The following is a 143,390-nucleotide window of genomic DNA, read 5'->3' on the forward strand; positions in this document are numbered from 1 at the left end:
TGGCTCCGCCGGCAAGGCTGAACAGGCCATTAAAATCTGGTCAGCGGTGCAGCAGGGGCCCAGGGCTAAGGCAGGCTCCCTGCCTGCCCTAGCTCTGCGCAGCTCCTGGAAGCGGCCACCAGGTTCGTGCAGCACCTAGGTGCATGGGCAGCCAAGGAAGCTACATGTGCTGCATTGCCCCAATTGCTGACTATGCAGCTCCCATTTGGGGGGGGCAGCACCTGTGGGTGTGATGGCAGCACATGGAACCTTCCTGGCCCTCCGTGTGCCTAGGAGCTGCAAGGACCTGGTGGCTGCTTCCTCGGAGTCATGGTAAGCGCTGCCAGGACCCCAGACCCCAACCCCCCTCCTGCATCCCAGCCCTCTGCGCCAGCCCAGAGTCCCCTCCCATACCCAAACTCCCTCCTGGAGGCTGCACCTCCCCCCGCACCGGACCCCAACCCCCTGCCCCAGCCCTGAGCCCTCTCCTGCATGCAAAAAACCTCATCCCTGGCCCCACCCCAGAGCCCACACCTCCAGCCGGAGGTAAGGCTGCCAACCCTCCTAGTTTGGCTGGGAATCTCACAGAATTGGGCTTGATCTCCCGGAGGCTACTGAAGCCAATCCAGGAGATTGTAGGCCTCTAAAAGTCCGGTGGTGCAGTAGGGCTGAGCCAGGCTCCCTACCTGCCCTGGCTCTGCCCCGCTCCTGGAAGTGGCCAGCATATCCGGCGGTGGCCACCGGGGGGACCCTGAGCACTGTCCCCACCCTGAGCACTGACTCCACAGCTCCCATTGGCTGGGCACAGAGAATCGCGGCCAATGGAAGCTGTGGGGTGGTGCCTGCAGGCAGGGAAAGCAGGCAGAGCTGCCCAGCAGTCCGTGAGTTCAGGCTTTGTTGCTGGAGCCACTCAAGAGAAGCGCTGCCCGGCCGAGCCTGCACCCCGCAGTCCCTGCTGCCCCTCTCCCCTGCCCCCAGGCTCAGCCCGGAGTCCCCTCCCACACAGGACTCCTTCGGCCCCAGCCCAGGGAAAGGGAGCGAGTGGGGGCGGAGGGTTCAGGTTTGTGCCATTAGACGCCTGGCAGCGCTAACCCAGGAGCAGCTCCCCGCCCGGCAGGTGCTGCAGCCGCCCGCTGGCTCAGGAGCGCGGAGCTTTCCCCCGGCGCATCCTCCCCCTCGGCTCGGGCCGAGCGAGGAAGTCCGGCCCTCCCGCTTCGCGATTGGCTGCTCGGCTCAGGTACTGCCCTCGGCAGCGCGCATAGGTCGGCGCCGCTGCTTCTCCGGCTCTGCGAGCCAGGCCCTGGGGCTGCGGCGGGGGACCGGCCGCGCCGCGCCGAGCCTGGGTCCCTTGCGGAGCGCAGCGCAGGCGGGCCGGGAGGAGCCGGGAGGAGCGCGGCTGCGGGCTCAGCCATGGTGAGTGGCTGCGGTAGGGGTGTGCACGGGCCGGCTCTGCTTTCGCTCGTTGCCGGGGGACGCTGGCGCGAACAGCCGCGCCGTGGGAGAGGCGCCCGCTGGCCTGGCCGTGGGGCTTGAGTGGGCTTGTGGGAGGGCAAGGGCGTCGGGGGACAGGCGTGACAGAAGTGAAGTAAATCTGAGCCACACACAAGGGGAGTGGGGGGGGAACAGATGACAGAGCATGGACAGATCCCCATGTGCTAAGAACAGCTGGAGGCCAAGAAGCTTCAGGTGCTGGTGGGTCCAGAGTAGCAAATGGGATCTAGGGCGAGGTGACATCTAGCACTGGACCCGTCTGGGAGCGGGAGTGAACGAAGAGAGCAGGGGCAGCTCCAGGCACCAGCAGGCCACGCGCGTGCCTGGGGCGCCAGCGCGGGGGGCCGCCCTGGTTGCTGTGAGGGCGGCAGGCAGGTTGCCTTCGGTGGCATGCCTGTGGAGGGTCTGCTGGTCCCATGGCTTCGGCAGACCTCCCGCAGGCTGACACCGAATCCACGGGGCTGGGGACCTTTTGCAGGCAAGCCACTGAAGGCAGCCTGCCTGCCGTGCTTGGGGCGGCAAAATACCTAGAGCCGCCCCTGAGACGGAGTGACCTCTAAGGCAACTCATGGAGTGTCTAGCTAGCATGGTGAGGCGTGCATTAGGAATCTCTAGAGAGACAGATGGTCTGGCCAATATCTGTGCCACTTGAGAGCATGAACAGTCCATGTTTTGCATGGAGGTGCTCTCCATCATCTAGGAGCTTCCTATGTATCCCACCCTCTATGTTATATCCACCCGTAATGTCTTGGCTGGACTCCTCCGTTCCAGATTTCTGAGCAGGACTTTGAAATAAATAGTGAGGATTCGGCCCTTCAAGGAATCTGTCTCAGGTTTTACACTGAGCCCAGAGCAGGCCGAATCGGGGCCCTGAGAGTAAAGTCAGTGCTGTGAGGCTGCCCGTGTGCACAGAGATCATAGGAAAGTGCAAGATCTTAGTGTCTTGGATTAAGGAGAGGGACACGCACAAAGCCACCAACCTTCCAGAATGGGCTGGACTGGGGCTGGTGGCTGGCTCACCTCACCCAGACCTGAACTCAGCACAGCCTACCCAGAAGCTCTCAGATGGGGAGTGAGTCTTCAGCATCATCATTTGGCAACCATGCCAACTCTAAAACTGATGAGTGGCAGCAGAGGACTAAGCTGAGAAGCCACAGTCTCTGAATCAGAGAAGAATGGGAAATACCTAGACATGTAACTAGTTACAGAATTATGGTATATTGAGGTCTGTGTTGGAATAGAAAGCTATCCCTTTAAGAATGTGGGGAGGGGGTGGGGTTCTGGTCCTGTTTGTAGGCTAGGGGACTCTGTGGAGAAGTGTCTGACTGCTGCAGTGCTCCCAGCCTGGAAAAAGGAGGGATGAGTTGTGCCTTGGTCCCTCTAGGGAGCAGTCTGTTTTCTCTCTCTCTGTTTTGGGTTCTTGATGGTGGTTGTTCTGAATTGTAAGAAATACAGTAGTGTTATGTTGCAACCTTCTAGTAAGAATATTCTATGTTTTTATCTAACTTCTCTGTATGTATGTGCGCCATGGAACATAACAAGAATCACTAAAGGGTTAGGACCTAACTAATCAGACTTTGGGGAGGAATTAACAAGAGGCAGTTATCTGGCAGGCAGTGGACATATGTGCTGTTTCAACTTAATGCATTAGTCTACCCAATAGAGAGGGGTGAAGTACACTAAAGGCCTCTGAGAGCAAAGGTATTTTTTCCCCCTCCCCGGAACAAATTTCTTGTACGTGTGAATTTCACTCCAGTCATGAGGCTTGGAGTGTGCAGCCTCAACAGCCCTGAGACTTTCCTTCATTGTCAAAGAGCTATATTCTGTTGGCCTTGGTCACCACCTGTGTAATGCCTGCCCACTCGGTGTGATTTTCTATGGGTGGCTGGGTCCTGGGAGAGGCTGATAAGCCTGCTGCAGTGGTAGTTAGCAGAGCCTGATCTGGCTCTGGCAGCAGAGGCTTATGCTTTTAGATTCAGAGGTCCCCCAGGTTCAGTCCATGTTACAGGTGGATGTTGTTTACTCAAGCAAAGCTCTGTCTGATGCTGATAGGCGTCTGGCCTAGTCAGGAACTGTGTCAGGATCTCAGATTTTAGCCCTTCAAAGCGGATTGTGTGCGTGTGTAGATTTTCCATCAAGTAAGGTGTTTGCATGGCCCTTATCACTGAAACGTCTGAGCGCCTCTGTAATATGCAAGCATAGAAGCCACTGGGCCAGAGGGAATGTGTGAGGTGAAAACAGCAGAGGCTGAGGGAAGGTGCCCAGCAGTGAGCTCCAAAGGAATAAGCCCATGATTGGTGATGCAGTTTGTTGACACACTCATTGATAGCCCTTCTAAGCGACAAACATTTAACATTAGGCAATGGGGATTTTGATAGCCAAGACTGTGAATCTGTCAGCAGCTGTTTGGTCTGAACAAATAACCCATCCCGGGTTGTGGTGGGGGCGATCTGCACCCTGCAGGGGCGGCTCCAGGCAGCAGTACACCAAGCGCATGCCTGGGGCAGCAAGCTGTGGGGGGCAGCCTGCCGGTTGCCGGCAGTTAGGCTGCCTTCTACAGCATTTATGTGGGAGGTCCACTGGTCCCACGGGTACGCTGAAGGTGTGGAACCGGCGTGCCGCCTTCTGCAGCATTTATGTGGGAGGTCCACCGGTCCCATGGGTACGCTGAAGGCGTGGGACCGGCGTGCCGCCTTCTGCAGGATTTATGTGGGAGGTCCACCGGTCCCACGGGTATGCTGAAGGTGTGAGACCGGCGTACCTCCCGCAGGCGCGCTGCCGAAAGCCACCTGACTGCCGTGCTTGGGGCGGCAAAATACATAGAGCCGCCCCTGGTTAACTGAGGGCAGCTGGAAGTCACTACATTGTTCTGAATCCCGTTAGCTTAATGTTTGACAGTGGTTGTGTTGATGGAAAGGTTCAGCAGATGCAGCTTGAATGGGGCAGGGCCTAGAGGGCGAGTCATAGCCTCACTAAAGAGTCACACAGCTCTGGGCCCTTTGGGAGAGAAGATTTGGGAGGTTCATGAGACAGGAAGAAGAGATGATTAAGCCAAGGCTACCAGAGTCTAGATCAAATGAAAGACTAAAGGCACAAATCTACAAACCAAGAATAGTTTTGGGCACTAAAGAAATCAAAGTGGTCTTTGCCTTACACTGTTATTACAGTACAATAATAGTCCTCTATTTATTGATCTTTCATCAGTGACTCTCAAAGTGCTCTTCAAACATTAATAATTTAAGCCTCAGAGTGCACCTCCCCCCAAACTCGTACAGATGAGTAAACTGAGGCACTGAGCAGTTCAGTGATTTGCCAAAGTTCACACAGTGACTGGGCCAAGAATAGAACCCAGCAGTCCTGACTCCCCTGTTGCCCATTCTAACCATTGGATCACACTCCCTCTTCCACTCTGTTGGGGAGATGGCCATCTTTTAAGATCCAAGCTTCTGCTAGTAGGTCAGCAGGAATGTAGTGGGTACAACAGGAAGCAATAGATTCATAGATTCTAGGGTCAGAAGGGACCATTATGATCATCTAGTCCGAACCCCTGCACAAAGCAGGCCACAGAACCCTACCCATCCACTTCTATAACAAACCCCTAACCTATGGCCGAGTTATTGAAGTCTTCAAATTGTGGTTTGAAGACCTCAAGCTGCAGAGAATCCACCAGCTAGTGACTCATGCCCCACGCTGCAGGGGAAGGCGAAAAACCTCCAGGGCCTCTGCCAATCTGCCCCGGAGGAAAATTCCTTCCCGACCCCAAATATGGCGATCAGCTAAACCCTGAGCATGTAGGCAAGACTCACCAGCCAGCACTCAGGAAAGAATTCTCTGCAGTAACTCAGATCCTATCCCATCCAACATCCCATCACAGACCACTGGGCATACTTATCTACAGATAATCAAAGATCAATTGCCAAAATTAGGCTCTTCTGTCATACCATCCCTTCCATAAACTTATTAAGCTTAATCTTAAAGCCAGGTATGTCTTTTGCCCCCACTACTCCCCTTGGAAGGCTGTTCCAGAACTTCACTCCTCTAATGGTTAGAAACCTTCATCTAATTTCAAGTCTAAACTTCCTAGTGTCCAGTTTATACCCATTTGTTCTTGTGTCTACATTGGTACTAAGCTTAAATAATTCCTCTCCCTCCCTAATATTAATCCCTCTGATATATTTATAAAGAGCAAGCATATCCCCCCTCAGCCTTCTTTTGGCTAGGCTAACCAATATTTGCCCTCCCTCTCTGCTAAGGAAGCTGAAGCAGGATCTGAAGCATTTAAGTGGCTTATTTGGAATAAGCTTCCCAAAGCAACAATCAAGGCTGATTTGAGAAGCATTGGGAGGATGAGAAAGCCAAGGCTCATTTGGGCGGTGGGGGTGGAGTCATCTGGGCATTATGGCTCCCTCAGGCCCATGCTTCCAGTTGATAATTAAATTGCTCATGTTTCCCAGCAGAACCAGGGTGGGACAGGCTGTTCCAACATTAGCAAACTCCTGATAAATGACATTTGCATATTGTTTCATAAGCTGGGCTGATGTGTGTCAGGGCCCCCACAAACAGGAAGCCATGGAGATTATCATACTTTTTAGGACTCTGTGTTTAGCAAAACAGCCAGGACTCTTAGCACTTTACAAAGCTAACTGTAACTATGTTTTAATTGCCAGCAGCCTCTTCCTCCCACCCCTGTGCTAAGTAGAGAAGGAAACTTGGATGCTGGGGGCCTGTGTCTGATTTCACTTCCACTGGTGCAAGTGCAGAGCAGCTCCAATGAAATCAATGGCCTAACTCTGATGTGAGGTCAGAAACAGGCCCACTGTTCCTGTGGCATCTGTTATGCTCTCATGGGATGGGGACTGGGCTTTCTCTGGTCCCATAGACCCTCCCATGGAATGTTTGTCCAGCACAAATGTTTATTCTTGGCCTTTGATCTTCTAGTTCATACTTCGTTCGATAGTCCATTCCTTTACTAAATCAGTGGCTTCAAACAACGGACACCGATCACTAGCTAACTGGGACATATACAGCAGCATACATAGAACTCAGAGGCTTTTCTTCCAAAGCACAAACCCTAGCACTTATGCTGAAGGAGATTTTATTTGAGTGGTGGTAATATTAAGGTATATAGATTGTGGGTTGCAGCCACTAGGAGGCAACATAGGCTCACACTTAAGCAGGATCTGAGCACCCTACTCCAGTTGGGGTGCCACAAACCTGTTTCCCCAGTGCATGAAGGAAAATGATTATGTGAGGCCATCAACTCCTCCCTCTCCTGGATTACTTATCAGCTCTTTGCTCAGCCAGAGCAGGCCCACTAAAGGAGAGTGGATTTCAGTGCAATGCACTGCCACCCCGATGTAACACGGTCATGGGGAGCCAAAAATCCCTACCGCGTTGTAAGTGAAACGCTGTTATATTGGGGTAGTGGCGGCGTTTTAAAGGGTCCAGGGCTCTGGCCGCAGTGGGGAGCCTGGGCCCTTTGAATTGCCAGCCCAGCCCCGCTGCCGCAGCCCCAGGGTAGCAGCAGCAGGGCTCCAAAGGTGATTTAAAGGGTCTGGGGCTCCCTGCAGCAGCCGGAGCCCTGGACCCTTTAAACGCCACCAGAGCCCCGCTGCTACCACGCTATAGGTGAACCTGGGTTCTATCAGGTCGCCTTGTAGCGGTGTAATTCCATTTAAATATAGCATCCTTTGTTAGTGCAGGGCTAATGGTAAGCAGAAGGGAAACGGACGGGCTCTGGTTAGATTTTAAAAGAGAAGGGAGTGGCTAGGAGGAAGGGCAAGTGCAGGGTTAAAAGACTTGGGAGGTTCATGATAGGAAGAAGAGATGATTAAGCCAAGGTTACCAGAACCTAGATCAAACAGAAGATTAAAGGCACAAATCTGTAAACCAAGAATAGTTTGGGGCACTAAAGAAATCAAGGTGGTATTTGCTTTACATTGTTATTACAGTACAGTAATAGTCCCTTATTTATCCTCTTTCATCAGAGGCTCTCAAAGTGCTCTTCGAACATTAATAATTTAAGCCTCACAGTGCTCCTCCCCCAAGACTCGTACAGATGAGTAAACTGAGGTTAGGAGGAGACATGAAAGTGTGGATACATGCACAAACACCCATGTAATTGTGGTGTTTGGATGTAGGGTCCCGAGATAGGAGAGGGAAGTAGAATGACTTTGGAATTTGATGTATAGCTGCAAAACCAGGGAAAGTGCTGCATGGTTCAAGATGAATGAATGCAAAGACACATGGTTGATTTTTCTTCTCATTTATATCCTTGTAAATCAGGAGTAACTTCTTGGAAATCAATGGTGGTTACATGCTCAGCCACCTTGCACTGGTGCAGGTTCAGAGCTGATAGCAGAATCAGACTGTACTACCAGGACCAGCTCTAGCCACCAGCAAACCAAGCACATGCTTGGGGCAGCACAATTCCAGGGACAGCATTCCAGGAGTTGCACTCTTGAAGGTATATTTTTTCACTTGGGGTGGCAAAAAACCTAGAGCTGGCTCTGTGTAATACCCCTGTTCTGCACTGGTTTTCAGCACCCCACGGGCAGAATCTTAGGTCACATCTACACTACAGCATAAAATTGAAATTATTAAAATCGGTTTTATAAAACCGATATAAAATCGATTTTATGCATCCACACTAGGGCACATTAATTCGGTGGTGTGCATCCATGGTCCTAGGCTACCATCGATTTCCGGAGCGGTGCACTCTGGGTAGCTACATTAAAGGAATGAGACCAATAACTTCGATTTCCGTCCACACTAACCCTAAATCGATATAGTAATATCAATTTTAGGGTTACCCCTCTCGTTGGGGAGGAGTACAGAAATCGATTTTAAGAGCCCTTAAAATCGATTTTAAGAGCCTTGTTGTGTGGACGGGTACAGAGTTAAATCGATTTAACGCTGTTTAAATTGATTTAACTGTGTAGTGTGGACCAGGCCTTATTTATATCTCAGCAGCATCTAGAGGTCCCAGCTAAAGATCAGGGCTCTGGTGTGTGTGTGTGTGTGGCTGAGGAAGTCACAGAGTGAGAGGCAGTCCCTGCCCTGAAGAGCTTACGGACTATAAATAGACAAGACAAAGGGTGGGAGAAAAAGATATTGTGATCCCCATTTACAGCTGGAGAACTGAGGACCAGAGGTGTTAAGTGACTTGCCTCAGGTCTTGCAGGGAGTCTGAAATCCAAGCTGGAGTCCAGTGCTTTAACTTACCAGACCAGCCTTCCTCGATGAATCCCATATGGGGATGGATTCAGAATAACTCTGTAGGCTTTGGCAGAGTCACTTCAGATTCTGTGCTGTGTAACTGAGAGCAGACTCTGGCCCTGAAAATATGGCTGAGTACCCAGTCTAAGATGCCAGCATGCTCTGTGTTTCAGAAATCCTGGGTTTGCTGAATGAGCCAGCTCCCACATGTCTTGCTATTTTTAAGAATCCTTTTGCTCATCACCTGCTCGAGGGAATGTTTTGGATCTGCCTCATACACTTTCTACATATGATTGTAAACACATCAGTGGGCGCAGCAGGGAGCCAAAGGTGTGCCAAGATTGCAGAGCTCTAGCCAGGAGGAGGAGGTGGCAGGAGGAATAACAATGTGTAAACACCATGAGGTCAGCTTTTCCCTCTGCTTTGAGCCACTCAATGCACTACACAGCTCTCGGGGAAACTTCAATGGGCAGGCCCAGGCTGGTGAATCTGACTGGGACCTGAGCAGAAGTTCTGTGGGGTTTCCGGAGACATAGGCCAAGGCACAGATTTTCAGCAGTATTTAGGCTCCTAATGCCCATTGAAATCAACTGAAGATACCTTAAAGGGGCCAGCTTTTCCGGTCTCAGGTTGGGCATGGGGACCCAAAACTCCATAGTTCCAGGGCCAAGAAGTGACCGCTGTGATCAGCTAGTCGGACCTCCTTCATAACGAGGTAAATTGAGACAACCAGACTTCTCAGTTACCTTTGAAAATCTTGGTAATTAGGAGTATTGCAGACCCCATTTGGATTGATTAGAATGATCAGTGCTGCCAGCTAAGCAAACAGCAGTTAAAGACAGCGCTCCAGTGGCTAGTTGTTGCAGATTCATGTCAGACCTGAAATCTATGTAACAATTAATTGAAGTTTTAATTAGCACGCCGCCAGAAGAGAACGCAACCAGGTTTGTTAAGCACTTTGTTGATCCACCAGATAGGTATTATAAACATAAAATAATTAACCCTGTTAAAGTTAAAATAGCTTCTCATTGGAGGCACTTAATTTGAAACAAGGTCGATGCGTTTATTTGCAAGAACTGAAAGAAAAGCCCATCCTGAAAGTGAATCATCTACACTGTGATACTGACAATCTCCAGCCTAGGGGTTATGCCAACCTTGCTTTCAGAATGAGTAAAGCTTCCTCTGCCAGTCATGTCAGATGAGGTTTTTTAATGGGGCTTTGAATGGGAAGTTCTCACGAGCTCAGTGCTCTGGAGCTGCCATCTAGACCTTTTCTCCGCTAAGGCATTAGCCAATACATGGCAACTAACATGAGGTAAAATCCTAATGTAGACAAGACAGATTGTAATTTTAACATGAGTTAGCAAGGCAAGATAAAGCCCTAGCCTGCCCCACAGTCTCTGCCTTGACTAGTGAGCCCCACCGCATTCACTGCTCTTCTGTTCTCGGATGTGTCCAGCCTGGAGTGATTTCCTAGGACCTTGTCCCTTGTGGTGCCATCTACACCTCTGCATAGTGGGTATACCATGCTTCTGAGTCCAAGTCAGAGCTGTTACACTCACTTTGCCCAGGTGCACACGGCTCCATAGTTGGGCTCTGGGCTTTTGTGCTAGCATTGGAGCAGAGGATTGGAAAGCCTGATCGCTGGCTCTCTGCCCAGCCATGCTGGGTAATTCTGGGTGGGTTTGGACAATGTGAATGAGTTTGGGCCATTCGCATCTTTCACGTGAACGTAAAGGAGTTTTAAAGGAATGGCAATTTTTTTTTTTTAGTTGAGTTTGTGCAGAGGGTATGTTTGCATTTTATGATGTATAAATAAGCACCAAATATGTGCACGTATCCTTTTCTCCCTCTGCTTGTTTTTATTAGTAACATAAAATCTGGTTTTGCTGGAGGAATTTCTGGTTATCTCAGCAGTTTGTTGCAACCTCTTTCCCGTTAATGGTGGTGGTTGCTGGAATTTTAACAAAGTGAGAGACAAGGTGGGTGAGAGCATGGTTGCTGCTGGGACTTCTGAGGTGGGTGAAACCAGACAATCACTACACTTTTGAATGAACTCACATAGGGTGGTTTTTGTCTTTTATTGTTTTTCTATCAGCTCTGGGTGAACACTTTTCACAAAAAGAATGAGGAGTATTTGTGGCACCTTAGATACTAACAAATTTATTTGAGCATAAGCTTTTGTGGGCTAAAACCCACTTGCTCAGATAAATTTGGTAGTGTCTAAGGTCCCACAAGTATTCCTCGTTCTTTTTGCTGATACAGACTAACACGGCTGCTACTCTGAAACTTTTCACAAAGTGATCACTCCATATCTGACCTCTTGGTCCTAGTCCTCAAAGGAAATGGCAAAAAATCTTCAAAAGATGAGCCTGGGAGCTTAAACTCTGCTACATATTAAAAAAGCATGAACTCATCCAGAGACCTTGGCTTTATGGCTCATCACAACCATTGGTAAGCTATTAACTCTTGTTTGTCCTATGACTGCAGCGGTGTTCATTGCCCACTTCATTTTAAATGATCTCCTGCAACACGTGATAACCCCTTATGCTTAACAGTCTCTCCCACCGATAATTTAGCTGTGACACGCTGGTTACCTTTTCCAGACCTGAAGAAGAGCTTTGTGGAGCTCAAAAGCTTGTCTCTTTTACCAACAGAAGCTGGTCCAGAAACAAGAGTTACCTTGCCCACCTTGTATCTCTCTTATCCTGGGAGAAATACAGCTACAACACCATTGCAAATAACTATGGCAGATACTGAATGTCTCTTGTGTGTTAATTAGACATTGGAGTTAAATAGGTATGAACAAAACAAAATATTTCACTAGTTCTCTAGCCACCACGGATTCTTCTAGGCTAAACAAGGCCTGATTTTCCATTTTCTTCATGGAGACCAAAACCAAACAATTTATTTGTTATAGTCCTGTCTAAGGAGCTTTTATATGCAATAAAGAAGCAAAAAATGGCGTAATCCATTTCATCCCCCCTATGTAACAATGGCCATGCAGGGAAAGACCAGTGGTCCATCTAGCCCCGTATCCTGTCTTCCAACAATGGTCAGTGCCAGATGCTTCAGAGGGAATGAGCAGAACATGGCAATTATTAAGTGGTCATCTCCTGTTGTCCAGTATCAGCTTCTGGCAAATCACAGTTTAGGGACACTCAGAGTGTGGGATTGTATCACTAGCTAATAGCCATTGATGGACCTAACCTCCATGAACTTATCTCATTCTTTTTTGAACCCAGTTGTACTTTTGACCTTCACAACATACCCTGGCAATGAGTTCCACAGGTTGACTGTGTTCAGTGGTGGTGGGTTTGTATAATTTTTGGTGGTGCCCAGAACAGGTTCAAGTCCCACCCCACTCTCCACTTGCCTAAGGCTCTGGGAGAGAGTTTGGGTGTGGGGGTGGTCAGGCTCTGGGATGGAGTTTGGGTGCAGGCTCTGGGCTGGGGCAGGGGGTTGGGTCCAGGGGAAAGGCTCTAGGAGGAAGTTGGGGTGTGGGGTTTGGCTGGGCAGACAGTTGGGGTATGAGAGAGAGTGTGGGGGACAGGCTCTAGGGAGGAAGTTTGGGGTTTGGGTGTGGGGTCTGGGTCATGGGGCTGGGGTGCAGGAGGGGGTGTGGCAGTTGGGCTCTGAGAGGGAGTTGGGGTGTGGGAGAGATTGAGGGATGCAGCACTTATCTCGGGCGGCTCCCAAAAGTGACCCACACCCACCTCTGGCAGCAGCTCCTAGACAGGATGCCGGAGGGGTCTCCACACGCCACTGCCCACAGGCACTGCCCCGCAGCTCCCATTGGCCGCAGCTCAGGGCAGGGGTAGTACGTGGAAACACACTCTCCCTCAGGGGCTGCATCTATGTGTCCGCCGAAGCAACCTTAGCCATTAGCCCGCCTTAGCCATTGTGCCGCCTGGCCCTTTAAAATTATCTGTTTGATTCATTGAATTTCGCCTGCCATTTGGTTGCTCAGTCACCTAGTTCAGTGAGATCACTTTGTAACTCTTCACAGTTAGCTTTGGACTTAACTGTTTTCAGTAATTTTGTGTCATCTGCAAATTTTACCACCCTTTTTCCAGATAATTTATGAATATGTTGAATAGCACAGATCCTTGGAATGATCCCACTATTTATTTTTTCTCCACTGTGAAAACTAACCATTTTTTCCTACACTTTGTTTTCTATCTTTTAACCAGTGATGAGAGGACCTTCCCTCTTATCCCATGACAACTTACTTTGTATAAGAGTCTTTGGTGAGGGACCTCACTTGTCAAAGGCTTTCTGAAAGCCCAAGTACACTCTAGCGACTGGATCCACTTTAAAGTCCACTTTACAGTGTGATTGTTCAGACAGCTGGAATGTGCATATTGTTTACTTTGCACCAGGGAGAGTGAGATCCTGCCAGGTGCTGAAGGCTCTGAGCTCTGTACTGGGTTCCCACAGACACAGCTCCCGTGTAGCATGCACAGAACCAGCCGAAAGGGAAGAAGATTTACAAAGAAGAGTGTGACCTGAATAGCTCAACCCCCTGCATCCTCTCCCTGCTTCAGAGGATATCTGGCAATCATTAGCAGAGGAAGTGATTCAGTGAAAGGGAACCTCTCGTGCGTATACTCTGACATAATTGCACCTTGACAGTGTGTGGGCTGGGCTCCGTTAACAGAAGTTTCAACGGGGGCTTGCATGTACAAGCTGCACAGTCCTCTAAGGTCTGGTGCCATCCTCCCCACCCCTCATACAGCTGAGAGTTCTTTTAAAGAGATTCCTGGGACTCTTTTTCCATCTAAAAGAATCATCCCAGGCCGCTGCCCTCCAGGCTGAATTGGTAAGAGGTGAGTCAGTGTCTTACTTCATGGAATTGTTCTTGTTTTTAATCTTTTGAAAAAATAGTCTGGGGAAGAGGGTCTGGTGCCTAGGGGACGCTGGGTTAACGTTACGTTTGCTTCTATCAGGTAAAAGAGATTTCCTCCAGGGGGCCTGGTATTGGAAGGATGGGAGTGAGCACCCATCCCTCCTGCTGGCAAATCTCCCTGTCACACATTGTCATTGAACGGCATATGCTGGGCTATGTCATTGTGTGTCTGTCCACCCCTTTCCCCTGCCCTTTGCCTGCCTCATCTATGGAGATTGTGAACTCTTCAGGGCAGGTTTGTGCAGTGCCTAGGACAATGGTGCCCTGGCCTTGGTTGGTCCCTAGACACCACTGAAATAAATCGGGTTAATAATATAATAATGGAATGTGGGAAGGATGGGAATGAAGCAGCTGCAAGTCAATGGGAGTTTTGCACATATGAGGATTATGGGATCTAATGCTATCACCAGGGGCTAGGAAATGGATCAAGACTTGGTTTGAGAGGGATCCTCCAACAGGCAGCCAGCTGCTCTGGGCAGATTTAGCACAGAGATTTAGTGCCAAATTCTGATCTCGGTGAAGTCAATGGGAGTGTACAGGTATCTGTAAGAACCTGTTGATCAGCCTTCCATCAGGGAGTCTGCTAGTGGGGTCTCCCCCCTCCAACTAGTGGGGTCTCCTTCCAGTTGCATGTGCTGATCACTTCTTTTAGGTGTCCCCCAAAAGTGGCATTTGAGGGACCTAGTCAGTGTCATTTATTCTGTGGGGTTCTGTAATGAAATGGCTCTTTCTGGGGTACTAGTGATGTATAAGCCCAGTTTAGTGCTCTGATACCACAGTGGTGAGTGTGTAACAAATACCGATGCAGAGAGAGATACCAGAACTCCTTGGAGCCAGGTGGATGAACGGGCAAAATGGATCACTTGGGTTCCGGGGAAGGTCTGGACACTGCAGGAGGAAGAGCAGGATTAACTGCACCAAGGCTGGCTCTCTAAAGAGGGTTTTCTAAATCTCAAGGAAATGCCCAGCCTGTCTTTACCTTAGTTTTCACCCTACTCACTAAATGCTGAAGCCATACGTTCAGTGTGCACCAGCTGTGGCTTCTCACTTCCCATAGTTCCAGCGACACTGTGCAATGGTGGTCTTTTGAGATGCCACTTGCAGACTAACGGACCGGAATCAGAAAGGCAGAAGCGTAACTCTACCACCTGAGAAAGGGGAAGCAGCACTTTGAGAAAGCATGAGCTTATCTGCGTGTATCTGAAACTGCAGTGGAAACAACCAGAAAAATGGCTGCCCATTTTTAACATGCTCTGGTATGTAAGAGTCCTCTGAGCAGAATTAAACAAAGATAGCTCCCCTTGTACTGACTGCGTGGCCAAGGTATCGCCCTCTGGCAGAACTATGGTAGGCAGATTCTCTAGCAGAGTGGACATTAAAGTGTAGATCCATGAGAGTCAAGAAAGCTTCTCTCACCAGTGGAGATAGCTATGTAGATGAGAGTAGCCCTCTGTTAACATAGTGCTCTCTACACTGGAAGATAGGTCAGTATAACTGCATTGCTTGTCCAAACCCCTGAGATGTGGTTATACAGTGTGGTAAACTCAGGACAAACAGCTACAAAGGGGGGGAAGGGGGTAGTAATTAATCCCAGGGGGTTAAAAGGCCTCTCCCAATCCACTGAGGAGACAGAACCATGGGGAATTAAGGTTCAGCTGGAAAAAGGGTTACCAGGGAACTAATTAGGTTCAGCTGGCTCCAACTGCTTGAGACCTTTTTAAATCTGCCCCTCTGTGGAAGGAGGGGGGGTGAGAGAGAGTGAGAGAAGCACGGAAGCTGCCAGTAGGCTGGGTGCAGCAAGACAACGAACTCTCCCAGGAAGGAAGGCTGCACTCTCTCCGCAGAAGGAAAGGAAAACAAGCACAAGGGACAGACTGGGGAAAGGAATAGCTGGATCCTGTGCTACTGGTAAGGATTTGCCTTGCCCGAACCTGTGTCTCCAAGGCTAAAAAGGACTTGGGCCTGGTCTGCACTACGACTTTGTCTCAAATTTAGCAGCGTTAAACCGAATTAACCCTGCACCTGTCCACACAACGAAGCCCTTTACTTCGATATAAAGGGCTCTTGATATCGATATCTGTACTCCTCCGCGACAAGGGGAGTAGCGCTGAAATTGGTATTACCATTTCAAATTAGGGTTAGTGTGGCTGCAATTCGATGGGATTTGCCTCTGGGCGCTATCCCACAGTGCACCATTGTGACCGCTCTGGACAGCAATCTGAACTCGGATGCACTGGCCAGGTAGACAGGAAAAGCCCCGCAAACTTTTGAATTTCATTTCCTGTTTGTCCAGCATGGAGCGCTGATCAGCACAGGTGACTATGCAGTCCCAGAATCAAAAAAGAGCTCCAGCATGGACCGTACGGGAGATACTGAATCTGATCTCTGTATGGGGAGATGAATCTGTTCTATCAGAACTCCGTTCCAATAGACGAAATGCCAAAATATTTGAAAAAATTTCCAAATTTTTTGGCATGATGGACAGAGGCCACAACAGGGACTCAACACAGTGCTGTGTAAAACTTAAGGAGCTGAGACAAGCGTACCAGAAAGCCAAAGAATTAAATGGACGCTCACGGAGGGAGGGGCGACTGACGACTGTAGCTATCCCACAGTTCCTGCACTCTCCGAAAACCATTTGAATTCTTGGCTGAGTTCCCAAAGCCTGAAGGGTCAAAAACATTGTTGCAGGTGGTTCAGGATATATGTCGTCAGCCCTCCCCACCCCCCAGTCGTGAAAGCACAGAGAAAAAAATCGTTTCTCGCCTTTTTTCAATGTCACCAATGTCACGGTGCTGCAGCGCTACACAGTAGCATCCCCTTCTTCCCTTGCGGATGGCAGACGGTGCAGTATGACTGGTATCTGTCATCGTCGTTCTGTGGGTGCTCCTGGCTGGCCTCGGTGAGGTTGGTCGGGGGCGCTTCAGCAAAAATGGGAATGACTCCCAGTCATTCTCTTCTTTAAGTTTTGTCTCATGGAGATTCAGTCCTGCTTGGAATATGATGCCAGCTGGAGGCTTCTGCCTCAGGCTGCTCTCCCCAGTCAGCAGCACCGCACGGTCGTGCCTACCCCTTGCTACCAGAGATCACAATCAGATACTTAGACCTCTACATTTTGCTGCAAATAAACAAATTAAGATGCTGTTTAGAACTGTCCCCCAACATACATATCCTGGGACATTTTGTATTTTACTAGTGTCAACCAAAGGCCCACACAGTGGAGATTCAGTCCTGCCTGTGCTTCTGTCCTAGTGCTTGTCACAGATTCCCATTTTCAGCTATGGTCTGAGCAAGTGCAGAATGGTGGTTCACTCTACTTTGCTGTAAGCCAACCACCTTCCCCTTCCCTCTTTGATCTCTGCTTGCAGAGGCAATGAAGTCAGTGTTGTTCCTTATTCATGCATTCTTTGTTACTTCATCACACAAATGGGAGGATAACTGCCACAGTAGCCCAGGAGAGGTGTGGGAGGAGGGAATCAATGGGTGGGGTTGTTGCAGGGGCACCCCATAGAATGGCATGCAGCTCATCATTTCTGCGAGATGTCTGGGGCTCTGACCCGGAGTAGCCGTTTGCCTCTCTGGTTCTTTAGTAGGCTTGCCTGATGTTCTAGGCAGGACTGACTCTCCATTAGACAAAACTTAGAGAATGACCTGGGGAGTCGTTCCCATTTTTGTCCAGGCGCCCCCGACCGACCTCACCAAGGCCGGCCAGGAGCACTCATGACAGCATCAGATGGTACAGTATGACTGGTAACCGTCTTTGCTAACTTGCAAAAGGCAAGGGGATGCTGCTATGTAGCACTGCAGTACTGCGTCTGTCAGTAGCATGCAGTAGACATACGGTGACAGTGAAAAAAGGCTGAACGGGCTCCATGGCTGCCATGCTATGGCGTCTGCCCGGGCGATCCAGGGATAAGGGTGCAAAATGATTGTCTGCCGTTGTTTTCGCGGAGGGAGGATTGAGTGACAACATTTACTCGTAACCACTCATGACAAATTTTTGGCCCCATCAGGCATTGGGATCTCAACCCAGAATCCCAATGGGCAGGGGAGACTGCGGGAACTATGGGATAGCTACCCACAGTGCAATGCTCCGGAAGTCGACGCTAGCCTCTGTACATGGACACACGCCGCCGAATTAATGTGCTTAGTGTGGCCGTGTGCCCTCAACTTTATACAATCTGTTTCCAAAAATCAGTTTCTGTAAAATCGGAATAATCCTGTAATGTAGACATACCCTGAGCCTGCTGAGGAGAAGAAGGTACTTTGCCACAACAAACATAAGCTTGTAGTGTAAACCAAGGCTCAGAGCCTGTAAAAGTGGCTCCAAAGTGGCTAATCCTTAGTGTTACTCTATTGAAGTCAGTGGAGTTACATCTGGGATGAATTTGACCCATTGGCTTTAGGCTAGAGCTCCCTAGTACTGGAATGGGATGGCTTTATAGTTTGGGGAGTAGTAATCTTGGATTTCTATAGTGCCACTTGTCCTGAAGCTGTGGTCTCCAACACAGTGCTTTTGAGTACAGTGGCGCCCACCAGGGCATCTATGTGCACCTGCATACTGGCCGGCGGACAAGCATCCGCTGAAATGCTGCCAAAAAGCGGCATCACCAAAAAGCGCTGCCGCTGATATGCCGCTGATTTTTGGCGGCAATACCACTTGATGATGCTATTTTGGTGGCATTTCAGTGGATGCTTGTCTGCTGGCCACGGTCCTCGGTGGCTCATCATCTGGCACCCACCACCTGTAAACGGTTGGGGACCACTGCTTTAAAGAAATCCCATGCACACTGAAAACGGTTTACCCAAGAATCACTACTCTGTGCAAACAGTGACCTTTCTAGGAAGGGAAAGACACTTCATGTACTTCTGAAAGGCAGCTTCTGGTGCCTAGCGTGGCAGCGAATAGTTCACTGTTAGGAAAGGAAACAAAGGGGACTGTATCCAGCTGAAATTGCAGGGTGGATCTTATTCCACAGAATGTCATTAACTGGAAAGCGTGTGTCTTAGGAAAGAAGAGCAATCAGTCTGTCACAGCAGTTCTCAAACTATGGTCTGCAGGACACTTGGTGGTGGTCTGTGGAGAGCTGGCTGCCACATGGTTCCTTCCTTGTTTCCAGCTGCTAAATTGCATTAACGGAAGCTAAAATATCTCCTTACATTACTTTTCCATGTTGTTAATTACTGCCGTCAGACAAGGATATTGTGCAACAGTAAACAGGAGGGAAACAGGGCCAGGCTACCTCAAATGAAAGGGAACTAGGTCCTAGTGATGGCAACGGATAAGGGAGACACAGGACATTCTCTCTTTCAGATGTGGTCCTTGCTATGAAAATGTCATCCCCTGGTCTAGGGCATGGTCCCTTCCTTTAGAGACCTGAAATTGCTTAGAAGAACTTCCTTCTGGAGGACATGCTGTAAGCATGATCTGCCCATGGATGTCCTGCAGTGTGAGGCCTGTTTGGGTGATTCTTTTTCAGCTAGCTTTGTCATGCAACCACTGAATTCTTCTTTGGAGTCTGTGCCTGGGAGCAAGGGCTGTGACCTCGGCATTCTTTAGCCTGACCTCTTGCTGCAGTCCTCTGTTCTACCTCCCCTCCCCCTCTGATGCCACAGATCAGCCAAGTGCCTGTGGTAGGGAAGCTATTCCCCTTTGGCTTTTCAGTATTTCAAAGGAAACCTGAAGGGGAAGAGCAAATTAGAGCTACGTTAAATAACTATTTCCAAAGACTGATTTCTTTATCTCAAGCCAGCTGGCTGAGAGGGGTTATTTGTGGGAAGGTTTCAAGTATACAAATGGGAGGGAGACAGGCTCTGGGATATGTCAGCTGGGTAAACTGTGCTGTAGCCGTCCAGGTGCTGTACAGAGTTTGCAGGGGTGCCGGAACCCGGGGCAGCCAAAGGGGCGCTGCCTGCCTACTTTTTCACATGGACATAGTTTGGGGGGCAGGTGGCCACACAGCCCCCCAAACTGCAAGCCTTAGGCAGGCACGGAGTGGCATCAGCAGGAGCTGCACTTCACGGCAGGAGAGCTGACAGGTTTAAGGGGCCCCCTCAACCCTGCTTGCAGTGCCAGCCTCTTCCCAGTGTGGAGCAGCCCCCCCTTGCCACAAGGCCCAGGCCCCAGAGGCCCTGCCCTGCTCAGCTTTTCCCTCTGAGACCCCACCTCCTGGCCAGGCCAGAAGCTGTAGCTGAGCTGCAATAAGAGCTGCCCAGGGAGCCTGGGCCACTGTGGGGAGCCCTGGACCCTCTACCTGCTCTGGAGAGGACATGGGCTGGGGGCTGTCCTCAGGCAGCCTGGTTAGATGGAGCTAGGAATTATTATAATAATACAGGCCAGAGAATCCATGCAGCGAGCCCTGCATGGAGCCCAATAGTTCTGGGCTGAACTAGGCCCTAGTTGATGAAGGCATTATAGCACGAGTTTTAAGTGCATTCTGTTTAACAGAGTATCCCATCATATCCATGTGCTTTAGTCCCCCTGATGTCATTGCAATTTAAGTGTGGGCCCCACAAAAGTACTTAGACACCAAGTCCCAGTTTTGGCTCCACTGTGATCCACAAAAGTCCCACTGAGTCATGTAGGTGCCTAAAGTCACTTGTTTCAGAGTAGCAGCCGTGTTAGTCTGTATCCGGAAAAAGCACAGGAGGATTTGTGGCACCTTAGAGACTAACTCATTTATTTGAGCATAAGCTTTTGTGGACTACAGCCCACTTCATCGGATGCATAGGATGGAACATGTAAGGTGTGTGTGTGTGTGTGTGTGTACACATACACACAGAGAAGATGCCATACCAGCTCTAAGAGGCTAATTAATTAAGATGACCTGTTACCAGTAGGAAAAAAAAACTTTTTTGTAGTGATAATCAAGATAGTTAGTTAATTACAGACGGTTGACAAGAGGTGTAAGTGCCTCCCCAAACAGCCAGGCATGGCTCCGGCCATACTCCACCCCCCCCCCCCAGGGCCCTGCTTCAGCAGTGTCGCTGGACTCCAGGGGGCTGGGGCCATGCCGCTGTCCCTCCCAGCACTCTGGGGCTGGGAGTGGGGAAGGCTGGGCACTAGCCAGCCTGGGGTGGGGGCCGGTGACTGTGACTGGGGGCTCTGGGTTCTGGGGCATGCAGAAGGGGCGGGGTTTGGGGCTAGCCTCCCCAAGCCAAAGGTTCACGCACCACCCACGTGCACCAGCCTATCACGCTGGCCCACGGGGCCCAGAGCGGTTGCCCTGATTGGCCATACTGTAGGGACAGCTCTGGCAGTGACTGCTCTTGGGCTTTGCTCCCTTTAGCACCTCACTGGCTTCCTGCAAGAAATTGGATTTGCTGCCTCAAGATCTTTTCTTAACTTACCCTTGTATTTAATGTTTTAAATGCTGCTTTATTAACCAACCTTTATAGTTTCTACCATGTGCTTACTAAACAGTCTCAACTTTATAAAATTCCCTTTTTTCTGCCATGTGCTCTTTTTTAACCTAACTTTATATTTAATACACTTTTTAAATTTATCTCAAAACAATTTTAGTCTTTAATAACATGTCGAACTAGTCTTTTAAAATCATCTGTCCTTACTAAACCTAACCGAACAATCTTTCTTCTGTTTAATAACCTTTCTTTCCTTTTTTCCTCTAAACCTATTTAAAAAACAAAACAAAAACACCTCCTTGCCTTTAAGCCCTCTTTCTATTCTTGTAACCTTTTTCTCTAAACAATTAACCAAACGTATCAAAGCACAATCACACAACATTCCCCCTATTCAAACATAAAAAATAATTAATTTTTTTTTCAAAATGGTCAGTGGCACCAAACCTCGACACCAATGGAAATGGGAATGGAGGGCGAGACGTAAGCCCAAAATGGGGCATGGAAACCTGTCAAAAATACATGATGATGAATACTATCAAGGTATATACAACTTATGGGTGCTAGCTTTGATCAGGCAGCGCACTGAAGCCAGCAAATAGCAGAAAACAGAGGAGTTGGACTGGGCATTCATAAGGGGAGCTTAGGAGTGCTGAAGAGACAGGGTTCTTTCTTAAACAGGAGTTAAGGAGGGAAGACTATGACAACTACAGAGGCAGCTGTGGTAGTGAGCCGAAGAATGGTAGAGACAGTGAAGATGATTGCATGTGGAAGATGTGGGATGTATGTTGTTCTGGAGAGGGGACCTGAAAGTGCTTTGAAGTGCCATCTGATAGAACTGATGGAAGAGAAAATCAGATGCAGCCAGAAACTATGGTTGAGTTTAGAAGGGGATTTGAATGGATGATAGAAGAAGGCTGAAGGGAAAACTCAAGACTTGAAGATGCATGCCGCACAAGGCTCTGTGAGGGTAGACTGCTGGATGAAGAAAGTGGCCATGGAAGCAAGTGACTATGATAACTAGGCAGAAGAGCAGACTGGTTACCTAGCCCTACTAGAAGAGGGGAAGAGACAATGGAGATAGCCGGAGTTTGGAGCCCTAGGCAGATAGAGGATGACTCTCAGAGGATTGCAAGTGAGAACAGAAGACAAGACAACTTGCAGCCAGAAAGAAGAGAAGAGGGAAGGCTGGAGAATCACACCAACACCAGGAAGAGTCAGGTCTATGTGACTAGGGACTCCCTATTGAGAACAGTCAGGCTTGTAACCCAGAGCTGATCTGGAGAACAGAAAGGTGTGCACTCTGCCAGGAGTTAACATATTGGATGTGGACCCGAGACTGAAGAGGAACCTAATGGGAGCAGGAAAGGATAGGACTGATTGTCCTTCATGTGGGAACAAATGATACTGCTAAATTCTCACTGGGACATATCAAGGGAAACTATGCCAGGCTGAAGAAGATGCTTGAAGAAATGAAGGTTCAGGTGATCTTCAGTGGAATTCTACCTGCCCCTAGAAGAGGAGAACAAAGGCAAGGCAAGATTACGATCATCATCAGATGGCACGGGCAGTGGTGCTACAAGGAGAGCTTTGGAATGTTTGACCACTGGGAGGTATTCACAGACAGAGGGCTGCTCTCATGTGATGGAGGCTGGTGCAGCTAATTCTGAGAGCTTTAAACAAGGAATTTGGGGGAGATGGTTGGAAGATGCTCATGTAATCTCTGTGCATGATTCTAATACTGAGCAGAAGGAAAATCAAGTGAGAGGGGATACAATAATGGCGAAAGGAACAACCGAGGTAGGAAAAAGTCTCAAATCACTTGACAAGAATGGTCAGGTAGGTGATACTCGCAGTAAAATGACTGTACCTAATCAGGTGAGGAATCTGGGTAAGGCCAAGCAGAAAGAATGAAGATGTCTGTTCACCAGTGCAAAGAGCCTGGGTAACAAAACGGAGGAACTAGAACTTAGAACTACTGGTGCAGGAAGTGAAACCTGATCTTATAGGGATAACAGAAACGGTGGAACAGTAGTCATTACTCAAGCACAGGTTTGAAGGGTGTGTGCTGATCAGGAAGGACGGAAGTAAAGGTAAGGGTGGTGAAGTAGCACTGTATTTTAATGGCGCGGTGGACTAGAGAAGCGATGGAATGGATACAATGGAATCTATTTGGATAAAATTCAGTTTGGGGAAGAATGGTACCAGAGGCTGTACAGAGATAGTGCTTGGGATCTGCTACAGAGCCCCAGGATCCGATTTGGATATGGATAGAGACCTCTTTAATATTTAATTAAACAAACATTACCAAGAATTGGGTGATTATGGGAGACTTTAACTTCCCAGATATAGATTGGAGGACAAATGCTAAGGATCTGAATGTGTGGGAGGCTTGGAATTACTTTAAATCAAAGTTACAAAAAAACACCTGAACCCGACATCCCAAGCAAAGTCAAAAAATTCATAGAGAAGGGTTGCAGCCCAACCTGGACGAACAAGCATCTCGAAGAGGTTATTCTAAGAAAGCAGAAAGCCTACCAGGAGTGGATCAGCAAAGAAAGCTACCTCTTTCAGTTCAGAAAATGTACGGAAAAAGTGAGAACTTCCAAAAGCCAAGCAGAGCTGGAACTTGCAAAGCAGATTAAAATCAATAGTAAAAGGTTCTTCAGCCATATAAATAAAAAGAAAACATGAAAAGAAGTGGGATCACTAAATACTGAGGATGGGGTTGAGATTCAAGATAATCTAGGCACGACCCAACACCTTAACAAATATTTTGCCTCGGTTTTTAATAGGCATAGTGCGGTGTTTAGGGGCAGTAGCAGGATGGTTAATGGAAATGGGAATATGGAAGTAGTAATTACCACATCAGAGGTGGGAACCAAACTCAAACAGCTGAATGGGATTGGAACATGAAATTGCAAGCCCCACAGCAAGGATTTTTAATGAAACTATAAACTCGGGGGTTGTAGCCTATGACTGAAGAATTGCAAATATAGGACCTCTATTTAAGAAAGGTGAAGAAAAGTGATACAGGAAACTACAGGCCTGTTAGTTTGACCTCAACTATATGCAAGGTTTTATGAGAGACTAATTAAAGTCATATAGGTAAATAAAATACCTATACCAAGGATAAAATACAGCATGGTTTTACAAAAGATAGATTGTGCCAGGCTAATCCGGTCTTTCTTTGCGAAGATAACAAAAGAAATGCAGTAGATCTAATCTATCTGGATTTCAGTAAATCATTTGATATAGTTGCACATGGGAAATTAGTTAAATTGGAGAAGAGTGGGGATTAATAGGAGAATCGAAAGGTGGGTAAAGAACTGGTTAAAGGCAAGACTGAAATGGGTCATACTGAAAGGTGAACTGTCAGGGTAAAGGCCAGTTAATCGTGGAGTTCCTCCAAGATCAGTCTCATCTGGAATGCTGTGTGCAGTTCTTGTCTCCCATGTTTAAGAAAGATGAATTTAAAGTGGAACAGGGGCAGAGAAGCGCTACTAGGATGATCAGAGGAATGGGAAACCTACCTTACAAAGGAGACTTAAGGAGCTTGGCTTGTTTTGGCCTAACAAATGAAGGCTGAGGAGAGAGATGCCTGCTGTCCATGAATATATCAGAGGGATAAAACCAAGAAAGGAGTGGAGTTATTTAAGTTAAGGGCCAATGTTGGCACAAGAACAAATGGATATAAACTGGCTATCCAGAAGCTTAGGCTTGAAATTAAATGAAGGTTTCTAACCATCAGAGGAATGAGGGTCTGGAACAGCCTTCCTAGGGGGAATAATAAGATCAAAAAACCTAATTTGTTTCAAAACTGAGCTTGGTAAGTTTATGGAGGGGACAGTATGATGCAGTTGCTGACAATAGCATATGGCCCATCCCTGACTGCTATTAGCAAATATCTCCAACAGCTGGAGATGGGACACTAGGTGAGGAGGGCACTAAGTTACTACAGAGAATTCTTCCCCAGGTGTCTGCTTGGTGGGTCTTTCCCACATGTTCAGGGACTAACTGATCACTATATGTGGGGCTGGGAAGGAATTTCCCCTGGGTCAGATTGGCAGAGACCCTGGGGGGTTTTTCACTTTCCCTGCAGCATGGGGCCCAGGTCACTTACTAGTTTAAACTAGCGTAAATGGGGAATTCTCTGTAACTTGAAGTCTTTTAAGTCACAGTTTGAGGATTTCAGTAACTCAGACAGGGGTTATGGGTCTGTTACAGGAGTCGGTGGATGAGGTTCTTTGCAGGAGGTCAGACTAGATCATCATGATTGTCCCTTCTGGCCTTAAAGTCTATAAGTCAGAGCACTAAAAACAGCAGTGTAGCCACAGTGGCTGGGAGGGAAATAGTGTTAGGGGGTTTATTCCTTCACCCTCACTTCCCTGGCCCTTCTCACATGAACTGAGGGCAACAATACCTGAAGTCAAAAGGTGCAAACAATTAGATGTTTATTGGGGTGAACTTCCAGCAAGCATGATTCCAGTTTCCTTCCTCAGTGTCCGCCTTCCCAGCTCTGACACCAGAGCCTTGCCTGTGTCCCTGCAGGGGGCTTAGCAAAACATGATTCCAATTTCCCACCGCCCCCTTTTACTTCCTGATTGACTGCAGACTATATAGTAAAACTGGAGTTCTGCTTAGCTGTACCTTAACCAATCATTTTACTGAAATGTAACTAACCAATTCTAACATATTGTAACATGATTATCTAACCAATTATATCCCACCACCTTAATTGGTTTACACCCAACAAAATTAATTATACAGCAGACAGAAACGGTCACAGAACCAGACAGATTATACAGGCAAACAATAAGGAAATGGAGACTACAATGATAGAACAAAGAAATAAGGATTTCACACCCCAGCTATTGATAAGTGTAAGGTCTTGGAAAAAATTTTAAGAGAGAAAGTAGTTAAGGACATAGAGGTCAATGGTAATTGTGACGAATTGCAACACGGATTTACTAAAGGTAGATCGTGCCAAACCAATCTGATCTCCTTCTTTGAGAAGGTGACGGATTACTTAGATAAAGGAAATGCGGTAGATATAATTTACCTAGATTTCAGTAAGGCGTTCGACACGGTTCCGCACGGGGAGCTGTTAGTTAAATTGGAAAAGCTGGGAGTGAATATGAAAGTTGTAAGGTGGATAAGGAACTGGTTAAAGGGGAGACTCCAGAGGGTCGTATTGAAAGGTGAACTGTCGGACTGGAAGGAGGTCACCAGTGGAGTCCCTCAAGGATCGGTTTTGGGACCGATCTTATTTAACCTTTTTATTACTGACCTTGGCACAAAGAGCGGGAATGTGCTAATAAAGTTCGCGGATGACACGAAGCTGGGGGGTATTGCTAACACGGAGAAGGACAGGGATGCTATTCAAGAAGATCTGAACCACCTTGTAAACTGGAGTAATAGAAATAGGATGAAATACAATAGTGAAAAGTGCAAGGTCATGCATTTAGGAACTAATAATAAGAATTTTGGATATACGTTGGGGGCGCATCAGTTGGAAGCGACGGAAGAAGAGAAGGACCTTGGGGTACTGGTTGATAGCAGGATGACTATGAGTCGCCAATGTGATACGGCTGTTAAAAAAGCAAATGCGATTTTGGGATGCATCAGGCGGGGTATTTCCTGCAAGGATAAGGAGGTGTTAGTACCGTTGTATACGGCGTTGGTGAGACCCCATCTGGAATACTGTGTGCAGTTCTGGTGTCCCATGTTCAAGAAGGATGAATTCAAACTGGAACAGGTTCAGAGACGGGCTACGAGGATGATCCGAGGAATGGAAAAACTGCCTTATGAAAGGAGACTCAAAGAGCTTGGCTTGTTTAGCCTGGCCAAAAGAAGGCTGAGGGGGGATATGCTCGCCCTATATAAATATATCAAGGGGGTTAACGTTAGGGAGGGAGAGGAATTATTTAAGTTTAGTACTAATGTAACCACGAGGACGAATGGGTATAAACTGGATATTAGGAAGTTTAGGCTTGAAATTAGACGAAGGTTTCTGACCATTAGGGGAGTGAAGTTCTGGAATAGCCTTCCGAGGGAAGTAGTAGGGGCAAAAGACTTTCCTGGCTTTAAGACAAAGCTTGATAAGTATATGGAGGGGATGTTATGATAGGATCGTTAATTTGGGCAATTGATCTTGAATTACCACCAGACAGGTCTGCTCAATGGTCTGCGGGGAGATGTTGCATGCGATGGGTACTGAGTTGCTGCGGAGAACTCCTTCTTGGGTGCTGGCTGGTGACTCTTGCCCACATGCTCAGGGTTTAGCTGATCGCCATATTTGGGGTCGGGAAGGAATTTTCCTCCAGGGCGGATTGGCAGGTGCCCTGGAGGTTTTTCGCCTTCCCCTGCAGCGTGGGGCACGGGTCGCTTGCTGGTGGTGTCTCTGCAGCTTGAGGTCTTCAAACCATTTTTGAGGATTTCAAAAACTCGGTCCTGGGATAGGGGTTGTATAAAATTGGATGGGTGGGGTTCTGTGGCCTGCCTTGTGCAGGAGGTCAGACTAGATGATCAGATTGGTCCCTTCTGACCTATGAGTCTATGAGTCTATGAGTCTATAAGTGAGTTTTTGCCAGACAGGGTGCTGTCAAACTAAATTTTCTTTAAATCTTCTAGGCTCTTCCCTTTCTCTGGAGGTAATAGATTTGATCACCTTTTTAACAGCCCAAAACTGCCTTATTTCAATGTGACTGGTGAGGATGTAACCGTACGCTTCCAGGCTTAGGGCTGCCCCTGCTGTTTAGCCAAAAGCCTTGACCTAAGAACAAGGCTTAGACTATCATAGTGAGAGAAGGCCTATAAACAGGCAGACTGGTTTTGATTTTTGTTTTGTACCTCTATAACTAGCTAAGTGATAAGAATACACCTACATTCTTAAAGTATAGGCCTTTGCAGACAGGCCTGAATACCTGTATCCTAACAAACAGCCCGAGGAAGTACCTCGGGTGTGGGGTCATACGAGCCTAGGCTGCCACCTGTAACACTGCAGCTGCACTTCTATTTTTAGTGCATTGATCAAAGCTAGCAAGTTTGTGTACCTGAGTTGAAATGACCTCTCCAGCTCAGAGTGCAGATATCCTTCCAGTGTGCTCTTTCCCCATTGCCTTCATGGGGAACTTTCCTCAAGCTCCTCTACAGAGTTATTCTTGCTTGGAGTTTTTGGGTTAATTTGAACACACATGCCAGGGTGCAGGAATTGAAACCAGAAAAAGACAGAGATGATTCAACAAACTCGGTGCAGACTGAAACCACCCAGTTTCATGCAGCTGTACTCTTGCTGCAGATGGGGCCGTTTGTTTTTGCTTCAGCAAAACGGCCGACTCTCAGTGGCTTGTTAGACAGTGATAAAAAGGCACATTCTTACAGGCATCATCTCAAACCTACTCATCCAGAAGATAGCTCCTGCTAGCATGCTGGGCATTGGTTCAGTGCTGAATCAGGCAAGAGAATCACTTAGGGTGTCAACTTTCTACTTACACAAAACAGAACACCCTTACCCTGTGCCCTGCCCCTCCTCTGAGGCCCCACCCCCACTCACTCCATACCCCCTCCCTCTGTCGCTGGCTCTCCCAGCCTCCCTCATTCACTCATTTTCACTGGGCTGGCTCAGGAGGGTGCAGTGGGGGCTGAGGGGTCTGGCTAGGAGTGAGGGCTCTAGGTGGGGCTGGGATGATGGGTTTGGGGTGGAGGAGGGTGTTCTGGTTTGGGATCGAGGGTTTCAGAGGGTGGGAGATGGATCACAACAGGGGGTTGGGACACAGGAGAGGGTCAGGGGTGCAGGCTCTGGGCAGCACTTACCTCAAGCAGTTCTCGGAAGCAGCAGCATGCCCCCTCTCTGACTCCTACATGGAGGCATGGCCAGGTGACTCTGCGCACTGCCCCATCCACAGACGCTACCCCCCTCAGTTCCCATTGACCATGATTCCTGGCTAGTTGAAGCTGTAGGAGCCAGAGGGGGGACATGCCGCTGCTTCCAGGAGCCCTGTGGAGCCACAGCAGGCAGGGAGCCTCCCTTAGCCCCACTGTGCTACTGTCCGGACTTTTAATCGCCCAGTCAGCAGTGCTGACCGGAGCCACCAGGGTCCCTTTTCGACTAGGCTTTCCGGTTGAAAACTGGACATCTGGCAACCGTAGGATCACCTATGAATTGGCACCACTTTCTATATCCTCTTGGGTTATTTCTGGAAGGGTCTTGTCCGTGCACTGAGCATCAGGGTCCCCCTTAGCTTGCAGTCTGAGCCTAAGGGTGCATGGCTACAGGCAGAAACATTAGCTAGTGTTTGGGCTTGAAGAGGTGTCTGGGCAAATAAACCTGTTCCAGTGAGGTTGGAATTGCCAAAAGTGCTCACTATTGCCCTAGCTTTCCTTCCACTATGTGAAGACTCACGTTGATTTCAACAGGAGCAGAGCTAGGCCAGTGCTGAGCACTCCGCACCCATGGTATCCAAGTTGTTTGGCCCTTCCCTTAAATCACGGTTGGAAAATGGAATGGAAAGGGGTGCAGCACCAAGTTTGTGGGAAAGGGAGAGCCCCTTCTGTGACACCCGAGATCGGGAGTTCACCCGGTTGATGGGTGGAAAGGTGCCACACTTGAGGTTCCTGGGTTGCTGAGTGTGTGCCTGTTACCCAGAGCTGATGATCATATCACTGGCCTTCAACCTGCCGGGCAATGTGCTCAAGGCCTTCACTTGGAGGTTGCTTGTCAAATTTGATTCCACTCACCCATCCACGACCCATGAAATAGTTTCCACAGCTTCTGGGTCGTAGGCTCGTTTAACCATTGATGTAAATGAAACTGCTACTGGCAGGATTCACCAGCAACTAAATCCTGCAGTTGATTTTCTTTTTTTAAACCTCATTTTTATTGATTTGTTTTATGTGGGTTTGTCTGCAAGTTCAATAACATTAATGCACTCATGTTGCTGCTGAACTCTGCATATGTGGGTTATTTTATTAGATGTAGAAGATCAATAGGAAGAGAAAATAAATGAGAAGTCTTTTTTATTTTTTAAAGTTAAGCAGTTCAGTTGCAAACAAACCTGTAGTCTTTAATAGTCTTTTGTGTTGCCGGGTCATAAGACACGTAAGAGACTTGCTACTACAACTGTCAGCATGGAGAGCTCTTCTATAGTAAAACCGTTAAGGTCCTGCGTTCTTGGTACTCGAAGAAGCAGAGCTCTAGGAAGGCAATATTGCCTAGTGAATAGTGCACCAGCCTAGGACTTGGGAAGCCTTGGTTTCTACTCCACTAGCCTGCTATATGTTGAACAAGTCAGGTAGCATCTCTGTGCTTCAGTTTCCCAATCTGTAGTATGGGATAATGCTACTGATGTCTTTTTTGTAAAGGGCTTTGAGACCTACTGATTAAAAAGCACAGTGTAAATATAGCAGTATAACTAAAGCTAAGATTTTGTCATGGATATTTTTAATAAGTCATGGACAGGTCACTAGCAATAAAGAAAAATTCACAGAAGCCTGTGACTTGTCCGTGACTTTTACGAATAATGTGTGTGACTAAATGGGGAGCTGCAGAGTCCCCATACCTCTGGCAGCGGCTGGGCAGCTGCATGGCCCTGCCCGGAGCTCCGGGGGCCCCACTGCCCATGGGGGATCGCAGCTCTTGGGTACCCTGCAGCCCACAGCAGCCAGGAACTCTGGGGTCCACCCGCAGCTCAGAGCTCCAGGGGCCCTGCTGCCCATGGCAGCCGGGAGCTGCAAGGTACCCCAATTGGAAGCTCCAGGATCTCCCCACCACCTGCAGCGGCTCAGAGTTCTCGGGGAGACAGGGAGTCTCTGCAACTCCCAGCCACCGTGGGCTGAAGTCACAGCGGTCTCTGGAAGTCACGGATTCTGTGAGTTCCGTGACAAAATTGTAGCCTTAAGTATAACTATTGTGTTAGTCCTGGCTCCACTGAGGATGGTGTGATTTGGCGTCGCAGGAATTGAGAAAGGTTCATTTGTGTTTATAGACTAAGCTTGTTAATTTAATTTAATAGAGAACAGGATGTTGTAGAAAGTTTTGTGGTATCGTCTACATGTTGTTGCATTTCGGTAGATTATTTTCTCCTGGAGATATAACATACAATGTCCTTCAGCTAGTGATGGATAGTGAATGCTGCTCCATCTAGCTCAGAGCTCTCAAACATGCGGCTCTTCTGTGCGGCCCGCCAAGCTCCGCCCCCCGCCCCTCTGCCTGCCGCCAGGACTGGGATGGGCAGACTAGAGCCCACAGGCCCACGGGATTGCCCCCCGTGGTGCCACAAGCCCCACGCTGCTCCCTTCAGTGCCTGGCAGCACGTCCCTTTGGGCTAGAGGGAGGAGGCAGAGGGCTCCTCACTTCAAAGTACCACCCCCCACAGCTACCATTGGACGGGAACAGGGAACCGCGGCAAATGGGAGCTTTGTGGGAGGTACCTGGAGGAGCGGCAGCAAAGCCCTGTGCACACCCCCACTCCCCCAGGGGCCGTGGCTCGGGCTGCTTGCTGGAGCGGAGCGGTGCAGGGCCAGGAGCCTGCCCTTGCCCCAATGCGCACCACTGCCATCCCGGAGCCGCTTTAGGTAAATGGCTCCAGGCTGGAGCTCACACCCCACGCTCCTCCTGCATCCAACTCTGTGCCCTGAGCCCCCGCCACACCCCTCCTGCACCCACCTCTCTGCCCTGAGCCCCCTGCCATGCCCCACGCTCCTCCTGCACTCCCTGCCCTAAGCCACCTGCTGCACCCTGCACCCCCTGCTGCACCCCTCACCCCTCTTGCACCCCACAGTCCAACTCCCTGCCTTGAGTCCCCTGCCGCACCCTGCACACCTCCTGCACCTCAACTCCCTACCCTGAGCCCCCTGCCACATCCTGCACCCCCTGGTGACAGGGAAGGGGCAGCACTGGGGTGGGGACTTTGGGGAAGGGGGTGGAAAGGGGCTGGGAAGAGGTGGGGCAGGGGCGGGGCCTCATGGAAGGGGTGGAGTGGGGTGGGGGCAGTGAGGGTGGGGGTGTCAGTGATGCGGCCCTTGGGCCAATGCACTAGACCTCATATGGCCCTTGTGGTCATTTGAGTTTGAGCCCCTGCTCTAGCTAGTGTATTATTATGCCTTACGGCAAGCAGCAAAGACTCCATTCAACATGCATTTCATCAGCTTGACATGGAAAATCTAGCTGGGCTCCATCTGAACTCACATTACAGTAGATCATCCTTGTCCCCCTTGCCCTGGAGTTGCATGGAGGATGGGAAGCTGCAGTCCCCTTTGGACTGTACATGAGACACCCCTGATTTCAGAGAACAGAAGGAACTTTGCCAGCTTGTGATGGAGCTCATCTCTTCAGTGTCAGGAATGCAAGGGGTCAGTTCTCCAACCAGCTGTTTCAGTTTCCTCACCTTTCTACTGCCAGTCAAACTAAATGAATTATATATTTAGATTCTGAGATAAAACGGTTGCTGACAGATACTGTTGCTGGTTGTTTCTGACTTGGTGGCTCAGAAATGCAATTAACTAGTTTGTTTAAATTCAAGTCCCTGAGAGGCAAATTTTTAAAGAAAGCGGCCTAAGGTTTGGAGAAAGTAATGCCTGCACACTCATGGCGACTGCACACGGGCACCTAATTGGCCATTTGCATTTAAAGTCATCTGGCACAGCTTGTGAGGAGAAATACATATGCAGATATAGGCACACAATAGCATGCATGCCTCTGGCTAATTAAAAACAGGTCTCTGATGTCTTTCATTATCTGGAAGTATTGTCCCAATTATTAATTGTGCAATTGAAAATCTGGCTCCTGTAGCTGAACAAGAGCCAAAAGATGAAGGGCACAAAGGAATAAAAATAATATGTAACAAAGCAAAATCCAGAACCAAAAATGTGAATTATTTTTGTAGGCTTGTCATGGTATAAACCCCCACTCTGAACCTTAGCGTCCAAAAGATGGGGTACCAGCATGAATTCCTCTAAGCTCAATTACCAGCTTAGTACTTGTAGCGCTGCCACCAACCAGGAATTCCAGTGTCTGGTACACTCTGGTCCCTCCAAAACCTTGCCCAGGGACCCCCAAGACCCAGTCCCTCTGGATCTTAACACAAGGAAAGTAAACCCTTTCCCTCACCATTGCCTCTCCCAGGCTTCCCCTCCCTGGGTTACCCTGGAAGATCACTGTGATTCAAACTCCTTGAATCTTAAAACAGAGAGAAAAATTCACCTTCCTCCCCTCCTCAATCCCCCTCCCAGACTCTCCCTGAGAGAGACAGTAATCCTGACACAGAGAGAAATTAACCTTTCTCTCCCCCTTCCCTCCTCTCTCCCCACCAATTCCCTGGTGGATCCAGACCCAGTCCCCTGGGGTCTCACCAGAGTTAAAAAAAACAATCAGGTTCTTAAACAAGAAAAAGCTTTTAATTAAAGAAAGAAAAAACAGTAAAAATTATCTTTGTAAATTTAAGATGGAATATGTTACAGGGTCTTTCAGCTATAGACACTGGGAATACCCTCCCAGCCTAAGGATACAAGTACAAATTAAAATCCTTCCAGCCAAATACACATTTGCAAATAAAGAAAACAAACATAAGCCTAACTTGCCTTATCTACCTAGTACTCACTATTCTGGACATATAAGAGACTGTATCAGAGAGATTGGAGAGAAACCTGGTTGCACGTCTGGTCACTCTCAAAACCCAGAGAGAACAACAACCAAACACTAACAGCACACACACAAACTTCCCTCCTTCAAGATTTGAAAGTATCCTGTCCTCTGATTGGTCCTCTGGTCAGGTGACAGCCAGGCTCACTGATCTTGTTAACCCTTTACAGGTAAAAGAGATATAAAGTACTTTTGTTCTATTAACTCCTACTATCTGTTTATGACAAGGCTGGTTATGAAAGGTCACTTGTAGGTGTCACAGGTAGGCTTAGTAGTGTGACAGCAGCACATCCCTCCCTGCTGCCCTGGCGCTTTTCACTGTATGACCCTTCGACCAGCATGATTCCTTCTGTCCCTTGCGAGAGCCGCTGACATGGCTAGTTTGAATTAATGGATGACAAATACCTACTCACCTTTCCACTTCAGAGAACTTGATGGAGGGACCTGGAGAAGTCCCCATATAGTCGGCTGGCTGAGGCGATGATTCACAGGTCACAAGTGCCAACAGGACAGAAAGTTGGTGCCACTTCAGCTGTATCTTCCACTGAAAATCCATGTAGCAGTCTCAGATTATCAGTGATCTAGACCCCAGTGGGGCAGATCCTTTCTTTCCTTTTTTTTTGATCTTGTCTCCTAGCTCTTTTGTCTGCATCATATCTTCTATCTGTATCTGTGTCTGTCTTCCTCTGTCCCCATGTACCCACTGCCTATCAACCCAAACTCCAGTTTCTATATTTCCTTGCTCAACCTTCAGAATTTTGAAAATTCTGCAGTCACAGATAGTTCCTGTTTTGCAGCCATGACATCCATGTGTAGTGAGACAAACAGGAGAGAGGTGTAAGCCATTCTGGAGGATCCTAAACCAGATTGCTTGCCATAAGGCTGTCACAGATCCAGGCCAGAAAGGATCTTTATGATCATCTAATGCAGAGGTCTCTGACTGTGGGTCGAGGCATTTTAATGGGGTCACCAGTGCTGGTGTTAGACTTGCTGGGTTCCTGGGCCCGAGGCCGAAGCGCGAGCCGCACCGCCTGGGGCCCGAGGCCGAAGCGCGAGCCGCACCGCCTGGGGCCCGAGGCCGAAGCGCGAGCCGCACCGCCTGGGGCCCGAGGCCGAAGCGCGAGCCGCACCGCCTGGGGCCCGAGGCCGAAGCGCGAGCCGCACCGCCTGGGGCCCGAGGCCGAAGCGCGAGCCGCACCGCCTGGGGCCCGAGGCCGAAGCGCGAGCCGCACCGCCTGGGGCCCGAGGCCCGAGGCCGAAGCGCGAGCCGCACCGCCCGAGGCCCGAGGCCGAAGCGCGAGCCGCACCGCCTGGGGCCCGAGGCCGAAGCGCGAGCCGCACCGCCTGGGGCCCGAGGCCGAAGCGCGAGCCGCACCGCCTGGGGCCCGAGCGCGAGCCGCACCGTCTAGGGCCCGAGGCCAAAGCACGAGCCCCACCGCCTGGGGCCCGAGGCCTGAGGCCGAAGCACGAGCCGCACCGCCTGGGGCCCGAGGCCGAAGCGCGAGCCTCACCGTCTAGGGCTGTGGATGAAGCTCAAGCTCAAGGGATTCAGCCCAGGGTGGCAGGATTCATGCTTCAGCTTCAGCCCTGGGCAGCGGGCTTCAGGTTACAGGCCCTCAGCCTGTGGCTGAAGCCCTTGGGCTGCAGCTTTGGTCCCCCCGTCTGGTGGTCTTGGGGTGGTGGGGCTTGAGCTTTGGTTTCCTCCTTTCTCCCCACCCGCGGGTGGCAGGGCTCAGGCAGGCTTATGCTTGAGTCCCTCCTCCTGAGGTCGTGTAGTAATTTTTGTTGTCAGAAGTGGTCATGGTGCAATGAAGTTTGAGAACCACATCTGAGCTGTTGTCCAGAGAACTGAGATGCTGCATCCTCTAGCGTCTTGTGCTCTAAAGGGGAAAGGGTTCTTACTCTGAACTTGCCCGTATTTTAGAAGTTGGAACTTGCAGGGAGGTTAACTTGGGGAGCTCACTCGTCTGTTGAGATTCCATTCTGTAACCCCGGCTCCCCTGCTTCAGCATTTCTCACATCAATAATTCACAGCCTAGGAATGACAATGGCAGGTTTGTGTGGGACAGAGGTAAATTGAGGGATGCTGCTGGGGATGAGGCAGGGGAGAGGAGTGGTGGTATACATAGCAGGATCTATCAAGTGGGGAGCAAATAATCAATGAGAAGTTTGAGGCTCCTAGAATCATAGAGTTTAAGGTCAGAGGGGTCCGCCGGATAATCCAGGTGGAGTTCCTGTATGTCACAGGCCACCACCATTGTCTGCCACCTGCCCACTAAACCCAAAGGTCAAAGCCTCTCATTTCCCTCGTGTTTGGTCTCTCCCACTCCTGCTCCAAAGTGGAAAAGGAAAGAGGAATTGAATCCCTTCCCCCCAAATAAAGCCCTCAAATGCCCTCTGCCCAGCTCCCAATCCCTTTGACTCCCTCCCAAGGACTTGGACCATGCACTTGTGTTGCAGTACAAAAATCTGCAGCACATTGAAAATACGGTGGCAACATAAAACCTATCTAATATAAAATGAATAAATGACAAAGGTGGGAGAAAGGACTGTAATCCTAATTGTATGGGACCTGGGGCAGAGGTCAGTGCTATTACAGGAGTACTTCAAGAGCTGTGTTAGTTGGTAAGGAGCAGGACCGGCTCTAGGCACCAGCAAAGCAAGCACATGCTTGGGGAGGCCCATTTCCAGGGGTGGCATTCCCACCATCCTTTTTTGGGGGGGCAGTTGTGCTCTTGGGAGCTGCGCTCCTTATATGGGGTGAGGGCACCTTGCTGCGGCCGGAAGGGGAAGCCCCAACCCCGGGATGCTGAGCTGCCAGGGCCCAGCCGCTACCTGGGGAGGAGAGGGCGAGTCCTGCCGGTGAGCCGGGACTGCACTGCCTCATCTGCACGCTGCGCTGCCTTGTGCCACCCCTTATATCGGGGCTTCTCTGTGCAGCTGGGCAGAGGAGACGGTAAAGCCCCTGCAGGCGCTGGGAGAAGGTGACATCACTCCCTCCACTTCCAGCACCGCCTGCGAGCCCCAGCCCCACCTGAACTTGGAGCAGCAAATTTTTTGCTGGGGGCAGCAAAAAACCCAGAGCTGGCCCTGATAAGGAGCCAGTAGAACCAGGGGCGGCAGGTTTGTATAATTTTTGGTGGTGCCCAGAACAGGTCCAAGTCCCACCCCCCTACACACCCCTGCCTTATTAGCCAATATACAGCAGCTCCCCACTTAAAGTTGTCCCAGTTAACATTGTTTTGTTATGTTGCTGATCAATTAGAGCAGTGGCTCTCAAACTTTTTTTTCCATGGACCACTTGAAAATTGTTGAGGGTCTTGGCGGATCACTTAACATCTTTCCAAATGTTGTATGTACCGTTAGCTAACTATTGTAAAGTGCTTTGGATAAAAGTGCTATATAAACCCCCCCAAATAATCATTAACTTTTTTTGTTCTACACATAAAAGCACACAACTCATATTTTAATATCAGTAGTCTGAACCTTTCTAATGCAATGGATGTGCCCTCTCTCCCTTGCTGCAGCAGCCCCCAAGCTAGGACTGGGAAGAAGGGGGGTTCTCTCCCTCTCTCCCCCACCGCAGTAGCACCTGAGCTCTGGCTGGAAAGGAGGGGGGTCTCTCCCCTGCCACAGCAGCCAAAGAGCTGAAGTTGGGAAGGAAGGGGGTCTCTCCCCAGCAGCTGCAGCCCTGAGCTTCTTTCTCTGGCCGCCGTAGCCCTGCATGTCCCAAATTCCCCCCACCCCCTCTTCTTACACCTCTGCCCCCTCCTACCTACTTTCTATTCCCTCCAATGCCACCACCTCACCTTACATGTGCATCTTCTCCAGGGTTGAGGCATGTAATTAGAGCAGCCATGCCACTATTTAGGTGGGTGGCCCACCATTCTCTCATGTGCAGCTGCCCAGGAGTGCTCCTTAGAGGGAACTATACATGGACCACCTCAGTGGAGCTCGTGGACCACTAGTGGTCCATGGACCACAATTTGAGAACCTCCAAATTAGAGAACATGCTTGTTTAACGTTTCCCAATGCTCCCTTATAGTGTTGTTTGGCAACCGCCTGCTTTGTCCACTGTTTGCAGAAAGAGCATCCCGTTGGAGCTAGCTGGTGGGCCAACAGCCCCCCTATCATCTCTCCTAAGTTCCTTGTGCGGCTGCCGCCCAGCAGGCTATCAATTGCTTGGCAGTTCAGGTGTCCCTCCCACCCACTGTCGAGTGCTGCTCCTGCCCTCTGCCTTGGAGCTGCTCTGGGAGCCTCCTCCTTGCTGTGCAGGTAGGGTGACCAGCTGTCACGATTTTATAGGGACAGTCCTGATTTTAGGGTATTTTTTTATATGTAAGCTCCTATTACTTCCCACCCCCTGTCCTGATTTTTCACACTTGCTATCTGTTCACCTTTGTGCGGGGGGAGGGGGAAGAGTGGTGCTGTTGTCAGGGTGTCCCCCTTCCCCTTTCCTGCCCCCCTGTCTCCACAGAGCGGTGGGGGGGGACACGACAGGGCTCAGAATGGAGGGAGCTTGCTAGCAGCAGCAGCTGTATCAAAGTCTCTCTCTCTCACACAGGGTGTGTGTCTCTGTCTCTCTCTCTGCCGTCCTGTCTTTTTCCCTCCCTGCTCTGTTCCTGCTGCCTTATAGGGTGTGAGGCTGCATTAACAACCTTTCAGAGTAGCAGCCCTGTTAGTCTGTATCTGCAAAAAGAACAGCAATACTTGTGAGTACTTGTGTTAGTCTCTAAGGTGCCATAAAAACAATGTGTTAACTCTTGAGGTCTCAGCCAAATGCTAGTTCATCATTTAGCAGTAAGGCATTCCCTGGGAAATATCATAGAACATCAGGGCTGGAAGGGACCTCAGGAGGTATCTAGTCCAACCCCCTGCTCAAAGCAGGACCAATCACCAACTGAATCATCCCAGCCAGGGCTTTGTCAAGCCTGACCTTAAAAACCTCTAAGAAAGCAGATTCCACCACCTCCCTAGGTAACCCATTCCAGTGCTTCATCACCTTCCTAGTGAAAAAGTTTTTTGTAATATCCAACCTAAACCTCCCCCACTTACTCCTTGTTCTGTCATCTGGTACCACTGAGAACAGTGTAGATCCATCCTCTTTGGAACCCCCCTTCAAGTAGCTGAAAGCAGCTATCAAATCCCCCCTCATTCTTCTCTTCTGCAGACTAAACAATCCCAGTTCCCTCAGCCTCTCCTCATAAGTCATGTGCTCCAGCCCCCTAATCATTTTTGTTGCCCTCCGCTGGACTCTTCCCAATTTTTCCACATCCTCCTTGTAGTGTGGGGCCCAAAACTGGACACAGTACTCCAGATGAGGCCTCACCAATGTCGAATAGAGGGGAATGATCACATCCCTTGATCTGCTGGCAATGCTCCTACTTATACAGCCCAAAATGCTGTTAGCCTTCTTGGCAACAAGGGCACACTGTTGACTCATATCTAGCTTCTCGTCCACTGTAACCCCTAGGTCCTTTTCTGCAGAACTGCTTCCTAGCCATTCGGTCCCTAGTCTGTAACAGTGAATGGGATTCTTCTGTCCTAACTGCCGAACTCTGCACTTGTCCTTGTGGAACCTCATCAGGTTTCTTTTGGCCCAGTCCTCTAATTTGTCTAGGTCCCTCTGTATCCTATCCCTACCCTCCAGCATATCTACCACTCCTCCCAGTTTAGGGTCATCTGCAAACTTGCCGAGGGTGCAGTCCACACCATCCTCTAGATCATTAATGAAGATATTGAACAAAACCGGCCCCAGGACTGACCCTTGGTGCACTCCGCTTGAAACCGGCTGCCAACTAGACATGGAGCTGTTGAGCCCAACAATCTAGCCAGCTTTCTATCCACCTTATAGTCCATTCATCCAGCCCATACTTCTTTAACTTGCTGGCAAGAATACTGTGGGAGACCATATCAAAAGCTTTGCTAAAGTCAAGGAATAACAACACATCCACTGCTTTCCCCTCATCCACAGAGCCAGTTATCTCCACATAGAAGGCAATTAGGTTAGTCAGGCATGACTTGCCCTTGGTGAATCCATGCTGACTGTTCCTGATCACTTTCCTCTCCTCTAAGTGCTTCAGAATTGATTCCTTGAGGACCTGCTCCATGATTTTTCCAGGGACTGAGGTGAGACTGACTGGCCTGTAGTTCTCCAGATCCTCCTTCTTCCCTTTTTAAAGATGGGCACTACATTAGCCTTTTCCCTGTCATCTGGGACCTCCCCCATTCGCCATGAGTTTTCAAAGATAATGGCCAATGGCTCTGCAATCACATCCGCGAACTCCTTTAGCGCCCTTGGATGCAGCGCATCTGGCTCCATGGACTTGTACTCATACAATTTTTCTAAATAGTCCCGAACCACTTCTTTCTCCACAGAGGTCTAGTCACCTCCTCCCCATGCTGTGCTGCCCAGTGCAGTAGTCTGGGAGCTGACCTTGTTTGTGAAGACAGAGACAAAACAATCATTGAGTACATTGGCTTTTTCCACATCCTCTGTCATTAGGTTGCCTCCCTCATTGAGTAAGGGGCCCACACTTTCCTTGACTTTCTTCTTGTTGCTAACATACCTGAAGAAACTCTTCTTGTTCCTCTTAACATCTCTTGCTAGCTGCAACTCCAAGTGTGATTTGGCCTTCCTGATTTCACTCCTGCATGCCTGCACAATATTTTTATATCCTCCCTGGTCATTTGTCCAATCTTCCACTTCTTGTAAGCTTCTTTTTTGAGATCAACAAGGATTTCACTGTTAAGCCAAGCTGGTCGCCTGCCATATTTACTATTCTTTCTACTCGGGATGTGTTTTTCCTGCAACCTCAATAAGGATTCTTTAAAATACAGCCAGCTCTCCTGGACTCCTTTTCCCCTCATGTTATTTTCCCAGGGGATCCTACCCATCAGTTCCCTGAGGGAGTCAAAGTCTGCTTTTCTGAAGTCCAGGGTCTCTATTCCACTTCTCTCCTTTATTCCTTGTGTCAGGATCCTGAACTCGACCATCTCATGGTCACTGCCTCCCAGGTTCGCATCCACTTTTGCTTCCCCTACTAATTCTTCCCGGTTTGTGAGCAGCAGGTCTAGAAGAGCTCTGCCCCTAGTTGGTTCCTTCAGGACTTGGACCAGGAAATTGTCCCCTACACTTTCCAAAAACTTCCTGGATTGTCTGTGCACTGCTGTATTGCTCTCCCAGCAGATGTCAAGGTGATTAAAATCTCCCATGAGAACCAGGGCCTGTGATCTTAGTAACTTCTGCTAGTTGTCGGAAGAAAGCCTCGTCCACCTCATCCCGCTGGTCTGGTGGTCTATAACAGACTCCCACCACGACATCACCCTTGTTGCTCACGTTTCTGAACTTAATCCAGAGACTCTCAGGGTTTTCTGCAGTTTCATACCGGAGCTCTGAGCAGTCATACTGCTCTCTTACATACAATGCAACTCCCCCACCTTTTCTGCCCTGCCTGTCCTTCCTGAACAGTTTATATCCATCCATGACAGTACTCCAGTCATGTGAGTTATCCCACCAAGTCTCTTATTCCAATCACATCATACTTCCTTGACTGTGCCAGGACTTCCAGTTCTCCTTGCTTGTTTCCCAGGCTTCTTGCATTTGTGTATAGGCACTTAAGATAACTTGCTGATTGTCCCACTTTCTCAGTCTGAGGGCTTGGCTACACTCACACTTTACAGCGCTGCAACTGGGGTGTGAAAAAACACACCCCTGAGCGCTGCAAGATACAGCGCTGTAAAGCGTCAGTGTAATCAGGGCAGCAGCGCTGGGAGCGCGGCTCCCAGCGCTGCACGCTACACCCGTAAGGGATGTGGTTTACATGCAGCGCTGGGAGAGCTCTCTCCCAGCGCTGCCGCTCTGACTACACTCACACTTCAAAGCGCTGCCGCGGCAGCGCTTTGAAATTCCAAATGTAGCCATACCCTGAGACAGGAGTCCTCCTCCCCTTGCACTTTCCTGCTTGTGCTTCCTTCCAGTATGCCATTTCCCCACTTACCTAAGGGCTTTGTTCTGCTTCCCCTGGAGAGCCTAGTTTAAAGCCCTCCTCACTAGGTTAGCCAGCCTGCCTGCAAAGATGCTCTTCCCTCTCTTCGTTAGGTGGAGCCCATCTCTGCCTAGCACTCCTCCTTCTTGGAACACCATCCCATGGTCGAAGAATCCAAGGCCTTCTCTCCGACACCACCTGCATAGCCATTCGTTGACTTCCACAATTCGACGATCTCTGTCCAGGCCTTTTCCTTACACAGGGAGGATGTATGAGAACACCACTTGCACCTCACACTCCTTTATCCTTCTTCTGAGAGTTACATAGTCTGCAGTGATCCGCTCAAGGTCATTTTTGGCGGTATCATTGGTGCCCACGTGGAGAAGCAGGAAGGGGCAGCGATCTGAGGGCTTGATGAGTCTCGGCAGTCTCTCCATCACATCGTGAATCCTAGCTCCTGGCAAGCAGCAGACCTCTTGGTTTTCTCGGTCGGGGCAGCAGATAGATGACTCGGTACCCCTGAGGAGGGAGTCCCCAACCACCCTCTGACTCCACCACCTCAACCAAGCTTCACAATCATCATTGCTGTGTACAGTATTACATTGTTTAAAACTTTGTGTGTGTGTGTGTATAATATATATATTTACACACACACATATATAGTCTTTTGTCTGGCAAAAAAAAAAAAATTCCCTGGAACCTAACCCCCCATTTACATTAATTCTTATGGGGAAATTGGATTCCCTTAACATCATTTCACTTAAAGTAGCATTTTTCAGGAACATAAGTACATTAAGGGAGGAATTTAATGTAAAAATTTGAGGGCTCTACAATAGCATCTGAGGGACCCGAACAAGACCCCATTTTGCTGGCTGCTGCGAAGACAGCCCTTGTCGTGACAAAAGAACAGGAGTACTTGTGGCACCTTAGAGACTAACAAATTTATTTCAGCATGAGCTTTCGTGGGCTACAGCTGACTTCTTCGGATGCATAGAATGGAACACACAGACAGGAGATATTTATACCTAGAGAGAACATGAAAAGGTGGAAGTACGCATACCAACAGGAAGAGTCTAATCAACTGAGATGAGCTATCATCAGCAGGAGAAAAAAAAACCTTTTGAAGTGATAATTAAGATGACCCATAGGAGCCTTATTGATCACTTCAAAAGGTTTTTTTTCTCCTGCTGATGATAGCTCATCTCAGGGCTTGTCTACATCAGAAAGTTGCAGCGCTGGTGAGGGAGTTACAGCGCTGCAACTTAGGAGGTGTACACATCTGCAGGGCACCACCAGCGCTGCAACTCCCTGTTTGCAGCGCTGGCCGTACTCCCGTTTTGTCTCGGGTGTAGAGGATCCAGCGCTGGTGATCCAGCGCTGGTAATCAAATATAGACACTTACCAGCGCTTTTCTTGACCTCCGTGGAATAAGCAGGTATCCCAGCATACCTGAGGAAGCCTCTGGTAATCAAGCTGGTCTCCTTCCCCGGTTTGCTCTCGCGTTCCCCGAACCCCGAGCAAGCAGGTCTCCTTCCCTGAGGTTTGCTGGGTGGTTCCGGGAACGCGAGAGCAAACCGGGAAAGGAGACCAGCTTCGCCGCGGTTTGCTCTCGCGTTCCCCGAACCCCGAGCAAGCAGGTCTCCTTCCCTGAGGTTTGCTGGGTGGTTCCGGGAACGCGAGAGCAAACCGGGAAAGGAGACCAGCTTCGCCGCGGTTTGCTCTCGCGTTCCCCGAACCCCGAGCAAGCAGGTCTCCTTCCCTGAGGTTTGCTGGGTGGTTCCGGGAACGCGAGAGCAAACCGGGAAAGGAGACCAGCTTCGCCGCGGTTTGCTCTCGCGTTCCCCGAACCCCGAGCAAGCAGGTCTCCTTCCCTGAGGTTTGCTGGGTGGTTCCGGGAACGCGAGAGCAAACCGGGAAAGGAGACCAGCTTCGCCGCGGTTTGCTCTCTCGTTCCCGGAACCACCCTGCAAACCGCAGGGAAGGAGACCTGCTTGTTCGGGGAACGCGAGAGCAAACCGCGGCGAAGCTGGTCTCCTTTCCCGGGTTTGCTCTCGCGTTCCCCGAACCACCCAGCAAACCGCAGGGAAGGAGACCTGCTTGTTCGGGGGTTCGGGGAACGAGAGAGCAAACCGGGAAAGGAGACCAGCTTCGCCGCGGTTTGCTCTCGCGTTCCCCGAACCTCCCTTGAAGCCGCCCAACAGCGCTGCAGTGTGGCCACATCTAACACCACTTGCAGCGCTGGTTGCTGTAAGTGTGGCCACTCTGCAGCGCTGGCCCTATACAGCTGTACTAATACAGCTGTAACAACCAGCGCTGCAAAATTTTAGATGTAGACATGGCCTCAGTTGATTAGACTCTTCCTGTTGGTATGCGTACTTTCACCTTTTCATGTTCTCTGTATGTATAAATATCTCCTGTCTGTGTGTTCCATTCTATGCATCCGAAGAAGTCAGCTGTAGCCCACGAAAGCTCATGCTGAAATAAATTTGTTAGTCTCTAAGGTGCCACAAGTACTCCTGTTCTTTTTGCGGATACAGACTAACACGGCTGCTATTCTGAAACTTGTCCTGACAGTTTACAGTCTAAATTGACAAGACACACACAGGATGGGAGAGGAAGCCACTTGCCCAAGATCACCCAGGAAGTCAGTGGCTGAGCTGGGACCAGCACCCAGGTTCCTCAACTCTAGGTCCCATGCCCTAGCCATTAGGCTATGCTGTCTGCCACCTTTAGCCTGAATATATCTGCCTGTGTGGAAAGGAGTAGCCAGTGCTCTTCAAAACTCTGCTTGGACAGGTGCTGCTAATCCTCTTCCCTAGCCACCCCCGGTTTGGTGTCTGCCCTCATTGGCTAAGCAGGTTTTGGTATGGCTTGGGCTTCGATGGGAGACCTACATTGGTGTTGAAAATGGAGGGAAAATTCATGTCGTTCTTATATTCAGATCAGACTATGAATGTCCTTTAGAAACTGACATACAGTCTGGCCTAATGATCAAAGGTGAAGAGGTTAACTGTGTTGATGCCACATCATAATTAGGCATTATCAGTGCATTGAGATACTGCTCTGTATTGGCTATATTATTTCAGTCTCCCTCCAGACTCAGAAGTGCAGTGATTTACTGGACATGTGGCAGGGATTCTGCAACACAGAGCACAGAACTTAGCTTTCATTTCATTTGCTTCTATATATATCCTGGAGCACACAGCAAGTCTGCAGGAAACCGGCCCAGAGACGCTAAATCTTTGGAATGTGTGGGCTTTCAGCACATGTAGATTTCGATTGTTACTCCTCAAGAATTCTGAAATACAGGTTCCTGCTATTGTGTTGCCTGGCTGAGGGGATGTAACCAGTTGCTGAGTCAGAGTCTATCTACACAAGCAAAGCTACTGTCTTGGGGGCCTGCCTTCTAACAGAGTCTGGACTTGTGGTGTTGATAGAACCAAAACATGATGCATACAGATATATATATTTCAGAGCGATAGCTATGTTAGTCTGTATCAGCAAGAAGAACAGGAGTACTTGTGGCACCTTAGAGACTAACAAAATTATTTGGGCATACGCTTTCGTGGGCTAAAACCCACTTCATTGGATGCGTGCAGTGGAAAATACAGTAGGAAGAGAGTCTACATAGTCAGACAATCCTGCTGTCAGGGTGCCAATGCCTGAGATGATAGGGTGTCCAGGATTTCCAGGTTTATGGATCTTGGGTAGCAGATAGAATACCCCTGGTCAGGGCTCTAGGAGTGTGTTTTTGCAGATTTGTTCCTATGCATTTTTCAGGGAGATTCTTGAGCAAAATAGTGTAGTTTCTTTTGGTAACCCTCAGTGGGATCAGAACTGGAATTAATTTGCAAACTGGACACCATTAAATTAGGCTTGAATAAATACTGGGAGTGGATGGGTCATTACACAAAGTGAAACTATTTCCCCATGCTAATTTTCTCCCCTACCATTACTCACACCTTCTTGTCAACTGTTGGAAATGGACCACCCTGATTATCACTACAAAAGTTTTTTTTCTCCTGCTGCTAATAGCCCACCTTAATTGATTAGTCTCATTAGAGTTGCTATGGCAACACTCATTTTTTCCTCCTACCTTCTTGTGTTGAATCAGGAGTTGGGAGGTTTTGGGGGGGAACCCGGGCCCGCCCTCTACCCCGGGTTCCAGTCCAGGGCCCCGTGGACTGCATCTGTCTAGAGTGCCTGCTGCTACAGCTGCACGACAGCTACAATTCCCTGGGCTACTTCCCCATGGCCTCCTCCAAACACCTTCTTTATCCTCACCACAGGACCTTCCTCCTGATGTCTGATAATGCTCGTACTCCTTAGTCCTTCAGCAGCACAGCCTCTCACTCCCAGCTCCTTACGTACAGCTCACTAACTGGAGTGAGAGCCTTTTTATACCAGGGGTCCTGATTAGCCTTAATTAATTCTAGTAACTTCCCAATTGGCCACAGGTGTCCTAATTAGCCTGCCTGCCTTAATTAGTTCTAGAAAGTTCCTGAGTGTTCTGGAATAGTCCCTGTTATCTTACCCAGGGAAAAGGGACCTGCTTAACCTGGAGCTAATGTATCTACCTTCCACCACTCTCTTGTAGCCGTCTGGCCTGAACCTGTTATAATATTATATATGAGACAAAGCTCTGTCCTAGTCTCCGTGGGTCCCACATTTCCTGGTGGATTTCGCTAGTCTCAGAGGCTCGCTGTGACCCTCCTCATAGCCCTTCTCTCTCTAGAGGCAAGGGTCACAGCTTACTGAGCCATTTTCATCAAAGGACAGCAAGGGAGGTGAGGAGAAGCAAACCCCCCCCCCCCGCCCAACACCATAGAGTTGGGCAACTTGGGACGCCAAACAGTGGCAGACCATCAGTGTTGCTGTGGTGGCATCCAGCCCTGTGCCGTATGCGGAACTGGAACGGTTGGAGGGATAAGAACCATCTGGTGACCCTTGCATTCTTTTCCTTATTCTGCTGCATCCACTGGGGGGGTGCATGCAGGGCCAGCTCTAGACATTTCACCGCCCCAACATGGTGGCATGCCACGGGGGCGCTCTGCCGGTCGCCTGTCCCGCGGCTCCAGTGGCCCTCCAACAGGCGTGCATGCAGAGGGTCTGCTGGTCCCACGGCTGGAGCCACGAGACCAGCGGACCCTCCGCAGGCCTGTCACTGAAGGCTACTTGCTTGCCGCCCTGACGGGAACTGGTAGAGCGCCCCCCGTGGCATGCTGCCCCAAGCACGCGCTTGGCATGCTGGGGCCTGGAGCCATCCCTGGGTGCATGGTCCTAGAGTAAATTGCTGGCCTAAGAGGTAATAACGCAGTGTCTGTATGGCCCATTTGACAGCAAGGCATTCTCTCTCAACTACGGCGTACTTCTGTTCTCTTGGGAGCAGCTTTCTGCTTAGGTAGAGGATTGGGGTTGTTCTTCTCCAACCATTTGTGACAGAACCGCCCCCAACCCCACCTCAGAAGCATCTGTTTGTAAGATAAATTCCTTGTTAAAGTCCGGGGCTATGAGTATGGGGTCATTACAGAGCGCCGTCCAAAGGTCTATGAATGCCCCCTCTGCTGTGTCGGTCCACTTCACCATGTCTGGCCCTCGGGCCTTCACCAGGTCCGTTAGGGGACTTGCCCTAGTGGGGAATGAAACGTCGGTAGTAGCGTAGGAACGCATGGACCTACTTCTTTCGGGTCAGCCGAGGCCAGTTTTGAATCGCCTCTAGCTTATTTGTTTGAGGCTTCACTATGCCCCTGCCTACAATATATCCCAGGTACCTAGCCTCTGCTAGCCCGATGGCGCATTTAGCTGGATTAGCGGTGAGGCCAGACTGCCTTAAGATGCACAGTACTGCTTCAGCTTTCTCCAAGTGGGTTCCCCAGTCTGGCATATGGATGATGACATCATCTAAGTATGTGGCTGCATAAATAGTATGGGGGTGCAGCAGCTTATCCATGAGGCGCTGGAATGTGACCTGGGCCCCATGTAGCCCAAAAGGGAGGACAGTGTGCTGGAATAGCCCGTCCGGGGTGGAGAACTGTCTTTTCTTTAGCTTCTTTGATTAGGGGAATCTACCAATACCCTTTTGTCAGATCCAGTGTAGTCAAGAATTGGGCATTATCCAGTCGGTCAACCAGTTCGTTGATGCGTGGTATGGGATATGCATTGAATTGGGATACTTCATTCAGTTGGTGAAAGTCATTACAGAATCTCGTGGTACCGTCAGGTTTAGCCACTAGAATGATTGGACTGGACCGATTGTAAGATTCTTCAATAACCTCTAATTCTAACATTTTCTTTACTTCAGTCTTGATTTCCTCTCTTTTGGCTGCTGGGATGCGGTAGGGTCTCAATGTTACCTTGGCTCCAGGGATCATGCGGATGTGGTGATAGGTCTCAGTTGTCCACCCCAGTTTTGTAGAGAACACATCTCAGTTGTAATTAATCAAGTCAGCAGCCTCGATCTTTTGGATCAGCATCAAGTTGGGTGATATCCTCAGTTGCTCGTGTAAGTTATCCTCCTGGGGAAGGGTCTCCTGGGTAACTAAGCATGCCTCTCGATCATGCCAAGGTTTTAAAAGATTGATGTGGTAAATTTGCTCTGGTTTCCTGCAGCCTGGCTGCCGCACCTTATAGTTCACCTCTCCCACGGCTTCGATCACTTCGTAGGGTCCCTGACACTTGGCCAACAGTGTTCTTTCTGCTGTGGGCACCAGGACCATCACTTGACCCCCTGGTTGGAACTGTTGAAGCTTTGCTTGGTGGTTATAATGGGTCATTAGGTCTCCTGTGCTTTCTCCAAGTGTTCTCGTACAATGGGCGTAACCCGAACTATCCAATCCCTCATCTGCAGTACATGCTCAACTATGTTCCTTCTGGGATTTGGCTCCTTTTTCCAGGCTTCTCTGACTATACCCAGTATGTCCCGGGGGTGGCACCCATATAGTAGTTCGAACAGAGAGAAACCTGTGGAGGCTTGTGGAACCTCACTGATGGCGAACATGAGGTAAGGCAATAGGGCAGAGGTTGGCAACCTTTCAGAAGTGCTGTGCCGAGTCTTCATTTATTCACTCTGATTTAAGGTTTTGCTTGCCAGTAACACATTAATGTTTTTAGGTCTCTTTCTATAAGTCTGTAATATATAATTAAACTTTGTTGTATGTGAAGTAAATAAGGTTTTTAAAATGTTTAAGAAACTTCATTTAAAATTAAATTAAAATGCAGAGCCCCCCAGGACAAGAGGTGTAGTATCACCGGACATCTTCGTGTACTCCTGGCCAGAACCTCTGCAGGATCCGTGCCTGGGTTTTCTCTACCCATAGGTGTCCTCCAAACAGGTGACTGTGGGCGAGGCTCAATATGGCTTTTTGATCTTTTCGTGGCACCAGAAGTTGATGTTTCTCATGCTCCTGCATTTGCACCATGCAGTACAGGAGATCTTTCTTCACTATACAGTAAGGTCCTGGACCCCCCCCCCCGCCCCCGTACCGTCTCTTCCAAGGGTATCCCATCTATCTCGGCCACCTCTTTCCTGATGTTATCTTATCTAGGGTCCTCCGCCTGATCCTGCCCAAAAGTCTCTCTCCTAGGACTAACCTGTCTGAGCTCCCAGGGGCTGGCTTTTGCTACTTCCAACGGCTTGCTGCCATCACGGCTGGGGCCGGCCTCCGGCTCACCTTCCATGGTGGTAGTTTCTCCGATGGCTGCTCATGTCCATCTGCCTACTAGGGCAGTCTTCTTGCCCTGGATCCAGGTTCCCAAAGCTTTCGCAGCCTTCCTCTCTTTTTTTTTTTTTTTTGTCTTCCAGGTCTTTTGGGGGGCTGAGAACAGATCCTGAGAAATCTCAGCAAACATTGGGGGTTGACATTCCCCCAGCGATGAGTCGCTGCCATCAGGATCCTCACCTCCCTCCAGCCTCTCCAGGGGGAGTAAGTTATCAAACTCTGGATAGTCCCTCCCAATGACTACAGGATATGGGAGTTTAGGAACTACAGCCATTGTCACCTCAATGGGGTTCCCCTGAACCTCTGTCTCCACCAGTATGGTGGAGTAATGGCTTATGGCCCAATGCATGCACATCACTACTACATGTTTGGCTTGTAGCAGCTGGCTACTTTTTACCAGCTTACCCAATATAAGGGTGATATCACTCCCCGAGTCCACGAACGCTGTAGTCTCTGCTCCATCTATCTTCACTGGCCTAGTGTAGTTATGTGGGGCTAATGCGACGCCCGCAAGGTGAATAAGGGAGCACAGGACCTCCCAGTCCCCCAAGTTACATTGCATAGGTTCCTCGGTGCTGGGACACTGTACTGCTATGTGTCCCCACTCCCCACATGCATAACATCTATAATTGTTTCCAATCACTCCCCTATCATGGAATTTAGGGGGGTTAGTCCCAGGGTTCCCCCTACTCAGGCCAATCCCTTCCTTCTGAGGTCCACGCTGGTTTTCAGCCCGTCCCCCTTCCTCCACCTAGGACGACTCAGGGGTTTGGCTGCCCAACTTTCCAGGGTTGGGGTTGGGTGCTTGCTTTGAAAGGGGCCTTCCGTGGGTAGTCGGGTCAATTCCCTGACTGTCATGCATCTTTCTACCAGCATGATCATCTTGTCATAGATGGATGGATTGTTCTGGCCTACCCATTTGCGGAGATCTGGTGGTAGTCCTCGCATGTAATCATCCATGACCGGGGTCTCCAAAATCTCCTCCGGGCTGCACACCTCGGGCTGTAACCATGTCTGTGCGAGGTGTATTAGGTCGAATAGCTGGGACCTCGGGGCGTTGTTCTCCTGGTACTTCCACTCCAGGAACCTCTGGGCCCGTACCGCTGCTGTCACCCCTGACTGTGCTAGGATCTCTGCCTTCAGTTGGGTATGGTCAGTGGCGTCCGTGGCAGGCAAGTCAAAGTAGGCTGCCTGGGCCTCTCCACACAAAAAAGGGGCGAGAATGCTGGCCCACTGCTCCTGGGGCCACGTCTCACGCTGAAAAGTCCCTCTGAATGAGAGGAGATATGCCTCTACGTCATCTCCTGATGTCATATTTGGCAGAGAACCAGTGGCCCTCAGGGTCCGCGTCCCATCGGACCCTTGGGCCTGGGCAGTGAGGATCTTCAGCTAGTCCATTACCTCTCACAAGAGGGCACGATCTTGGGTTGCTTGGCCCATTAATAATTGATTGTTTCCTTCTGTAGCCACATAGACTCCTATTTCGCCATTGCCTGAACCCGGGTGGCCTCCTGCTGGACTGCAGTGGCTTGTACCAGAGCTCCTACCACCTCCTCCACTGTGGTACAAAGCAAGCAAACAAAAAATCCCAAACCCCCGTGCACTTTTTTTTTTAAACCTCTTTCTTCTGCCATGCTGTGAATGATGATCCCACCTCTCTGACACCAGTTGTGACAAAGTTCTGTCCTAGTCTCTGAGAGTCCCGCATTTCCTGGCAATTTCGCTAGCCTCAGAGGCTTGCTGTGACCTTCTCATAGCCCTTCTCTCTCTAGGCACAAGGGTCACAGCTTACTGCACCATTTTCATCATAAGCCAGCAAGGGAGGTGAGGAGGAGCAACCCTCCCTCACACAGTCTCTGTTGTCTCCCAGTCTCAGTGATAATCAGGGAGGGAAGGGGGAGCCTGGGCCTCCCTCTACTCTGGGCTCCAGCTCAGGCACCCTAAAATTAGCAGCTATGGTAGCTGACTTTTTGAAAATAGGACATGTACTATTCCGTGGGCCACTTCCCACAGCAGCCCCCACTCAATATCTCCTTCACGGTTACCTCAGGGCCTCCTTCCTTGCACCTGATATGGATTTGTACTGCTTCGTTCCTCCAACAGCACAACTCCTTCCTGACACCCACCTCACTGACTGACTGGGAGGCTTTTAAGTAGTTCCAGCCAGCCCTTGATTGGCTTCAGGTGTCCCTAGCTGTCGCCACTGCCTTCTAGAAGGATCTTAATTGGCCCTAGGTGTCTTGATTAACCTGGAGCAACTGCCATTTGGTTACCATGGTACCAGGAATTTGTTTAGCCTGGGGCGAACATACCTGTTCCTCACTACTTGCCATCTGGCCTTACTCTGTGTGTGTGTGTGTGTGTGTGTGTGTGTGTGTGTGTGTGTGTGTGTGTGTGTGTGTGTGTGTGTGTGTGTGTGTGTGTGTGTGTGTGTGTGTGTGTGATAACATATGGCAAGGCACCACTTCTGCCTTGCCAGATTTAGCACCCCCTTCTCTGGCAGGGACAGGGTCTGGGGTAACTCAGCCCCCCACTCTGGAGTGTGTCTGTTTTTCCTCTTCAGGGTTTGTTTCTTAGAGCCTTCCCAGTAGGCCTTGGGGCAGGTCTGAGGAGTGCTTCTCTGCCAGACAAAGGGAAAAAGTCTATAACGCACCAAAACAAAAGGGAATACCTTTCCCTGGCCCCCTCATTTTGGCAGGTGTCCTGTTGCTGGCCCCGGGGTGTCAGTCCTTCCCCTAAACAGGAACTGGGTTTTGGTGTCTTCCCTATGGGGAGGCGCGCAGTCTCTCATACTGGAGAAGCCTATCTCCCTGCTGCCTCCAGCCTTACAGCAGTTTGCCTCTCTCTCTCACCAGGAGAGAGATTTTAACAGGTTTCAGGCAGCCCTTAATTGGACTCAGGTGTCCCTAATTGACCTGAAGTAATCCCTCTCCCAGCTTGTCGGAAAAAGGGCCTTTAGCATTCTAGGGCTAACATGCCTGTTTTCACAGACCCTCCTGCAGCTGTCTGGCCTGACTTTGTCACACATATTAAGACTTCACCATGGATTGGTGACATGCTTATAACGTGTCCTGGTGCAAGCTGCACAGACAGTATTAGAACGCAGTCACACTTTTGGAGTGTGGGCGAAAGGGCTTCTCTGAGCCTTTTTGCTACAAATGTCCTGTTTAGTGTTCTGCTGGAGATGTGCCTCGAGATTCTGATAGGCACTGCGGATAAAATAACATAGCTGAACTGAATCACCTCTCTAGACCGTTATGCAGATGGAAGGGAAACCGAGCATTAGGCTTCTGTTTGTAATGGAAAATACCTTTCTGCCACTCCAAGGAAAAAACAGCTTTTGTGAAGTTACAAGATTGTCTGAGATTCGCATGATGCAGACAAAAAAAAACAATGCTCCGCGGCACCACAATGCTCTGGTGCCAGCCACAGAGGCGATCAACAGAGGGAAGGAAATGCTAAGGAACAGATAAGCCCAGCTGGATGTCAGCTGGCAGCAGCTGAGATACAGAGATGCACTAGAAAGGGAGAGATTTCCACTTGCTCTCTCTCCAGGGCAGGGATCACAAATGGCTGCAAGGCGGGAGTGCAGCAGGAAAGAGGGATTAATTGGCCTGGAAGAGAGAAGAAACAGGCCCTCTGATTGAGCTACAGCAGGGTTGGAGGGGGGAAGCAGGGCTGGAGGGGGTAGGGTCATATTTGCTTTTTCAAGAATTGGAAAGGACCCCATGCTTAGATAAATGTAGTGGCTGGAAAAGTGGGGTGAGGGAGGGCAAATTGATGAGCAGATCTTCCCATCTCTGACTTTCTCCAACTGTAATTTTCTGGGCAGATGCTCAGGGGAGTCTCACATCAGCCTGAAAGTATTTTGTTTGATGGAGTCAACAGAGTCTTTCCCAATCTGGCCCCAGCTACAATGGGCCTGACGTAATTTCAGTTGCAGAGTGCCAAGCTGGGGTGTAATGTGCATGGTTAGTGACTGGATCCTGGAGTAAGAGACACAACAGTGCACTTCTGAGGACCAAGAGCGTCCACTGATTTGGGATGCCTTGTGTTACAAGGGCTTAATGTAAGCCCCTCCTGGGCCCAGCTTTTCAGAGGGGCTGGGCAGCAGCGTCTGATGAAAGCCAACAGGAGCCGTAGGTGCTCAGCACATCTGGACATAAAACCTGTTGCATCTCAGATTGGGCTTTCAAAAATCAAGGTCCCCAAAATCATTGGGCACTTCTGCAGATTTTGGCCTAAGGCTGGGAGCGTGCTACAGGTGATCTCCCATTTGACTTGTGCCATCTATGACCTTATGCTCCTCAGAGCAAGGATCTTCACTGCCTGCACCCTGCATTGTCGCTGACATCTGTGCAAAGTGAGGAAATGTTTCCATTCCTATTAGTAATAATCATTTATTTGTATTGTGGTAGCACCAAGGAGCTCCAATCATGGATCAAGACCCCATTGCACTGGGCTTGGTACAAACCCAGAACAAAAAGACAGCTTATACCCCAAAGAGCTTACTATGGGGAGTGCTTCTCTCTCACTTGGCACTGGTGTGGGTGACTTCTCATGGAGCAGGGAAGCAGAGAGTAGGCCCCTTCCTGCTACAGGGCTGTAACACACTGTTAGCCCATGGCTCAGTCGATGGCACAGAACGGTGATATAACCATGTGGGAGGCTTAGCCTGTTGTAATTGGGTGGGAATTCACAGTGAAGATAGGACACTAGAACACAATTCTCATGGCTCAGGAGGGTCCAGCTCCTGCCTCCCTTCTCCAGGAATAATCCTGCCCTATGAGGCCTCTTTGCCCAGGGCAGAGCTGGTCCTATCCTGCCTTCTCAGAAGCCCTGGTTGTAGGGAGCAAGTTGGAGAGAAAAGGGGTAGGATGGGGTGTAACCAGGTTATACCTGCCCCCCTGACAATTCTCCACCCTTGCAGAGTCCCGCTGAAAAAGGAGCACAACTTTTTTTGGGGGAGGAGGTTTGCCACAGCCTTTGCTGGGGGCCAAACTGGCTTCAGCAGCCCCAGAATAGGAGAGGCACAAACTGCCTTCCTTTCTCCCTGTCCCAGCACTCACTCAGGGATGAATACAGCCAACCCCGCCTGTTTGCGCTACCCATAAGTGAAACAACTCAAAAGTACCCTCCTGTCCCTGACCCCTAAAAGGAGAAGGGAAATGACCACAAGAGCACATGAAAAGGCTATGACTGTTCAACACATATTTAATTTCATCATGAAAGAGCTAATGAATCCATTCCAGCATATGGCTGACAGGAATTCCTCCTAGGTGTTGAGTGGGTGCCACTTTCCAGAGAGACCATAGTTAATGCTTAACTCCAAAACCTCCCAAAAGCACAAGGATTCCTTACTATTAGAGAAACAGCCTTTTAGGCTTTAAAAACCCCAGTGATTTCATAGAATCATAGAAGATTAGGGTTGGAAGAGATCTGATGAGGTCATCTAGTGCAGTGCTTCTCAAGCTATCTGATGTGGGGGACTGGCAAATTTTTTTTTCCAATGTGCCAGGGACCGGTGCCATATTATTATCCTATTCGATGCTCTTATGAGGAAACTTGCTGCGGACCGGCAGCCGATGGCTCGCAGACTGGCACCAGTCCGCGGACCACCACTTTGAGAAGCACTGATCTAGTACAACCCCCTGCTCAAAGCAGGACCAACCCGAACTAAATCATCCCAGCCAGGGCTTTGTCAAGCCTGACCTTAAAAACCTCTAAGGAAGGAGATTCCACCACCTCCCTAGGGAACCCATTCCAGTGCTTCACCACCCTCCTAGTGAAAAAGTGTTTCCTAATATCCAACCTAGACCTCTCCCACTGCAACTTGAGACCACTGCTCCTTGTTCTGTCATCTGCCACCACTGAGAACAGCCGAGCTCCATCCTCCTTGGAACCCCCCTTCAGGTAGTTGAAAGCAGCTATCAACTCCCCCATCACTCTTCTCTTCTGCAAACTAAATAAGACCAGTTCCCTCAGCCTCTCCTCATAAGTCATGTGCTCCAGCTCCCTAATCATTTTTGTTGCCCTCTGCTGGACTCTTTCCAATTTGTCCACATCCCTTCTGTAGTGAGGGGCAGAGGTATCGACTCCGTGGGTGCTCCACAGCTAGAGCACCCACGAGAAAAGAATGGTGGGTGCTGAGCATCCACCGGCAGCCCCCCATCAGCACCTCCCCCTCCCTCCCAGCATCTACCTCCTGCCATGGATCAGCGGTTTCTCGGTGTCAGGGGGTGCTGGGAGGGGGGAGAGGGGCGGAGTGAAGGCGCAGCGCACTCGGAAGAGGGGGCAGAACTGGGCAGGGAAGAGGCAGGGCGAGGGCAGGAAGAGATGAGGTGCGGGTGGAAAGAAGCGGGGCCGGGCTGGGGCACTAGGGGAAGGGGTGGTGATGAGGGCGGGGCCTGGGCAGAGCTGGGAGGGAGCATCCCCCAGCAGATTAGAAACTCAGCACCTATGTGAGGGACCCCAAAACTGGACACAATACTCCAGATGTGGCCTCACCAGTGCCAAATACATGTGAATAATCACTTCCCTCGATCTACTGGCAACGCTCATTTCATTCAGATGTAGGGCTTGTATATGCAGGGAAACATACTGGTATAATTATAGCACTATAGCTATACTTGTATAGCCCCCTGGGTCCACTTTATTCTGGAGTGAGTGGGGGGTGGAGTGTCGGGGAAGCAGCAGGGCAGGGGTTGGGCAAGGATGGTTTGGTTTGTGCCATTAGACTGTTGGCAACACTACTTGGCAGTCTATGTGGGCCATGGGTTGGGGGCAGGGAGGAGGAGAAGTCAGTGAGTTTGATTGCCCTCTGCCTTACAGCTCATGGAGACAGCTGGCCAAAGTGCAAGTGAAACCCTAACAAATTGGAAGGTAGCATTTCACTCTTCTTTGGCCCAGGCAGTTGGGATACCCATGTATGGGCAGTGGAGACTCAGGCTTTCTGTGCTCTGTGCTGCTGTGGAGCACGATCTCCCCTTCCCCATCCCCATCCCTGCTCTGGGGCCTGAGTGACTTCATCCTGAGTATCTGCTTGAGGCGAAGAGGTAAGAATAATGTAGGGGGGTTCAGACTTTCAATTAGACTTGTATGGAAATACAGCTTGGGGCCATGGGGGGCAGGGCAGTGGGGGTTTCATCTCGTGGCCTTAGGGCCTTCTGTCCTAAGGCCTCTTTACAGGGCTCTGGTGGAGTAAAGGGGCTGGAAACATCCTCCAAGGGGACTCTCCCACTGCCATAGATCTGCCTTGTCCCAGGCTCTAGCATAAGGGGCACCTTTGGGGCAGGCCAGGGATGAGAAGGAGGCATGGGCAGAACACACAGTGCTCCAGATATTGTCTGGTTCTTGGGGAAGCAGAGCTAAGTTGGAGCAGCCTCAGGGCTGCGCTAATGTATGCTGGAGGCTATGCTGACCTGCAGATAGGCCCAAGTAGGAGGAATGCAAAGAAGGCATAAGGCATCCTTTGTCTCCCACAGTTCATGCACTCAGGCCTCTCAGTTGTACCTGGAGCCCAAACAAACCCAAAGACCTCACTCAGGACTCCAGAGTTTTGCATGGCCTCCTGTCAGAGTGAAACCACCGCTCTGCCCTTGTGCACAGGGACTCAGTTTCCACGAATCCCTGTCTAGGCTACTAAGCCTGAGCTGAGGTTGTGGTGTCCTTACAAGAGATCCCGTCCTAGTCCCCTGTGGTTCATATCCTGATGCCTCACAATAACAATTCAGTAATAAGTTACTGGCTTGCCTGCCACTTGCCTGCCGTGACCTCAGTCATGGTGCATTTCCAGTCCCCTAAAAATGCAGCACTGTCATTGCGTCTGGCTAGAGATAAACCTGGACTATAAAGCCTAGATACTGAATATGCTCAGATCCAGGGTCTGGGGCTGGACACATTGCTAATTTTGACAGGGCCAGCCTGAAGGCCTCTATTTAGAGGTATGGATGGGGACTACATGGGGCAAGAATTTAAATGGGGGAGCCTACGTTAGTGCACCAGGGTTTAACCTCTAAAGCTGGAGCCAGGGCACAGCTTCCTGCATTTATGAAGGCTTGGGGCAAAGGCAGGAATGGCTTGGCTGGTGGACTGGATGCTGCTTGGGTAGCCGCTAGATTTGGTAGACAACAGTTGCAAGCCTTGCCGGAAAGGTGGTGGGGGGTGGTGGAGTTGGAGAGGTTGGGCAGAAGCAGAAGGCCCCTCTCCTGGCTGGTTCAGTGGAATCCAGTGCACTACCCCAATTTCAGACCCTCTATGGGTGGTCACTCAAAGCTGGGACAATCCAGCCACCTGGACATCACATCATCCTAGGCACAGGTGCAAGCTCCAGGCTGGCCTGGCACACTCAGCATGTGTGACTACATGGAAAAGTCCAGCATGTGAAAAATGATTATTTCTTGGTATATCATTTGGATGATGATGGCTGCGAGAACCATCTGCTTCTCTGGCCATCACCTCTGCCTGTCTCTCATTCTCCTCTCTGGTGTGTTAGATAAGCAGGAGGGACACGGCAGGTTAGAGATGGAGCTGGGGTAGGGTGGAGCTAACAATGAGAAAAAGAGGCTGGCCTCTGAAAGTTTTGAACAATCCGTTGGCTCCTGCTGTGGAATGCAGCTTTACAAACACAAACAGACTTTATTTTACTTCCTGTTCTCTGACTTGTTCTCTGATCCTGTTTTGAAACGTGCATGTCTGATGTTCCCAGGCTGAGCTAGGCAGCCCCTCTCTGCACAGGAGTCTTTCTTCCCATTGAAAGAGAGAGTTTACTTAAGGCTCAGAGGAGACATGGGGGCGGATGGTTTGGCCTGTGGGTGGGATTATTTTCTTGTGCCTTTTTTGAGTTTCTTCAGATTATAATTGTTCAGTAACTTTATATCTCAGTCACTTGGATTCAGCACAAAGGAGGACTTACAATGTTCCAGCCAAAGCCTCTCTTGCTGCGTCAGGTGCCATTCCACTTCGACTCTCTGGGAAGGATTGCGGAGCTGATCCAGGGAGAAAGAGGAGTTTGCCCTGATTAACCTTGTTCAGAGACTTACCTGGTAACACTTGGACAGATGGCTCCGGAATCACCAGCTTCTTAGTATGAGCAAAGATCACAGGAGATGGGGATCCAGCCAGCAAGGGCTGAGCTGATGTCTGAGTTGTCCTGTTCCCAAAGCAGTATCTGGCTGGCTGGTGCCTTTAAATATTCCTTGCCATGGAGACATTAAGGGAATCTGTTCTACATTTGACATTTCAGATGTCCACCTACAGGCGGGCAACGCTGGATGAGGAAGATCTGGTAGACTCGATCGGGGAAGGAGAGGTTTACCCTAATGGAATCCAGGTAGGCAATCCAGTCCATGAGACTCCACTTTACAAGCAATGTGACTGTAAGGTCATTCCAGACACAGCCCTCTCTCCCCCAGTGATTGTCCTGCCACCCTGCCATGAGCAAGGGGATGTGTATGGCCCTTGCGCCTTGCGGATACAAAGGAACTCTCTCCTCCAGTGATGCAGGAGGTCAGAATGGGCCCACTGTGCCCTCCTCTGCTCCCCTCTGCCTTGTGACCCCAGAAGTCCCATTCATCCCACCCTCAGGAGTAGGGGCTTCTCTCTCTAGGCTGCTTCCTGACTGTGCATGCACTTGGCCTGCTCTCCCAAGGCTGCAGCACAACTAGGGAAAAGTGTCTGCCTGTTTACACTTGGCTGAGGTCAGAGCCTGGCCTTCTGCTATGCAGAGACCTGGCCAGGTGGATTAGAGCTCTGCACCTGAGACAGCCCAGGCTGGAGACATGCTTGGGACTCACTGAATCTGAGCCCAGGCAAAGTCTGACCGAGCAACACTTTCAACAGACAGTTTTTCTTTTGGCATTTGCCCTGGCAAATATTCTCTTAAACTCTCCATTGTCCCAGGTCTGTGTCTGACAGCAATCGGGAGCCTTAGGCCTTGTCTACACTACCCACCAGATCTGCAGGCAGTGATCGATCCAGCGGGGGTCAATTTATCGTGTCTAGTATAGACACGATAAATCGACTGCCAAGCACTCTCCTGTCGAGTCCGGTACTCCACCAGAGCAAGGAGCACAAGTGGAATTGATGGGAGAGTGTTAGCTGTTGACTTACCACAGTGAAGACACCACTGTAAGTAGATCTGCATACGTCAACTTCAGCTGTGCTATTCACGTAGCTGAAGCTGAGTATCTTAGATCGACCCCGCGCAGTAATGTAGACAAGCCCTTAGACACAGTGACTTCAACACACACACTTGGGGGCGAACTCCAGCCTTGGTGTGACTCCACCAACGTCTGTGGTGTTACAAATAGGGCTGCTCTGCCAGGCCCCCTAGGGAGAGGCTGTGAGGAGAGCAAGCCAGAGGGGTGGTGATGTGAGAATTCCTAGAAGCCCTTATTGTTTGCCCCCTCTGTGCACAATGCACACCTCCTAGGGCCGAAGCTTTGACCTGACAGGTGCCTGGTGCAGCCCAGCTGATGCGCAGTAAGGTTCAGAGCAGAGCCTAGTCCATGATAAGATGAGCAGCAGAGTGTGTGTTTTGTGTCTGCTTGCTCTCCTGAGCTGTCCCACCTACCTTCAGTTAACGCCACACCATTGGCCAGGTCCCCAGCCAATGGAAGGACTGGATTAGCCTCAAAGTAAACCCTGTTTCATCCTGCCTGATCACTGTCTACAGGCACCAAGGCAGGAAGGAGTTTTCTGATGCTGGAGGGCTCTCCAACCGCACAGAAAAAGGCAGAATAATATCCAGTGACTGAAAGTAGAAGCCAGCAAAGTTCACACTGAAATCAGATATAATTTTTTAACAGTGAAGGTAATTAACCATCAGCATAACTTGCCAAGGGATGTGGTGAGTCCTCCGTCACTTGGAGGCTTTGACTCATGATTGGATGATGTTATTACAGAGATACTTTACCCAACCACCGATCACACTGCAACACAGGAATCACTGGGTGAAATTCTACTGCCTGAGTTCTGCAGGAGGTCAGACTAGATGATCATGTCAGTCCCTTCTGGCGTGAAAAGTTATGAAAATAAGGCATTAAGGTTAATGACCTGATAAAGGTCTAAAGGATCTTTCCTAAGAAGGAAAAAGTCATAGAATATCAGGGTTGGAAGAGACCTTAGGAGATCATCTAGTCCAGCCCCCTGTTCTAAGCAAGGCTAATCCCCAGACAGATTTTTACCCCGCTTCCCTAAATGGCCCCCTCACGGACTGAATTCACAATCCTGGGTTTAGCAGGCCAATGCTCAAACCACTGAACTATCCTTCCCCCCTCGAAGTAGCACAGGCTCACCACCATCCCTGGGTGGGCTCGAACCACCATCCTTTTGATTAACAGCTGAATGTGCTGACCCATTGCACCACAGAGAGACATAAAATGGATTTTAGGAGCTGTCCATGTTTTTTCCTGAATTCATAGAATGTCAGGGTTGGAAGGGACTCAGGAGCTCATCTAGTCCAACCCCCTGCTCAAAGCAGGACCAATCCCCAGACAGATTTTTGTCCCAGATCCCTAAATGGCCCCCTCAAGTCCTGTGTTTGTGAGTGAACCCAGTACGGTCTCCTTTTTAGCTTGCACTATGATGCTGTCCTCGCTGACTTTCCTGATCCCTTGAAATAAACTGAGTCAGCAACTGCACACCAAGGTCTTAAACTGGCAAGCAAACCGCTCTCACGTCTGCCCTGTGTTTCCCAGGCTGGGCCCGATGTGATCTTGCTGAACTCCACCACTTTATACACCACCCCTCTTCACTCCAAGCCCTGAATCTCCTTCAGACAAAGGAATAGTCAACAGACACTACAGGTCTGAGCTGAGCTGTGAGTATGACACTTACAGAGCCCTGGCTGATGCCAGGAGCTAGTGGAGCATTTCTGAGTCCAGTAGAGTCTGGGTGCTGCAGGAAGTGCTGCTGGTGATTCAGTGTGCAGGGCTCTGCATCAGTCCTAAACTGATGCTGCAGCAGGTGCAAGGGTGCTGTGATGCTGGAGGACCAATTCTGACCATGGTCGTCCTTGCAGGTGGCAGCCCTATCTGTCAAAGGGACTTATAACTCCCACCACTGTAGTATCAGAGCACCTCCCAGTCTTGAAGGTGTTTATCCTCACACACCCCTGTGAGGTAGGGCAGCACAGAGACTTGCACAAGGTGCCGTGCCTCAGTGTTTCACAACTGAGGATGCCAGATTCAGGACAAACTGCTGAGAAATAGGGCAGATACACCCCGAGATTGGTGGTGGTTCTTCCATAAGATATACCAAGTCAGCAACAAAAGTAAACTTCTGTTTCACCACACTGGCTAACAAGAAATCATAAAAGGAGTTTCCTTAGGCATTCCAGTTCTTATATCACCTCCACTGGATTTAAGGGTGAGTGGTTTTTTACAAACAGTCTCATCAAGTAAAAGATTCTCCCGATCCCAAAGGACCAGCCACACACCCAGGTTAATATATAACTTAGATCTTACCCAAAAATGATGTTGATGCCAATCCTTTAGTATCTAAAATCTAAAGGTTTATTCATAAGAAAGGTGAGGGTTAAAACTGGCTAAAGGAATCAAATACATACAATAAATGCAAAGTTCTTTGGTTTGGCCTTGTGGCAGTGATGGAATAAGCTGTTGGCTTAAGTCAAGTCTCTGTCTGCTTCCAAATCATTGGAAGGTCCTCAGTCCATTGGTTAGAATGCTCCAATTAGTATAAGTTCATAGAAAAGAGGCAAAATGGAAGGGTGTCCATTGCCTTTTATATGTTCTGCCATGTGACGGGAACCCACTGTTTCAAACAAAGCCCTCAGCACAGCTAGTGGAAAATTACAGGTGACAAGATAGTGTTTGGAGTCACATGGGCAAGTCACATGTCCACACATGAAGGTGTGGACACAGTAGAAGCCATTACCTATACCTCAAACAGCATCTTTGCAGGACAGTCCATTCAGTGGAGATGGGCCTCTCCCATGGTCCATTGTCCATTAAGTGTTTCTTGATGAGCCACTTAATTTGAATAGTCCCTCCAAGATGTGCTGGCTAACTACCTTGTGAGCGTTACCCCAGGAGCAAACATTTGAAATCCAAGTACAGAGCCAATATTCATAACTTCAAATACCAAAAATGGTATGTGCATACCGATAGCATAATTATAACCAGCCAATCATAACTTTTTCATAGATGTTTGACATGCCACATTTTGTACAAGATTTGTTGCAAATATATAACAGTAGTTGCAACAATGGTCTATATGGTCAGACTTAATCAGATAATGTCACAAAGAAAATCTAGGTCTGAGCAGGAACTAAACTAGCACCCAAACCATTGGGTTGTCCTTCCTCTTAGTGCCCCAGGCAAATTCTAACTGCAGCTGTTTCATTCAGCCAGCCTCGGGTTTCCTCGGTAGAGTCAGCTGGACACAGGATTATTCTTCATTCAAAATTGATGTGTTGGAGTGGTGCATGCTGTTAAACAGCTGGAAGGCACTGGCTCTGGGAGCGTGTTTTAGCCTGTCAAGAATGGAGGATATCATCAGTGAAGAGATCATTTTTTAAAAAGGCACTTGGAGAAACAGACCTATCCATCTTTAGGAGGGCTGCACTGGGCTGGGCCTATTGCTAAGGAGTTGCATGCTGCTTAGAAAAATGTTGCATGCATAAATGTGTGAAGATTCTGGTGCACAGAGGAGGCATGTGTTTCCAGAGTGAGTGCAGCAACACTCAGAACCACCCACTGTCTGAATTAACGATACACAGGTAGGAATAAAATTAATATGTTAAGGTTCTGATTTCTCTGCAGCCACATGCACAAGCTACGCCAGGATGCCTCTAGTCATTCTCTCCAGCTAGTGAGATTCCCTCAGAATTTGGATCAGAACCACTTACCAAGAGGCTGAAGCCAACATTTCACAGGGACCAACTAATTCAGAGCCACTGTGGCAATCAAGCCTGAAAAAGATTCTGCTGGTTTTGTGTGAAGTTAAGAATCGCTGCCTTCGAGGGTGTAAAATAGCATCTCTAAGTTAAGGTTGAGGCTCAGAGGTTGTGACTTTCTCTCCAGTCTCCATTCTGATGTGTGCAGATGCTAGGCAGGATGTTCTGTCAGTTCCAGGAGTTCAACGTGGTATGGAAAAATTGCTCCACCTCCACACAGTAAATCATCTTAAACTGTATCATGCCTTACAAAGCCTGGGTGTGGCAGCGTTGCTGTATCTAAGCATCCATAAAGTCTGTCTTTAGGAGCTATCTGAAGGCAGATCTGCTGGAAACAGCTTGATTCAAATCTGTGCAGAAGGTTGACATTAACTGCAGCATAAACATTATGTTGTGCACATACTGGTCTGATCACCTATTCTGGGCCCCTTACCTGTGAAGTAACTCAATTCAGTTGGCACACAATGGCGGCAGAGACTACAGAGCATTTTCATGTATTAATAACTTCCAGTTAAAAGGGATGTAGCTCCTAGCACTGTGAAAATACAGCACTAATTAGTGACAATCAGGAGCAACTGAGCATGCAATGTGAGAGACCTGCACAGCTGCACTCTGTGTAAGACCTGCAGATAGCCAGATGCTCCAAACCCTTCTGTAATTCTTTAAGCAATATAATAATATTCCAAGGAATATAATAGTAAATCTTTCTCCGATTCAGAACCGATGTGGCCAGGTTATAATGCCTGGGGACAAGTACTTGTGACTTTTAAAAATCACCCATCCTATCAAAGGAGATAGTGGAAGAGAAATGGAATACTAATACGAGGAACGTGCTAGTAGTACAAGGAAAAGGAATTCCTTAGCCTCTGTGGGTGCATTTATACTGCAATTAAACACCTGTGGCTGGCCTGGGTCAGCTGACTTGTGCATGCGGAGCTCAGGCTGCAGGGCTGTAAAATTGTCATACGTAAGTGGCAAGTCAAAACTGTGATTGAGCCAGTTCCTCTGCAATTCTCCATGCTGTGTTAGCAAACCCGTGAGGTTGCCTCACAGGATGTAGTCCGCTAGGACTGAGCTCTGTCATTTCCATGCCTTGCGTAGGACAGTGACTTCAGACCCAGCCTGCGGGTTGGGACGCATAGTCTGTAACCCATTGCTGCTCTCACAAATGCAGCGTGTTGTCGCTTAGTCTAGTGCTAAAGCAAGGGTCCCATTGGTCAGGAGTCAGTTGGCCATAACTGGAGCAAACACAACTTGGCAATAAACCTCCCTTCTAAAAACCATCAACAGCCTTGTTGCTCTGAGTTCAACATAGACTGGGTCAGTTCGAAGGAAATGTCATTCTCCTCTTCTCACCTGCCTGCTCCCCTCCCTCAGTTTATATCGAGGCCTTGTCTTTCCTCCAGAGGGCCTGGAGAGTCTGTCTCAGACTCATTGAGTGGTCAGCAGACTTGATTCAGAGAGACAAGCCCAAGGAGAACCATGTGTTCGGGCGGCCTGCCATCTGCAGGGCTGTAATACGTGAGTCTGATTCTGGTGGTTGGGCTGGGTGTAAGGTGGCTGAGGGGTGATATGCAGGAGGTCAGACTAGATGATCTGGTAGTTCCTTCTGGCCTTAAACACTGTAGACTCAGCCTTCCCTTCCCCAAGGAAAGCTCCTTTGCTTCCAGCTTGGCTGCAGTCCTCAGGTCTTACAAACACTGCTCCTTCAAAGACCAGAGGAGACAGGTCATCTCTGTGTCAGAGCAGCTGCTGCCTCACCTCTATTTCCTGTTGCCTCTGGATGACTGGAAAAAGGCAAATATAGTGCTCATATTTAAAAAGGGGAAGTAAGAGAACTTGGGGAACTACAGACTAGTCAGCTTCACTTCAGTCCCTGGCAAAATCATGGTGCAGATCCTCAAGGAATCCATATTGAAGCACTTGGAGGAGAGGAACATGATCAGGAACAGTCAGCATGGATTCACCAAGGATAAGTCATGCCTGACTAACCTGATTCCCTTCTATGAGGAGATAACTGGCTCTGTGGATGACAGGAAAGCAGTAGGCATGTTATTCCTTGACTTTAGCAAAGCTTTTGATACGGTCTCCCACAGTATTCTTGCCAGCAAGTTAAAGAAGTATGGGCTGGATGAATGGACTATAAGGTGGATAGAAAGCTGGCTAGATCGTCGGGCTCAACGGGTAGTGATCAATGGCTCCATGTCTAGCTGGCAGCTGGTATCAAGTGGAGTGCCCCAGGGTTCGGTCCTGGGGCCGGTTTTGTTCAACATCTTTATTAATGATCTGGATGATGGGAATAATTGCACCCTCAGCAAGTTCGCAGATGACACTAAACTGGGGGGAGAGGTAGATATGTGGGAGGGTAGGGATAGGATCCTGAGCGACCTAGACAAATTGGACGATTGGACCAAGATAAATCGGATGAGGTTCAACAAGGACAAGTGCAGAGTCCTGCACTTAGGAAGGAAGAATCCCATACACTGCTACAGGCTGGGGACCGACTGGCTAAGCAGCAGTTCTGCAGAAAAGGACCTGGGGATTACAGTGGACAAAAAGCTGGATATGAGTCAGCAGTGTACCCTTGTTGTCAAGAAGCCAATGGCATATTGGGCTGTATTAGTAGGAACATTGCCATCAGATCGAGGGAAGTGATTATTCCCCTCATTCAGCTGAGGCACAGAGAGACTAAGGGCATGTCTACACCAAAAGAAAAGGTATGTTATTAACTCGGGTTAGCCAGCTCAGCTTAAAATAGCAGTGAAGACGCAGCATCTCATCATGCATCTGACGAAGTGGGTATTCACCCATGAAAGCTCATGCTCCAATCCGTCTGTTAGTCTATAAAGTGCCACAGGACTCTTTGTCCCTTTTTACAGATCCAGACTAGCACGGCTGCCCCTCTGATGCTTTTAATTTGTGTTAGCAGCTCAAGTTAAAATCTATAGGGCAGCCTGAGATCGAACTCCAGCTGCCAACTTACTGTGTCTTCACTGCTATTTTAACCCCAGTTAGCTAATCCGAGGGTACGTCTACATTACCTGCCGGATCGGCAGGTAGTAGATGCGATAAATCAATCCCTGATCGCTCTGCTGTCGACTCCTGTACTCCACCATGGTGAGAGGCGGAAGCAGAGTCGACAGGGGAGCGGTGGTAGTCGACCCTGCGCCATGAGGATGCGAGGTAAATTGACCTAAAATACATCGACTTCAGCTACGCTGTTCTCGTAGCTGAAGTGTATCTTAGGTTGATATCCCCCCCGCCCCACCCCAGTGTAGACCAGGCCTGAGTTAAGAGGTCACCTTTGCATGCAGTGTAGACATGCCCTAAATGATTTAGCCAAGGTGACACAGGAAGCCTGTGACAAAACAGGGAGCTAAACCTGGGCCCCCTATGGCCAGCACTCTAATCGCTGGATTATCCTTCCCCTCTGGGATAGGTGGTACTGTCAAGAAAACCAACACATGGATTTAAAAAAAAAATCTGTTCCACAGTTAAGCTTGGTGGGTCAGCACCTCAGCTGGCATATGTTAGCATAGCTGTAGTGATCCGTATGGCACTATCCCCATACCCACCAGCAGAGCTCAGTCCCAAGCAGGCTACATGGAAATAGTTTGCATTGCTGTGAAATCAAGACCCTGGATTTACTCACTCTGGATATTTTTTGCAAACGTGTTAAGTAGCAGGAACTGAACCCATGTCTTGAATGCCAGGGCACTAGATCAACCTTCCCCCTAGACAAGGGGTGACAACAGAAGAAGTAATACAGGAAACAATACTGCCTGGGAACACTGGTGCCCTAATAGGTCTTTTCCATCTCTGGGCTCCAGGATTTTTTATTCAGTGCTGCAGCACAATAATACCCCGTCCCTATATTCTTATGTGGCCCACATTAGGATAAAGCCTTCCATTGCATTGAAGTAAAGGGATTTGCCCAATCAGTTACTCATGAACCAGCAGGGAGCTTTGCAAAGCCATCCTGTGCATCCTATTCTCCAGTCTTTCCTTTATCTGACTTCCAGTCAAATGGAAATGTTTAGGTAACAGCATGGAGGTAACAAAATACACAAGTTCATCCATCTCTGGCTTGGAGCACCTATTGGGCAAGGGAGCTGGGCCTGAAGTTTCCAAGTGCTAGTAAAGCTCCTGGAAACTCCTCCTCACCCGGCTAATGAAAACTACCCAAACACGTCTGACTGGGAACAGGTGATGATGGCTCTAGACTTGCCAAGGTCTGAAATATTCCAATTTCCAGTGTTCTGGGTGCGTTTCCTCTGATTGTGCCTCCCTTCCTGTTAGGATTTCTGGTTAGTGCAGAGTTCTTTCCAGTTCACAAGCTTTACATGGGCTCTTCCCCCTCCTTCTATCAACCTTCCCCAAACAATCTGGAGCTTTGCTGACCTGCGAGTGACTTGTTTATAGCAACCTCTGTGCAGCACTGTCTTCATGTAATACAGCTCCTGTTGCATGAGAAATAAGTGACGAGTTTTCAGACCATTTAAAATAAACTACCCCAGTTACCTTCCATCACTGGCACGTCTGCTGGGAGGGTTGGCGGGGGAGGATATGAACAGTGTCACTTAAAATACAAGTCTATAGAAACAGAAAAATGTGATGAGGCGATGTTTTTCTTCGTGCCCCAGTTCAAGGGATATTGACCTAGTGGGAAGGTGCAGACATTCCTGTCATCGGTATGGGAGAGTAATTGGACTGATTCTTCCTTTTCCCTCCCTAGGTAAATTTCCGTGGCTCTGGGAACAGGAGGAGTTGCTGGACAGAACGCACTCACATTGAGAAGCGTCTCCTGGTCCTGATCGTGGTTCTGGCACTCGGCCTCTTGGCCTGTGTCTTAGCCCTGGGATTCCAGTACAGAGATAGTAAGTCCTTCATATGCTTGGGATCTATGTATGGTAGCTGTAGAGGATGACTGTGTGGAGAGCACTGATGGCAGCTGCTATGGAAGTAAGCCGGGGTAACAGCTGAGCCCCTCGTGGGCAGGTCAGATCACATAATCCATTGCAACAATCAGCATCCTTGCTATAAGACTCAGAGGCCTCCGGTTTGAAATGGGAATGAAGGCTAAGCCACCTTCCTCTGCAGCAAGGGCCTTTCTGGGGCAGGGCTGAGAGATGCTGACAAATGTGGCTGGAAGAAGGATTCCATTCTCTTCTAGGGCATGAGGCAACTCTTTGACCAGCACTGCATTCCTCTGGGTGGGGCAGAGGGAAGTAAAGGCTGCTTTGTATACCTAGCACAAGATGTGTAAAGAACTTGTGAACTCCTCCCTCCCACCCCATCTGAATTTAAAGGGCAACATTTCTCTGCCTCTATAGTCAGCCAGATAGTCCCTGGCACTGGTAGGAAGTGGCACCATGGTAAAATAGGAGTTACTTTAAGCCCTGTCATCCTGCATTGCTTGCCCCTGCAGTGAGCTGCTGTAGGATAGTTTGGGAGCCCAGACACCCTTTTTTTAAGGGATCTGAGACCTTAACTAAGGGAGGGAGGAAATGAGACTCACTTGCCAAGAAAAATAGCCAAAAGGTCCAGTTGTACATGTGCCCAGATACCGAAGTGTCTTGTCCCTTGGGTTTGTCTCAGACTCTGCCCCACCTTGATGCTGAAGCCTTCCCAGCGAACTCTGTTTTCAACCCAAGGCACCCGGCCAAACTGTTTGGATGCCTCCAGAGTGGCTTGTGGTCTGATGTTCTGCCCCTTCCCTTTCAGGGCCATCCAAGTTGTGTCTGACGGAAGCCTGCATCTCCGTGACCAGCTCCATCCTGAGCTCTCTGGACCGGTCAGTGAGCCCCTGCGAGGATTTCTTCAAATATGCCTGTGGTGGGTGGATGAAGGGAAACCCCATGCCCGATGGCCGTTCACGCTGGGGCACCTTCAACAACCTCTGGGAGCACAACCAGGCTATCATGAAGCACCTTCTAGGTAAGTGTCTTCTTATGTACCACCCATGAGGCAAGGTGGCCATTCACTAGCAGGAGAGGAAAAGCAGCAGGAATCCAGGGACTGGGGAGATGCCCCTCAGCTGATCCTTCCTTGTGACTGTGGGGTGCTGACTTGCCATCTCCATGAACCTGGATAAGCTGGTCACAGTAAAGATCCTACTCCATCTGAGAGAGGTGAAGGTTACAACATTGCCTAAGAGAACTATAGTATCTGGGCAGTGCTCTCCGATGCTGCAAGATGGGCCAGAAACCAAGCAAGCGCTACCAGACAGTCTTTTTCTGTGGGGACCTCTTGCAAGTGCATGTTCTGCAGCTGGGTGGGACCAGCCCTGCAGCATCATTTCCCAGTGCTAACTTCGCCAGAAGCAAACCCTGCCTTGCATTCAAATGGCTCGTGGATCTTTCACTTCCAAAAAATGAAGGGTCCAGGGTGAGATGGGGGGCAGGGGAGGATGATTGCAATGCTATCTGTCAGTTGACAAGAGGATAGTGGCTTGGGTGTTTGCTCCTGCTGGGTTTCCACAATAATTAAGGACATGATTTGGTCACGGATTCCATGACTTTAACAGTTGTCCGTGAGTTCTTCAGGCTCAGCCCCAGGCAGTGGGGCTCAGGGAGGGAGCACCACCTTCACCTCCTGACTCACCTCAGCGGGCCGTCCAGCCTGTAGGTCAGTCAGTGTCAACACATCCGCGCCCAGCGGAGATTTTTGGTTGCTGTGATCATACCCTGATTCTGTACATTTTTACCATGGCTGATCAGTGAATTTTGCCTAATTTTACCATGACAAAATCTTATCCATAACATTAATAAAAGTAGCCCCTATCCAAAGAACTAGGTGCCCTGACATGTAACAAAATTAAAATTAACCAGCAGTATACTATCTTCCCCCTGAAACTGAGACCTGAGAGCTGAATCTTTTAGAAAATACACAGCTTCCCCCCCGTCCCCTCCCCACAGATCTAACCCCACCCAGCACAGAAGCTTGCAACATGTCCCAGGGTTGCTGGAGGCATAGCCATAGTATAGATGAACTCCTCAGCATTCCTTGAAGATCCAAATATCCAAGCTATTCCAGAGCTGAAGGACCCATCACTAAGAAAGCTCAATTCCCAGCCCTCACTCCTTTAAAGTAGGTGGATCCAGCATGAGTGGCTTTGCATGCTGCAGCTCTGAGGATATGGTGTGATGAGAGAGATGCCTCTACTGAGTAGAAAGGTCCTGTCTGCTGTGGACCTGGGTGAACGAGACAAGTTGCCCAAAAAGAAAAATGGGAGTGTCTCTGGGGGTCTAAGAGTCTTGTGCTGGTGGAAGAAACTCTGAAGCAGTGGGTGTGCCGAACTGCAGGGGAGCATCGTCCACCCCCCTGATGGGAGTGTCGAAGAGCAAGGGGCTACGGAGGATCCCATAAAACATGACGCCCCTCGTGAGCAGCTCTCTATAATTCTCCCAGGGCTTTGTCCTCTGATTTAAGCCTTGGAACATGGGCACCTCCCTGCCTGCACACTAAGGGAGCGCTCGCCACATGCTGTGTGCAGGCAGCCTCCAGAGGGTTTAGCCTCTCTCTGTTGCTAGCTCCAGCCAAGGCAGGATATGATCCAACAGCTCAGAGGTGGCGTCTGTGGGCTCAGCCAGGAAACCAGATCTTTCCAGTATTTATTTTTCTTTATGCCCCCAGGATTTTTGACTTTTATGTTCATTGCTTTGTCTGGGACCGAGGAGAGTTTGCAGAGTGAGTTTGAGGTCCCGCTCCCTCACTGTGGAGAGAGCCTCTTTGTTTCATTAACCAAGGTGGGAGACAAATGCGGAACTGCCAAGTTGTTTTGAGGGGCATAACAATCCAGGCCAGGATCTTCTGTCCTTGCTTCCAGACACTCCTGGCTAAAGAAGCTCCTTGGTATCTGGCCGGGACGGAGCTCCTTGTCACTTACTTGAAGCAGTGTTGAAATTCAGTGGCCCAGTAGGAAGCCCACTCTCCGTTAGTCTGAGTTCCTGTTATTGGATACTCTAGGACTCCTCTCTGGATTCCAGGCCTAGCTTGTGCTCTCACACAGACACAACAGTCCAGCGTTTGATGGGTTTGCTCCAGCTGACTGGCCACAAACCCATTTTCATGTGGGCACATAGGTGAGGTGTGAGGCCGGCGGTTCTGAGACACAGCTGTGGGTCTGACCCACTTCAAGTGCCACATTCAGCTCTGGGCAGACACAGCCTCAGTTTTGCTGGGGTAGCTGAGAAGATAGCAATGGCTTCAGGGCCCTCATGGCTGAGACACTTGCTCCTGGGACATCTAAGAAAATCACGACCTCTGGACTTTCCCTCTCTCTGTCATTATTTGCAAACCCTGATACCAAACCCCATTGGAAGGGCCTGCTTTGCTTATTGAGTTAGTCTGAGACAGAACCTGCCCCCAGCACAGGCTCGTCAAGTACCTTGGATTGACCTTCCTGCATATAAAACTAGAGTCTCTTCAGGCTAACGCCCAATGCTCACTATGGCTGTTGCTTGTGCTGATGCAGGTTCAGAGGGGAGTCTGCTTGTGTCTCCCCTGTACAGGATTTGGGGGTAGGTCATGTGGCCCTGGGGCTGCCCAACTTGTGTCACTATTTCAATACCCGATGCAGCTTTCTTTGTAGGATCATAGAACTACAGGGCACAAATCCACCCTGGCCATCTCTTTTCTCTGGCCACCTGCACTTTCCTTTGGCTTGCTCCAGCACATCTCCTGCAGAGATGGAGCTGTCTGTGTCAGGAGTAGGGGTTCTCCTCCTGTCCTACAGCCCTTTTTACAACAGCCTCACTGTCCACAGAGGTGGACTGGAGAATGGAGGAGAATTGCTGCCAGGTTTACGGCTGGGGAAAGGGCCCCTTTTAGATGTCTCAGCAGACTGAGAAGGATAACTCTGCCTTCCTCCAGGGACCTCCAGCCTAGCATGGATCCTGCACTCCTGGTCGCAAGGTCCACATTATAGTAGAGGAACTTTTATCACTTGCAGCAGCAAACCCAGAAGCGATCTTGCTCAAATGCTCTCTCCTCCTGCTCTAAAACTCCTTGCAAGCTTCCCCAGAGAGACTCACTAGCCAGCCTGACCAAGAGCAGAATTTTGACCCCAGTAATAAAGTGAGTAGTGGAGAGGAAAGGGTAACTCATGCTTCCCTGTAGCCCTCATTCCTCTGGAACAGAGTGAGCTTGCAGCATCCCCCTCTTTCTATGATGAAATCTTCTTGCCCAAAGATAGGGATAACTTGCAGTGAGAGAAATGCAGAGAGGAAGGTTAGATGGGGACAGGGAATGTTATAATGAGCGACTAAACTGGCACAAAATCTCAGCAGTGAGTTGTACAAGCTTAGGCTAGCCAGCCCCGTGAATTAATAGGTGGGTTAATGCAGTAGCTCTTAATCTTTCCAGGCTATTGTACCCCCTTCAGGAGTCTGATTTGTCTTGCATACCCCAAGTTTCACCCCACTTAAAAACTACTTGCTTACAAAATCAGACATAAAATACAAAAGTGTCACAGCACACGATTCCTGACAAATTGCTGACTTTCACATTTTTACCATATAATTATCAAATAAATCAACTGAAATATAAATATTGTACCTATATTTCAGTGTATAGTACATAAAGCGATATAAACAAGTAATTATCTGTATGACATTTTAGTTTTTCCTGACTTCCCTAGTGCTTTTTACGTATCCTGTTGTAAAACTAGGTAAATATCTAGCTGAGCTGATGTACCCCCTGGAAGACCTCTGTGTACTGCAGGGATACGCGTACCCCTGGTTGAGAACCACCGGGGTTAATGACTGCAAACCGCAGTGAGTCTATGCAAGAAACACGTGTCCCTGCTGAGGCAGTACAACTGGCTTGAGGAGAGAAGAGGTTCATCTCTGTTGCCCCCTGGTGGCAGCAAGCTGGCATCTCTTCCACAGAGTGGCCCCCATTCTAGGCTCCTGTCATAGAATCATAGGACTGAAAGGGACCTTGAGAGATCATCTAGTCCAGTCCCCGCACTCCAGACAGGACTAAGTATTATCTAGACCATCCCTAACAGGTTTTTGTCTAACCTGCTCTTAAAAATCTCCAATGATGGAGATTCCATAACCTCCATAGGCAATTTATTCCAGTGCTTAACCACCCTGACAGTTAAGAAGTTTTTCCTAATGTCTAAGCAATCATGAAGTTACATTTGCAGCAAGGCCCTATTGGGGCTGGAGGGTGGGGGATATGGAGTGCTGGCTGTTGGTGGCATGTATCCACATAGTGTGGCTTCACCTGGCATGAACCTGGGCTGGCGCAAAAGTCCCACCAGCAGAGAAAGCCAAGCCTTTCTGACTGCCCACGATTTTGTTGATGATTTCTAATCTGAACAACTCCTCCTTGCCACATGCAGCTTTCTGAGCCAAGGAGTTGTGCTAAGAGTAGGGCTGCCAAGGAAAAACAGGGAAGTGACTTTGAACCAGACAAGAGAGAGCTACCTGCAGCTAGGTGCTGATGGCTCCCATGGGCTTTATCATAAATCCATGCTAATCGCTGCATGCTCTCAGCGTGTGAAAGAAGTGGGGAAATTGTGTCTGTACAGCTGCAGCCCTCAGGGCAGTGTTTGTGCAGACTTTGAGCAAACAAATGGGTCCTTATCAGTGCTATTGACTCAAAGAACCGGGCTGGTTCTGAGGTTAATTATCTGTAGGAGGATAGTGAGGAAGTTTTTGCTTCATTGGAGGGGTGTGGTACAGAGTTGTGTTCCTCTAGTCTCTGATCCATTGTAGACTGCAGGGTACATTTTGCACTTAGTGTCGGGGTCACAGTGGATATGCCACATACCAAGTGGACTGAAAAGGGTTATAGCATCCAGCACAGCAGTTCTGCATAAGATTGTTTTTTTAATGTAAAGGGACCTGGAATATTAAAAACTGGAAGGCAGGTTCCAGTTGCCCCATCTGGGGTTTGTATAATCACTGCAGATCTCTAATCTAAAACAAAATCCAGTTATACCACAGAGCAAAACATTAGTTATAACATTTCAGTGTGGTTGCGGCCATCGGAGAAATCCGACATGTTAATGTTAAATTAAACCGGCAGTGCTAATAACAAACACATGTGCTGGAGACAAGATTCCCATTGCTGCCCTAGACCTACATGGTGTCCATGGCTTCTGGGGTCTTGGCAAGAAATGCCCCCCAAATCACAAACTGTTATGTCTGGCACCATTGACGTGGCTTATGAGTAAATTTTAGGTAGCAGTGAAACCAATTCAGAACAGGCAGCAGGAAGTCAGAGATAGCTTGGGAACCTATTTGTCAGTCTTCTGTAACTGGGATTAGCCACTAAGGAATTTATCCCAGGTGAGGCCACTGGCCTTTTTTGGTGCCTATAAGGGACATGTGCTACACAGTTCAAAAGAGCACCTCAAAGTTTAGCTAGGTTCCAGAAGGCAACTCCTTCCTAAAGATGGAAGGTATGAGCATATGGTTACCCCACTCCCACAAAGTTCGAGTAATCCACAGAATTTTATTCTGTTTGATTTTATTCTATTTGTTGTATCCATACATACAAGCCCACTCATTCCATGACTGTTACAGGCTGTAGGTGAGTTCTTCTCTGCTGGAAAGAGCCCTAAGAATATATAGAATGTAGCCACAATTTATCTTAGATGGGATGCATTTATTAAATACATTTACATAATCAAGCTTCCACCCAGCCTGGGGTCCAGATTGATCTCTGTTATTTACCCGGGCCTTTGGCTCCCTGTTTGGAACATTTTGCATCACATAGAGCCATCTAGTGACTGAATCATATATTGCAAGCAAACATAGCCTTAACGGGGGTGAGGCTTCTGTTGTTTATTATTATTTATTACTTATATTGCTCTACAGCCTCCTTGTTCTCACTATCTTTATTTTCTAGATTAGTTCTTAAACTGAATGCTTCCCTTACTTACAACACATAAAATCTCCTCTTTGCCTGAAAGGAGGGATGGGGGGCATTTAAATCATTCACATTCTCCCTTGTTCATATCCTTTTTGATACATTTTCTACCCCACCCCTAACTGTCCTCATTGCTGATTGTCTGTCCTACTGTAGGAAGGGTGGATGTGAGGCAATTTCTAAAGGGATTTGAAGCTAACGGACTCTGGGTTACATCAGCCTTTCTTGTGGGGGTGCCTGCAGTATGGCCAGTGGAGTTATTTTCATAGATTTCAGGCCAGAGAATTCCACTCAGTTGCCCCTGTAATGAGCCCAATAATTTGTGCTTGACTAAAGCATCTCCCAGAATGGATCCAGTCTTGATTTGCAGATTTAAATTGGAGAATCCACCATTCTCCTTGGGAGTTGGATCTAGTGGTTAATCACCCTTCCAGTTAAATGTGTGTGCCTTATTTCTTATTTGAATACATCTGGATTTAATTTACAGTCATTTGTTCTTGTTCTGCCTTTCTGTGCTAGATTAAAAAGCCCTTTAGTTGCTGGTATGAACAGCTTCACAAGAAGAAAACACCAAGTCACTTCTTTCTGATAAGCTAAACAGATGGAGCGTCTTCCATCTCTCTCTGTAAAGCGTTGTATCCAACTTTGTAATCATTTTTGTGGTTCTGCTCTATATCCTCTCCAAATTTTTCAATATTCTTTTTAAAACATAGACATCAGAACTGGATGCAGCATTCAATTATTGGTCTCACCAATGCTGAATAGAGAGATAAAATTACCTCCCAGCTCTGACTCATTGCATCATTGACACATCCAAGGATTCCATTAGTGCTTTTTGCCACAGCATTGCAGTAGGAACTCACGTTCTGTTGTTTGTAAAGGTCATAGTGGACAGTATCACTACTTTGCAGGCTGCAGTCCTGCATTCAGTAGGTCTTGCCTGTGGGTTCCCCCCACCCCGCCCCAGATGTAGGCTTTAGGTTGACAGAGTGATGGAGTTCTAGGGGAGGGAATCTTAACAGATTGTAGAAGCTAGAAACAGAAAACATCTATTGGGCAATGCCATTCATCCAGTCCAGAAAGACCAGTGCAAAATTGTTCCCTATAGTGTTCTAGTTCTTTGTCCATTTAATTTAAAAATCTTTTATAGTTGAGAGGTTAGGTTATTCAAAGGATGTTTCCTGGTGGATTTCAATTGGTTTATAAAGCTGCCCAGACTATAGGCCCTAAATCTCAAAGAAAGTGTGTGCATGTCCCTTTGACTAGTGGATGGCTGCTCAGAGCAGACCTATGCTTTTATGGCTTCCTTTTTCAGGCCTGTCCTAATTATCTTGCTCTGGCCTGAGGGAGAGTTTATCATCTGTCTTTCAAGGAGCTGCTTGCAAACATGTGGATCTTATTATGCAAATAAATGAGAGCTAAGAAGAAACCTAGCCCTGGAACACAGTGCACTTATGGTCAGTTCAACAACGGGAGCCAACCCATCTGCAGAACTTTCAAGGGCTTCTGGGAAAGGCCTTTTGTTTTGCTTTCCTTGTCTTGCTTCTACAGAGGGAGAGCCCTGCCTCTGCAGTGTGGGGAGACAGGACCAGGCAGCCAGAGATACAAATTAGCGCCCCATTTTGGCAGGTTGGAATTGCTGAACTTTGAATGCCCTGGTGGCATCTCCAGCAGCAGATGAAACTACACAACAAAGAGCTCCCTCGATTGCCACTTCCCAGGCAAAGTTGCTGGCGTGGGCCTGGTGCAGGGAAGGGGTTCCCATGGCAATTGGAGCACTGTGTTCCCTGGGCTCTGAGAGTCTTTCCCAGATCTGGCTTTTTCCAGCTCATACAAATGGGTTGTGTTTGGTTTTTCTAGCACACAGATGTGCAAATGTTTGGCTACTAGCTCCCTGACTTCCTTCCTAGCCCTCAGGGAGAGCTCTGTGCTGTCAGAGGTTTGATAACTCTCTCTGCCCCACACCTCTGTAGACCTGCTACATGCCTCCTGTCCTTTCAGCTCCAGTGGACAAAGGCCTTCGTTGGTGAGGGCCAGGCTTGTGTTAAGTGTAAGCAGGCCCCGATGCAGATGTTGCTGAACGCACATCAGCACATCCATGATTCACCCTGTTGCCTGCTGTGTTGAGTAGCAGGGTGAGCACTGGCCAGGGAAATCCACTTTCCCATGCTCTCTTCCACCGGGGAGAGCACGACTGGGAGTGGCTTTCATGTCGTGTGGTGCATTCTAGCATGCTCTTGTGCACAGATGGGGAGGCAGGAGGGCAGACTGAGTTCAGAGCCCTGGTTCAGGAACAGAGTCTGAATACCCAACTCCTAAACCACAGATGGAATCAGCATGTTCCACTCAGTCACAGTACGGAGGGTAGGCAGGCCCCGCCTGCATCCAGCTGTCATCAGCCAGTGGAGTTGAGGTGGGGTGACATGAGGAACTGCCTCTATGGCCTCTGAAGCCTTGGTAGCCAAGGACTGGATTATCTCTGAAGACAGGACTCCGCTGAAGCAGGAAATTGAGCTGCAATAGAAATCTCCTGGGCTTCTCAACCTCCCATGGTGATGCCTTTAAATTGCAACATGTTCTGACACAAATGCCAAGGCCTTTGTTCATGAACAGAGTCTAAAAATGAGGCAGCCCCAGCCAGGAATGGAGCCCAACCCCTTCACTCCCACGTGCACATGCAGCAGTTCAAACCAATGAAGCCAGGTCAGCCACATCTCGTGCAGCACAGCCTGGCTTTGCTCCCGGTGGAGCCACTCCATCAGTCCAGCTGCTGCCAGGCCTCTCCCTGCCCTGCCACTCTAGCTTCTGCTGGCACTTCATCGCCCCTGGAGCCTGAGAACCCTTCCAAGGTGACTCTCCATTGCTCAGAGTGCACTCCTCCCACCATCTCCAGTCAAGCGGGTTTCCATCACAGTTCACCTGCTCTCCCTCTGATGCCAATGGGAGTTCTCAAGGGGACATCACACTTGAGCTCATCTTCGGTACAGCTACGTAGCTCATGATGGATCATGCCAGAACAGTCTGCAGTGCCGTGTTTAGATAGATTTGGAGCTAGGGCCCAGCGTAGAGGTAATTGGTGGTCTTTCTGTGTAAGATACTGCCTTCTACATTGCCTTTTCTATGGGTACCAGTGAGGGGGCCTTTTAAGAGATTTGAACGCTGGGCGTCTCCATCTCCAGTAAACAAGTGGTAACTTCAGAGTCAGGTTACCATCCAGAAGGGTCTTCTAAACAATTTCTTCCTTCTCCCTTTACTAAGGATGTGTGTTGCAAACATTTCTTAACAAGCAGCATCTTGCTCACTCTCTGTTATGCAAAAAGCACCTTCCAGCTGATACAGGCCTTAGCCCAGATCCCACTGGTGTTTGCAGGGAAGGCTCACCTAACAGACTGCTGTCTACAAACAGGGAGTCACTTGAAGTACTGCTGGGGTTGCATGTGGGATTCATGTATGCCAAGCCCAGCCACTGGATGATGGGTCTCCCTGACTTGGTTACATCTACCTTATTGTCTGGCCAGCACTGTCTTCACTGCCCCACCTCCTCCTCTTCTCTGGATGCAGAGTTCCATTAGGGAAACAATGGCCCCCAGCAGCATATGGGCTTCAGCTGTGCGTGTAACTAGCTGCCTAGTAACCGAGATGAGAACAGGCTTATGGGAGCAGTTTTCCTCTCATCCTAGTTATTAGAATAACCTCTGCTGTTTAATCTGGCTGCTCCAGTCCCTGTCACTCTCAGCAGGAGGGACTGTTGGGGACAATATATAGGACTGCTGGTTGAAGAGGAGCTCTGTTACTTCGGCTGGCAATCCTTAGTATCTACCCCCCATTTCCCCTCAGAAAGATCACTATAAGGCAGTAGGGGTTTCCCACTGGGGCTAGAGCAATGGAGCGGGAGGACTTAAAAAAAAACACTCAGTGCAGGCAAGGCTTGTGGCAGCAATGGAGGATTGTTTTCCCAAGGATCAGTCTCTGAAGTTGGAGGAGGTGGAAGACTGGGGACTCCAAATCAAAGATGACCTTTGGGAAACAGAGAGCCTTCCTGGAGAACTGTGGCCCTGCCAGCACTTGAAAGCTATAAATGGGGATATTGAGGGAGGGGGGATACTTTCATTCCATTAAAATACATTGGACTGGGAGAGCTCTTCAGAGAGAGAGAGTGTGGGGAGGCTACCTTTCTTCTGTGCTTAATTTATGCAGGGCTGAGCCCCAGTACCTTTGCACCTGGCAGTTCAGAGCCCCAGCCCCTCAGGGCCTGGCAGGTCAGAGCCCCGGCCCCTTTGGTAGGGTTGCCAGATGTCTGATTTTTGACCAGAACACCTGCTCAAAAAGGGACTCTGGTAGCTCCGGTCGGCACCGCTGACCAGGCCGTTAAAAATCCAGTCACGGCGCAGCAGGCGCCCAGGGCTAAGGCAGGTTCCCTGCCTACCCTGGCTCTGTGCGGCTTCCAGAAGTGGCTATCAGGTCCCTACGGCCCCTAGACACATGAGTGCCCAGGGAGGCTCCACGTGCTGCCTCCGCCCCAGTGCCAGCTCCGCAGCTCCCGTAGGCCGGGAACTGTGACCAACGGTAACTGCGGGGGCCGTGCATGCGGGCCTGAGGGCAGCATGCAGAGCCTCCCTGGTTGCACATCTGCGTAGAGACTGCAGGGACCTGGTGGCCACTTCCTGGGAGCTACGGTAAGTGCCACCGGCACCCTGCACCCTCTCCCACACCCCAACCCGCTGCCCCAACCCTGAACCCCCTTCTGCACCCCAAACCCCTCATCCCCAACCCCACCCCAGATTCCACAACCCCAGCTGGAGCCCTCACCCCCACCCTGCACTGCAACCCCATCCCAGTGAAAGTGAGTGAGGGTGGGAGAGAGGGAAGGAGGATGGAGCAAGTGGGGGCAGGGCCTTGGAGAAGGGGCGAGGCAGGGGTGTTCAACTTTGTGTGATTAGAAAGTTGGAAACCCTAACCTCTGTGCCTGGTGGTTCAGAGCCCCGGCACCTGTGGGTTTGCTGCATCACTTATGAATGTAAAAAAGTTGCTTGAACCCCAGCTCCGCTTTCATTACTAGTTAAGCACTGCTTTTCTTACAAAGTACAGTCTGTCCCTCCTAAACAGCGATGCTTGGGGTGACATGGAATCATCAGCATCCCTCCTCTGGCTCAGATGGAGTCTTCCTAGCCCCGTGCCCGGCTTGTCTTACAGAAAACACCACATCAAACGTGTCCAGCGAGGCCGAGCGCAAGGCCCAGCGCTATTACCAGTCCTGCATGAACGAGACCAAGATCGAGGAGCTGAAGGCCAAACCACTGATGGAGCTGATTGAGAAGGTAATCCCTTTCCACTTAAAGTGCCTGAAGAGGCTCGGGGTTCCACCATTCATACACCAGTTCCCACAGCACTGATGGCTGGGACTGGCAAGGCTGCAGGTTCCCACAGCGGCGCCTGGACACTCCCTCTGCCAGAATCTCCACGTATAGTCCCATTCTGGATGTAAACCCCAAGACAGCTGGTTTGCATCTCTAATAATTGTGCAGTACAAGCTAAATGGCCTGGAATGGTCTGTCTTACCTCTTTGTATCATGGGCATGGACTACTCCTAGTGTCCAGATGCCCTATGTGGGCCATTCCAACCTCAGGGAGGTCACCTCTTAAAGGGCTACCCTACAGTAACCTCAGTTCAGCGTGTCTGCATCTTCCATGGCTTTGGCAGATGTTACAGCAGGTAGGCTGAGCCATGCAAGGGTGCAAATGGTGAGGGAGATTTTCAAAGGCACTTAGGTGCCTAGCCCCCATTGACTGTCCATGGGAGTTAGACACCTACCTGCTATTTGTTCCTTTGAAAATCTCACCCAGTATCTTCAGTGTTCAAGTCTGCAATGGGTCTGAAGGAGGAGACACATCCCCACCTTCCTCCTCAGGACACCGTCCAACAGGATGTGTCCACCTAGGACATGGACTCTTCCTGGCAAAACCAAAGTGCCCAAGTATGGATTTTCAAACGCAGCAGCACTGTTCTATCTCTGTTCTCATTAAAGTGAAGGGAAGGTCTACCATTGATTCCAATCGGACCAGAATACAGCCAACACAGAGTCTTATACACCCTGTATAACTACTGAGTTAAGAAAAATTTTGGACCCTGGCTACCTGATTGCAGTGCTTAAAGTGGTCTGAAAAACCCATGGGATCAGTCATCAATATCTGCCTGTCTCCCTGCCCAAAATCAACCCTGTGCTCCGCAGCCCCCACAGTCATTCTGCCTCCTCCAGACCCACCATCAGTTCTGCCTCTACATCAGTTGTCCCCGGCAGCCTCACCTGAGCTCTCCCAGCAGCTCCAGGGGCTTTTCACCCCCTCTGCCCCTTCCCAGGCTGGGTGCAGTGTGGGGGCTGGGAACAAAGAAGCCAGTCTGTTGTTCACAGGAGAGATGGAGGTAGAAGCAGGGAGCTGCCCTGAGCTGCTGGGCTCTTTTCCTCCTGCATCCTTGTCCATGAGAACTATGTGAGCTGTTAGGGGAGCAGAGAAGAGCTCGACCTGGTTCCTGCATCCGCTGTGATTGGCTGCTCTTCCTCGAGAGGCGGGCAAGGGGGGGGAAGCAGCTAATCGGAGGGAGGGGTCCCCAGGCATTACTGCTATCGTGCACCCTTCAGCAAACGGCTGGCTAATCAGAATTGTTTTTGCATATCCATGACAGCAGCACTTTAAACACTGCCCCAGCGTGTCCCTTCTTTGGAGAAATATAGACTGGACCTTCATTCATTTATCAAGACCACTGCTTTGCATAGGAAGGCAGGAGCAGGAGAGGAGTCAGGATACAGACTCCTCAAGGCAGAAAGCAGCAACCTTGCCACTAAAAATCCAGTTAGCAGTCTGTGTTTGATCCATACTCCCAGGAGTTTTCCTCCTTTGCTCAGCTGTAGGTGGTGCAACCAGTCCCTTGCACTATCTCCTTAACAGGAAACAAGACCCCTCCTGTGCACGTCTAGGACCCTATCCCATCCATCTGTGTGCGGTTCTCTTTTCTCAGCTCGGTGGCTGGAATATCACGGGTCCCTGGGACAAAGATAACTTCAACAAGACCCTGCAGGAGGTCATGGCGTACTACCACACCTCGCCCTTCTTCTCTGTCTACGTGAGCGCTGACTCCAAGAACTCCAATAGCAACGTCATCCAGGTGAGTGCAACAGCCTCATTCCTGACAGATAGTCCTGACAATGTTCAGTTGAAAGACGAGTTGGGTCCTTTCCTCACTTTCCATAATCTTGTTTCACTGGGGTAACAACTCAGCAGTGCCCCCCTGTAGTGAGAGCCAAGTCACTTGGCTACAGGGGCTTTGCTTGTACCATCGCCACACTCTTATCTTTCTCCATGCTGTGCACCATGTTCACTCCTGCTCCATTTATTCTTCAGGTAGACCAGTCGGGACTCGGGTTACCTTCCAGAGATTACTACCTGAACAAAACGGAGAATGAGAAGGTATGCATCCATCTCCTCTCATGTTCTTCCTTGCAGCATGGGCTCAGTTTAGCAATTAAGGGCTATTTAATGCCTATTCCCTGCAAGATCCATCTGTTTGAGCACCAGAAAGACTTTGTGCGTATTATTCACCTTCACTCTCAGCCCAGGAACCACCATCAGTGACCCATCCTTCCCCATCTGTGGAGTGTGCCCAGCTCCAGGTGCAAGATGGGACATGATGCTGGCATTTTAGAGGAGATGGGATTCTAACAGCTCACTACACCCCATGCTGGCAACCTCTCTGCTCAGCAACATAACTTCCCTAACTCTGGCTGCTGCTCTACCTCCATGTTCCAGCCTCATGAACTAGAGGATCTTAAATGAAAAGGGAGAAGAAAACAAGCTAGCAGAGTATGCCTGGTAGTGATTTTGGCCAGTGACAACTCCCCTTGGGTGAGTGTTGCATTCCTGTGATTAAACCTGCCATTTCCTATAAAGCAGACATCTGGGAGGCATTAGCTTTGTGCACACAGACCAGCTTCCTGTAGAGCTGCAGGAAGAGTAGATTCTGCCTCTCTGAGCATCTCTGATTTATGACATGGGGGGAGGGATAGCTCAGTGGTTTGAGCATTGGCCTGCTAAACCCAGGGTTGTGAGTTCAATCCTTGAGGAGGCCATTTAGGGAACTGGGATAAAATTCTGTGTGGGGATTGGTCCTGCTTTGAACAGGGGGTTGGGCTAGATGATCTACTAAGGTCCCTTCCAACCCTAATATTCTATGTGCTCAGGCTCCTAGAGATGGGGAGGGAAGACGGTCTCCTCTGACTATGGGCCTGGAGAGAGCTATTCTCCTGCCATGCTAAGCTGATCTCCTGCAGAAAGGACAAGAGAGTGCATAGATGTGGATGAGGGAAAACAAAGAGCATTCTATCAGCTATGCATTGTGGAGGAGGCAGAAACTTGCCCTCTCAGCTGGGGAATGGGAGAGGAGTTATGCTGGGAGGGTTTATTTCCACTCCGCTGTGGATAAAAGATTAAACATAGGCAAGGCAAAGAGGAGTTTGAAGAACGGCTAGCCAAAAACTCAGAAGGTAATAACAAAATGTTTATTAAGTACACCAGAAGCAGGAAGCCTGCTAAACAACCAATGGGGCCCCTGGAGGATCAAGTTACAAAAGGAGCACTTAAAGATGATAAAATCCAAAACTAAATGGATTCTTTGCTTCAGTCTTCACGGCTGAGGATGTTAGGGAGATTCCCAAACCTGAGCTGGCTTTTGTAGGTGACAAATCTGAGGAACTGTCACAGATTGAAGTGTCACTAGAGGAGGTTTTGGAATTAATTGATAAACTCAACATTAACAAGTCACCGGGACCAGATGGCATTCACCCAAGAGTTCTGAGAGAACTCAAATGTAAAGTTGCAGAACTATTAACTGTGGTTTGTAACCTGTCCTTTAAATCGGCTTCTGTAATCAGTGACTGGAAGATAACTAATGTAACGCCAATATTTAAAACAGGTTCTAGAAGTGATCCCGGCAATTACAGACCGGTAAGTCTAACGTCAGTACTGAGCAAATTAGTTGAAACAATAATAAACAATAAAATGTCAGACACATAGAAGAACATAAATTGTTGGGCAAAAGTCAAAATGGTTTCTGTAAAGGGAAATCGTGTCTTACTAATCTACTAGAGTTCTTTGAAGGGGTCAACAAACATGTGGACAAGGGGGATCCAGTGGGCATAGTGTACTTAGAGTTCCAGAAAGCCTTTGACAGGGCCCCTTACCAAAGGCTCTTACGTAAATTAAGCTGTCATGGGATAAAAGGAAAGGTCCTTTCATGGACTGAGAACTGGTTAAAAGACATGGAACAAAGGGTAGGAATTAATGGTAAACTCTCAGAATGGAGAGGGTTAACTAGTTGTGTTCCCCAAGGGTCAGTCCTAGGACCAATCCTATTCAACTTATTCAAATGATCTGGAGAAAGGGGTAAACAATGAGGTGGCAAAGTTTGCAGACGATACTAAACTGCTCAAGATAGTTAAGACCAAAGCAGACTGTGAAGAACTTCAAAAAGATCTCAAAAAAAATAAGTGATTGGGCAACAAAATGGCAAATGAAATTTAATGTGGATAAATGTAAAGTAATGCACCTTGGAAAAAATAACCTCAACTATACATAGAATATGATGGGGGCTAATTTAGCTACAACGAGTCAGGAAAAAGATCTTGGAGTCTTCATGGATAGTTCTCTGAAGACTTCCACGCAGTGTGCAGCGGCAGTGAAAAAAGCAAACAGAATGTTAGGAATCATTAAAAAGGGGATAGAGAACAAGACGGAGAATATATTATTGCCCTTATATAAACCAATGGTACGCCCACATCTTGAATACTGCGTACAGATGTGGTCTCCTCATCTCAAAAAAGATATACTGGCACTAGAAAAGGTTCAGAGAAGGGCGACTAAAATGATTAGGGGTTTGGAATGGATCCCATATGAGGAGAGATTAAAGAGGCTGGGACTTTTCAGCTTGGAAAAGAGGAGACTAAGGGGGTATATAATAGAGGTATATAAAATCATGAGCGATGTGGAGAAAATAGATAAGTAAATAACTTTTCCTTATTTCCGTAATATAAGAACTAGGAGCCACCAAATGAAATTAATGGGCAGCAGGTTTAAAACAAATAAAAGGTGATCCACACAGCGAACAATCAGCTTGTGGAACTCCTTGCCTGAGGAGGTCATGAAGGCTAGGACTATAACAGCGTTTAAAGGAGAACTGGATAAATTCATGGTGGTTAAGTCCATAAATGACTATTGCCCAGGATGGGTAAGGAATGGTGTCCCTAGCCTCTGTTTGTCAGAGGATGGAGATGGATGGCAGGAGAGAGATCACTTGATCATTGCCTGTTAGGTTCACTCCCTCTGGGGCACCCAGCATTGGCCACTGTCGGTAGACAGGATAGTGGGCTAGATGGACCTTTGGTCTGACCCAGTATGGCCGTTCTTATGTTCTTATTACCCAGCTGGCCTGTTGTCTCTGTCCTTGCAGGGCCACTAAAGGTGACTGGTTTCAGGCTGAGGCCTAGGGAGTGAATTCAGGCCTTTCATAGATTCATAGACTCTAGGACTGGAAGGGACCTTGAGAGGTCATCGAGTCCAGTCCCCTGCCTTCATGGCAGAACCAAATACTGTCTAGACCATCCCTGACATTTTTCTAACCTACTCTTAAATATCTCCAGAGATGGAAATTCCACAAACTCCCTAGGCAATTTATTCCAGTGTTTAACCACCCTGACAGTTAAGAACTTTTTCCTAATGTCCAACCTAAATCTCCCTTGCTGCAGTTTAAGCCCATTGCTTCTTGTTCTATCCTTAGAGGCTAAAATGAACAAGTTTTCTCCCATCTCGTTATGACACCTTTTTAGATACCTGAAAACTGCTATCATGTCCCCTCTCAGTCTTCTCTTTTCCAAACTAAACAAACCCAATTCCTTCAGCCTTCCTTCATAGGTCATGTTCTCAAGACCTTTAATCATTCTTGTTGCTCTTCTCTGGATCCTCTCCAATTTCTCCACATCTTTCTTGAAATGCGGTGTCCAGAACTAGACACAATACTGCAGCTGAGGCCTGACCAGCGCAGAGTAGAGCAGAAGAATGACTTCTCGTGTCTTGCTCACAACACATCTGTTAATGCATCCCAGAATCACATTTGCCTTTTTTGCAACAGCATTACACTGTTGACTCATATTTAGCTTGTGGTCCACTATAACTCCTAGATCCCTTTCTGCCGTACTCCTTCCTAGACAGTCTCTTCCCATTCTGTATGTGTCAAACTGATTGTTCCTTCCTAAGTGGAGCACTTTGCATTTGTCTTTATTAAACTTCATCCTGTTTACCTCAGATCATTTCTCCAATTTGTCCAGAACATTTTGAATTTTGACTCTATCCTCCAAAGCAGTTGCAATCCCTCCCAATTTGGTATCATCTGCAAACTTAATAAGCGTACTTTCTATGCCAAAATCTAAGTCGTTGATGAAGATATTGAACAGAGCCGTTCCCAAAACAGACCCCTGCAGAACCCCACTCATTTCCCTCATTTCTCATTCCCAGCCAGGAGCAGCAACTAACAGCAGGGCCAATCACCTTTATCTTCTTCCCCCTGGCATCTAGGTACTTACTGGATACCTGAATTACATGGTGCAGCTGGGCATGCTCCTGGGAGGGGCAGATGAGGAGGCCACCCGGCAGCAGATGCAGCAGATCTTGGACTTTGAGACGGCGCTAGCCAACATCACTATCCCTCAGGAGAAGCGCAGGGATGAGGAAGTGATCTACCACAAAGTGACAGCCGGAGAGCTCAAGGTAAAGGCAATAGCGGCACACATGCCTTGGGTGAGAGGCAAAGGCTGGCCCTTGGCTACTGTAGTAGAGGTGGAAAGGCTCAGCTGGAGAATGGGGAAGGGGCTACATTAAGACCTTGATGCTGGTAGCCTGCCACTGGCAATGGAATAGGCTTTGCCAACACCAAAGTGTTCCTACTGTGCTGGGGTGAGAAACACTATAGAACATGCACCGTGCAAGCTGGGAACCACACTAGCAACTTCTGTTCTGTAATGGTTCAGAAACTAACCTGTCGATCATGTTCATGTAAACTGTCTATATCCAGAAGCAAATGTGACTGCTAGGCCCACCATTCCCTTGCCTTCCCATGCCTAGCAGAGCTCTGGTGTCAGCCCATAACCCTGGATCTGAGACTTTTCAGGGACCCTGCTCTCAGCAAACATTCTCACTGACCCAGTTCGTGCCCAAGGCTGGGAAAGTAAAAAAATAAAGCTGCCTCAATTCACAAAACAGCACTGAGCCCTTCTGAGAACCAAGCAACTTGTTCTGGAAGCTCAGTTTTAACTTGGGAACCTAACCATAGGCACCTGTGTTTGAAATCCTGGGCCAGGGTGCTGTGATCTATTGCCCAGCATACTGCTGCTCCTAACCCCTGCTGCCCCATCAAGATCTAACTCACTGATCTCTGCTTTACTGGGTGAACAGCAAGCGTTTTCTCTCAAAGCTTCTCCATGCTGAGGGCCTGGCTAAATATATCAAACCCCCATAACTCTGGAGAGCCTGCTGTTACCTGGCTCCTGCTCCTGTAGGCCTAAACTTCACCTAGTAGGATTCTGTCTTTGAGGAATTGATATAATAGGCATCACAGAAACCTGGTGGACTGAGAGCAATCAATGGGACACAATCATTCCGGGGTACAAAATATATCAGAAGGACAGAACAGGTCGTGCGGGGAGGGAGTGGCACTACATGTGAAAGAAAATGTGGATTCAAATGAAGTAAAAATCTTAAGCGAATCCACATGTTCCATAGAATTGCTATGGATAGAAATGTCATGCTCTAATAAAAATATAACATTAGGGATCTATTATCGACCACCTGACCAGGACAGTAATAGTGATGTTGAAATGCTAAGGGAAATTAGAGAGGCTATCAAAATTAAGAACCCAATAATAGTGGGGGATTTCAGTTATCCCCATATTGACTGGGAACATTTCACTTCAGGATGAAATACAGAGATGAAATTTCTCGATACTTTAAATGACTGCATCATGGAGCAGCTGGTACAGGAACCCACAAGGGGAGAGGCAACTCTAGATTTAATCCTCAGTGGAGCACAGGAGCTGGTCCAAGAGGTAACTATAGCAGGACTGCTTGGAAATAGTGACCATAATACAAAAACATTCAACATCCCTGTGGTGGGAAGAATATCTTAACAGCCCAACACTGTGGCATTTAATTTCAAAAGGGGAAACTATACAAAAATGAGGGAGTTAGTTAAACAAAAGTTAAAAGGTGCAGTGACTAAAACAAACACTGCCAGCTTAAGTGCAGGAGTGTAATAAGAAAAGCCAAAGAGGAGTTTGAAGAACGGCTAGCCAAAAACTCCAAAGGTAATAACAAAATGTTTTTTAAGTACATCAGAAGCAGGAAGCCTGCTAAACAACCAGTGGGGCCCCTTGACGATCGAAATACAAAAGGTGCGCTTAAAGACGATAAAGTCATTGTGGAGAAACTAAATGGATTCTTTGCTTCAGTCTTCACAGCTGAGGATGTTAGGGAGATTCTCAAACCTGAGCTGGCTTTTGTAGGTGACAAATCTGAGGAACTGTCACAGATTGAAGTGTCACTAGAACAGGTTTTGGAATTAATTGATAAACTCAACATTAACAAGTCACCGGGACCAGATGGCATTCACCCAAGAGTTCTGAAAGAACTCAAATAAGAACTATTAACTAAGGTTTGTAACCTGTCCTTTAAATTGGCTTCGGTACCCAATGACTGGAAGTTAGCTAATGTAACGCCAGTATTTAAAAAGGGCTCTAGAGGTGATCTTGGCATTTACAGACCGGTAAGTCTAACGTCGGTACCGGGCAAATTAGTCGAAACAATAGTTAAGAATAAAATTGTCAGACGCATAGAAAAACATAAACTATTGAGCAATAGTCAACATGGTTTCTGTAAAGGAAAATCGTGTCTTACTAATCTATTAGAGTTCTTTGAAGGGGTCAACAAACATGTGGACAAGGGGGGATCCAGTGGACATAGTGTACTTAGATTTCCAGAAAGCCTTTCACAAGGTCCCTCACCAAAGGCTCTTACGTAAATTAAGCTGTCATGGGATAAAAGGGAAGGTCCTTTCATGGATTGAGAACTGGCTAAAAGACAGGGAACAAAGAATAGGAATTAATGGTAAACTATCAGAATGGAGAGGGGTAACTAGTGGTGTTCCCCAAGGGTCAGTCCTAGGACCAATTCTGGAGAAAGGGGTAAACAGTGAGGTGGCAAAGTTTGCAGATGATACTAAACTACTCAAGATAGTTAAGACCAAAGCAGATTGTGAAGAACTTCAAAAAGATCTCACAAAACTAAGTGATTGGGCAACAAAATGGCAAATGAAATTTAATGTGGATAAATGTAAAGTAATGCACCTTTGAAATAATAACCCCAACTATACATAGAATATGATGGGGGCTAATTTAGCTACAACGAGTCAGGAAAAAGATCTTGGCGTCATCGTGGGTAGTTCTCTGAAGATGTCCATGCAGTGTACAGAGGCGGTCAAAAAAGCAAACAAGATGTTAGGAATCATTAAAAAGGGGATAGAGAATAAGACTGAGAATATATTATTGCCCTTACATAAATCCATGGTATGCCCACATATCGAATACAGTGTACAGATGTGGTCTCCTCACCTCAAAGAAGATATTCCAGCACTAGAAAAGGTTCAGAAAAGGGCAACTAAAATGATTAGGGGTTTGGAAAGGGTCCCATACGAGGAAAGATTAAAGAGGCTAGGACTCTTCAGCTTGGAAAAGAGGAGACTAAGGGGGGATATGATAGAGGTCTATAAAATCATGAGTGATGTGGAGAAAGTGGATAAGGAAAAGTTATTTACTTATTCCCATAATACAAGAACTAGGGGTCACTAAATGAAATTAATAGGCAGCAGGTTTAAAACAAATAAAAGGAAGTTCTTCTTCATGCAGCGCACAGTCAACTTGTGTAACTCCTTACCTGAGGAGGTTGTGAAGACTGGGGCTATAACAATGTTTAAAAGGGAACTGGATAAATTCATGGTGGCTAAGTCCATAAATGGCTATTAGCCAGGAAGGGTAAAGAATGGTGTCCCTAGCCTCTGTTCATCAGAGGATGGAGATGGATGGCAGGAGAGAGATCACTTGATCATTACCTGTTAGCTTCACTCCCTCTGGGGCACCTGGCATTGGCCACTGTCGGCAGACAGATACTGGGCTAGATGGACCTTTGGTCTGACCCGGTACGGCCGTTCTTATGTTCTTATGTTACGTTCTTAGGAATGCATCTGAGCTTGCTGCCTAGAGGACCATGCCTGTAGCCTCTTACCAGCACTCCGCTCAGATCACCCAGTGTTTGAAGTCTTCAAAGTGGCAGGCTCCCTGGTGGTGTAGGGCTAGGAGACTGGCCCTGTGCAGCCCCCAGTACTGGAGTGTGCTGGGTGTGGGTTAGGAGCCATGGCTGGAATGTGCTGCAGTCTGGTTATTCTGGCCTGCTAAATGGCTCCATCTTTGACTCTCTTGCTCTGTGTGCATATTCTTCCTCTGATCTGCAACAGGTTACTTGGTGACATGCCGCCAGTATCGCACACTGTTTACACATAGCCTCTTGAGTTGTGCTGTTTCTGCTGTTAACCCAGCCATCTGTCACTGGTTTAATTTAGAGGCAGCTGTTTTCACAGTTTTGCACATACTTGTGACAAGGATCACCTGTGATAACTGGGTGCTGCTGGAGGATCAGTATCTCCATGGCATCCCAAGACTAACTTCTTGGTGGCTGGTATCTGCCGGGTCCCTAAATCCTTTGCCTGAAAGCCTGATGAGACACTGTATATTAACACAGTGAGTGTACCAAGCTGGGCATGGCACTCTTCGGCAGCGACACTACAGGTTTCATACCTCTCCCACGCCAAGGGAGCTAGGCTCTAGGTGGGATTGCTAGCTAGTGCTTCGCATTCTCAGAGGTCAGTGTCAATATCCCAACTTGCAGATGTTATTTGTCTCTGCCAGCATCTGCTGGGGAGTAGAAATATACAGGCATAGGAGATTTGGTTTCAAGCTTTTGTTACTAACAGCTGGGTACATAAAAGTGAGGGTTTTGGGATTCCTCCAGCAGCCGCAAGCTGCTCTGAGAAACAGTGAGGCCCAGAGAACTAGAACACAGGAGACCTGAGTTCTGTTCCCAGTGTGGTCAATGACCTGTTGCATGACCTCTGTGCCTCAGCGTTGTCATCTGTACAAGGGAGATAATAATACTGACCTTCCTTTGTAAAACGTTTTGAGATCAACAGACAAGAAGTGCTATAGAGGAGTGTAGGAGCTCTGGAACTCTCACTAATGCAGTGTGACTCTGTCCCCGCCAGAGTCTGCTGCTGCGCTAAAAAAGATACTCCTTTAACTCAGGTTGTAGAGGCTAGATTGCTTAGATGAAGAGATCCCAGGTTCAGTCCCTACTAACGTTGCAGCTGGGGGCATCATTACAATTGTTATTCCTGGAGTGGAATAAGTTTACTCCACTTGTCACCTTGAGCACTCCATTTACACCATCCTGGATTTATTACATCTTTTCTTCCTTTTGATTGGTCAAGACAAGAAATAATTCTGTCCCCTTCAACCTCTAGAAGCAGGAGTTGTCAAGGGAAACTGACTGCAAATTCTGACTAACCCATTAGACTGAGGGTTAACTGTTTTTCTCACTCTTGAGGGATAATAGCTTGCATCTCTGCATAGAAAGGGCAGGCAGCTGGCTGAGCCTGGACATACAGGACCAATTTAAGTCATCAGTAACTTAGAGCAACAGCAATCAGTTATAAAACATCTATCTTGCATGCAGTGGCAGCGTGCTGTGGTCCATTCCTCACTGAAACTGCCTACCACTTCAGGTTCCTCTTAGAGGAGTCCTATGACCATAGCTAAAGACCTTTGAGCAGCCTCGTCCATCTGACCCTAACTGCAAGACGTGTTCTCAAAATAAGATCTCTCCACTGTTGCCCTGACACAGCAGCTCTTTCCTCCCTCACTCACTTGGCTTCAGACAGACATCAGTGAAGCTAAAGGTAAAACACGTGCTTTAATTCATGCTTTTGGAGTGAAGGTGTATTTAAAGGGCACATATAAGGGCACCTAGACAAATTAGAGGACTGGGCCAAAAGAAACCTGATGAGGTTCAACAAGGACAAGTGCAGAATCCTGCACTTAGGATGGAAGAATCCCATGCACTGCTACAGACTAGGGACCGAATGGCTAGGAAGCAGTTCTGCAGAAAAGGACCTAGGGGTTACAGTGGACAAGAAGCTGAATATGAGTCAGCAGTGTGCCCTTATTGCCAAGAAGGCTAACAGCATTTTGGGCTGTATAAGTAGGGGCCTTGCCAGCAGATCGAGGGACGTGATCATTCCTCTCTGTTCGACGTTGGTAAGGCCTCATCTGGAGTACTGTGTCCAGTTTTGGGCCCCACACGACAAGAAGGATGTGGAAAAATTGGAAAGAGTCCAGCGGAGGGCAACAAAAATGATTAGGGGGCTGGAGCACATGACTTATGAGGAGAGGCTGAGGGAACTGGAATTGTTTAGTCTGCAGAAGAGAAGAATGAGAGGGGATTTGATAGCTGCTTTCAACTACCTGAAAGGGGGTTCCAAAGAGGATGGATCTACACAGTTCTCAGTGGTATCTGATGACAGAACAAGGAGCAATGATCTCAAGTTGCAGTGGGGGAGGTCTAGGTTGGATATTAGGAAACACTATTTCACTAGGAGGGTGGTGAAGCAATGGAATGGGTTACCTCGGGAGGTGGTGGAATCTGCTTTCTTAGAGGTTTTTAAGGTCAGGCTTGACAAAGCCCTGGCTGGGATGATTTAGTTGGGAATTGGTCCTGCTTTGAGCAGGGGGTTGGACTAGATACCTCCTGAGGTCCCTTCCAACCCTGATATTCTGTGATTCTATGATATAGCCAGAGATCACAGCTGCCCTGCAGACCGGCCGTTGGGCTAACGGTCTGTCCAGGTAACATAGCCCTGCCTCCTGTGCGCTGTGTCTTATTGGGTGGGCAGCATGTAGTTTTTTATCTCTGCCTCTCTTCCAGAACCTGGCGCCAGCTATCAATTGGATGCCTTTCCTCTCCACTGTGTTCTTCCCGGTGGAGCTCAATGAATCCGAGCCAGTGGTTGTCTATGCCAAAGAGTACTTGGAGCAAGTCTCCAGCCTCATCCAAGCCACGGACAGATGGTGAGAGCTCTTACTTCTGAATGGCAAGGCAGGTATAGGAAACATCCTGCAGAATCCAGTCCGCATACCAAGAAACGCTTAGGGTTTGATACTGTTATGCTCTGCAAAAGATGGGAATAACCTCTCTGTGATCTGTGTCGGTTGGCCCACTGAGCCACTAGGGGGCGGCAGGGAGCTCCTGCCTCACTGACCGTCCTGGGTCATGCCTCTGTCCCTGGGGAATTAGCAGAGGGAGAGGCACCGCGGCGCGCCCCTCGGGCAGGGGGGAGCCGGCGAGGGCACCGCGGTGCGCCCCTCGGGCAGGGGGGAGCCGGCGAGGGCACCACAGCGTGCCCCTCGGGCAGGGGGGAGCCGGCGAGGGCACCGCGGCGCGCCCCTCGGGCAGGGGGGAGCCGGCGAGGGCACCGCGGTGCGCCCCTCGGGCAGGGGGGAGCCGGCGAGGGCACCGCAGCATGCCCCTCGGGCAGGGGGGAGCCGGCGAGGGCACCGCGGCGCGCCCCTCGGGCAGGGGGGAGCCGGCGAGGGCACCGCGGCGCGCCTCAGGCGGGGGGAGCCGGCGAGGGCACCACAGCGTGCCCCTGAGGCAGGGGGGAGCCAGCGAGGGCACCGCGGCGCGCCCCTCGGGCAGGGGGGAGCCGGCGAGGGCACCGCAGCGTGCCCCTCGGGCAGGGGGGAGCCGGCGAGGGCACCGCGGCGCGCCTCAGGCGGGGGGAGCCGGCGAGGGCACTGCGGTGCGCCCCTCGGGCAGAGGGGAGCCGGCGAGGGCACCGCGGCGCGCCTCAGGCAGGGGGGAGCCGGTGAGGGCACCGCGGCATGTGCCTCGGGCAGAGGGGAGCCGGCGAGGGCACCTCAGCGTGCCCCTCGGGCAGAGGGGAGCCGGCGAGGGCACCGCGGTGCGCCCCTCGGGCAGAGGGGAGCCGGCGAGGGCACCGCGGCGCGCCTCAGGCAGGGGGGAGCCGGTGAGGGCACGCGGCGCGCCCCTCAGGCAGGGGGGAGCCGGCGAGGGCACGCGGCGCGCCCCTCGGGCAGGGGGGAGCCGGCGAGGGCACTGCGGCGCATGCTTCGGGCAGGGGGGAGCCGGCGAGGGCACCGCGGTGCGCCCCTTGGGAGTTTGCTACCTGAGGCAGATTGGCCGGGATAGGGGAATGCAGGCCCACCCAACTCCACTGCGTTCCAGCCCAGGGCCCTGACAGCGGCGAGGCGAGGGTCCTGCCACTGGGTCAGCGGGGTCCTTCCACAACACGCTGACCAAATAGACTCACCACACTGTGCAGTTCTGTCCCTGGGCTCCTTCCTACCCAGCCTCTTAAGTGAGTCCCTCTGGGCCTTCCAGCACGTCCAGGTATTCAGCTGCTGGCAGCTCCAGCTCCCCCTCCACCTCAGGTTCCTCCAGGTACTCGGTGGCAGGCAGCCCTGGCCAGCCCTGTCCTTCCTCCAGGTCAGGTTTCTCCTGGTCCAGACCTCCCCGGCCCAGCAGCAGGGTCTGAAGGGAGCAGCCAGCGGTCTGTGTCTGTGTCTGTGTCTGCCTCCCTCCCTGGTGCTGCTCTCACTGGACTAAGGCCCCCCCCTTTGTACTTCCTGTTCCACCTCTCCCCTTCCAGAGGGGTGGAGAGAGTGGCTCTTTACTCTCAGTTTCAGAGGGAAGGCTCCCTGGCTCCCTACACTCTCCACCAATCACATCTCTCCCACATCAGAGGGGGCTTATGGAGCAAGGTGCCACTCGGGTATGTCTATATGTACAGCAGCAGAGCTTTACCAATACAGCTGCAGTGCGTCTGGTGAAGAGGCTATATGCCGACGGGGAAGCTGTCTCCCGTTGACCAAAAAGCCCACCTCCGCAAGCTGCAGAAGCTATTTCACCAGGAGAAGCTCTCCTATACCCTTAGGCTATGTCTACACTAGAGAGTTTATAGCGGTATAGCTACACCTCTCTTAAGATCTCCCGTGTAGCTGCGCTGGGCCTGTGGGAGAGAGGTCTCCCATCAACATAATTAATTCACCCCCAATGCGCGGCAGTAGCTATCTTGGTGGGAGAAGATTTCCTACTGACATAACGCTGTGCACACTAATGCTTATGCCGGCATAATTTATGTCGCTCAGGGGGGTGGAGTATTCACCTCCCTGAGTGACATAAGTTTTGCTGACAAAAATGGTAGTGTAGACACAGCCTTAAATCTCCTGCCATACTCAAGCACTCCCTCAGGGATGCTGGGTTTATCCACACTTGAAATACTACAGTGACACGGTTTTGCCACTGTAGTACTTCAGTGCAGACACTACCTACAGCAACAGCAGGGGTTCTCCCATTGGTGTGAGTAATTCACCTCTTCCGTTGACCTAGCACCGGCTACACTAGGGTTTGGGTCGGCTTAACTATGTCGCTCATGGGTGTGGATTTTTCACAGAGCTGAGTCGACCTAACTTTGTACTGTAGACCAGGCCTTGGACAGCCAGAGGTAGTCTTGGAACTCAGGAGCCCAAGTGCAGCTGTTCACAGTGCTGCCAATGCATCTGACTGCTGTTTGCATCAGGAGTCCATGTTTGGGGGAGGGGGACAGGAAAAGCCAGTTCCTGGAATAGAGACTTGCATATCAAGAGGTATAGACTGCCGAGCTCAGGTCCCCAGCTCTGCCTGATGGCCTGTGCTGAGAATGGCAATGTAGGGGATACACCCAGCATACACCCTTTGCATGCCCACTGGCTTTGGGACCCTGTAAGTCAGAGCAGAATCCCTCTTTTAGGGCACCAGATACTGTGCCAGGGCACCCAGTGCTCCCACCCTCTTTGCTTTTGCTGTAGTAGAGAGAGCCTAAGACACATGCCCTTGTATGAGAGGTCTGATATGAAGCCTGAACTAAAGTAGTGGGCAAGTTTTGCTGATATAAAGCAGAGTTAGCAGAAGTCAGACTGTAAGCAGATGTCAGGCTCTGTCTGTGTGCAAGTTCACAGAATCTGGCAAGAACAGAGATGATATTGCAAAAACACACACATTCCTGAGAAGTGCTAGGCACAGGACACTCACACAAACACATTCCAGAAGGGTGATACTAGAACACGCCAAGTATGATACTAACACCCCCACCCCGCAAAGATAACGAGAACACCCTGACCCCTCCTAAAGATAAGGGTCAGGATGACAATGTGATGGATAGAGATGTTTTGATCAAACTAACCATGCCCAAGGGGCAATACGTAACTTGTTTGTATTGGTGTATAAAATGGAGTCTCAGAGGGAGTGTCTTTGGCCAGCCTAGGAGACAGTGGGAAGTCCCGCAACTGACTGAGTTGCGTCCATTGTCACGGGCATGCATGTGCTAGTGTAACTGTAGACATTAATCCAGGGAGCTAGGACCGTGCTTCATCAGCAATAAACCTGACTGAATACCTTTGTACCTTAACGGATCTTGTGGTCATTGGGCAGTTCAGTCGAGGTCTGCTGTGCCAGCTGTCTATGCAGAGGTGGAATGGCACAGAGAGAAAACACACACGCAGCCAAATATCTGACTACAGATGTGAAGACCTTCTTCCTTGGAAACATCCTGTGTGGTTTATTTGCAGTGTTTTAATTTCTCCATCCATACACAGCAGTGTCTCCACCCCTTTACACACCATATCTCAACTTTCTAACCCCTTCTCCAAAAGGGAGGGCAAGGAACTAGTGTCTCCTTCCAGAGAACTCCCCTTGGTCAGGCCCTGCTAGCTGCTATTTCTTCTGCTTCTCCTCCCATTGCACTTCCTTCTTCTGCTCTTTTATCCAGTCTCCTTGTTAATAGGCTAATTAGCTCATTAGCTTCCCTGCCCCAGTCTGATCTGTTAATGAGGAACTCCTCTCCTTAATCAGGCCCTGCCAGGAGGCCTGACTGATTAAACAGTGACCAGAAAGCTGGTGAGTCAGTGGCTTATTCCCAGCACTCTGTCACAGGTACCAAATGGCTGACCCCCTTGTGGACCAGAATGACAAAGGTCAGGAGACACGACTGCAGAGAACAGTTGGGAACTTCCATGTTTTGTAGAAAATCTTTTTATTCTCTCTTCCATTGCAGCCTCCTGAACAGCTACATGATCTGGAACCTGGTGAGGAAAACCAGCTCCTTCCTGGACCAGCGCTTCCAGGAAGCAGAGGAGAAATTAATGGAAATCATGTATGGGACCAAGAAGGTGAGTCTGTGGGGGAACGGGGGAGATGGGAGAGAAACTACGTGACAAAACACGCATCACTACCCAAGATAGTCTCCAGTCCCCACCCCCAAATCACTGTGCCACCTAGCTTAAAATCTTCCAGGCTGCTCTCTTTCAGCCTGGCAGGTCGCTCCAAAGGGCTCCCACTTCCCATGTGATGGAGGTGCCCCACACAGCTTCGTCCATACATAGGAGGAGACATTGGCTTTCCATTTATGTGAGGTTGTCCTTCTGATTTGGCAGGGCCACAAGCTGTCGGCCTGGAGGGAAGGAGAGAAATTCCTCCCCACTGCAAGAAGGCCTGGCACAGGGCAGTTCCCTGCTGCTGACCCAAGAGCTGCAGAGTTTAGGTGGGGTGCCTGGCCCCATACAGTCACTTGCCTTGCCTCTGCTTTAGGCCACCCTTGTCTCACTAAGGAGGCCACCTCAACCATTCCACAATGGATCCATCTCTCCAAAGGCCAGCGGTGTCCCCACCCACTGCACTGAGCTCTTTGTGAAGGGGGGGAGGCTGCGCACAGAACTGCCAAACGCCATTGTAAGAGTGCAGTAGGATTGCTCCCTCCTCCAACCAGGTGTGAAATGGTTCCTTCCTGGAGCCCTGACTTCTTCCCAGGCAAGCGGTTAGGACCAGATACCTGGAAGAGGGAGTCTGGCCCAGCCTGTCTGAGCTGCACTTCCATCCAGGATCACCTGGGTGACTGCTTTTATCATGCTGAGATAAGAGCAGCCTCTGAATCACAGGAAATGGGCTCTCACTGCACTCGGACTAGCTGCTGGGATTGGTTTTGTCTGCACCTCTGAGGGGGAGGAGATGGCAAGAAGGGGAGCCTCTGGGCCTAATGTGGCCCTGGGGGCAGGCAGTCACCCAGTCCCATGGGGAGAGAGGGAGGGATGGAACAGCAGAACATAGAAATGACCATCTCAGTGGAGTGAAAGAGAGGCCTTAGCAGGCTTGAGTGATGGGAGTGTCTCTCTGAAACCCTTGTGACTAAAGTAAGGGAGAGTGGGAGGCGAGATCCTCTCTGCTTCTTACGGGCCCGCTGATAGTGGGGGCCAAAGGGGACAATTTCCCAGGGCCTAGGCGATTTAAAAGGGCCCAGGAGTCCCTGGCCATTGCCGCTGGCAGCACAACAAGCCTAAAGCAGGCTTTCTGCCCACCCAGAAGTGGCTGGCGTCCCTGCAGGCCCTGGGAAGGGGGTCTCTGCACGCTGCCTCCGCCCCGAGTGCCAACTCCATAGCTCCCATTGGCTGGGAACCGTGGCCAATGGGAGCTGCAGGGGTGGGGCCTGCAGGCAGTGGTGCGCGGTGACATCCTGGGCCCCCCATCTAGGAGCCACTGCCAGAAAGGTGTGCCGGTCATTTTTGGGAGCTACCCAAGATAAGCGCTGACCCTTTGACCCCCTCCTGAACCCCAACACCCTGCCCCAGTCTAGAGCCCACACCCAAACTCCCTCCCAGAACCCGACCCTGCACCCCCTCTGGCACCCAAACCCTCTCCCAGAGCCTGCACCCCAACCCCCTGCCTCAGCCTGGTGAAATTGAGTGAGGGTGGGGGAGAACGAGCAATGGAGGGTGGGGGGATGGAGTGAGCAGGGGGCAGGGCCCCGGAGAAGCGGCAGGACAGGGGCGTGGTCTCAGGGTAGGGAAGGGGCAGGTGGTGGGGCAATGTCTTTGGGTTTGCGTGATTAGACAGTTGGCAGCCCTACCAGGCAGGCATGTGGAAGCCCTGGCCGTGCCAGAAGAGCATGCCCAGCAGCGCAGCAGGCAGCTCACTGGGCACTAGCCAACACAGACGCTGCACTGCCCAAAAGTCAGGTGGACCGCATCTGCATGGGCATGGCTTCTGCATGTGTAGGGGCCGCTTGGCTGTTCTGCCCTGGGGCCTGGAATTGCTGTCAGCAGGCCTGGCTTGGCTAAGCAGTATTTCTTCCCCACACACACGCACAAGTGTCATTCTGTCCCCACACACAGAACCCCCGCTTCTGTGCCCCTCCTTCCCTGGCTTGGCTAAGCAGCACCCCCAGTTCCTCCTCCTCCTTAGCTAGTGCAGTGAAAGCACCCTCTCCCAGCCCTATGTCAGAGGCCTCTCTGCACAGAGCTGTGTCTGGCAGGGTGCAGGAGTGACTGCTTTAATCTTCTCTTCTCCCCCCACAGACCTGTCTGCCACGCTGGAAGTTCTGCATCAGCGACACCGACAACAGCCTGGGCTTTGCGCTGGGAGCCATGTTTGTTAAAGCCACTTTTGCAGAGGACAGCAAGAAAATAGTACGTCCCCACCTCCCACTGGATTACTGGGCTGGCTCGCAGGCCAGTGGGGAGTAAATCTAGAGCCAGATTGATTTACTGTCTCTCGAGTCACCTTGCATGTGAAAGTGAAGCTCCCCCAACATGGTGTTTAAAGCTTCAAACAATAGCACAGTATGGACCCCATAAATGCCTCTGGAAAATCTGTCTCTGGGGGTGGAGGGAAGGGGTTGGTGTTGTGCCCCAAATCACTAACTGCTGCCTAGCCCCTGCCACCACCAAGCCTACTGTATAATGGGGGAGAAGGAAAATCCCTGTATTTCTATAGCACTTCACAGGGAGCTCTGGCCATTTTCTAGATGGGGAAACTGAGGTACAGAGGGACATAACTGGCCCAGGGTGACACAGTGAGTTAGTAACAGAGCTGGAGCAGCATCTAGATCCTCTGGCTCCTAATTCTGTGCACTATCCAGTGCTCCAGGCCACTTCTTGGGAGAACTCGCAGCTCTTCTCTTTGGAAAGGGACCATCTATCTCATCCCCAAACTATCCAGTGCATCAGACTGAGGACATTGTCCCAAATGGACATGACTGATTGTCATTACATGCTGCAGGGTTACAGGCCATGCTTTAGAAGCAGATCTCACCAGAGCTGGAGAGGCTGCAGGCTTAAGGCTCCCTCCAGAATGTCTCCTACTTAACTCTCCTCATCCTTACAGCCTCCTGGCTAGATGATCAAAACCCACCTTCTCTCTCTGACCTACGTTTGTCCTCCTTTTGGCAGAGCCCAGCATACACACGTACACCTAATGGCGGTTGAGCCAACATGACCTTCTTGTCTCCTGCAGGGCACAGTGGCATCCTCCCATCAGCAGCAGCTCTGCTCTGGGGGGAGCATTTGCTTCTCTGCCGCTACATGTGGGTCCCAAACAAAAACCAAACCATTAATTCATCATTGCAGTCTACCAGCTGCAAAGTAGGTCATATTTTTCAGGAGTGAGTTGGGGACAGCACCCTGACCATCTGGGCCCTTCACATCCTGTCTACAGCCGGGTGAGGTGTGGGTTGTTTCTATCTCCCCACAGCTATTTCAAGAGACTTTTGCTTAGTCTTTGATCCTGTTGAGCAGGGTAAATGTTTTGGCTTCCAGCTGACACAAGACCTCTTATTTTGTCTAGGCTGAGGAAATGATTACAGAAATTAAAACTGCCTTTGAGGAAAGCCTGGCCACTCTGCAGTGGATGGATGAAGAGACGAGGAAATCTGCCAAGGAGAAGGCTAGTGGTGTCTAAGCAAGGCACAGTCTGCACCTCACTCCATGCCTTGGGGGAGCTCTGTACAGCCCCTAGCATTTCCATCTTGAGCAGATCCTGGCATTTTCCTTTTGCCACCTCAGAGCTGGGGAGCTCCTATATTAATTTTTCAGTAGTTACTACCCATCCTTGACTGTTTCTTTGCTAGCCTGCGGGGGTCCAGGGCCATGATTGTCTAAGCACCGTGGCATCTTAAGACTCATCACAGACTAACAAACTAGGCCATTATTATGTGAATTCCGTGGGTGTGCACTGCTGGGATATTTCCCTAGGGGACAGCTCTGTCATGTGAGAGCACAGTCTTTGAGCTTTATTTCTGGCCCTTTCCCATTGTAAATCCCAGTAACCCAAGATTTGTGATCTCATAAATGTGTGTAGACCTCTCTGCCTAACAAGGCTGGGCTCAAATAGGTGACACATGGAAAAGACTCAAAATGAGGGAGATACCAATTATTCGTGCAAGAAAATTAAAAATGCTGTGGGATCTCTTCCATCCATGCAACCCCCCCTCTCCGTGGCTGGTTCCAGGAGCCTGCATTTCTGATGCAAATAATTTTCAGCGATAAAAGTGAGTTGTGGGGAGTGACATCAAATCTGGATGGAAAGTAAGGAACTTGAGATTACCACGTGTGACAGCCCTTGGAATTAGAGCCCTGTGGCCAAGCTGGACTCTTTCCCCACCTACCCTCCACAAACCCACAGGATGTGCACAGATCAGAGGAACAGCCTTATGTGACCCTTGTAAATTACTCTTTCTCTCTTTCCAACTTCAACCCAGGCAGATGCAATCTATGACTTGATCGGCTACCCCAAGTTTATCCTGGATCCCAAGGAGCTTGACAAGGTGTTTCATGATGTGAGTTAACTGGCTACACACCCTCATGTCTGAGTTCCCTCTACTGCTCCGCTCTTGCCCCCCATTGTAAGAATCCACTGGGGAAACTGCCGCCTCATGTTAAATTCTGATACAGTAGCTCTCTCACGAAAAAACAGGAGTACTTGTGGCACCTTAGAGGCTAACACATTTATTTGGGCATAAGCTTTCGTGGGCTAGAACCCACTTCATTGGATACATGCAGTGGAAGATACAGTAGGAAAACATAAATATACACAGAGAACATGAAAACTAGACACCATAAATTAGGCTTGAATAAAGACTGGGAGTGGATGGGTCATTACACAAAGTAAAACTGTTTTCCCATGCTAATTTCCCCCCCCACCCCGCTTCTCACACCTTCTTGTCAATGGTTGGAAATGCACCATCCTGATTATCACTACAAAAGTCTTTTTTCTTCTGCTGATAATACCTCATCTAATAGCTCACCTTAATTAATTACCCTCAGTTCAGTTAGTATGGCAGCACCCATTTTTTCATGTTCTCTGTGTATATATATTTTCCTACTGTATCTTCCACTGCATGCATCTGATGAAGTGTGTTTTAGCCTGTGTTTTAGCCCATGAAAGCTTATGCTCAGATAAATTTGTTAGTCTCTAAGATGCCACAGATACTCCTTGTTCTTTATGCTGGGTTAAGTGTCCACCCCAGTAAACGTGCATTGCAGCAGCCCAGCCTGAGGTGAGCAGCACAAGAATTGTTGGTTGGCTCCATGGCTGATAGGGAAACATGTAGCATACTGGGTAATTTTGGCCACTACGATAAGCTGAGCATCCTGGAGAGGATTCTGAGCCACTGAGAGCCTGGTTTTCTGCCAATAGAAAGTTGGCAACCCTACCAGCAGTTTCTCTCTCATGGGACTGGGCCCAGCTCCCCACTCCTGGCACTGCGATCTGGTGTGAGGGGGTGCAGCACCATTCAGGTTTGGCCCAGCCACACCTCTATGATGATGGGAGGGAGGCTGAGCCAAATCTGAGTGAGTGCCAGGGTTGCAGTGCCAAGCAGCTCGATGAGCCATGTCACAGCACCTGGAATGGAGAGCTGGGCCCAGCCCAAGGGGACAGGAGCTGCCCCAGCCAGAGGAGTGCAGGGTGGGTTCGCTCCCCAGCCTTGTGTGAAAATTAGTGTCATCCACCTTTCGTCCAGTGTATAATATTCTTAAAAAGGCACCACATATACACCGCAAGGCAACTGCCCCTCTCCCTGCCTGGAAAGCACTGGTTCTAGCCAGTTCTGGACGTGATCAGCACCATCTCAGTCTTATTTGGGTTGGGGTCGAACTAGCCATGACACAGCTGTCTTGGTCAGCAGTTCTCAAACCACAACCCAGTTAGCACACAGCTGCGGCCTGGCTCAGCTGTGTGCTAAAGGCTGCGGGCTCCAGGCTAGTGGCGGACTCCTGGCTGCCAGGTCCCGGCTGCCCTGCCAGGTGGTGGACTCCAGGCTGCCCTGACGCTTTCCGGGCTCCCAACTGGGCTGCCCTGCTGCACAGCAGGCTCAGGGATCAGGGGTCCTGGCTACCGCTGGCCTTGCATGGCCGGGCTCGGAGTCCCAGTGGGGTCCTAGCTGTCCCCCCCCAGCCTTGGTGGGGCTCAGATTCTGGGCAGCCGGCTGCCACCTGGCCCCCTGCAGTGGGGCTCAGTCTCCCGGCTCCCTTGCCACACAGTGGGGCTCAGTGTCCAGACTCCTGGCTCCCCTCTCGCCTGGCAGGCTGCCAGCTCCCCTTCCTGTTGGCAGGCTCCAGGGTCTGGGTCCCTTTTGCCTGCCCAGCTCTCTGCTCGTGGCCCACTCTGTGGAGGGGTCTCTGGAGGACACTGAGCATAGGGGTTTATGGGTGGGGGGCACAGTGGTTCTCAACCTACGGCCCACCTAACACTTTGTGGACTGCATATAAATAGGTTGAGAACCACTGGTCTGGATTGTCCCCACAGTCAATGAGTGAACTATTTGGTCAGGGCTTGCTGGGAAGAGAGTGGAGCTGGGTGTTATCTGCCTATGGACAGCCTGGAGTCTGCAGTGTTTCCTCATGTATGACCAAACATTGGCATTAATAGGAACGGGGTGAGATTGAGTCCTGAGGGACACTGTATGTTAGGTGCCTAGAGACAGAAGAACAGCTGCCCATTGCAAACCTTTGAGACCTGTATGTAAGGTACAGATGCCACTCTGCAATGCACTCAAATACTGTAGCGATGGGCACTGTGAGAGCCCCAAGCCAGACAGCTGCAGGGTTGCAGATAGTAGCAACGGGGGATACTGGTCTCGGGTCATGCTGATGGCTGTTTCTCCAGGACTGATGGGTTTGGGTTTTGCAGTATGAAGCTGTCTCCAGTCTGTACTTCGAGAACGTCATGCAATTTTATAACTTCTCTGCCCGAGTGGCTGCTGACCAACTCCGGAAACCTCCAAATCGGGACCAGTAAGTCCTCCCTGCCCTGCTTTTCCCTGCTAGGGGTGGGGGGAGTCTCCTCTGCCCAAGATTATACAATTAGCTACAACACATTTACACAACCTGGGAACCCAGTGCTGTATAACTCAGCCACAGTTTGACCAGTAACTAGGTCTGGCTTCTTCCATAACAACGCTACAGCACATTGATCTACAGACTAAAATCTCTGTGGTGTCCAGTTCCAGAACCGCTGATACCAAAACAAAAATCCATCCCTTTCCATATTTTCAGAGGTTGTGCTCAGAACACATGTATAAGAACATAAGAATGGCCGTACCGGGTCAGACCAAAGGTCCATCTAGCCCAGTATCTGTCTGCCGACAGTGGCCAATGCCAGGTGCCCCAGAGGGAGTAAAGCTAACAGGCAATGATCAAGTGATCTCTCTCTTGCCATACATCTCCATCCTCTGATGAAAAGAGGCTAGGGACACCATTCTTTACCCTTCCTGGCTAATAGCCATTTATGGACTTAGCCACCATGAATTTATCCAGTTCTCTTTTAAACATCATTATAGTCCCAGCTTTCACAACCTCCTCAGGTAAGGAGTTCCACAAGTTGATTGTGCGCTGTGTGAAGAAGAACTTCCTTTTATTTGTTTTAAACCTGCTATCTATTAATTTCATTTAGTGACCCCTAGTTCTTGTATTATGGGAATAAGTAAATAACTTTTCCTTATCCACTTTCTCCACATCACTCATGATTTTATAGACCTCTATCATATCCCCCCTTAGTCTCCTCTTTTCCAAGCTGAAGAGGCCTAGCCTCTTTAATCTTTCCTCATATGGGACCCTTTCCAAACCCCCAATCATTTTAGTTGCCCTTTTCTGAAACTTTTCTAGTGCTAGAATATCTTTTTTGAGGTGAGGAGACCACATCTGTACACAGTATTCGAGATGTGGGCGTACCATGGATTTATATAAGGGCAATAATATATTCTCAGTCTTATTCTCGATCCCCTTTTTAATGATTCCTAACATCCTGTTTGCTTTTTTGACCACCTCTGCGCACTGCGTGGACATCTTCAGAGAACTATCCACGATGACGCCAAGATCTTTTTCCTGACTCGTTGTAGCTAAATTAGCCTCCATCACATTATATATATAGTTGGGGTTATTTTTTCCAGTGTGCATTACTTTACATTTATCCACATTAAATTTCATTTGCCATTTTGTTGCCCAATCACTTAGTTTTGTGAGATCTTTTTGAAGTTCTTCACAATCTGCTTTGGTCTTAACTATCTTGAGTAGTTTAGTATCATCTGCAAACTTTGCCACCTCACTGTTTACCCCTTTCTCCAGATCATTTATGAATAAATTGAATTGAATTGGTCCTAGGACTGACTCTTGGGAACACCACTAGTTACCCCTCTCCATTCTGAGAATTTACCATTAATTCCTACCCTTTGTTCCCTGTCTTTTAACCAGTTCTCAATCCATGAAAGGACCTTCCCTTTTATCCCATGACAGCTTAATTTACATAAGAGCCTTTGGTGAGGGACCTTGTGAAAGGCTTTCTGGAACTCTAAGTACACTATGTCCACTATGCCCCTTTTCCACATGTTTGTTGACTCCTTCGAAGAACTCTAATACGTTAGTAAGACACGATTTCTCTTTACAGAAACCATGTTGAGTATTGCTCAACAGTTTGTTTTTCTATGTGTCTGACAATTTTATTCTTAACTATTGTTTCGACTAATTTGCCCGGAACCGACGTTAGACTTACCGGTCTGTAATTGCTGGGATCACCTCTAGAGCCCTTTTTAAATATTGGCGTTACATTAGCTAACTTCCAGTCATTGGGTACAGAAGCCAATTTAAAGGACAGGTTACAGACCTTAGTTAATAGTTCCACAACGTCACATTTGAGTTCTTTCAGAACTCTTGGGTGAATGCCATCTGGTCCCGGTGACTTGTTAATGTTGAGTTTATCAATTAATTCCAAAACCTCCTCTAGTGACACTTCAGTCTGTGACAGTTCCTCAGATTTGTCATCTACAAAAGCCAGCTCAGGTTTGGGAATCTCCCTAACATCCTCAGCCGTGAAGACTGAAGCAAAGAATCCATTTAGTATAGCTGGTCCATTTGCTACCTGGAACACCTAGGTGTACTTCTTCTCTCCCGTGGGTTGCTATTGATACTACTAACAAACAGCTCTTCACCCCAATGGTGCACAGAGCTCCGAGCAGCCTCTAGAACAGTGATTCTCAAACATTTGTACTGGTTACCCCTTTCACATAGCAAGCCTCTGTGTGCGACCCCCCTTTTAAATTAAAAACACTTCTTCATGTATTTAACACCATTATAAATGCTGGAAACAAAGTGGGGTTTGGGATGGAGGCTGACAGCTCACGACCCCCTATGTAATAACCTTGTGACCCCCTGAGGGATCCCGACCCCCAGTTTGAGAACGCTTGCTCTAGAATACCTCTCTTCTCCAGACTGCAAAAATCGAGCATAATGCTAAGGTCTGATTTACACCCCTCAGAGCCTTGGGAACTCAGCTGAGGTCTCTCTTCTTCATCGAGTGGTGTCCCTATGGGTAATCCACTTCAGGTGGTGGTGCGTCCTGGCGCCGTCAATCGGACATTTTCCTAGCAGTGTCTGGTCAGGCGACGTGCGAGCACAGTAGCTGTCTCATGGCAGCACTGATGCTTCTTCTGGCACACGCATGCACTGACCCCCTTAGTTCCTTCTCAATCATCCTCGGCTTGAGATGGAGTCCATTAGCAATGTCCCTACCTATAACAAAAAAATTAGATTTTAGATATTTAGGATAGTACTTACAGTGTTAATAGTTAGTTTAAGCTTGGATTTAAGTAGATATAGTTTTTAGTAGCGTAGAAGCACCATCTACCCCAGTGAAGGGAACGGCACTGCAACTCATGCCTCAAACTATGGCACCCCCTCCGCCACCGCCACAGAGCATAGAACAACCTAATCAAGACACCACAGTGCCGAGAAAGGCCACACAGCAGCAACTGGCGCTGAAAGTGGTGGCACCGCATACAGTGGCACTGATATCTGCTGAACAAACCAAAACCACTCAGATTGCAGCTGCACTGAGCTCTCCTCTACTCGGCACCACGGATTTGTCAGTACCTACAGCACCAGACCAGCCCACTCACCTATTGCACCACCATTTTCAAGCGACGAAGATGAAGAAGAGGAAGCTATCTTCTTTTCTGGCCATTCTTCCCCAACAGCGACCAAATACAAAAGAAAATCAGACCCAAATAAGGGTCTATCACCATGGCTGATTCACTTATGGATATGCCCACCCATGCCATTGCAGCTACAATGGGACCCATGGGCAGCTTTTAGGGCACAATTCCAAGAGCTTTTAGGGCACAATTTCACACACAGAAAAACCATAACATCAGCACCCACTTCAGTACCCAAACTCTCTGAAGCCACAGAGGAAGGGGAAGAAGAAAGAGATGACACATCAGAACATGGTGAGCCTCCAGAACACAGTTCCTCATCCTCTCCAGATGAAGCAGTTATAATCACAACTACAACGGCCTCTGACGAATTCAAGCACTTCCAGGCAAGTGGCACATCCCTCTAAAAGAAGTACAGGAGACACAACACCAACTCTTGAAAATACTCCATACATCAACTTCCTCCAAGATCGCCATCCCCCTCAATGATGCCCTCCTGGACCTGGCAGATGTAGTGTGGCAAACACTGGCCTCCATCCCACCAACCAACAAGCGCATGGATAAGAAATACCACGTGCCAAATAAAGGGATGGAATTCCTATTTCCGTACCCACCACCAAACTCTTTAGTGGTGGACGCAGTAAATCAAAGAAACAAACAACATAAATTCACTCCTAAAGACAAAGAATGGAAGAGACTGGATCTTCTAGGCCAAAAAGTGTATACATCAGCCACACTACAAATCCACACTGTAAATGACACCGCACTACTGGCAAACTATGATCATGACAATTATAACAAATTCACAAAATTCACCCAGGATATACCTGAGGGGAAAAGAGAACAATTCCAGGCCATCGTGAATGAAGGCCAGCTTATCTCCAGGACAGCACTACAGGCCACCCTCAACACGATGGCAACAGCCATTGTAATGCACAGTGCATCATGGCTACATTCATCAGGAATCCCCAGAGAACTGCAACACAAAGTGGAAGACTTTCCCTTCAACAGAGACACACTATTTTTGGCCAAAACCAACAAAGTTCCCCGCTCCATGAAAGACTCCAGGGTGACCCTCAGAACATTAGGGCCATACACAATCCAAACAGGAGACAACATTATCAGCTATACAACAGAAATTGAGACAACACGTCTCAGCAACAGCAGAGAGCATTCAAAGCAAGGGGACAAAGAAATAGATCACAAAGTTGCCAACAGAACCAACCCCAGAACTCAGCGTCTCAGCCACCACCAAACAAACTGCAATTTTGGAGTATTGGTCAAGGGTCTGCACAACCTCCCCTAACACCAGTGTGGGCAGACAACACTCAAATTTTTGGGCACTGGCTCAGGCCATTTTACACAAACTGGGCCTCGATCACATCTGATCAGTGGGTTTTAGAACTAATTTTAATGGGCTATATATACCATCCCTTTTACATCTATCCTAGCTACCCACTCCCTTCCCCATCCCTCTTCAGGGACCCTTCTCACAAGCATCTATTGAGACAAGAGGTGCATCACCTTCTGCAAATTGGTGCGATGGAACTAGTCCCAATACAACACAGAGGAAAGGGATTTTATTCCCATTACTTTCTGACTCAAAATAAAAATGGGGGGTGGAGACCCCATCTTAGACCTAAGAAAACCCAACAAATTTGTCCATGCCCACAGATTCTCTAACTATCAGAGAAGTGAAGTTCTGGAACAGCTTTCCAAGGGGAGTAGTAGGGGCAAAAGTCATATCTGGCTTCAAGACTAAGCTTGATAAGTTTATGGAGGGGATGGTATGATGGAATAGCCTAATTTTGGCAATTAATTCATCTTTGTCTACTAGCAGTAAATATGCACAATGGCTTGTGAGGGGATGTTAGATGGGATGGGATCTGAGTTACTACAGAGAATTCTTTTCTAGATGTCTGGCTGGTTAGTCTTGCCCGCATGCTCAGGGTTTAGCTGATCGCCATATCTGCGGTCGGGAAGGAATTTTCCTCTAGGGCAGATTGGCAGAAGCCCTGAAGGTTTTTCGCCTTCCTCTGCAGCGTGGGGCACGGGTCCCTTGCTGGAAGATTCTCTGCACCTTGAAGTCTTTAAACCATGATTTGAGGACTTCAATGGCTCAGACACATATTTGATACAGGAGTGGGTGGGTGAGATTCTGTGGCCTGCATTGTGCTGGAGGTCAGACTAGATGATCATAATGGTCCCTTCTGACCTTAAAGTCTATGATTCTATTATTCAAAATGGTCACCCTGAACTCAATCATCCCTCCACTGGAAAAAGGGGACTGGTTCTCAGCCCTCAACCTACAAGATGCATACTTTCACATTACAATCCACCCGGCTCATAGACGTTTCATAAGGTTCACAGTAGGATAAGAACACTTCCAATACAGCGTGCTACCATTGACAGCACTGAGAGTGTCCTCCAAAACACTGGCGGTAGTAGCAGCGCACCTGCACAGACAAGGGATACTCATATTCCCTTACTTAGAAGACTGCCTAATCAAGGGCTCCACAAAGACAGAAACAGAAAGAGGTGTTCAGTTAACCATCTCCCTCTTCCACTACCTGGGGCTACAAATCAACAAAAAGAAATTCACCCTCACTCCAGTACAACAACTGGAATTCATAGGTGCTCCCCTGGACTCACTCACGGCCAGAGCATCCCTTCTAGAGCCCTGCTTTACAACTATGACCTCCCTTATATTGGTGGTCTCGCTAAGCTCATGAGTGCATGCACACACCTGCTTAGAACTACTCGGACACATGGCAGCCATCATGTTCGTGGTCAAGCACACCAGGCTACATATGTGGTGTCTACAAAGATGACTGAATACAGTCTACATACCACGAAGGCACAGCCTAAACAAGAGAATCACACCCACCGCAGAGGTGATTCAGTCATTGCACTGATGGACAAACACATCAAACTTGTGCTCAGGCATACCTTTCCAACAGAGAACACCATCGGTTCAAATCACAACAGATGCCTCTCTGATAGGATGAGGGGCCCACCTGAAACAATACGTTGCCGAGGGCAAATGGTCACCAACAGAGACACACCTTCACATAAACCTACTAGAACTACATGTGGTCTACAATGCATGCTACCACTTCCTTCCACTCATAAGAAACAAGCAGGACAGGGAGCGCAATCACCGGGAGATGAGTTCCTGATAAAATGGAACGTCCCTGTACTAAATGCTTTCCTTCCAATTCCTCTAATCTCCGGATTCATACACAAAACTCAAACTGGCAGAGCCAAGATAATCCTCATAGTGCCAGCATGACCCAGACAGTCTTGGTTCCCTTACCATTCAGTATCCTCCACGATATGATCTCCTCTCACAGGACAACAGACAAGTCCTCCATTCTGATCTAGGGAAACTTCACCTGAGAGCATGGCTTCTTCGTGGCTCCGAGTGGCTGAATTAACCTGTTTGGATCAAGTACAAGAAGTACCGATTAACAGCAGGAAACAAAACACACAACATACTTACCTCCAAAAATGGAAGAGATTTTTCCATTTGATGCCAAAACAAACAAATATCAGCAAACCAGGCCCCACTCCCATTGATCCTGGAGTACCTACTATCGTTAAAGAAATCAGGACTGGCTACAGACTCGATAGAGGTCTGCCTCGCGGCAATAACCACCTTCCACCAACAGATAGAAGGGACCTCAGTATTCACCCACCCGATTACAAAGAGATTTATAACAGGCCCACAAAACATGTATCTGGACATCTGTGAACCCACTCTGCCATGGGACTTAAACCTAGTGCATAAATGCTTAACCTGAAAACCATTCGAACCTTTAGCATCTTGCTCTATGCCATCACATCAGCATGAAGAGTGAGCGAGATTGCGGTGCTCATGGCTCACCCCCCATACACAATATTCCACAAGGACAAAGTGGCTCTGAGGACTCACCCAAAATTCATACCCAAAATATCATCCTCATTCCACCTTAACCAACCAATTCACTTACCCACTTTCCATCCTAAACCACACAACAACCCACAAGAGGCGGCATTACACACATTAGGTGTCCGCCATGCCCTGGTCTTTTAGCTACACAGGACAAAGACCTTTCATAAATCCCCCAGATTATTTGTATTAACAACAGAAAGGTTGAAAGGCGCAGCTATATCAACACAAAGACTATTGAAGTGGATATCAAACTGCATCCACTTGTGCTACTCCTTATGCAATACTGAAGCCCAACAGGCATCCAAACACATTTGACGAGGTTTGTAGCAACTTCTACAGCATTCATGCACAACGTGCCCATCCTTGATATATGCAGAGCAGCTATGTGGGCATCCGAACACACTTTCACCAATCATTACGCAATCATGCTTAGCTCCAGAGCAGATGCTAAATTAGGCTGCATGGTCCTACCAGCAGCTACACCATCAACTCCGAAGCCCGTTCCATCCGCATGAGGGCATTGCTCTACAATCACTTGAAGTGGAGCACTCACAGGGACACCACTTGATGAAGAAGAGGTTCTTACCTTGTGCAATAACTGAGGTTCTTCAAGATGTGTATCCCTGTAGGTGCTCCACTACCCACTCTCCTCCCCTCTACTTTGGAGTAAGAATCAACTGCTCCACGGTAGAAAAGGAACTGAGAGGGTCGGGCATGTGCTTGCCAGAAGAGGCGTCAGTGCCGCCATGAGACAGCTTCTGCACACCGACCAGACACTGCTAGCAAAATCTCCAATGGACGGCACTGGGACGCACCGTCACCTAGAGTGGAGCACCCACAGGGACACACACCTCGAAGAACCTCAGTTACTGAGTAACCTTCTCTTCACCCTGTGCCTACATAGTCTTTGCAAAGACTGTCCCTGCCCCAGAAGCTTTACAATCTTTTGTAAATATGTGTCCTGCTTTCTCAAAAGAAGTGAATGGACAAGGACATGCCCAGCAAGGAACTCCCTGCTCGGACCTCCCCACCCAAGTGTTATACAAGGAGGGAGGTGTGTGTTATGTGGCTGACTTACATCTGTATCCCCATCTGGTCAAAATACTTTAGTGTTCTGGTTCCCTCTCATGGACAATAGGAGTATTACACTTTCTTCAGTCATCTGTATTGCTGCAGCTTTCTTCTGTGGCTGAAGACTCAGTGGTTCTTTGTCTCTGACCTGTTCCCTGGTCTGTGGCAGTGAATGCTGCAGTCCTTGCCTGTGGCCCTGATCGCCATATATATTCCTGTAGTTGCTAGGTGTCCTAGGAAGCTTCAGGGGACCATGGGGGAGGCCAGGAAATACCTGTGCCTTGTGCTAGTGTGTGTGTGTGGTGAGGGGGTATGCACCTTCCAGCCTGGCTGTAATGACAATCCCCTTTGTCTCCTGCAGGTGGAGTATGACCCCTCCAACAGTGAACGCCTACTATTCCCCCACCAAGAACGAGATCGTGTTCCCAGCCGGGATCCTGCAGGCTCCTTTTTACACCCGCACTTCCCCCAAGTATGAACATCCTCTTGCTCATCTGCTGCCCTCCTCTCCCGGTGTTCTTCCCCCACTCCACCCTGCTCCCCTAAGCTGGAGGGGGATGGGGAGCGGGGACTCTATGATGGCAGCAGCCTGGTTGGAAGACGGTGGATGCCTCACACACCTCTGTATCCTAGTCTACAACCGTCAGTAGCTAAGGAGGGTCCTGTCCTGAGCTGGGGGCTGGAAAACAGCCAGGGGAGGAATGCTGGAGCTCAGAGAAATTGCATCTGCTCTGCCAGACTCATGCTAGGAGGCTGCATGGATCTTGATGCCAGTGCACACAGAGCTGCCAGCTTTGCCGGGGACAGTGGACATGTGCTCTTTCAGCACAGGATCTGGACCTTTCCCGGAGTTAGTCTAATGTTCCCCATCTTGTCAAGCCACTTGCCTAAGGAGACAATGAAGGACTTGCAACCATTTTTGACCCCTCCCCATCTTGTGCCGCCCTCCTCATTATCAGAAAAGGCATCTCTCTGGCCAGGTCCATTGGGCTGCCTAGACATACAGGGCTGTAGGACAGACTAGTAGAAGCTAGTGGTCTAGTGGCAGGTCTGTGCAACATGGAGGGAAACCCAGAAAAACTGAGGAGAGGCACCATCCCCAGAAATTCCCAGTCTGAAGGAGGCCACACCTTCACTTACTTAGTACTTCTATGCTGGCATATGGTAGACATGCAACATTATGGGTTCATACAGTCTTGTATCTAATGGTAACATGGAAATAACATGCCTGGCTAGCTGCAAAGTGGCTCATTTGGGGCCTAGAGAATCTACAGTACATTTATCCTTGTGTCTGGGTGTCCAACAGCCTGAGGGGCTCTGTAATCAACTACATTTCATAGCTTCTCCTAAGTCCCATTGCTGGAACCATCTGCAGCCCCCAGTGGAACATGAAGGGTGCTTTTTAAAGATACGTTCAGATTTCCCTCTGCACTTTAGTCCTTTGCAGAAAACACCATCACGCTGTTCAATGGAGGTTGGCAGTGCAGCAGATTAATTTTGTAATTGGCATTAATAGGAAGACGTGACAATTTCAACATGCATGGGGCTGTGTCTCCTTAGGCCTCTTTCTGTCCACAGGGGGAAGCCAAGGCAAGAATAGCAAAAAAAGTGAGGTAAGGAAGAGCAGCTCTACATAGTCCAAATGAAAGCTGCCTCCTAGTCCAATTCCCCTGCCTTAGTGCTCTGGTGGGTCGGGTCACAGGGCATATGTGCAGACATTAGTAGGCAATGGCCGTAGTGAAGCACGAATCCTCATACTCTTTGTCCCTCTCACGCAGGGCACTGAACTTTGGCGGCATTGGCGTCGTCGTGGGCCATGAGCTGACTCATGCCTTTGATGACCAAGGTGGGCAGCCTGAAGACACCTCACCCCCTGTTGCTTTCTCTCCATCTTCCTCTTCCTGATCGAGCTCTGTTTTCCTCTTCACTGAAAGGCTCCCAGTGCCAGGAGTCAAAATTAAACTGTGGTGGCCCTCTGTATCAAAGAGCCCTTCTCAAAGTGGGTCTTGTGAGAATGGGCCAGAGCCATCCCTCATGTAATGCCAGTGACCTGCATTGAGCTACACCAGGTACAAATCTGGCCCGGAATGTCTAAATATGTTTGACATCTGAGACTCTGCCCAGTCTCTGAGGTGGAAAAATCTAACTGGCTGAAAGAAGGCAAGAGGAGTTTTTCTTTGCTGCTCTTCTGCCAGAATGAGGAAACCTACATATGGCTCATTAATGGTGAGGGCCTTAAAATGGGACAGTCAGGGTGTCACGAGGTGTGATCCCTCTCATACCTTCTCCCCACAGAAACTACACAGACTCCTTTGATTGTGCCTTCACTGTGCTTTTTTATTTTGCATTCCCTGCACCAATTTCACAACAGTCCTTGTGCAACAGCCTGTTTATAATAGTCAACTGGCTTTTGGCCCTCTCACCAGGGCCTGAGGGTCACCAAGGACTCCTTGTTCCAAACCTCTGTCTGGGCAGGCTCAACTAGCCTTGTTCATCCCTCTCCCCTTCCTTCCTTCCTCCTGCACTTCCTTGCTGTACCGCCTCTTATCAGCCCAGGGCTGATGAGGATTTGGCTCAGCCAAGCAGCCTGATTGAGTAATTACTCCCATCAGCGTCCTACTGGGGAACGAATTACTATTCAAGTGATCAGAGTGCAGGCTCACCTGTTTGCACCCTGCACTCTGACACCAGGGGGTATCTTACTAACGCCAAAAGCATTTTGTGATGATCGGTTGCTGTTTGCAATCTCTTCCTGTGGGATTTATGGTGATGCAATAAAATAAAGATTAGTAAGTTCAGGAGGTCTCAGAACTCGCTCCTCCTCTCTCTTAAGAGGCCAGGCCATTGCCAATATGCTCACTGCATCTCCAAGCCCACAGATTGTGTGCTCTAAATATCTAACAACCCCTACTTCACACACACAGGCTTGGTTCTGCCAAAGGCCGTCTCGGATGAAGTATCTTCTAATTGCAGTGTTTTGCTTGGTCTGCTCCTCTGCAGGGCGGGAGTATGATAAAGATGGGAATCTACGCCCTTGGTGGAAGAACTCCTCAGTGGAGGCCTTCAAGCAGCAGACTGAGTGCATAGTGGAACAGTACAGCAACTACACCGTGAACGGCGAAGCAGTGAATGGCAAACACACTCTGGGAGAGAACATTGCTGACAATGGGGGCCTCAAAGCTGCGTATCGGGTAGGAGTCTAGTACAGGCACAGGCTTCGTCTGGTATCTCTCATTGCAGTCATGGCTGTGGGGATCCTTCTGTAGTCTTAGACTTTCCCCTGATGCTATGGCTGGAAAGACATTCCTGGTTATACAGTGATGGCAAGGTGAATTTCTCTAAGGAAATGTAAAATTCTGAGCCCTTTTTTTATGCAGTGTCCTTTCTGAGGAAGGGGGTGGGCCCTAACCATATATAAGTCTTCAGGTGATCCTTGGATTTGGGATCTGCTGTCCTTGGACCAGGAAATTGTAGACCTGACAATCTGTTACCCATAGAGGGTGGATGTGCAAGAGAGGGCTTTTGTAGGAGATTCAAGGAAGGGAAGAACCTGGCCATTTTAACTGGAAGAGGCTTTAATTCCTGTCCAGATCCTCCCATTTTCAATGGCATATGTAGCAAATATGGTAGGAGGTGATGAGTCTGCCTTGAGTGGATACAAGTTTCTCCCTGCGTAGCTCTGACTTGTTTCCTGTAAGCCATATGTAATCCTGGGTGTCAAGGATAGAGCTAGGGAAAACTTTTAGGATTAATCTTTTATTTGTCAAAAAATAGTTTTGGGTCAACCAAAATTATTCACAAATTCAGTTCAAATTTGGCAAATAGTTTCAGCTATAAACAAATGAAAGAATCAGATCGGTTCATTTCAGTGTTTTCTAAACAAAGCAGTTTGACTTCTGCTTTCAAAATGATGCTTCATGTGGAAATTGAGCTAGATTTTTGGTTTTGTTTTTTTAAAGGTAAATAACCCCCCCAGGGCCGGCGCTACCATTTAGGCGACCTAGGCAATGGCCTAGGGCGCCAGAATTTTTGGGGGGCGCTATTTTGCCGAGGGGGGGGCGGCACGCGGGTCCGGTGGACTTACCGCAGTGATGCCAGCGGACGGTCCGCTGCTGCAAAGGCTCCGGTGGAGCTGCCGCAGTCACTTCAGCGGACGGTGCGCTGGTGTAAAGGCTCTGGCGGACCTACCGCAGTCATGCCTGCGGCAGGTCCACCGGAGCCTTTAGACCAGCGGACCGCCCACCAGCATCACTGCGGCAGCTCCACCGGAGCCTTTCCAGCAGTGGACCGTCCGCCAGCATGACTGTGGTAAGTCCACCGGGGCCGCGGGGGGCGGCGAAATGGCCGTCCGCCTAGGGCGTCAGAAACCCTGGCGCCGCTCCTGCCCCCCCCCCCCCCCCCAACTAGCCACAACAAAAAATTCGGGGGGAAAGTTGTTTTGAGTTTAATGAAACATTTCATTCAACCTGAAAAGATTTTTGTTTTAGATTTTTCATTTCAGCCCCTGAACCAAAGGCAATTATTTGCTCAGCTCTAGTGGGAAGTTTATTTTGTGCTTTCTGTGACCAAATGGAAAGTGGGCACAGGGGGAGACTCTTGCAATGCTGACATTTCCCTCCCTGCCAGCATGTGCCGTGGAGACTGGACTGGTGTAGTCCCTTAAGGGTTAATGCCCCCCTGGCTAGCTGGACCAGCATTTCGTACCCCCACAAGGCAGTGAGAGTGTCTCTGATCCTTTAACTCCATCCACTTTGTCCCTCTGCTGATGCAGGATAGCCTCTGTTCTCTCCTGCCTGCAGGCTTATCAAAATTGGGTGAAGAAGAATGGGAATGAGGAGGCTTTGCCAACGCTTGGCCTCTCCAACAACCAGCTCTTCTTTGTGGGATTCGCCCAGGTGAGTCTCTGCCATCCCTCAATCCTTTGTTCTGTCTCCAGGTGCACTGTGTGAGCTGGGAATAGCAGTGGCTTCAGCTACTGGGTTAGCGGGAATGCAATTTACAGCAGTGCCCCTCCGATCTTCACCTCCTCCCAAACTCCCTTCGAAGTTCTAGGGCATTCCTTTTCCTGAACTGAGTCCCCATATCAGTGACTGGGATGTGGACAGTCAGACCTAGTGGTCATAGTAGGAATCATGAACCAGAGGCCAGAGCCTAGTGTCAGAGCAGGAGTCAGGAACGAAAGCTGAGAGTCAAAACTGGATTACCTGGAGTCAGGGAAGGAAGGAGCAGGACTGGAGCAAGGCAGGATCTATCTTAGTCATGGGCCAGTGCTTTGAGCAACCACTGAACTGCTGCTGCTGTTAGGCTTAAGAGCCAGTCTGCTGACTTTTCCAACCAATCAGGTGGCATATAGGTCAGCTGCACTCATTAGGTTGCCCAGAGGCTGGCTCTGCTGCATGTCCTGATTCCTGACCCCTCAAGTGGCAGAGGAGTGCAGCAAATATGAGTGTTGATGTATTGTGAAGAGAGAGATACATTACAGTCAATGAGGAAAGCTTGCCTTCCTATAAAGATCAGGTAGGAGGCAAGATAACAGACTTGACAAGGCAGCTGTCTGATGCATTTTGACAAGTCTAATGCTCATTTTGCAGCAAAGTAAGATATACACTCCTCCAGATAGAACAACTTCAGGTTACAGAAGTCTCTGGGAGAGGCCCCTTTGCTGGTGTAATGATAAGGTTACTTGCAATATGCTGTTCATCCTCCAGATGTGTGTGTAATGTATGGATCCAGTGTGTGGTTCCTGGTAAACAAGGGAGACCAAGTTGGGACTCAAGCTGTGTGGAAACTTGTTTGTATCCATAGTTGTTGTTTCCTGTAACAAATGCCTCCTAAGAAGATCTGTGATTTCCATATGTCATGATAGCTGGGAGACAGACATTTTTCAGCTATAATGAAGCCCTTGAGCTAAGTCCTGTTGCCTTGCATTTGCAGGTCTGGTGTTCAGTTCGCACCCCAGAGAGCTCCCACGAAGGACTCATCACTGACCCCCACAGTCCATCGCGTTTCCGAGTCATTGGTACTGTCTCCAATTCCAAAGAGTTCTCTGAGCACTTCCACTGTCCTCCTGGCTCCCCTATGAACCCCCAGAAAAAGTGTGAAGTTTGGTGAAAGGAAAAGGACCAGGAAATAGTGGAAACTAACTTTTGGCTTATTGTTCCTTCTTCAAGAATTGAATTTCCCAGGCTCTCTGCTCAAAGGGCAGTTTCTTCTTTCAACGAACTGTAAAACTCTCAGCAGGAACAGATCCCTGAGCCCTAGGTATCATCTGAGATTCGATCCACTGTGAAAACCTTTTTTAATCTCACTCACTTGTGAAATGTCTTTTTTTTAAACCTTGCATAAGGTATGTGTACATATGCATGTGTCTGCACTGACCCATATTTACACATACACAGTTAAGCCCCTGCCCTGTCACAGGCTTGAAGACTTTTTCTAATTGATAAAGGGAGACCCACAGATAAAAGTGATAACTGGTTTGACTGTGTATCTAAATATGCCTGACATACGCTACTCATATATATAATATTTTAAAATATATTTTTGGGAAAATATTTTTTGAACATTGTGAAATACACTGGAAAAGTTCAGGGAAAATGCATTTAAAAGCCTTTTTTTTTTTAAGCAAAAGGATTAGTATATTTATTACTTAAAGTAGTGCAATTAGATATGAGAATGTCAGTAGAGACCATTCCACCGAAACACAGGAGGCTGAAGGGTGTCACTGAGGCAACAAATTAGCTTTGCAGCCCTGGAGACCAGGATTCTTATTGAATCCCTGGGATCGCTAACAAGATTGAAGAACTGTACTTCTAGTCTGTTGTGAACACTGGTCCAGTGCATAGCTAAAAGATCTGTTCAGAGCCAGGATGGCAATAGCCAACTGTAGCTAGCTGGAATTGAGTGGCAGTAGAAGACTGAGGGTAAGTGCCTTGAGAGAAGTTTGTGCATTTATGGTTGGGTGACAGGCCCTGACCATATCACTAGAGCTTTTTTTGCAGGTCTTGGAAACCATATTGAGCTCTGCTGATGTACAAGGTCCATTACAGAAAGTCTCTCAGAACAGTTTTCAGAGTGGAAGAACGGGAAACCAAAGAGAGATTCGTTCATTCTATAAACCTTCCATCTGTCTTGAATTGATGACAAGGTCTTTCCTCTCTTTTCTCCTGCACCCTACAGCAAGCTAAGAGCAGCACACTGTGACTGGGATACACTGGGATCCCAACCACCATCTAAGCTGCCTCCTGGCATCTGTACTTGGGTATAGTGAAAGCTGCATTGTAATTTTAAACCTGCTTGGGCCATCTTTAACTTCTGTATACAAAGGAAGAGGAAGGCAGCCGGCTGCACTAGATTATTAAGTCCAGCTGGTACACAGACCTTCCCAAGACAGTTTGTGACACTTAAATTATGAGCTCTCTTTGTCTTACTGCTTTAGAACAGCCCAAGCATAGACCAACCCTCATTATGTTATGGTTGTTATTGCTGAAATCTGCCTTGCATAGTATAGTTTGGGTCAGGCACAGGTGTAAGTCACCTTGGGTTTTGTTGTTCAACTGGCAGGCTGGGGAAATGGCTCTGTTTGGACAGCTCACAAACGTGTGAAGTCTGAAGCCTCTCTCCTGTGTAAGCAGCTGACCAGTTATTTAGCAATACTGCTAGCATTCCCTCTGAGGAGCTCCACAAGGGGATAGGTGTAACCACAGGACCTCATGGTCCCTGGGCTGGAGGAGATCATGTGGAATATGGTGGTTTATTGGGCATTCCTCTACCATCCCAGCCACAAATATCTCCCACCCACCCCTCCCTCGACTGCCTGATAGACTGCCAGTCCTACCTCTGCTGTGCACAGTGGCAATCCGTAGCTTAAAAGGGTGGGAATCAGTAACCTCAGAAAGGGGGTGGATATTGGCTATGCACCACCCTAGGTAGTGCCCAATGACAAACCCAGTCTAGAGCCCTTCCAGGGCCTTACAAATGTTCAGTTCCACCTGTGAAAGTAGCCTATTCCCTCTGGACTGGCACAACAGCCTGGGTATATGCACATTTGCTCCAGCATGGAGTTCAGCCCACATTTCCGGGCTCAGATCTACACAAATCCCAGTCTTGGATGGGGAAAAGGGAACCTAAAAAGCATTAAACCACCAAGAGCTATGGAAGGCAGGAAGGCGATGGGGGAGCTCTTGGTGCCATGGCCCCCAGGGAAAGCAGTTTGTTCAAGTCTCTCTGACTTCATCTCGCTACATTTCTTCTTATTGACACCTAGTCCCATTCTTTGCCACTTCCTTGGACTCTTCCAAGTTGAAATGCCTCCTTTTCTGTAAGCAAGACATTGGAAAGGAGCCATTGGTGTGAGCATTGTGGATCTAGAGTCCTCTATTGATTCTGATGCCAAGAAGGTTGAGTCACAGGTTGGCTTACTTACTGTGTTGCAGGTATTAGCCGGGCTCACCATGGTCATTGCTACATGCAAGAGAACCCCGTGCCCTGCGAGCTGGGAAAGGCTAAGCACACTGTAGGGCTGTAGAGGCTGGATGTCTCTTAGTTGTTTGGGAGAGGGAAGAGCTAGTCCCCACCCGCCTTCTAAACGGAGACCTGGCAGGGGCTGGAAGAGTCATTCTGAATGGGCAGAGGCACAGATCTGATGGTCTTGCTGGGGCAAGTGGGGCAGATTCTTTCAAGTATGGAAATGAGCCTAGAAGCCTGTGGCCTGATAGAGGCAACCAAGAACCCACCGTACGCATTTTGTTCAGTGTGAGGGGCAGGCCATGAGCAACCAAGAGTAGGCTTAGCTATGAAGAGCCTCGTCTGCTCCTAGGCAGTGCATTTGTCCAGATTTCAGATAATGAATGCAGAATAACTCCTGCTGTGTCCCTGCCTCTTCCCTAAAAGCCAGGGCCCCATTTCAGGCCCACCCTATGGGCTTCTGTTAAATTCCTGCTTGGCAGTCTCCTAGCCACAGGATTGCCACAACACTACGTGCTCTCTGGATGTGAGCCTATGGGCTTGGGCACCGCAGCCAGGTCAGTTGTCCAGCTTTCCATGTGGCTGTTCTGCATTGCTAGGGGAATTTCTTTCCATGTCTCTCCCTCTCTTTCCTCACAGCTTCCAGTGCAGAGGAAGGACAATTTTCCTAAGCAAACTACCGCAAGTAGAGAGCTCTGTGGCTCACTAGGTGGCTTGAGGCCTTTCACACAGCAGGTTTGTTAGGCAGAGTCCTAGCATCTCATCCAGTGCCAGCCTTAGGATACTTTCTTCTTTTGTCTATCATGTTAACCCTACGTGCTCCTCCAGAGGTAGCCTAGTCTCAGAGTTAAACCAATCTGGGATTGGTTACTGGACTATAGGAACCCGGTGATCGCTTCAAGATGTGCTGTCAACTCAAAGAGCAGAAAGGGACCAGGGAGATCAGGACTGTGAGCTTTCAGAGCACAGCATCCGTTGGAGCAAAGGAAGCCAGTCCCTTCAGTCTGTGCTTCCAAGAGATCAAGGGAGCTGGCCTGGAAAGAGTCTATAGAGACTATGGGCTTTTCAATATTCTATCCTAGATTTTAACAGGAAACCCTGACAGAAATGAGTGCCAGCCTCATTTCCTCCAGCAAGGGGCACCATCATATTTTAGACAAAGGGAAGGATTTTTAGTATTTATATGCTAAAGGAGGGATTTTTGTAACTTTTTTCAAACTTCATTGTGGCGCTTATTGTAATTGAAATAAAATACTTGTTATTAGGTTTGAGGCGTTGTCTGTCTCTTTTATAGCTGCTCTGAGTCCTGCTGTCACCAGGGCCGGCTCCAGGCACCAGCATTCCAAGCTGGTGCTTGGGGTGGCAGTCCGCAAAGGGCGGCAGTCCCTGTTGTTTTGCCCCCAAGCAGCGTGCCAAATTGCTGCAGCGGCCGGGGGGGGGGGGAGTCCGTGTGCCCTTAGGGTGGCAGGCGCATTTCCGCAGCGGCAGCAATTCGGCGGCAGCTGCTATGTTTAGCTGTGTGGGGCATTTCAGCTAAACATAGAAGCTGCCGCCGAATTGCCACCACCGTGGAAATGCGCCTGCCGCCCTAAGGGCACAGGGACTGCCCCCCTCACCCGCCGCGGCAATTTGGCACGCTGTTTGGGGCGGCGAAAACTGTAGAGCCTGCCCTGGCTGGCACCAGGGGCTTCTCACCTGGCCGGTCAAGGTGAGTAATTCTAAGCGCTGACAGTATGGTGTGTGTTCTATGGGATATCAGTGGGATCCCATGCCTAACATGCAGATGAGTTTATATTGTAAGGGCAGCCATGGAAAGGACGGGAAGCAAAGAGACAAGAGAGAAGAAACGACAGGTGAAGTTGTATACCCCATACTGGGAGTTGATCACCAAGTAACACATTTATTTGTCATGCACTTTTTGACCACTTGGAAGATTCCAAATCTCTGAGCAGCTGCAAAATTGCTGCTCTGCTTCAAGACCTGCCTGAGAAGAGGTTCCACGTTCCCTCCTGCCCACTGTGGAATTCCGTCTTCTCCCCCCCACTCTCCCAAAATAATCCCCTCTGCTCAAAACCCAGGTAAGGCAAAATAACCCCAGGCCAGTAATGGCTTGTATAGAAACAAGACTATCATGGCTTTTGGACTCTTGTTATCTGGTGACGTCACAGAGCTAGGAACTGAGATCTTCTTAGCACCAAAAAGAGGAGGTACTCAGTGTCCCACTGGGGACCCAGCACATTTCTACCCCCGGAAGGCCCTTCAAGCTTTTATTACTGGCTTTCATTAGCAGGCTTTTATGGAGCCCTCTCAGCCCAGTACCAGGGCATTTGTATAGTCCAATATTCTGGAAGCTGAGCCTCCTCCCTGTAACTCCTGCTGCTTTTTGTTTGTTTGTTTTTTAAACAGGGACTGCAGATTTTCCTAACCGCTGTAAATCATGTAATTGTGGCCCCTGGTGGACGAATACAAAAATAGTCCCAATAACATTTTTTTTTTTTAAATCCCTCTCTAAAGCATTCCTTAATACTTTTTGTTCTTAACTGGCAGGGTGCAGGCAGCCTCAAGGATGGTGCTAATCCCTATGTAGTGGGGCAGCTTCCCCACTCCAGTGGAGAAAGGGTTAAAGTCAGCCCTGGGAGAAGGTTGTGGCTGAAAGCTATTAAGCTGGGCTGATTCTGCCCAGTCAGGCCACAGCTGGCCTGTATAAAAAGGCTGTGAGCCAGAGGCCCACAAGAAGTCTCTCTCCAGGCTGAGAGAGAGGAGGGCCTGGCTGCCTGAAGAAAGGGTACTGGGAGTGAAGCAGGGCTGGGGAGCACCAGAGGAGCAGGGGAACTCCAGGCTTGCAACTCCCCAGGCTGGAGGGCCTGGTCCAAGACCCACAGAGGTACTAGGTGGCAGAGAAGGGCAGCAGGTTTAAACCCCCCTTGCCTATGAGGAGTGGCTTTTACACTACAGTCTGCCCCGAGGAGCAGGGGCTTGGTGATGACTGGCAGGAGCCCAGACTAAGACAAGATGAGGATTAGAGGGTTGGGGCTTTCCCAGAGAGGGGAGCCCCATAGAGACTGGGGGGGGTTTATTGCCAGGAGGCAGCCCCTGGGTAAAGGGGCACTGGGGTCCAGGAGGGACATGGGGCCAGCTACAAGCAGGACACCAGCCTGCAGAGGGCGCCAAGGTTGGAAAAGAGCTAATACCCTGAGATGACCAGCAGGAGGCGCCCCAGGGGAGAGTCTAACACCTTTACACCCTAGCACAGGGGTCCCCAACATGGTGCCCGCGGGTGCCATGGCATCCGCCAGAGCATCTATGTGCGCCCACGTATTGGCTGGTGGAAAAGCATCTGCCGAAATGCCGCCGAAAAGTGGCGTCATTAAGAGGCGTCGCTGCCAAAATGCCGCTTCTCAGGGCATTTTGGCGGATGCTTGTCCACTTGCCACAGTCCTTGGAAGCTTGTTGTCCGGCACCAGCCACCTGGAAAAGGTTGGGGACCAGTGCCCTAGCATCAATGTGCTGCATGAGTATGAATAGTAATTTGCCCCAATGTTGGGGGACTGGCAGGCATGCTACAGTTCTATAGGTAGATCAGTGCTAAGCATCAATGTAGACATGGCCTGAAGTGTCACAGCTTGCCACACACACCCTCAGAGACCCCTTCAGCAAAGGGCAGCCCAAAAGTAGTATTTCTAACATTTAAAATAAAAAGCAAAGCTCTCACCCACACATCCCTTATCTTTTATTTGACACTGTCCCTTTATCCATCAGAGAGGCATAAACCCAGCTTTTTAAAAATCCTTTGCAGGGCTCCTTTAAGACAATAAATTTAAGTGTGCAAATGCCTGCACAGGGAATGTTTAGAGAACAGGCCTTATCATGGCATAAGATAGGCTAGACCCAACCAAGGTCAAGCCTAGGAAATAGTTAGATATAAGGCACGGATTTTTAACAGTGATGGTGATGGGAACCAACTCCAAAAGTAAGTGGTGGCTTTGACATCTCTTGATGTCTTCAAATCCAGCCTGGCCTTTCTGAAAGAACTGCTTTAGCCAAACACAAGTTATGAGTCTAATGCAGGGGTAACAGAGTGAAATGTAATGGCCTGTGTTGTTGAGGTAGTCAGACTAGGTGAGATAATGACCACTTCTCAGCTAAAACACTATGGATTGATGAAAGAGCTATGAACTGGCCTATTCTCACCTGAGAGGGAACTATCCTGAGCCAAATGTACACATCCCTGGGGAAGGTCGGTTTGTTCATGGATTTCTGAAGAAACAGAGCGATGCCGTGAAGTGGAATGGAGGTGACAGGAATCAGTGCCTGACGCAACCTGTGAGGCAGAAGATCTTTATTATTGTACTTGAGATTTGAGTCCCACTGTGCTAGGTGCTTCTCTCTCTCCTTGCCCCAGAGAGCTTGCACTCTAAACAGACAAAGGGAGGTCAAGCAGCTCCATTTTGCAGATGGAGCCATTAGGCGACTTGCCCAAGGATACACAAGAGTCTGTGGCAAAGCAAGGAACTGATCCCATATTTCCCAAATCCCAGTGCAGATCTTTAATCACGAGACCTTGCCTTGCTCCTGTGGTGCACACCTGAAGATCAAACCTCTAGAAGGAGGCCAGGAGTCAGATGGGGATCAGCCATGGCATTTTTTGCTACAAAATTTCAAAGCTATATGTGCATTTATAAAATGCACCTCAGGATTCAGCTGTTGCCCCAGATTTAAGGGATGTGTGTACCCTGGATGTTGATTAAGCTAATTGTAACCATTATGTGCCTTCAGCCACCATGAATTAATAAAATAGACCACCACCTAGTTAAGGGTTAATTTGAACAAGTAGGGCTTCTGGAGGCAAGATCAAATGCTAGCTGCAGGTTTGCAGTTTCTTCTAATCACAATGGAAGGAGGGGAGAAGAGAGTCAACAAATTGAGACTAAAAGAAAATAAGTGGATAGAGAGGTTGAGTTTGGGTGCCTTTGACATAAAAGCTTATTATGACTAAGATTGTTAGGAATGTTTGTTGATAAGTAATTTATTGAAGTCAGGAGAGGTGATGACCCAGTAAGTGTCACTATGAGCTGTGTTTTGTAAAAGTTAATTATAAAAAGACTAGACAGTACTTTGGTGCAGTTCTCTGAAACGATCCTGATGAACTTTTCTGACACCATTCTCCCTGGTGGAGAAGTGATTAGCCATCATGGCCCTGCTCTGAACTACTCAATACCGTCTCAAATTCTAGGTTATGATTTGGGATGTTCTAAACCTATGGCTTATCTCCTAGTGTGCTTAAATCTAATAAATTTTAGTTTTTGGATAAGAGCATACTTACTTGTATCAATTTTTCATCATCCAGAAGCGCTGTGTTCCCATTGATTTATTCCTGACACTGCCTGGAGTGAAACGTTACGTTACCACGGCTCTGGGTTCTGAAAACCTTGGGTAACACAGCAAAATAATGTAACAAATATCATCCCTGTCTCCTTTACATGCACCCAGTTCTCCTCTAGTCATTTGTCCATGGATTGGCTCAGAAAAGAGGAGCATTACTGATCAACAAATGTGGTCTTTCTTCAACTGATGAAAGTGAATTCTGGAGCCAAGGGCTCGCTGCCCCAATTCGATGGTAAACAAAAGTCATGCTGGGACCCAGGTAAGGCAGAGGGAAAACTGCCCTTAGTGGGGCATCTCCTGAGCTGCCCAAACATGGCCAGGGCTATTAGTCCTGATGAACACATGCTGGATGTTCTACACTATTGAGTGCTATTTGGATTCTTTACTTATTGTTTTTAACTTCAAAGCAAATAGACATTCCCATGTCTCTTATAAGAACTTATTTCTCATCCCAGACATCAATTTCTTGCCATAGTCCATCAGTAATGGATGTTTCCAAGGACAATAAACTGACCATCTATTACTTCATGAAAACCTTTCTTAACCTTTCCAGCTTGATCGCCTGCTCTGACCTTCAGTGACATTGGAAAGCCTGACCCTAATTTTCTCCCCAAATGCCCTTCTTTTTACCTTTGCACTGTGGGCAGAAATAGCTCACTGCCAAAGGAATGATGCATGGTATCATTAGCCTGTGGGGAATGAGGCTGAGATCCTTTTGTTAACTCTAGTTATTGGTGAAGGAAGTCCTGTTGTATGTCAGGGAGCTAGAACTACCATCCTCTTTCACACATGACCTTTCTAAAAGGTCAAACTAAATGGCTTTCAAAATAAGTTCCTCAGACTTTGCATCTTAGCCATAGTCGCTACACACAGTTGGCCAGATCCTCAGCTAGTGTAAAATACTGTAGATCCACTGTTGCCAATGAAAAATAAGAGATGATGTAGGGTTATACCCCCTGCATGACTTCAAAGCACTTGGCTTAGGCTGGCCCAGACAGATTTTGTACTAGTATAACTATGTTGGCTAGGAGTGTGCTTTTGTATAGTTATACAAGTACAACCCCATGTATGGTGTGACAAAGTTCCTCCTCTACCTTGGTGGGTCCTGCACTTAATGGCAGATTTGCTCACCTCAGTGATCTTCCCCACAGTCTGGGTCAACTTCTCCTGTGTTGGATCAGGAGTTGGGGGGGAACCCAGGCCCACCCTCTACTCCGGGTTCCAGCCCAGGGCCTGTGCATTGAAGCTGTCTATAGTGCCTCTTGTAACAGCTGCATGACAGTTACAACGCCCTGGGCTACTTCCCCATGGCCTCCTCCAAACACCTTCTTTATCCTCACCACAGGACCTTCCTCCTGGTGTCTGATAACACTTGTACTGCTTAGTCCTCCAGCAGCACAGCCTCTTACTCCCAGCTCCTCACATGCACTTCCCCTCCTCTGGCTCCCCCCTCCCTGACTGGAGTGAGCTCCTTTTTAAACCCAGGTGCTCTGATTAGCCTGCCTTGATTGGCTGCAGGTGATCTAATCAGCCTGTCTGCCTTAATTGGTTCTAGCAGGTTCCTGATTACTCTAGTGCAGCCCCTGCTCTGGTCACTCAGGGAGCAGAAGCTTGCTTCTCCTGGGGTCAGTAACAGCTCTTCTCTCTACCGCTCTGCTGTAGAGGAAGGAGGGAGAGGGCTCCTGCTGCTGCTGCTGTTCCTGCTGGGCACTGGGCCCTCGCTGCTGCTGCTGCTGCTGTTCCTGCTGCTCCCCTGGCTGCGCTAGACACCACCGCCTACCCCTCTCTCTGCTGTCTGTTTGCTGGCTGGCTAGTGGTTTCCCCCCCACCTCAGTTACTGCTGTTACTCCACCTACAGCCCCTTGGGGGGGGCTGCTGCTGGCCTGCTTCCCAGAGAGGAGGGGAGTGAGGGACCCCAGCTCTTGTTGCTGAGACCACCACCCTCTGAGCGGGGTCCCTCCTGCCTGGACGCCAGACCACCACCACCTGGAGCTGCTGGGGCTGCTGTGGCTGTTGCTGGGGAGCTGTTGGTGCCCGGAGGAGGAGAGGAAGGAGAAGAGGACCGCCTGCTGCTGGGAAACCACGTACAGACCGCTGTGGAGGGGGCTTTTCTGGACTGAGTCTTTTTCGAACTGTGCTCTTGTGGTGGGGGTTTGGACTGTGTCTGCTGGGGCACCGGGGGTGTGGCGTGGAGCCTGCCCCCAGTCCATCCGTGTCCCCCTTCGCCACCACCGCCATCGTTGCCCCCTCCACCACCCCCGCAGGCTGTTTTCCTTCTGCTTTGGACTCCTGCCTCTGGGTCTGAGCTGCTCGCCTGGCTCACCACGCCCACTTCCACCATTTGGGCCTGCAGCAGCAGCAGCAGCCAACCATTGACTTTTTGGCACAAGTGCCTGTGGGTGCACCACCTCCCCCCCCATACTGGACTGACCCCCTCCCCTTTGCCACATTTGTCCACCCCACCTATTTCCCTCTGCTGCCTGATAGTTCTGCCCCAGCCCTGTAGCTGTCCCCGTGGTCCCTCTACCCCAATCTCAGCTCGCCCTTTCCCCCCACCCTGTGCTCCCCCAGCCCTGATCGGTTCCCCCTCATGCGCCCACGCCCTCTCTCAGGCGCTTGTGCCCTTCCCCATTTGGTTTCCCCTTGTTCACTGCACTCCCCCCTCTGCCGTTGCCCCCCCGCTCCCCTAGTGCGACTGGCGGAGCCGGAACCCCCCTCTGCGTTGGTGCCCTGCAACAATCCCACCCTTAGTCCTTGGTTGCTCCCTACGCCCCTTTAGCCTTCCCCTTCTGGCGCCCTCCTCCCCTGCCTGCAGCCTAGCGGGGAGGGGTGGCCGCCTCCTCTCCTTCCCCTCCCCTCGCTGTTTGTCCCCCTCCCCGCTCTCGTTATGGCAGGGGATGCGGCGGGGGAGACCCCTCGCGATGCTCCCACTACCCCTCCTCCACCTGCCCCCATGTCCACTGCCCAAGCCTCTACCTCGACCGCCGCTGCTGATCCACCTACCACCGCCCCTGCTGGGGCACTGGCAGCAGCGAGTACTGGGGAGACCTCCGTTGCTACCACGTCTCTCACCCCTTCTGATTCGGGGGGACCCCCCCAGCCGGTGGGAAGGGTCGGGGTGGGAAGAAGGGTAAGGGCCCCACTAGAAAGGCCAGGCCCTCCATGGCGGAGACTGCCCCCGCTGCCGCAGCCCCGCTACCGGCTGCGGCGTCCCTCCCCGCTATTCCCTCCACCAGTTCTGCAGGTGTCCCTCCCCCGGCCCCCAGGGCGTACGCCCAGGTGGCGGCGGCCCCCTCGCCTGCCGCTGCTCCTCCGCCCGCCGCTTCCGCCAACATCTACAGTGGCCGGAGCCCCTTTCCCACTTTGACCAGGAAGCACGGCGTCCGTTGCCTCCTGGTGCCCACCTCGCCCCACGTGGAGACCTACGTGTGGGCGTTGGCCAGGGTAGTGGGGCCCACGGCCATTGTGGCGGCCTCCAAAATGTACGGGAAGGTGGTCTTCTTCCTGGCATCGGAGGCTGCCGCCCAGGAGGCGGTAGAGACGGGCCTGGCGGTGGGGGGCGTGTTCGTCCCCCTGGAGCCTTTAGAAGACCTGGGGGTCCGCTTGATCTTGACCTCCGTCCCTCCCTTCCTGCCCAATGCCGCCCTGCTGCCCGCCCTTTCTGCCCTGGGACGCCCCATCTCTGTCATCAGTCCTCTCCCCTTGCGCTGCAAGGACCCCGCCCTCCGTCATGTTCTCTCGTTCCGCCGGCAAGTGCAGCTTCAACTGCTGCCGGCGGCGCGTGGCGGAGAGGCGCTCGAGGGGTCCTTTCTGGTCCCTTACCAGGGAGCCCACTACCGGGTGCATTACTCAACGGGGGAGGCCCGGTGCTACCTCTGCCGGGCGATGGGGCACGTCCGGAGGGACTGTCCCTTGGCCCAGCACGGAGGAGCGTCCGGGACCCCCGAGCCCCGGCAAGGCGCCGGCCCTGTCATCGCCGGTCCCTCTAGCTGCCCGGAACCCGAAGCTGCCCCTCCTCCTCCTTCTCGGTCCACCTCTGTGGAGGAGGGTGTGGCGGGGCTACCGCCAGCCGTGGGAGAGGGCTCGTCCCAGGGGGAATCCTCCCCGGTTTCTGCTGTCCCACCACTGCCTCCTCGAGTCCCTGAGCCATTGCCCTTGCCCCCCGAGCCGACCCCTGTTAGCCAGCCCCCGGATGATGCCATGGAGGGCTGGTCCTTAGTGCAGGGGAAGCGGGGCAAGCGGAAGGCTCGAGTTTCTTTACATCCTTCGGATTCGGAGGCCCCCCGGAAGAGCAGGAGGAGGGGCGCCGATGTCGAGTCTTCCGCCTTGTCCCCTGATGACTCCCAGTTTGTGGTGCCGGCTGGGGATGCCATGGCAGCACCGGAAGGTGGCACCACCCCTCCTCCGGGGTCCCTTCCCGTGGATGCCCCCGAGGGAGCCTCTCTCGCCCCCTTCCCACTTGGCGCCTCTGAGAGCGCCGCGGTGGGTATCACCTCGGGTGCTGGCGGGGAGGGCCCTGGGGTGGTGGACTGTGATCTCCCTCCCATCTACGCAGAAATCGAGGCCCTGGGTTTGACCCCGGTCACGCAGGGGGAGGACGACCCTCTGCCGGCGGGCCTCGATCTGGGCGCCCTCACTACAACCCCCCTGTCCCCAGGTTCCCTTCCCCTACTCGCTGTTTCTGCTCCCACCTCTGAGGGTCCCCTGGAATCTTCCCTCGACTCGGCTGCGGGTGGCACTCTGTTGGCGGCTGCCGAGCCCCTTGGGGCGACGGCCAGTGCCCCGCTGCCGAGACCCGCTTCCCAGGGGGTGTCCCTCTTGGGTGTGGAGGACCCGCCCTCCTTCCTCAGTGTGGACCCCATTGACCACCATCTCTCTCTGGATGCCGAGGCTGCCGCACGTGCCACAGTGGCTGCGCCTGGCATCGTTAGGGGTCCCCTGCCCACTTCCCAGATCCTTGAGCCTGGCCAGGAGGAGCCACCTTCTGGCGTCTCACGTATGGAGGCTCCGGATCCTGCCTCTACCTCCTTCCCGGACTCTCTCCCTGATCCCCGCCCTACTCCTGTTGGCTCTGTCCTTGTCCCCCCCACTTCCTGTGATGCCAGTGCCGCCCCTGGCAATACCTCCCAGGGAGCGGGTTCACTAGTTCTTTCCTGTCCCGACCCCCCAGGGGCTGCTGTTCTCCTTCCACCGCCCCTTCTTGAATCTGGGAGCGGGGCGGGTTGTGTGGCATCGGTCCATCTGCTGCCACGTTGGGGATCTGCCCCCTGCCTACCCGCCTTGGTGGGCCACGGGGCTGTGACGGGGGCCCCACTGGGGGCCAGTCATCGATCAGTGACCCCACCCCCCCATGCACTGAGGGAGGAGCTGCGGGAGTTCCTTGAGGACGTCCGTGGCTCCCGGAACAAAGTCCATCTTGCGCTCCAGCGGTGGGGGGATTTCCATCAGGTCCTCCGGGCCGCGAGGGCCCTCATGGGGGAGGGTAAGAGGACCGGGAAGCAGGCCGCCGCGGCCTACCGGCGGGTCCGTGTCTTCCGTGACTCCTTACTCACCTTCGGGGTTGGTCACGGATTGCTGCGCGGCCTGCCGGAGGCCATGGGCGTGTCTGCCAGCGAGGATCCCCCCCAGCCCTCCTCATGGCGCCGATCATCCTTGCCACCTTAAACACCCGAGGCTGTAGGATGGGTCTCCGCAGGAGCCAGGTGCTCTCCTTCCTCCGGGAGGGGGGGTACTCTGTGGTTTTCCTGCAGGAGACCCATACGGATCCGGCCGCTGAAGCTAGCTGGCGGCTGGAGTGGGGGGACGAGGCCTACTTTAGCCACTTCTCTGTCTGCGTGGCTGGAGTGGCGACCCTGTTCTCCCCCGAGGTGCTAGGGGTCGCCGAGGCTGTGCCGGGTCGCCTGCTGCACCTCCGGGTCCGCATGGAGGGGCTTGTGGTTAATCTTGTCAACGTTTACGCCCCGACATCGGCCCCGGAGAGGCTACATTTTTATCAGCAGGCATCCGCCTTCCTCGGCTCCCTGGATCCTCATGAGTGCCTGGTCCTGGGAGGGGATTTTAACACCACCCTCGAGGAACGGGACCGCTCGGGGACAGAGCAGTGCCCGGCAGCTGCGGACGTCCTCCGGGAGATTGTCGACCGCCACTCCCTGGTGGACGTCTGGTGCGACCACCACCCAGATGACGTCTCGACGTTCACCTTCGTCCGGATGGAGGCCCATCGGTCGTGCCACTCCCGGCTGGACCGTATTTACCTGTCACGTTTCCACCTTTCACGGGCCCACTCCTCCAGCGTTCGGCTGGCCCCCTTTTCGGATCACCACCTTGCCACCGTGACGGCCTCTCTCTGCGCGGAGCGGCCGGGGCCGGCCTATTGGCACTTTAATAATAGTTTGCTGGAGGATGCGGGCTTCGTGGCGTCCTTCCGGGAGTTCTGGCTGGCCTGGCGAGGGCAGAGGCGCGCCTTTTCCTCGGCGCGGCGGTGGTGGGATCTGGGGAAGGTGCGCGCCCGGCTCTTCTGCCGTGACTACACTCGGGTTGCCAGCCGACGGAGGGATGCGGCGATAGGGCAGTTGGAGCGGGAGGTCTTGGAGCTGGAGAGGCGTCTGGCCGTCAACCCCGCGGATCCATCCCTCTGCGGAGCGTGCCGGGAGAAGCGGGAGGAGCTCAGGGCCCTCGAAGACCATCGGGCCCGGGGTGCTTTTGTTCGATCCCGCATCCACCTCCTTCGGGAGATGGATCGCGGCTCCTGCTTCTTCTACGCCCTGGAGAAAAGGAGGGGGGCCAAGAAGCACGTCACCTGCCTCCTGGCGGAGGACGGCACCCCCCTCACGGATCCGGCGGAGACGTGCCAGAGGGCCAGGGCCTTCTACGCCACTCTTTTCTCCCCGGATCCGACCGATCCTAACGCTTGCAGAGTGCTCTGGGACGGGCTCCCGACGGTCAGCACGGGCGACCGGGACCGGCTAGAGCTGCCTCTCACTCTGGCCGAGTTCTCGGAGGCCCTCCGTCACATGCCCACCAATAAATCTCCGGGCTTGGACGGGCTGACCGTGGAGTTCTACCGCTTGTTCTGGGACGTCCTCGGCCCAGACCTGGTCACCGTCTGGGCTGAGGCTTTGCATAGCGGGGTCCTCCCTCTGTCGTGCAGGCGAGCCGTGCTGGCCTTATTGCCGAAGAGGGGGGACCTCCGCGACTTACGGAATTGGCGTCCCGTCTCGCTCCTCAGCACGGACTACAAAATCGTTGCGAAGACCATCTCGATGCGGCTAGGGTCCGTGCTGGCGGACATGGTCCATCCAGACCAGACCTACACCGTCCCGGGCCGCACCATCTTTGATAACTTGTATCTGGTCTGGGACCTTCTGGAATTGGGGTGTAGGGATGGTCTGTCGTTCGCCCTCCTGTCCCTGGATCAGGAGAAGGCGTTCGACCGGATGGATCACGGGTATCTCCTGGGCACTCTGCGAGCGTTCGGCTTCGGACCCCTGTTTGTGGGTTTTCTGCAGGTGCTGTACGCTTCTGCGGAGTGTCTGGTCAGGCTCAACTGGACCCTGACTGAGCCGGTCAGCTTCGGGCGGGGAGTGCGGCAGGGGTGCCCCCTCTCGGGCCAGCTGTACGCTCTGGCGATCGAGCCCTTCCTCTGTCTCCTCCGCAAGAGGTTGACGGGGTTGGTGCTTCAGGAGCTGGGGCTGCGGCTGGTCCTGTCGGCATACGCTGACGATGTGCTCCTCGTGGTCCAGGACCCGGGCGACTTGGCGCGGGTGGAGGCTTGCCAGGCTGTGTACTCGGCGGCCTCCTCCGCCCGGGTCAACTGGGTCAAGAGCTCTGGCCTGGTGGTCGGGGACGGGTAGCAGGCGAGCTCCCTCCCACCTGCGCTTCAGGCCATCCGGTGGAGCGCGGGTCCGCTGCTCTATCTCGGCGTTTACCTTTCTGCCACGCATCCGTCTCTGCCGGAGAACTGGCAGGATTTGCAGGGCAGGGTGACGGAGCGGCTCCGGAAATGGACAGGACTACTCTGGTGCCTCTCCCTTCGGGGGAGGGCACTGGTGCTTAATCAACTGGTCCTGTCCATGCTCTGGTACCGACTCAACACCCTGGTCCCGGCCCCGGGTTTCCTGGCCAACCTCCGGACGGTGATTCTGGAGTTCTTTTGGCCAGGGACGCACTGGGTCTCTGCAGGGGTCCTCCACCTGCCCCTGGAGGATGGGGGGCAGGGCCTGAAGTGCTTACGCGCTCAGGTCCATGTCTTCCGCCTCCAGGCCCTGCAGAGGCTCCTGTTTGGTGCGGGTAGTCCGGCGTGGAGCGTATTGGCGCACGCCTTCCTCCGCCGCTTCCGAGGGCTCCGATACGACCGGCAGCTCTTTTACCTCCATCCGAGAGGTCTTCCGCGAAACCTCTCCGGGCTGCCGGTCTTCTACCAAGACCTCCTCCGGACCTGGAAGCTCTTTTCAACGACCAGGTCCGTGGCGGCCACCGTGGGGGTTGACCTCTTCGCGGAGCCCCTGCTACACAATCCCCAGCTTCGTGTGCAGGTGGCAGAGTCCCCCACGGTGTGCCAGAGGTTGGTCTCGGCAGGAGTCACCAGGGTCGGAGACCTCCTGGACTACGACCGGGGAGACTGGCTGGATCCCCTGACGCTCGCTCAGCGCATGGGGCTCTCCAGACCTCGTACTCCCCAGCGCGTACTTCAGGAGGTGAAGGCCGCTTTGCTGCTCGGGCTTACCTCGACCGGGTCCTGCGAGAGGGCACGCCCCGCCCACCCTCCACCCCAGGCCCCATGGACATTTTTATCGGGCCCCTGCCCCGTGGACCCAATCGGCCCCCTCACCCTTTCACTGCCAGCCGGCTGCATGATCTGCAGCCGGTTTTGTTCCAGACCGCGCCACGGAAACATCTGTACTCGCTCGTGCTCCATACCCTTCACTACCTCACCCTCGCGTCCCGCCCCGATACCAAATGGCGGGACCTCCTGCCGCCTCTCGAGGGTGAGGAGCCCCGGTGGGCCAGCTTGTACTCTACCCTGGTCCCGAGGCCCGCCGAGGATATCAGTTGGCGGCTCCTTCACGGAGCCGTGAGCACGGGCATGTACTTGGCACGGTTCACATCTGTCCCTAGCACCTGCCCTTTCTGTGGTGAGAAGGAGACCTTGGCGCACGTTTATTTGGAGTGCGCCAGGTTGCAGCCCCTGTTCCAGCTCCTCCTGAATATTTTCCTGCGTTTTTGGTTGCACTTTTCCCCTCACCTTTTTATCTACACACTCCCCATCCGTGGCCCCACGAAGTCGCGGGATCTCCTTCTCAACCTCCTCTTGGCCCTGGCCAAACTGACCATCTACAACACCAGGGAGAGGAGGTTGGCCGACGGGATTTCCTGCGACTATGGGGCCTATTTCTGCTCCTCCGTCCATTCACACATCCAGGCAGAGTTCCTCTGGGCGGTGTCCACTGGCTCCCTTGACGCTTTCGAGGAGCAGTGGGCGTTGTCCGGGGTTCTCTGCTCGGTGTCCCCATCGGGTTCCCTTCGTTTAGCCCTTTGACCTCACTCCCGATCCTGTTTTTTCATTAGGTGTCCCCTGTACTTATTTGGTGTCACAGACCTGTGGATCCTCCCCTTAGGCTGGGGGGAGGTCCTTTAGAAGTGGGAGGGCTTCGCCCACCCACCTCCTGGATATCAATAGGCCCAGACTCCTGTACCCCACTGGTCTGGGTCTGTCACAATGGATATAGTTATACTGGTATAAAGCTGCAGTTACCAGTACAGCTTATTCTCCTTCCCATACAGGAATAAGCAACACCAGTAAGAGGGCTTGTCTGCACATGGACTCTTTCAGGAATCGCTATGCCTGCCTGCATAGCTGCTCAAATTATTCATTGTATGTAAACTTGCTGCCAGATGGAGCCCTTTTTTCTATAGAGGAATGAGTCACAGCCTGTGATTCTTGCTGGAGTGGGAGGGTCTGATGAGATACAAACACCCCACAGCAGGCAAAAAGAGCAGCTGTGGACTCAGGCAGCCCTGCCCCACGCACCTATGACTGATGCCAGGTTTGGAGGAGGTGCTTTACCAGGGAGAAGCCCAGTTCAGAGGACCCCCAGCTCTGGGAGAGCATCAGGCTTCTACCCCTCAGCTCCCAGCAGGAAGCCTAGCTGCTGTCAGGCTCCTGCACACAGTGGGTGCAGTACAATGGCCGGGTCTCTTGTGGTGCTGGGCTTTATTGCTGTTAGTTTGGTTTTCATGCTTTGCTGTGGCCATAGGTGCTGAACTGGGGAGCGGGGGGCTGCCCTACCCCTGGGCTTGAAGTGGGGGAGGGGGAATTTTGGGGATTGGTCCTGCTTTGAGCAGGGGGTTGGACTAGATACCTCCTGAGGTCCCTTCCAACCCTGATATTCTATGATTCTGTGAGTTCTCTGATATCAGTGCAGAATGGTCAGGGAAAGTACATGAGGCACACATCTTCAGGAACACTGGCCTGTACAGAAAATTACAAGCATGGACTCTCCTTCCAGACCAGAAGATTCCGATGGAAGATGTTGAAATGCCCATAGTGATCCTGGGGGACCGAGCATACCCCTTACTCCCATGGGTCATGAAGAGTTACAAAGGAAACCTGGCCAGTATCAAGGAGTGCTTCAACAGGAGGCTGAGCAGCTTCCAAATGATCATAGGATATGCCTTTGGCAGATTAAAAGCATGCTTTTTAAAGTTTTATGGCAGATTAGACCTAAATGAAGAAAATATTCCTATGGTCATAGCAGCCTGCATACCTGTCACCTCTGTTCTTGGGCAGGACCGGCTCTAGGCACCAGCAAAGCAAGCATGTGCTTGGGGAGGCACATTTCCAGGGGCGGCATTCCGGCCATCCTTTTTTTGGGGGGGCAGTTGCACTCTCGGAGCTGCACCAGTTAGATGGGGCGAGGGTGCTGCACCCCTGGCTGCAGCAGGAAGGGGAAGCCCCAGCCCCAGGATGCTGAGCTGCCAGGGCGCAACTGCTACCTGGGGAGGAGAGGGCGAGTCCTGCCGGGGAGCCGGGGCTGTGCCACCTCATCTGCGCACTGCCTGCTGCACTGCCTTGTGCCACCCCTTATATCAGGGCTTCTCTGTGCCGCCGGGCTAGGGAGGAGGTAAAGCCCATGCAGGTGCTGGGAGGTGACATCACACCCTCCACTTCCAGCACCGCCTGCAAGCCCCAGCCCCACCTGGGGTGGCAAACTTTTTGCTTGGGGCAGCAAAAAACCTAGAGCCGGCCCTGTTCTTGGGGAACCAGGAAGCAGTATCCACCCTGTCTGGCTCACGAAAGACCTTTCCCCACAGCCTCCGCTTGAAGCAAAAGCGATCAGAAGAAAGACTTACAAAAAGCAATGACAATGTAGTGGGATACACATCTAAACCCCTGGGACAAGGGTGACAGGATTAAGAAAACTCACCTAGCCTCATTTGCATCGAAGATGGGACAGGGAGGCATCTCTATTAGCGTACAGAATGGAGAACAGAGATTCCAAGGCAAGAACCGTACAAAACTCTGGGACCAGAAAAGCAGGGAAGCACTGCATGGTGGAGGATCTCTGCTCCAGATGTTAATGAACCCACACCTGCACACACCCACCTCGGTAGTTATCAGACCAATTCTAGTATTAAATCCTTTATTGGTATCCAAAATAGTGAAGCTCCCTAATTGCATTGTGAGTTCCCTCCAAGGAACATAGCCAGGAACGATCAGTTCCTATTGCCTAGCCTGAACAAATCAACTGTTGTATACTCCCTTGGGCCAGTTTACACATAAACAAATCTAGTGTTCTTCCTTGAACCATTATTGTTTCCCTACAAAAACTTCTACCCATGCTCAAGTAAGTGTTCTGATGCCTGGATCCAAAATTTGCATCCATTCTATTGGGACTTCATCTTCTCCTGACTGATCGTGCTGGGGGCTCTGCCTGTCTCTAACACTCTAGACCCTCAGCTACCACCACCACCTGGGACCCCTAATCGATTCAAAGTTCATGGAGTGGTAAGAATCCATCTCTCTTTCTCTCGGTATAGCCTTCTGACCCTGACTTGTGTGATCAGTTATAGTTTTTTAACCTGACTTTTATAATTAAATTTGAGTTAGATTTAATATAAAACTGTTTTTGTTTGTTTGGCTCCCCTATGATTATTACCTGGCAATAAATAACTTTCACAGTTAAGCTGGTTGCTTCTCTCTCTCTCCATCTCGTGGGTTTTTTTGGCTTTCTCATTCGCTCTGCAGCCATGCTCCTTGTACCTAAGCTAAAAGATCCCTGCAGAGCCCAAAAATCCTGTGGGGTTTGCTCATCAAGTGGGTTACTACCAGAACAACTGTAACGTGAAAGTGGGGATAGGGATGTGCTGAACTTGGGACACGAGGGTGGCAGCTTGGAAATGCTGCTCAATCCACCTTACTGAGACCAGGGACATATAAGGAGTCAGCTTGGGAGTGCTAATTAACCTGGTCCTCTCAGACACACTCAGTCAATGTGTGTGCACTTGATTCTGGGGCTGGAAGAACCCAGCCATGGGGAAGCTAGGTCCTGTAGGATAGCTCCATTGGGAGCGAACTTGTAGCAGGGAGAAGTAGAGCTCCGTATGAGAACACAAGTGACACAAGCAGTTCATTGATAGAATTACAGAACATGCCCCCCCGCTCCCCCGCAAAGAGTAACCCTAATAAATGAGCATACCCCAAAGTAACAGGCAAAACTGGTAACGGTGGGCAGAAAAAAAACAAGTTATAAGTGTGTTGGGGAGCCCTGTTTTAACATACGTACCTTGCAAGATTAAACCATGAATTCCTAATATGGTTAAAACAGAGAAAAAAGAAAACGTAAGGTGCTTGGGCTATCACTATGTATCACAGTTATTTTTGTATAATAGACAGGGCCATACATGTCAGTTGCCTTCTATACAAGTTTCTATCCACATGAGGGAAATGTACCAGGTCAAGTATGTGCTTAGAACATGGTCGATCTTAACAGCATTGGGCACCAATCCCTATAATCCCATTTTTCGCCTTAGAGTCTGCTTAATTGGAAAGGAGGAAAGGGCTTTTTCAACTAAGTTATGATAGAGCTATGTGACATCTGATAGAGGCTGATCCCAGATAGATTGTATCCTACTCGTTTCTCCTTCTGAAAGGTAATGTTTTAAACCTATGTTTTGCATGTCTGCTCCCCAAGCTCACTTTTCACACACTGTCTACACTAAGGCTATGTCTACACTATCACACATACCCAACTACTGACTTATGTTCATGCAGGCCAAAGCCAAACAAAGTCAGCCAGAGAGTCCCCATTTGCTCAGCTGGACATGTGTATAACTGCATCCACACTGCTGTTCTGGATATACAAGTTTAGCACTACCATTTCAGAGATCATACCCTAGCATTGTTTGCATCACATAGAGCCACTCTGAGAGCGGTTTGTAGTGTGCTGACTGCACTAAGGATGGAAGAATCCCATGCACTGCTACAGACTAGGGACCAAGTGGCTAGGTAGCAGTTCTGCAGAAAAGGACCTAGGGGTTACAGTGGACGAGAAGCTGGATATGAGTCAGCAGTGTGTCCTTATTGCCAAGAAGGCTAACAGCATTTTGGGCTGTATATTGCCAGCAGATCAAGGAACGTGATCATTCCCCTCTATTCGACATTGGTGAGGCCTCATCTGGAGTACTGTGTCCAGTTTTGGGCCCCACATTACAAGAAGGATGTGGAAAAATTGGAGAGTCCAGCAAAGGGCAACCAAAATGATTAGGGGACTGGAGCACATGACTTATGAGGAGAGGCTGAGGGAACTGGGATTGCTTAGTCTGCAGAAGAAAAGAATGAAGGGGGATTTGAAAGCTGCTTTCAACTACCTGAAAGGGAGTTCCAAAGAGGATGGATCTAGACTGTTCTCAGTGGTAGAAGATGACAGAACAAGGAGTAATAGTCTCAAGTTGCAGGGGGGAGGTTTAGGTTGGATATTAGGAAAAACAGTTTTTCACTAGGAGGGTGGTGAAGCACTGGAATGGGTTACCTAGGGAGCTGGTGGTGGTTTTTTCCTTAGAGGTTTTTCAAGATCAGGCTTGACAAAGCCCTGGCTGGGATGATTGAATTGGTCCTGCTTTGAGCAGGGAGTTGGACTAGATGACCTCCTGAGGTCCCTTCCAACCCTGATATTCTATTATTCTATGTTGCAATCCTTCCTGGACTCATGTGCAGAACATATTTGTGACCCTGCTTCACACTGTGCCAATGGCATTTCCAGATCATGTCACCAATCACTTCTATCCCTGCAAAGCTGGGTCAAACGCACCAAACAAACAGGCTGGTAAGATACATATAACAGTATTTTTAGGAAATTCAACTGTTTAGCATGTAACAATGTGAGAGATGGAGTGAGATGGGGGAGGTTAGCGCTGGACAACCTATTACTATTTCCAAGTAAGTGAATGGAAAAAGGATGCGGCTTTCCAGTTCAGTGGTAGGGATCTCTCAAGCTATGCCAGGCTGATTTTTATGAGAATGGTCATCACACAACATATCAGTGAATGGATTGGTTTGGTGAGTTAGCAATGTGGCCTATCAGATTTACACTCCAGGTGAACCTGAAGGACTATCTTGAGTTCACGCTGCATGAAAAATTTGCTAGAATAAACTTCCACAACTGAGAGAAAGTAATAATGGAAACTGACAAAATCCTGAGCTAGGGTAGAGAGCTTTGATCCAAGAGGAGATTTGAACCACCCTGCCTCTGGCTGTCCCTGGGAGCCCTGCCTGTGTGATTGCCTGCCAGCTGTGAAAAGATGGAGGGAGAGACGTTGCAGTGTTACTAATGTAACCCTTCTGCTAGTTGGAGTTGGCAGCAGCAAGGGCCAGGTTCAATATCTAGGGGTTCCTTTTCAACAATACAACACAAAACCGACTCGAGCCCCACCCCCCCCAGTGACCTGGGACAATTAGAGGCACCCAGGACGTGGTGTGTAAGAGGCAATAAAACTTTTATTAAAAGGAGGGAAGTAACTAGTTATTAATTTGGGGAAACACCGCACACAGGGCTCATTGAAGGACATAAATCCACACCATGTAGAGGCCAAACATAGGAGTTTATTACACACAGCGCTGGTGGAGTGTCACCTGGCTTATTAGGCTCAGAGACACTGTCAATCAATTGATTACAATAGAATATATAGATTTTCCATGGGTGGAGGAAAGTGACGGGGTAGGCAGTTCCACACCTCGGGATAGGTTTTGCAGCAAAACAAGATAGCACATTAGCCAATGGTTAAAAGGTTACATAATGTCTCCGCCCATGGTCTCAAGTTAGCAAGTTAACATTTAATTAATACTTTGATAAAATGTTATTAGTATAAAATATATATGATGAATTCTGATTTGGGGTCCATAGGAATGGAGCAACTCCTCTGATTGTCCACCAGGTACATTTCTAGGGGTTAAAGCAAAGAAACAGTGAAAGTATATGACAATAGAGATTGTCCCCTTTATGTCGTAAGGCAGGCACTGGTCTCTGGGAAGGGAGGTGGAAGGATGCCATATCTTATACTGATATATGCCAACTTTTCCTAAACTCAAGGTTGGATCTGTGGGAAGAATGTTCCCTACAGAAGAGACTGACACAATAGGAACAGGGATCCTTTGTTCAATTTGCAACTCTGAATAAGACACAATTCTTTAGTTCTTAGCTCCAACACCTGGCAATTTGCTGACCAGGCCTATTTTAGCAAAACAAGATTATTTGTTTACCCAAGCTTTCTCTTAACAAATCACTATTTGCTAGGCCTCTGGTCTCTTGACCAAACTCTGGACTTTGGGTCTGAGAAAGAGCTGGCACAATCCATATACCAGGTTGTTATATAAAATGCACATGGATTTTAACCCTTCACTCATAAACATAAATCATGAGCAAAAGACCCACCCCCAAGTAAGTTGGGCAGTGTCTTTTTCCCCTGAGGTTCTTAGGTTCAGCAACCCAAAAGTCCCTTTAATGTACCTGTCCCTTCTCTGCACCTCACTCACAGTTGTTGTCCTTGGGCAGTGCAGAGCCAGAGTTCAGAGGTGAATCTGCAGAGTTCACCTCCTACCCTGGGTGGAGTAGGGGTAAGGAGGCACCTTACTCACTCCGCTGCTCAGGCACTCACTCACCGCCCCTCTCTGCGAGGCTCTGCTCTGGCCTTCTCTGCCAGCTGCCCTGCTGGCCACACCTCTCTGCCAGCCGCCTTGCTGGCTGCTTACTGAGATGTCTTCAGGGCTCATCACTTAATACAGCTCTCAATGATTTCAGCTCTTAGAGGGGGAGCCACACTGCTGGTGCACACTGGTCAGTTTCTTGCATCAGAAACACCATCCCAAAGCAGGTCTAATACTTAGACCTAGGTATTAGCAATTTCAGCTCTCAGCGTGTAACAAAACTTTCAACTGAGTCTGGGGATCCCACACCAGTCAAAAGTGACCAATTGGACAAGCAATCCCATCACGCTGAGCACCTAGGCAGGGTGGGTGTGCCCATGCAGATGAGATCAGCTCCTGAAATCCTCTTCCACAGCTCATCACTTGATGTCAGGGGAGAGCTCATTCAGACTTTGCTTACACTGAGTTACCTCGAACCAAGGGCTGCACTAGATATCTCTCTCGCACACAACTTTAAAGGTATGCTGAACTGTTCTCTGTTCCCCCCAAGCCCAGACCATCCACCCCCTCCACTCTAGACAACTCCAGAAGAGAAAGGGAAACTCAGGAGAGAGACTGCGATTTCACAAAGTTATCTTGAGCTCAGGACTGCTCCAGAAACCTCTCTCTTAGACATTTGCAAAGGTATGGTGAACTGTACTGTATCTCTTCCCGTCCCTCCAAAACAGAACCTCTCGCCCCCTGGCTCCATGTTTCCTTGGGATGTTCCTTGACT

At 49.9% G+C, this 143,390-nt stretch overlaps 1 protein-coding gene across 5 annotated transcripts; it reads left to right on the top strand.

Annotated features, from left to right (window-relative positions):
- The first annotated feature begins 1,335 nt into the window (after positions 1-1,335).
- ECE1 (endothelin converting enzyme 1) lies at positions 1,336-119,117 on the top strand. Of its 5 annotated transcripts, none has more exons than XM_050931215.1 (19): positions 1,336-1,392; positions 58,547-58,633; positions 67,956-68,097; positions 68,945-69,157; positions 80,300-80,424; positions 82,122-82,268; positions 82,505-82,570; positions 86,726-86,917; positions 93,233-93,375; positions 97,419-97,533; positions 99,712-99,822; positions 100,979-101,081; positions 101,896-101,969; positions 104,324-104,427; positions 112,985-113,095; positions 114,402-114,469; positions 115,624-115,814; positions 117,423-117,518; positions 118,558-119,117. In XM_050931215.1, exons 1-19 carry the CDS (start codon positions 1,390-1,392, stop codon positions 118,732-118,734), a joined length of 2,268 nt encoding a protein of 755 aa, XP_050787172.1. In that variant the 5' UTR covers positions 1,336-1,389; the 3' UTR covers positions 118,735-119,117. The 5 variants fall into 5 exon arrangements, with proteins under 5 accessions (XP_050787172.1, XP_050787173.1, XP_050787175.1 ...); XM_050931216.1 differs by lacking the exon at positions 1,336-1,392 and adding an exon at positions 13,327-13,517; XM_050931214.1 differs by lacking the exon at positions 1,336-1,392 and having other exon boundaries at positions 57,993-58,633.
- Positions 119,118-143,390: the final 24,273 nt, after the last annotated feature.

Source organism: Gopherus flavomarginatus, chromosome 21 (genome assembly GCF_025201925.1).
Source record: "Gopherus flavomarginatus isolate rGopFla2 chromosome 21, rGopFla2.mat.asm, whole genome shotgun sequence".
NCBI lineage: Eukaryota > Metazoa > Chordata > Testudines > Testudinidae > Gopherus > Gopherus flavomarginatus.

Bases quoted from the DNA above. Each gene is read 5' to 3' on its own strand.
- ECE1 (XM_050931214.1), top strand. From the start codon at position 58,505: ATGGAGACATTAAGGGAATCTGTTCTACATTTGACATTTCAGATGTCC. The intron at 82,269-82,504 runs GTGAGTGCAACA...TTTATTCTTCAG, and splicing joins CCAATAGCAACGTCATCCAG to GTAGACCAGTCGGGACTCGG. The intron at 93,376-97,418 runs GTGAGAGCTCTT...CTTCCATTGCAG, and splicing joins ATCCAAGCCACGGACAGATG to CCTCCTGAACAGCTACATGA.